General features: G+C 36.2%; 6 protein-coding genes and 1 pseudogene across 8 annotated transcripts; 5 read left to right on the top strand and 2 right to left on the bottom strand.

The window, feature by feature from the left end:
• The first annotated feature begins 130 nt into the window (after positions 1 to 130).
• grap2a (GRB2 related adaptor protein 2a) lies at positions 131 to 11843 on the top strand. 2 transcript variants are annotated; one of them, XM_051106498.1, is made up of 9 exons: positions 131 to 294; positions 4836 to 4910; positions 5278 to 5397; positions 6883 to 6974; positions 7146 to 7265; positions 8053 to 8236; positions 8588 to 8692; positions 8991 to 9089; positions 10907 to 11843. In XM_051106498.1, exons 3-9 carry the CDS (start codon positions 5320 to 5322, stop codon positions 11081 to 11083), a joined length of 855 nt encoding a protein of 284 aa, XP_050962455.1. In that variant the 5' UTR covers positions 131 to 294; positions 4836 to 4910; positions 5278 to 5319; the 3' UTR covers positions 11084 to 11843. The 2 variants fall into 2 exon arrangements, with proteins under 2 accessions (XP_050962455.1, XP_050962456.1); XM_051106499.1 differs by lacking the exons at positions 131 to 294; positions 4836 to 4910 and adding an exon at positions 5668 to 5740.
• Positions 11844 to 11946: 103 nt separating this feature from the next.
• On the top strand, positions 11947 to 26786 carry fam83fa (family with sequence similarity 83 member Fa). The gene is made up of 5 exons (XM_051106903.1): positions 11947 to 12654; positions 18075 to 18242; positions 22718 to 22839; positions 22946 to 23805; positions 25646 to 26786. Exons 1-5 carry the CDS (start codon positions 12193 to 12195, stop codon positions 25693 to 25695), a joined length of 1662 nt encoding a protein of 553 aa, XP_050962860.1. The 5' UTR covers positions 11947 to 12192; the 3' UTR covers positions 25696 to 26786.
• Positions 26787 to 30789: 4003 nt separating this feature from the next.
• Positions 30790 to 39605, bottom strand: cyth4a (cytohesin 4a). Its single transcript, XM_051106261.1, has 14 exons — positions 39487 to 39605; positions 38983 to 39043; positions 38366 to 38439; positions 38114 to 38178; positions 37243 to 37309; positions 36656 to 36774; positions 36495 to 36575; positions 36271 to 36383; positions 35422 to 35570; positions 34635 to 34746; positions 33642 to 33718; positions 33434 to 33505; positions 32964 to 33118; positions 30790 to 31501 (listed from the first exon to the last, which is right to left on the bottom strand). The coding sequence occupies exons 1-14, from the start codon at positions 39490 to 39492 to the stop codon at positions 31417 to 31419; spliced, it is 1236 nt and encodes a 411-aa protein (XP_050962218.1). The 5' UTR covers positions 39493 to 39605; the 3' UTR covers positions 30790 to 31416.
• A 756-nt stretch (positions 39606 to 40361) lies between these two features.
• On the top strand, positions 40362 to 57886 carry rac2 (Rac family small GTPase 2). 2 transcript variants are annotated; one of them, XM_051106274.1, is made up of 7 exons: positions 40362 to 40523; positions 46980 to 47051; positions 47149 to 47266; positions 48185 to 48247; positions 54132 to 54291; positions 57056 to 57195; positions 57475 to 57886. In XM_051106274.1, the coding sequence occupies exons 1-6, from the start codon at positions 40489 to 40491 to the stop codon at positions 57184 to 57186; spliced, it is 579 nt and encodes a 192-aa protein (XP_050962231.1). In that variant the 5' UTR covers positions 40362 to 40488; the 3' UTR covers positions 57187 to 57195; positions 57475 to 57886. The 2 variants fall into 2 exon arrangements, with proteins under 2 accessions (XP_050962231.1, XP_050962232.1); XM_051106275.1 differs by having other exon boundaries at positions 57056 to 57206.
• A 9852-nt stretch (positions 57887 to 67738) lies between these two features.
• On the top strand, positions 67739 to 92272 carry sstr3 (somatostatin receptor 3). Its single transcript, XM_051106258.1, has 2 exons — positions 67739 to 68000; positions 86106 to 92272. Exon 2 carries the CDS (start codon positions 86149 to 86151, stop codon positions 87580 to 87582), a length of 1434 nt encoding a protein of 477 aa, XP_050962215.1. The 5' UTR covers positions 67739 to 68000; positions 86106 to 86148; the 3' UTR covers positions 87583 to 92272.
• Positions 92273 to 105787: 13515 nt separating this feature from the next.
• Positions 105788 to 114346, top strand: eif3d (eukaryotic translation initiation factor 3, subunit D). The gene is made up of 16 exons (XM_051106254.1): positions 105788 to 105923; positions 106806 to 106931; positions 107055 to 107100; positions 107215 to 107351; positions 107450 to 107535; positions 107625 to 107697; positions 109492 to 109613; positions 109708 to 109840; positions 109968 to 110115; positions 111116 to 111246; positions 111358 to 111443; positions 113153 to 113282; positions 113360 to 113502; positions 113604 to 113796; positions 114058 to 114151; positions 114255 to 114346. The coding sequence occupies exons 2-16, from the start codon at positions 106809 to 106811 to the stop codon at positions 114266 to 114268; spliced, it is 1659 nt and encodes a 552-aa protein (XP_050962211.1). The 5' UTR covers positions 105788 to 105923; positions 106806 to 106808; the 3' UTR covers positions 114269 to 114346.
• On the bottom strand, positions 114099 to 143939 carry LOC127163161 (amine sulfotransferase-like; annotated as a pseudogene).
• Positions 143940 to 144179: the final 240 nt, after the last annotated feature.

Genomic DNA, 144179 nt, shown 5'->3' with positions numbered 1-144179 from the left:
TAATAGTAATTTTTCTTTTTTAAATGTCAACCCCACTGAGAGTCACTGAACATTTCGCAAAGTGATAAACTCTCTCACACTGCCTTTCAAGAGGCGGAGACAGAGGTTCCGCTCGTTCTTGTGAGTGCGTGGTGTGCCCAGCAGAGCTTAGAGAGACGCGTTCACGCGGGTACGCGCGTGCAGGTAGCGGACAGCATTTGAGTACTGGGCGATTTGTGAGACGTTGAGGTGATAGCTCTGCTACAGGTGGTTTGTCGTTTCTTCGTTACCAGCCAGTGAAACAGCGAGATTACGGTAAAGTAATTTGCTATTTCCTCTAGTTTTATTTGAAAGTTGCCACGACCAGAAATAGATGTGTGAAGTTTGACAGTTGCAACACACTTCGTGAGCGCTCACAATCAGATGCTCGTTTGAACTGTTCGCTTCTGGTCTTGAACTGCTGGTTTAAAGACGTGAAAAAAGGAGAGAAGTGCGTAAAATTAGTTTTGTAGACGAGTGTGCGTACACTGTATGAAATTAACGTTAAATATTAATGTTAGTCAGGATAGTAAATAAAAAGCACATAATGTACTGTACTGGAAGTGGTGGAAGCTCCAATACTTTTTGAAAATAGCTAAAATATGTGATGTAAAATACAACGTTTTTGCTCGTTCCTTAATCCCCATTATTCTAGCAGTAAAATTAGTTACTCCTTATTAGGAAAACTGTAATATTAAATAATTTAAAAAGTGGGTGTGTCCAAACACACACACACAAATATTTATATATGGGTAATTCCATGCAAATGTCAACCTTTACCATAAAAAATAAAGTTTTTTTTTTACTATACTGATAGCACAGATTTCAACATTTTGTAGTTCAAATATCCATGTGAGGTCTCCCTTAAAGTTTTTAAAGCATTTTTTTTAGTGCATGATTTTCCATAGTCTGGTAAGTGCTATTCTCAGGCTTTTCACATCCATAACAATACATATTCCTCATAAATAGATGCATGAAAATTAATATAAAGTAGCAGTTATGTGTTCTGTGAAGACTGAATGTATAACTCATATGGAATATATAGCCTACAAGGCCCTTCTCCACCACAGTTTCCCTATTTCTAAAAATAAAAAGGTATTACAATTAAAGTAATTAAATACAAAATTGTGCATATTTAGTTTTACTTGTACATACTGTACAAAGAGTATTCGCAGAGTGTAAAAGCACTGGGTTTTGGCATGATGGCACATAACACAAAGAGACTATCGAGTGAATGAGACTGAAGCTCAGTGTTTATTCATTAAACAACTTCCTCTGTCACAGCAGTCAAATCAGCTTTCAGTCTTTAAATGGCTTTTTGTTTGTCTCTCTTTCTTCCTTGTAATGCCTATCAGTACTCTTCCAGTCATGTTTGCATGAACCCTGAGTTTTCAAGGTTAAGGGAAAAACAGGAGATGAGTTTCCAATAGATAATGGCAAAATGCAGTGTTTTCATTTAGGTTTGTTCAGATGTTCACATGGTTTTAGCCTTGTTATCTTGATATTACTGATGCTATTTGACAGAGTATGATAGGGTGTGGAGATCTGTGGAGGGAGATGAAGCGTGACAGTGTAAATGATTATTTAATCATTTTTTTAATTACAAATAATGCTATCAGCAAAAAACTGTGCAAATTTGAATTTCAATCAGTTTTAGAATCTCTTCGTATTTGATTTGTACCTTTTTTGCTTTAATAACAGCAGCAGGAATTAAATAAACTCGTTTATCAAATCTGAACATGATTTGAGAACAGTTCAGCCAGAACCTTGAGCTTCGATAGAAGCAAAAACTTCTGACCATGAGTGTACCATGTGTAGTCACATGATCAATATCATAAATATACTTATTTGAATAATGACCTAAAAATAGTGTAGAGTCTTGGAATATGTCATACTCATTTTACATCATAACGTTTTTGATTTTGTACATTTCAATTCGATTTTAAATATCTTATTTTCAATGAAGACTTTTTGACCCTGTACATAGATATTTTTTTGTTTGACCTTTCGATGAGTTTTAATATTAACTCACTTTAATTGAAGTATCTACGCAAAGGGATCTAATTTGCTGCACTGTATTCTGTCTCTTCGTCTCATTCATTATATTCTTTCTCTTTCTTTTTCTCTTTCATAGTCAAATTAAGTCAAATTAATCCACACAACCAAAACAGAACAGCTTTCATCTTTACAAACTAATTTTGTGTCATTGAAAAGTGTTTCTCTAACACTTACAGTCAGGGAATAAATTACATTTCCGATTATCATATGTGACTGATTTTGTACTTCATTTCAAGTGAAGTTGTTGCTTTTTGAACATGCATTATTAGGTGTCCTCTGTGCCCGTCTGCGGTAAGACAGGAGCTCAGTTTAGGCAAAGATAACTGAGCACTGTGGAACTGACAGAGTACATTAACATGACTGACAGATCAGCTCTCACATCTAATCGCTGCTCATCTGAGAAATGGTTTTTCACAAGGCCAGAGGGGAGAGGGAGGGATGGACGACTTCAAATCCGTGTCTCAGAGTGTGGCTCAGTGTAATCTAGAGGTGACAAATTGAAATAGATGACATATCGGAGTAGGACACTGCAAACCAGCACGTGGAAGGCCTAAAACAACTTGTACAATAAAAGGCCAAAAACATTACATGAGATATAACGGATAGAATTACACTGTGAAACTTTTTTTGTTTGTTTGTTTTATAAAAGTTTCTTTATGGAGTTTGGCATGCTAAATACAAAACTTGCGTAACTTTTTGCGCATCATTAACAGTGCTCATGAAAACCAAAAAAAAAAATACATTGACAAGTTGTACAAGCTTGCATGCATAATACTGAGTTAACAACGTTTAACATAAACGGTTACCAAAAGTGAGTCGTCCAAAACATTAGAAGTCTGCGTTGGATGATTTTTGTCTTTTATAACTAGGCCCACAATGTTTTAGAATGTTCATCAAAGCACTAGAATATTACAGAATGTTACAAAAACTAGAATGTTCTTTGCAAAAGCAAATTATCTTTAAAAAAAAAAAATACATGCAAAATTACTACATAAAACTTATCTGTACTAAACCAGTGTTTCATAATTAACAAGTTTTAAAATTTATCTGATCTAAATGTTTACCAAAATATTGATGCGAAAATAAACAGTACAGTAATAATTAGCATTATAGAAGAACCGTAAATAACATAGATAATCTAAACCAAGAGGCATGCATTTTTTGAAAGAATACAATTAGTACAGTCGCAGGGCTAAAACATCTTTGTCAGCTATGAGACAATATCACATACAGCAATACAGTACTCTTCTAAATCATTTAAAGCAATAATATGCTTAAGAGAATCAAGTTCTCAATGCCTGTGTTAACTGGAAAGAAAGAGGGAGATGCCGCTCAATGTTAGCTGCAGATCATTATCGTTAGCTGTTCTGTAGAGTAATAACCTACATATTATGAGGAATCAAATTGTCCATCATCTTTTGTCATAAAAGAGTCTGAGCCTGATGTACGGAAGGAAAACATTTAGCAAAAATTTCTCTTTATGAAAGAGATCATGGCATCAACACATACCTGTTCACATTCACTCTTCAGTGACGCCTCGGTTGTTGATTTCATGTGTGAAATAGATGTTTCTTAAAAGGGCAGAAGTGAAAATGAGCTGTTAAATTTCAAGGGTCAAAGGGGTGAGTGGAAAGTACTAACAAGTACATATTAACATGTACCATTAAGGGGTAAATATTTTAGGTACAAATAAAGTAACTTTTAGATTTTGTATTTGTATTAGAGTACTGCCCAGTGACAGCTTGATGCAAAAAAAAAAAAAAAAAAAAATCAATCATATTTAAAAATTCATATATAGTCATATTTTATTTTTACTTCGGGGCACAAAAAAAAGTGTGATATATCCTCCTACGTCACAGACGTCCACGTAGGAGCAATGTGTTTTGTGGTGATTTAAATCAGACAAACGGAATTTTACAGAAAACCTTACGATTTAAAAAAATAGTCATGTTGCTGTGGTTTTTACAATTGGACTCCTTTGAAGCATTTTTAAAGGGATAGTTCACCCAAAAATAACAGTTTAGTAAAACGTTTAAGGCAGACAAGTCAGACTATTCACTCTGCTGTTCTTCATACACTGAAAATGTGAGAGAGCTGCAGCAGATTAGATGATTATTAGTAAATACCGAATTTAATTTTGGCCCCACAAAGTAATTGTATGACCTAGACAGAAGACTTCCTATCTAGATATCAACTATAGGTTAAAAGATTGTGTTTACTTCTGCAAAGTTCCTCTTATAGGGCGCCAAAGCCACTTTTGTTTTTCACCCATGTGTTACGGCCACCATCTCAAATGGAGGATGGGCAAGGACATGCATCATACTGTAGTAATTAAATGTAATTTAATCTGCATTTCCTCCGTTGCTGTTTGTGCAGCTCTGCTTCCTCCTGATACTGCTGGATTTGGTCCTGATTACCAGCATCCTTCCTTTTACTTTTCACTCTGAAAAGCCCAATTCAGAGGAGAACAGAGAGGAGCTTTAAACGTCTCAACCAATCTGGTTGAAAAGATCATCAACCAACTTGATTAAAAACATTCTCTTGAAGAATAACTCCCATGCATGCATTGCAAAGATAACAGGGGAGTTTTGTGTTTATGATGGAAAGGCTTAAAGAGTTAGTTCTTTGCAAGAAAAGGTTGAAAAGCATAAAGAATATACACCTCGAATATACAATTAGGCACATTGGTATGATCTACATATATGGTCCTCTGTTCATTTTAGTTTGTTAATTCTCACCTGTTTCTGTCTTTTCTTTAGGTGGAGCTGTGATGGTCTCTTGAAACCAATTAAACAAGTGTCTCAACATCTTCAGATCACAGACGGTGTATTATAGTAAGATGTGACCTCTTCATTCACAATTACTCGTTAATATATTAACTGGACTACTTCATTTATGGCTTTATTTTTTCACCCATTAAAACTTTGTGTGTGTGTGTGTGTGAGTGGTCAAAACTCGAAACAGGAAAAGTATTGAGGGGCCTTTTTTAACCAACTTGCTCCACTTTAATAAAGGCGCACTTTTGCATACAATTGTCAGTAGCCTGCTAACCACAGCTGCACGTTTTTGCTTAGCTAGAACATCAGCAGGTGTCTGACCTCTCTGGTCTCTCACAGCTTGAGGTTAACACGTTTACTCGTAATTTTCTTCATTTTATCATCCTGGTGATCTTAAACCTTTATACCTTTCCGCATATGCCAGCTTGTAGACCCTCCCCTCCGTTCAACTTCTCAGTATTTCACCATGGAGGCCAGAGGAAAGTATGACTTCAATGGCACGGCAGAGGATGAGCTTAGCTTCCGGAAAGGAGACATTCTAAAGGTGAGCGATAGAGTACTCGAATGCACAAACTCTTGCTTTGGTTTGAGGGTTGCAAAGCCCTCGACCAAGGGCTTTCAATCACCACTCGTGTGATTTTCAGTGACGGCCACATGAAAAGCATTACAGATGCTAGCCCAAAAAACAAGCAAACAAAAAAAAAACGGAAATTGTACAGAGGAAACAGTAAAAACATTTCTATCATGACAACTCTGAGGGTTTAGCATGGTACTGTACATGACGGTGTTAATGTGTTTGGTCTTGTTGGAATAGATCTGCTATGCTGCTGCTGCTGCTCCAAGACTTACTCCTACCAATACATCCACAGACATGCTGCTGTGAGCATGTAAGAAATACTGCTGCTGCACATATAACATGTGAAATACCCCCCCATATATAACATACATAAATCACCTCGTAGCAGATCTATACAGGTGGAGCTGGGGAAGGTGGAGGGTTTCTGAAGCACGCTGCAACTGCTGCAGCAAGCGCTAGCCTAATATTTGAATGTTGAGCAGCAAGCTCATTGGCTGCTGATACCAAAAGATCCATATGAATATGATGTCATTATGTCAGATTAAGTTTGACCTCGGACTGCGCCATCTAAAGTTTCATGAAAGAACTTTTGTTTTTGTATTTGCGCTTATGAGACAAACTCACTTTGGAAACATTTCAGAAAGAAAAAATTACTTGCTGAACAGGATGCTCTACGACTGATAAGAAAATGAAGCATTCAAGATCTCTTTGTAAAGTAAATTTTGTACACTTTGTAGGTGCAAAGTTTGACAGACAGACATTGCATGTGTCATGTGAATTGTCAGATAATTTTAGCATTAGCAGCCAGTGGGGTAAAAGTTGAAACAAACTTTTGAATGCTGCTCTACCACACTTTTGCTGGTTTCAGTGCACTGGGCAAAATAATGTATCATGTGATATAACCTTTAATGTTTAATGTTTGAATAATTCGTATGGTTAGGAATGTAAATAGTCTACTTAATTATTATGTATTAAATATAATACAGTAATATTTAAAAAATAATAAACAAATAAAACATGGATTTGTATGAAAGTCACGCTTACATATCATAAAATATTGAAAATACAAGATAAGGAGTCATAAGTCCTAATTATGAGATAAAAAGTCCAAATTACAACATAAAAAGTCCTAATTATGACAAGTCATTTTTTATTGTCAAAATTATGACTTGGCTGGCTAGTCACAATTGAATTTTTCATAATTATGACTTTATTATCTCATCTCATAATTTCAGCTTTTCAAGTCATAACTGACTTGTTATCATTTTGACTTTTAAATTAAACTTTTTATGTTTTTAATTATGTTTTTATGACCTATTGTCAAAATTGTGTTTGTCATAATTTTATTTTCTGTTATAATTATGACTTTTTAATCTCATAATTATGATTTGCCAAATCATTTTTTTGAGTCTTAAGAAATGAGCTTTACATTCATTTCATTACTCTAAACAGATTCTGGGATCTCAGGATGACTGGTTCAAGGCAGAGCTACATGGTCATGAGGGCTACATACCCAAAAACTATGTTGACATGCAATCGCCGAGGTGAGTTCACGCTTGTCGTATTAATGTTTGTTTGTTTACCGCATGCAAAACAAAATGTGAGCGTGTAGTAGTTAATATCATGCGCTATTGTAAATAGATAAAGAGAGAACGTGAGACAGAGAGAGTAAAAGTCCTAAATAAGCACACAAGTGTATTTGCGCTTCTCTACAGCTGGTTCAGAGAGACCGCCAGTCGTGGCTCAGCTGAAGAGATGCTCATGTCCCGAGAGGTGGGTGCTTTCCTGATCCGCGGCAGCCAGAGTTCCCCTGGAGACTTCTCCATCTCAGTCAGGTAACAAAAATGAGGAGAGAACGGAATTAGTGGATTTATATTAGAATTGCAGATTTTGATTTTGCCTGTGTGTTTGTGGCATAGTTCACCCAGAATGGAAAATTCTGTCACCATCATGTCCTTTGAAACCTGGATGACTTTCTTTGTTCTGTGCAACATTTTTTGTCCATATAATGGAAGCCACGGCTATCCAAAAATGTTTTTTCTTTATGTTCTGCAGAAGAAAAAAAATATAAACAACAAATAATGAGATAAGTCCACAGTCTTGTTAGGCTAGTAAATACTTCACGAAGGTCACCTTTAAAACGCTGTGAATCTGTAATCCCACAAATTGTCATGTCAGTCTTTTTTAAGCCAGGAGGCTGAAAGATCCTCATAGACAAGAGCCTCACACCTGAGCCATCTCGGCCACACACACTGAATCTGGCCTATGGAAACAATCCATCAATAATGCATCAATAACATCCATCTTATTACAGCAGTCAGACAGTCCATTTGTTTCAGCTCTCCTCTCATAAATCACCTGTACAGTAGGCCCAAACTGAATGCACTGTGTAAGACTGAGAGAGAGAGAGAGTAAGCGAGGGTTCCCTCTAGTGCAGGAAGTGGGTTGTGCAGCTTTTGTTAATGGCAGTTTATTAAAAATTAATGGATAATAATACTTCCTGAGGTCTGGTAATCAAACTCAGATAAGTTAAAAACTGCTCCTAAATGACTGCATAGCTTTTTAAGAAGTGAGATTATTTTTATATACTGGTCATGTGACATTTATTTTTATCTTTTACAGACACGAGTATGATGTACAGCATTTTAAAGTTATGAAGGATAAATCGGGCCAGTACTACCTGTGGGCGGAGAAGTTTAGCTCTATAAACAAGCTTGTGGAGTTCTACAAGACCACCTCCATATCTAAGCAGAGGGAGATCTTCCTTAGGGACGGAAGTGGAAATGAGCCACGCGCACCTCCACCTGTAAATAATCTCTAGCTTGAAATCAATACATACAGTTTGCTGTTAATCTTCTATCTTACTGTTTATACTTAATCTCATAACAGAACTCTAAAGACACGCTTAATCATTAAGCGTTCTTTTTACTGTCTTTGAACTCATTTATCTGCTGATCTGTCTTGTTTTTCAAGAGACAGATGATGTAAGAAAATTAAAAAGTAAGGCTTTGTGGTAGAGATTTTCATTTTAAATGTAAGATTTTATCAATGCACTATGAACCGATATTGTCAAACATGGCTTTTAAATGTGGATGAATCTGATGTGTACAGGAGATGAATAATAATAATGAAATCAATAAACGGTCCTCATTTTCAGTTAAAAAGTCAACCAGAAGGTCGGCCTTCCCCAGGTGGTGGTTATGGCGGTCCACCAACCTCATCGCAACACCGTAACACGACAGATCAAACTCACAACCAGAAGGTACGCGCGTGTCAGCAGTCAAACTCAAGCCCATCCGTGCATGCATTTAACACACAAAAAAAACAAAAAACCTTGCTGAATTATTGAAAAGCTTTCATTCATATTGAAGTATATTAGCTTCTGTTCTATTCAGCCAACGAAAACTGATTGTTGAAACACATTAAAACAAATTATTTTGAATATAATATTGTGAAAAAAAATTATGTATTGCAGTATGTATTATGCACACATAAGATATTATAATTGTTTAGCAAGAAAAAGGAACTTATTGATAAATAAAACTGTGCTCTTTTCTCAGAGTAAGAGAGGAAGTGTTGAGGAGAAAGCTAACACTGTGGGTCACCAGGGGAGGAACAGCCCAGCGCCTCGGCGAACCTCTGAAACTTTGCCTACTCCGGTACGACACCACAGACATCACATAAGCTGTCATGAACTTCTTTTTAATGAGTCGCATGTCATGAACTTCTTTTTTAATGGTGTTGTGTGTAATACAGTGTTGGGGGTAACACATTACAAGTAATGCGAGTTACGTAATAATATTACTTTTTCAAGTAACTAGTAAAGTAACGCATTACTTTTACATTTCTAAGAAAAACTTTTTCAAATAAGTAACGGCAGTTACTTTTTTCCACATTTATTGATTGACAAGTCTGCTGTCGGAACATTGGGAGTAAACATGATGTTACTGTATTCTAGACTAAATGTGAACATGCATTAATTCATCTCACTCACAAAAAAACAGATTCAGTTCCTCAAAATGAATAAAAACAGTGAAATGCAAACTCAGAATATGATGCAACCCTACAATAATTAAATATGTTAAATAAAACAAATATCCTTTATGTATTTAATCACATTCACAACCAGTGTTTTTGCTGCTGACCTTCGGTGATGCAATTTAAACATACTAATAAGCAAAAATTACTTTAGATAAACAAACATTTGTGCTTCATTTGTGTACTTTTCTTTCAGCCTGAGGTGAATTAATTTCACTTTTGGTGTAAAGGGCTTTTACATTAGAATTGTTTTATATTAAAAACAAAGAAGCAAGCCCTGCCCAGATTTAAAAAGTAATGCAAAAGTAACATAACCCATTACTTTCCATAAAAAGTAAATAAGTAATGTAATTAGTTACTTTTTCAGGGAGTAACGCAAAATTGTAATGCATTACTTTTAAAAGCAATTTTCCCCAACAGTGGTGTAATATTGTGCGATGTTAAAATATTTTACTATCCTATCTTATGGTCAGTGATGGGAATAATGGCGTTACTACAGCGTTACTAATGCCATTACTTTTTTCAGTAACACATAATCAAACAAATTAGTTCCCCCCGTTACAATGCCGTTACCGTTACTGACAATAAAATGTGGCGTTACTCAGAGGTTGCACTAGACTTGCTTATGGTGCTTATGGTGTGTACAAGTCATGTCGGAAAGATCGTATTTATGAGTTGATCACACATGAGCGCCTCCACGTAGTCGTAATTACAAATGAGAAACTCTGAATTTTCTTTAAACCCTGAGTTTGTGAGTGTGTCAGTGAGAAGACATGTCGGATGCAATAGCCCCAGCCAAAGACTATAGATGTGCATTGTCCCTAATGACGGTAAATGTACTGAAGTTAATTAATTTTATTTGGCAATAAAACTAAGTTGCATCTACAAAATACAATAGTATTGTAAAATTACAACAGAATATATAATGATTCAGTTTGCAGCACCTTCAGAAATTGAATAAAAACAGGAAAAAACAAAAACACACTGATGTACATTCTTTATTCGTTACTTATTCATACTTTCTAGATGTAGAGTTAAATTTTATGCAGATAAGGTACATCGCATCGCACACCATCTTACTCTGACCAAAGTGACTTGAACGCACCTGACAAGTTGCCAACTCGTAAATACGAACTTTCCAGGAGGACTTGAATGCCCCATTAAAAAGCTGAGACAACCAACCAATGGCATGCATTTGGGGGCAGGACTTTCTGTTTGTCCAGCCAATAGAATGTGAGGGGTGTTTGTGGGGTGTTGTTTTTTTTTGGATTTCCTTTTCATTATGCACAGAATTTACACACTGCACCTTTAAATGGCTATACACTGTTATTTATTTACCTATATTTATTGGTAGTCTGTCCATATACATTAGCACAAAGTTCAGAAGGATATTACCTTTTCCTGTACTGACACTTTATTGGGTGTGTGTGTGTTTTAGAGGTCCGCCATACAGGTGAAAGCATTGTATGACTTCACAGCAGAGGAAGATGACGAGTTGGGCTTCAGTGCCAATGACATCATTGAAGTACTGGACCGTTCTGATGCTTCATGGTGGAAAGGTCGATTGCGCGGCAGGACTGGTCTTTTCCCTGCCAATTACATAGAACTGATCTGATGTGTTCTGATCGCTCAAAGGTGTGGAATCACTATACTAAGAGTCAAATCCATCATTCTCTTACCAAATGCCTGCCAATAATATATGGACTGGGTGATTATTTTCAAATTACTTTTATAAAACTGGCTGCAGAACTGTTAGAGAAGTGAGAAAAAGACTCATGGAGCTCTTTGTTGCTTCTCTTTTTCATATACATAATCATGTTTTTTAAATGTCACAAATATGGTACGAAGAAAGAACTATACCATTTCCCTTATGTGTCAAATTCTCTTAATGACTAGACATTTTCCTTATGTGAATTACTGAATTCTACAGTATATAGCCCATGCAATGACCCTTCAGTTCATGTTTATATTTTAAGATCTTTAGTAGGACACACTAACACAAGATACAGTGTTACAGTAGGCAATGTTTTTATATTACTGTACAAATTGTTGTATTACAAATCTTAGAGATGTTTCTAACAAATGTCATTTGTCAAAATAGGCCCATGGCACAGGCAAAAGAGGTATTGTTTTGTTATACAAGATGGAAAATACAGGTGTCTGATATGATAATAACAGCGGTAAAGGACTTGAATAAACCTTTCTGCTTTCAAATATAAGTCGAGTGATATTTTCAAAGGGTTAGTTCAACCTAACTCTGTCATTTGATCACGTCATGTTTTTTCAAACCTGTAGGACTTCATTTTTTATTTTTCCGTGTTCCACTTAAGAAATGAAGTTTACAGGTAAATGATAAAATAATCTAAATAAATAAATCCAAAATTGAAATTTTATTTATTGTTATTATTATTATTTTAGCTTTTTCTTGGTGGTAGTTGTATTTCTTTATTTACTTTTTTGTGTTGTAAAGAAGTAAACATTTGGCGTCAGTCAAGGAAACCACCGTGACAGTTTCATCCGTGTTTATTTTAAGTTAAACAAGTGTCGTCACGTTAATTCACAAGAACCTTTGCACAAAGCCCTTAAGCCCCGCCCATCACTCCACAGAAGCTCCGCCCCCCCTCGCTCAGAAACACCTCAACCGACCACTCGAACAGGTAAAGGTGTGCTGAGCGTTGTGCCTGGAGCCACACAAGTGAACCGTTTTCCCGGAGCACAGCTGCCATGGCTGAGTCTCAGCTAATATGCATGGACGATGAACATGTTAACGTGAAAATACCGGAGTCCAAACCGGAGTTTTATTACAGCGAGGAGCAGCGGGCCGCGCTCGAGCAGCTCTTGAAGAACGGGGATGGCGCATTCAAGATGCGCCTCAAAGAGGATAATATTAAAGACTTTCTATCCGCAAGAGAAATTAAATGGATTCGGGACACCTTCCAGGAATATGACAGTGACTCGGACACCTGCTGCTCAAGGTCGCCCCACGATACGAGCAAAGACTCAGGTGTTCACTCAACCTACTGGCCGACCATGTCTGATACGGAGATCCCTCCGCTGGACATCGGTTGGCCTAGCAACGGCCATTACAAAGGGGTGACTCGGGTGTTGGTTTACACCCACCCACCCAAACACAACAGTCCGCATATTAAAGAGGTGGTCCGCAGACTCATTCAAGAATCCACGAAGGTAAGCAACCATGGTCGTCTACCATTTATTCCTACAACGAAATATTACCAATTTTGTTACTAGTTCTTTTTTAAGAAAAATATTTTGGCTGTTTTTCGTGAAATAACTCTTATTTAGAAATCACCCTGATTAAACGTACATCTTTAGTCATACAAAACAATGAAAAAAAGAAAAAAAAAAACTGCAAACAGATAATTAACTTTCAATTAAAGTCTAAAAACAGATAATAATTAGCTAAGAAGTTCTGGCAAACTGCTATATTCATTAAATTTTTTTGTCAACAAATGTCAATGTTTATGTGAAGTAATAATTAAATTGATAATTAATGATGGAATTCGGTAAGTACTTTCTTTCTTTTTTCTTTCTTTCTTTCTCTTTGAATTAGGCGTACTAGTAGAACTATAAATGTGTGAAGTTGAATAGTAATAACTAATGACTAATAAAAAAATCCACTAGTAACTATTCATTCATCTTTAGGCTATTTAATGACCTATATTTGTTCAATTAGTCATCAGTACTCAAGCATTATAAACGAGTAGTATCAACTAGTAGTGTGCCCGCCTCCCATGCCGGAGGCCCGGGTTTGAGACCTGCTCGGAGCGGTGTGTGAGGGGTAACAGTAGCCTATCTCAACAAGTAACTATCCCATTGTTAGCCTACTGGTTAGCCTGCTATTTTTCAGTGTTTGGCACAGGTCAAAGAAATTACAGCATTTCTAACTTGTGTGTATTTTCTTTTGTTACTAGTAGCTGTTCAAGTTTTACTAGTAACCAGGGCTTGACATTTAACACCTGCCAAATGCGGGTGGATTTCAGTAGTGTAACGACAAAACAACCATAGTTGCTTGTGTGTTGTTTGTGAAATGCACCCCTGATTAAAACAAGGAAGCACTGAAATTTCGGGAAGATTGCTTTTGGTTTTATTACATTCCCTGTAAAGGGCGATTAATAATGGATAATGTATTGGCAATAACAAGGTCGCATCATTTGAGTCTTGCGCAACCTGTTTGTGTGAATCTTGTGGAGAAAACAAAGCAAATCAACACAAACTGCAGACAGAAGAAACATAATGCGGTAAAGATGTAGTTCTTATATTTATAACATATAATGCAGTTAAGCAACATCACACCAACAAGAGAGTGCAGTTTTCCCTCAAAAACCAGCATGGTTGCAAATTTGAAATTGATTTTAAGAGTTCACAGAAGTAGTTCATATAAAATGACTTATATTTTAGAAACAATATTGTCAAAGTTGACTATTTTTGCTTGAAAATAGTTCCAAACAGCGTTTTGAATAATGCATGACACAATAATTCAATAACCCGTTCATAAAGACAGGCATCTGAATGTTTGACTCAATGACTAACTCATTGACTCAAGACTCATTAATTTAAAAGTAGCTTATCTTTGCATTTTTTCCAAAATTTTTATATTTGTATATTAGATTGAGAACTGATTTAAAACACAAAGCTCTTAACATTATTTATGCATTCGTAATTTTGCAGTGTAAATGCATTTGTACTACATTTCAGCTCCACTAAACTGTCCATGTAAATGCATCTAAATACCACTACAGCTGCTTCCCTGATTTGATGCTGAAAATGTAACAATTTGACGACACATACATTTAAAAATTTGGGGGGAAAGTGCTCTTTATATTATATATAATTAACCTGGAAATCAATAAAAAATAGACCTTTAGTATACAGTAACTTTAGTCATTTAAAACATCATTTCCCAACAACAAAATTGTGGCCAATGAAAATCCTGAGTCACTAGTCATTTCGGAAAACCACTAGCCACAGTGGCTGGTAAGCAGAAAAGTTCATGTCAAGCCCAGCTAGTAACTATTCTTGAGGTATTAGTTCTTAATTACTAGTCCATTTCCATCTAGTTTTCCTAGTAGTAAGTAAATAGTAAGTATATTTTTATTAGACCAATGTTGTGTATTCTCACTGTTTCTAATAAAACTTTCACTGTAAAAAACAATTCGTTGAGTCAACTTAAAATAATTTGTAATCTGACTGCCTTAAAATTTTAAGTTCAGTCAACTCAAAAAAAGTTTATTCAACTTGAAATGTTAAATTATACTAAGTGACAACTTAGATATTTGAATTGAATCAACTTAAAATTTTAAGGCAGCTGGGTTACTTACCCATCTGTTAAGTTTAGCAAACACAAATATCTAAGTTGTTACTTAGCACAACTTAACATTTCAAGTTGACTAAATAAACTTATTTTAGTTGACTGAACTTAAAGTTTTAAGGCAGCAGAGTAACAAATTATTTTAAGCTGACTCAACAAATTGTGTTTTTTATTTTTTACAGTGTTGGTGAAGAGTTCAGATGCAAAAGCCTCTAAGTGTCATTTGAAATTTTCTTCTAAAATTAGCTTTTTTTTATGAGGCATTTAGATGTAGATTTAGTAATTTCACTTTAATGGCAATGAATTGGTTCTTTTCTTTGCTATTTAAAATGAAATAACTGAATATAAACATTCAGGAAAATGCTTAATTTAAGACAGCACTTAGAGGCTTTTGCATATGAACGTTTCGTGTTTAGTAAGTAATTATGTGTATGTGTGAATAGTTACTAGAAACTACAAAAAAACATTAAAACTGTAATAGGAACAAGTGTAATACATGGGGATACTAGTTGAAAGTGAATAGTTGATATTTGAACCACAGATCTCCACCCTAAAATCAAATGCATTTAGTAGTGAAATTTAAACATACAGTATACTAGCCAGTACTGGAGAACTGAATAAGCACTAACAAATAAAGTAGTAACAGAAATATATAGCCTGTTTTAAGAAAATAAGTCATGTTTTTGTTATTTTAGTGCCCTGACCTATGCTAAGTCTTATTTAAGATGTTGTATAGATTTATTGTTTTCATCGGTATGATTCACATGATGATGAAGCAGCTGGCCTTAAACCAGCTTTACTGTATAAGTTTATATGATACTGTCATCATGACGTTTTGAAGTTAATCGTAAGTCATGTGATTGCGTACTTTCCGCTGAGCATGAGATCATCTTTTAATGTAATTAACATTTAACTGTGACCTGACAGTTTCATAAGCTACCATAGAAGTAGAAGAAGGAATATCGAAGAAGAAATAATCGAATAAAGCTAAGTACAAATATTAAGAAATAAGTTCAGCAGATTTCGTTTCGCTGAAACAGACACATTTCTGAAGAAATTGCTGAGGCCTAGTCCCTGGGGCTGTGGGTATTTTGGTGGAGCGCTGTTTATTTGTGAAATAGCTCTGTGCTATTATTTGGAAATCACCCTGACTAAACAGCGATCTTCAGTCATACAAAAGAATATGAAACAGAAACAGTCATTAAACTTTAAATGAAAAGGAAAAAAAAACACTGCGAAAAGTTACAAAACTGATAGTAAGTTGTGGCAAAACTGCTATATTCATTTATTTTATGTCAACAAATATCAGTGTTGATGTACTGTAATAATTAATGTAACTGTGGAATTTATTAGCATAATACAATAATAATTCTTGAAAATGAAAGATAATCAGAGATAAAAATCAAAGAAATATCTCAAATGTTTGTCACCGTAAATGAGTTTCAGTGAAAAGAGTGAAGTAATAGTCAGGAAATCACTCTCGTATAGCCTTGGGTTTCGTCTGTAAGTGCCTTGTCAATCACACTGCCAGAGGCTTTTAGTCAAACCGCTTTGCTACCGGTTTAAACACACACGTGACTTCCTTAAAAGTAGTAAGTTATAATGACACGCTCCAGGTACAAAGTATTTCAGCTGCCTTCAGTCCACCTCTGTGTACTGTAACCCTCAATTAATTCAAAAGCTTTAATAAACATTTATGAAAATGTTAACTCAAGAACTACTACATTTCATGTCAACTTATAATTTAGTTATACAATATGTTACCTCTCACAGATGTCTTGTAAATACAGCCCATGATAATACTTAACAAATCATTACAATCTTTGGACCTACTTTTAACAGGCCATCTCTGTGTTTTAACAGTACAATGAATACAGTATGGCTGTTTAATTGAATTATAGATACACAAACATGTTACTTGTGTGTTTTAGTTTACTGTCGTCACATCTGTTTGCGCCGTAAGTACACCCATGAGACTTATTTGTTGGTGGTTGCGGTGAAACATATTCAAATGCACCTGTCAAACTGAGGTAATGATGTTCTGCCCTTGCTTTTAGTTTTGTAGTTACACTCCTGTAGATTTACTTTTTTACAGCATGTACTAACTAAACTGTGCTAATTTGTGATTTTTATTATTCATCTTTAAGCACACCTTTTGTAATTTTCCTGCTGTAGAGTATTAGAAGAACCTCCACCTTATTTTTCGAAACAGAAGTAAGCTGTTTTCTATGAATGTGCAAGATTTGCGATTCGTGAGTGATTCATAAATTAACGAGAAGAAGAACAAAGTGCAGTAAACAGTAAAACTGTTTGCGTTACAAACCAGTGTGTTCATAATTAAGACAATACATTAAAATAATATGGTAAGACACACCAGTTTGCAATATTAAGCAGCGATACAAGCTGTTTTGTACTGCAAAAATAGCTGGAAGTGGATGACACCAGAAGCTAGACGCATCTGTTGTAAAGTTCAGAGCCGATTGCTAGTGTTTCGTTTTAGTTTCAGTAACTGTCATTGTTAGCATTAGACTATGTCCACAGAACATTGTATTTACATCTTATTCACGTCGATCCTGACACTCATACATATCGTTGATGTCATGTGTTTATCTGAAGCAGATGGTGCTTTCTCTCGCGGAACTGATGGAAACATTTCCTTGTGCAAGAAGCTTAAAGATGTTACTAGTTCCTTATCTATTTTTGGCTTAAGCAGAAGAACAGAATCTGTACTATCAAACGTGATTCATCCGACACTCCTGTTCAGCTGTTATCTGTGTTTTCTCTTTAATGCAAATACTTTGCTTGTTATTTGCATAGTTTTGAGATGCGAGTCAGTGAGGATGAAGAAAGGATTGAGGCCTAACCTTAAAACCTTTAGAGCTTTAAACAAGGTGAATTGACCCAATAAATTTAACTTGTTTTTCCACATCATTATAAGTTTTTCGCTGACCCAGTTTGCATTTTATTTGTTGAAACGCTGTGGTGTGTGGTTTATTTGTAACGCGTACGTGTCCTTTGACCCAGGCTGACTATTTTGTTTTAGAAGTAACTCAACTAAAGTTGAGTTTGGACTTTTTGTGTATCTGCTTCATGTTCTTCCTCCATTTGTATGAGATTTCACATGTTCACTCAAGCTGAGACAAACTGCACTGCCACAGTGCAAAGAAAGTCATCAGAAATGCCCAATGTGGCTCATATTCAGCTCAGAGCAGATGTAATGATAAACTAAGTGAATAAGCTAAGCTCTAACCACTGAATGGTTTCACTTGGTTTTCAGTTGGTTGCAGTGGTCATGGACCTGTTGACAGACCTGCTGATCCTGCAGGATCTGTTAGATGCTGCGAGTAAGAGAGGGGTGGCTGTGTACTTGCTGCTGGAGGAGAACGGTTTGCCGCACTTCCTGGACATGAGCAGCAGACTGCAGATTTCTGCGCAGCATCTGAGGGTGAGTGGTAAATTGTGTTTTGCATAGAACAAAAATTGAAGGCAAATTTTGGATAATTAATCTGTGCCATTATTTAAATGAAGCCAATTTTAGGGCAATTATTTTGTGACATTATATTTGATAGCGTATTTCCGCCAAATTATTAGTAAAATAATGCAAAAGAATATCCTCATTACCATAATAAAAAATATACATCTAATTACGATAATAAAAAAATAAAGTGAAATATTTATGTATCATGGTTGTACTGCTTTAATGTATGATTTTAAAACAAAAAATACTTAAATGTCTGTGTCTTAGCAAGAAGAATCATCAATGACAATAATGGGAATAGTAAAAGTAAAACTTAATGATGCATTGTGGCAATGCAAATTGGAGATCAAGAATGTTAAATTGCCACTAAATAATCAGAATCAGAATCAGAATTAACTTTATTCGCCAAGTGTGTGCAGACACACCAGGAATTTGATGTGTTTTCTTAAGGTGCTCTTATAATTTTAAGTTTCAACTTAAAAACGTAAGTTCAGCAGCTGCCTTAAAATTTTTAGTTAAATCAACTTAAAATTACAAATCATTTCAACTCACTACAGTAAAATGTATTAAAAGACAGTAAAAGTACATTAAGAGTTGAAATTACTTGTACTTTTAAGTTGATTTAATTTTAAGGCAGCTGCTGAACCTAGGTTTTTAAGTTGAAACTGGTGAAAACAGTGCACACACATACATATCTGACATGAGAATAGAATACACTTAAATAGTAAGACTTAACAATAAATAGTAATAATGTGTATGAATCTGGAACAGAAGATTTATGTACAGATTTGTTCATTTTTTACTCTATTGAGTCACAATGCAAAACATTCTTGTAACATAGACTTTGTTTTCAGTTGTGATTAATTGAATTTTAAATCCGACAATATGTCATATTTTACACCAACTTACAAAACAATCAAATAAATTTTAGATATAAAATGTTTTGAAATGTTTTATTTTATTGTATATATTATATAATAGTTTTATTTATTTAACACATTTTATATGTACAATTAATTTTTTTTTTTTTTTTTATTTTAAAAAAGTACCAGGAAATTCTGGTAAACTTCACTGTTGAGTCCATGGAATTTTAAGACAAACAACTGTAATCTTAACAACACTATGTAAACCTTTGAAGTGATAGTTCACCCAAAAATGAAAATTCTGTCATTAATTACTCACCCTCATGTCGTTCCAAACCCTTCATCTTCAGAACACAAATTACTTAAACGAATTTTTAATTAATTGTACATATAAAATCTGGGGCTTGAACGTAGCTTTCTGATACGTTCAAGGCCCAGAAAGGCAGTAAGGACATTGTTAAAATAGTCCATGTGACATCAGTGGTTCAACCTTAATTTTATGAAAAAATAACAACTTTGTTCACGTCAACGTGTGTTTAGGAGAATAACACATGCATGTGGTGCTGCTGACGCAGGAGTAGCATTCGGACTTGTGTCTAATGCAAGTCGAAGTATTTTCGTAGCTTCATAACATCACAGTTGAACCACTGATGTCACATGGACACATTTAACGATGTCCTTACTATCTTTCTGGGCCTTGAATATGTCAGTTACGTTGCTGTCTATGCAGGGTCAGAAAGCATTTGGATTTAAAAAATATCTTAATTTGTGTTTTGAAGATGAACAAAGATCTTACAGACGTAAGGGTGAGTAATTCATGACAGAACTTTCTTTTTGGGTGAACTAATACTGCGTTGCGAAAGTAAAAATCAGTATCTGTTTTGTAACCCCATTCAATTTTTGTTCCTTAACACTAGGCAGTACTAATCCAACATAATCCCTTTTGCCCTTTTATTCTAAACTCTCTGTGTGTGATCACACAATGCTAGTTAAAGTGAAGACATGTTATCAAAACATTATAATGTGTGTACGTTAGGGATATTCAGACGTGCCTTATCAGGCTTTGTTGGAAAAGAAGTTAAACATGAACACGTGACTTACCATATCACACATAAGTGCACAGACTGTCAGCTGACCTTTCAAGGGATCTGTGAGAACTTGAAACTCTGGATGATTCTGGAGCTGTTGCCACAGGGTTCAACTGGCTTCCTGGCTTTCTGCTGTGCACACGCATAACAGCACTGTAGAATGAAACCCAGCACTTTCCGCAAGACTGCCCCAAATACTACCGACCACCTTGAGATACACTGCCAACAAGCCTTATCTGTGTGGATTGTTTTATATAGGACACTAGGGCTTTTCATCTGACACTTTACACTGAGCAATAGAGTCAGATAATTCAGCATTGTTATTTCCTGAAAGAGGATCTGCAGATTTCAACAGAACTAAGAAAAAAGGCAACTTGATCTCGTTTAGCAGAGTTGTGGAGTGCTCTCATCTCTCACGCTTCTGCTTTTTCCTTGTCCACGCCAGCCTTGTACTCAAAAGTCCTTTAGTCGCTACAGTATTTCTTTTGTGTGCAAATGAAATCGCCACACCTGTATGTGCAATGATTTTTTGGATTAACCTCTCACTACAGATTTCACCGTAGATATTTGCCCATGTCAGGTGTGTTGCTCTGACACCTCATGCCTTGGTAAAATCCAGCTTTTCCACTTTATACCAAGAGTCACGCCAAGAACAATAACTATAAAGATAATAGTAACTGTACCATCCACACTAACACACGATAACCTTGTTTATTATTCTAAGCATGGCAAATTTTGTTGCCTACTGCTTTAAACATACAAGCTCTGTGAAGTCAGGTGGATTGGATCCTGACTGGCTGTCAATGTTTTATTGTTCATCAGCTGTCTTGTGGACTTTACTGTCCTCACAGAACTAGGACGATTTTTAAAACTTATGGATATAGTTATCAAATTAGGTGAAAATGGGCCTTAACTGCAGTTTCATGACATTTTTTTATGGCTTTTTCTTTTGTTTGTTGCTTGTCAGATTGCGAGACTTTGGTCATGGTTGACTGGGTGTTTAACTGGTTCATGTCTGTTTTGACATCCTCATTTGCACGCACAATTGAAATGATACTGCAAGAAGCAGGCTCTTGTGCTAATATTGGCAAGATTTTTCAATAAAACAAAATCTTTTGAGTCTTGAGTCAGTTGTGAATGGATAAAACAGACTTTCTTCATTCTTTAGCGCAAACTTGTGGTCATTTTGATTGCAACTTAAATGGAATGTTAAAAAGTAAGATATTTTCTCTCACATGCGTCAGTGTCTCAGTTGCTGTGCTCCTCTTGTTTCTTCATATTGTAATTATTTTACTGTATACACCCAAAAGTTTCAGTTCCTGGGAGAAGCTATCACAAAGAACAGTGAAGCCTGTAACTTTTTTCTCTACATAATAAATTACTGCGCCTCTGAACGCACAGACGAAATGTTACCTTGCGTTCGGATGCCCGATGTTCTTTAGTAATTATACAAAATACGTTAATTGGTAATTATAAAAAATACAGTAAAAATACAGTATTTTAGGCCTGTCATTAATGATTATGTTGACAATCGAGTAAATGGTCGATTATTCTAATGATTAGTCGAGTAATCGGATAATTATAATTTATATATTTCTTTAAGGGAATAAGAAACCTAAGCAAACAATAACCTTTAAAATTGCTTAAAAAATACATGTATAATAGCAATAAGGCAATAATAATTGGTTCAAATGAAGTATCAAAAGCATCAGTCATATGTTTTTATTTAGCAAAACTGTGAAAACACATTGTATTAAAAACAATAGAATTAATGTACATTACGCATTATATCAAAGGCCTGTAGAGGGAAAACGATTGTTTTTACTCTTTACTGTGTGTTCTAATTCGTTTAATATTGACTAAACAACATTTAATTCAAATGTCCACTTCATCTTTAATATTTGCCCATTTCTTTATGACAGAAATGCTACAGTCACTGTAATTTCTTGAATATGTGGACATCAAAACGTGTAAACTCAGAGTGAGGGTTTGAGCTTTTATTTTGAAATTGCGATGAAGAGTTATTGAGAAAGATAATTATGTAGTCTCCTGTGTTGGTATAGGTTTATAAACGATTTACCTTACAAATCTGATGAAATGATGCACGTTGCATTCTGCAACATCCACATGTAACGTTAAATGATAAGTGTTTGTGTGGAGCAGCATTTACTGTAAATGGAGATGCATGTAAACTACACACGTGAATAATTAAAGCACATATATTAAACCTGCATCTCATATATATTATTTAACTGAATCATAACATTATTCAATATGATTTTTAAATGGGTTTAATATGTCATACAGCCTTAGAAAATGGTCTAATAATGCGCTTCATGAATTCTCGCCCGTGTAATGGGCCACTTTCGTTTTTTTGCCTGTTACTCGACATGGGTGAGATTTACCATCCCTGAAATGTGTCTTGGACAGCAAAAAGTATGCAGTGTACACAGTGCTTCAAAAACTATTTTCTTTCTTTCTGCTCTTTCAGAACCTGCGGGTGCGAACTGTGAGGGGCTTCAGCATGCCGCTGTCCTTTGGTCGTCTGCCTGGATCGCTGTGCTCAAAGTACATGTTGGTAGATGGAGAAAAAGTGATGTTTGGATCATACAGGTTCGTATACAGGCCAAACAGTACGTCTTGCAGTTTTGTCCACCATTTAGGTATGCTTGTTTACTCTTTTATCACTACATTTATTTTGCTCTTCCCATCTTTATAGTTTCACGTGGAGTTCCTCTAGGATGAACCGCAACACCATCACTGTGATGTCAGGACAAGTTATCGACTTCTTCGACAGTGACTTCAGAGAGCTGTACGCCGTGTCTGATAAAGTGGACCTGTACCGTGAGTTTCACATCAGTAAGCCGGCCCTGCCAGTTCCTGTGTTGAAAACAGCAGCGGAAACCAATAAACTCACAGTTCCTGTATCCACGTCACGCTTCCAGATCTCTGTAGGGGACACCCAACAGGCTGACCTAAAGGTGCCTGCGCATAAATACCATAATCCTAAGTACTCTTTAGTCGTTGGCAACAGTAGTGGTATGACTGGCTCCCTGCAGGATCTTACTAAGCTAAGAGACTATGTTGACCATGCCTCTGTGAACAACATGGAAAAATTAATCTACACCAATGGGGATAGTGTACATCCACAGTCCCCTACATTACTAGATGGGACAGAGGATGGTAAGAGCGACGGGAAGAAGCCTTCGCTGTTTGGTTCTAAAAAGCAACGCTCTTCCTTCCGGCATTTCTTGAAAGGCAGAGCAAACAATCAGAGTCCAGACCCTCTTACATCCCATCAAAACACAGATGCAAAACAGATTATTCATAAAGACACTAAGATTACCAGTAACTCCAAGGAAACATCTTGGTTGGCCAATCATATCAATGAGCAGGAAGATACATCCAAACACATTACTCCTGCTCCTCGCAAGATATCAGATACTGACAGCACTGGTGAAGCCGAAGACACATTTGAGTTCATAGAGAATCCACCACAAGTGAAGTTTAAAGTCAAGAAGAACAAAATGGGTCAAAGGAGTGTTTCTCTTCAGACTATCGCCACAGATAGCGATGAAGGTATGTATCCTGACTAGAATAATTAGCATTACTAGAATAAGCGCATGGCGCTTAAATTCTATTGTAGTTGTTAGAATGGTCAAAGATCAGCAATCTCCATGTAAAAATCATTGTGCGGACCAAACCGTAAGCCGTAGAGACTTGAAACATGGAGGGATGGTACTCAAGGCTTAAGTGTTTTATGTTGTTGGAATCCTTGGCTCACGCCAGACAAAACACACGCCTTAGATTCGATCTAACTATTTGGGATTTTTTTAAAAAAATACTTTTGTGAACTAGTCCTACATTTTTTGCCTGATCGGAACCAAACCAGTGCAGAAAGATTCTCTGGAGAGTGAATATCAATAATTATCAAAAAAATTAACTTTCCACTCACCGCTGCAAAGGGACGCCAAAACATTCAAAAGGGGCAGGGCCACTTTTAATAAAATGCCTATAAATTCTGAACGGAATGAGATATCTTTGCCAAACTCAGAACACTTATGTTAGAGCTCAATCTGAGTTCACTTGGTGGCACTATAAGAGGGAAAAAAGTTAAAAATGGCTATAAACTACGCAACCATTTGTCCTATAAACATGAAATCAATGCGCACGGTCATTGTCCAAAGTGCCACAAGTGTCTAAAAAGACATTTCTGTATCTCAAAAAAAAGACTGCCATTGGCTGATGAGCACTGATGGCTTGGTAGGCCTGTTTGACTCACGGCCCCAAAGGTCTGTGAGAAATTTAAAAGAACTCAGCTACTGGGGAGCGATAACGCATTTTTCAAGGGCGTAAATGCTAACACGATAATTGTATCATTTGTTAGACCTCATTCCGGATAATTTTGCCTCTAGAACCACTGCAGTCAATCAAATCGTTTGTTAAATGATTGAGCAAATGTAAAAAAAAAAAACTTGTCCTAGGTTTTTGCGCTGGAAAAAACACTCCAGTACAATTCTCTGGACTCTCTAGGTCAATAATTATCAAAAAAATGTTGAAATTTACCCTTTGGAAATTTAGAAAAGGGGCCTGTCCAAATGTACCTAAAAACCCATAAAGCCTAAAGGAAAACTCAAAATTGGTGAGCACATTCGACAGGTGACTCTAAACATGCAAAGTTTTAAGGAGATCGGACCACAGTTGGCACTGTAACAGTCATAAACATTAAAAAACATAATATTTCTATAGTAAATTACCTATTTTTTTTTAAATAATTTATTTAGGTGGTTCCAGGCTTGCTAAATAATATCTTTTATTAAATGTGTTTAAATGCCTTAAATTGCTTAAACCCCAGTAATATCCTGTTGTTGTTGTTTTTTTTGAGTAGTGCAATGGTTTCAGGCACAGTTTGGGGGAAATTTTTCATTTTAATTTTCAGATAAAAATCACGATGCAATTTAAAATGTGAAATTCTAGGTTTGCTTGTTTGTAGGGTTACACAATTCATAGCAAATCTGTACACAAATTTTGTGAGTATATATTAACATCACTATTTTATTTTACATTACTATAAATAAATTATAGCTGTCTTAATTTCTTTATTTTCCAACATTTAACCATGAACTTTTATTTTGATGGAAAGTAACAGGGAGCCCTTAAAGCGCTTCTCATTACAGGAAGTGTGAGAAGATGGTTGGCACATGTTGTGTTACATTAAAGTGCTCAAGTGTAGCAGGCATTAAGATGCTGCAAACGTCTAAGAATGCAGGGCTGTGCTTCACTCTGAAACATGCATTGCATCAACTTATTTATTTAAACTGCAGCCTTTATGATTTAAGCTATATCAGTTTTGTTAACTAACTGTGCAGCCCTGTTTTGATTTTTAAGACTTGTTTGACATCTTTTGTTTCATTTTTAGGCCAGAGAGGACGGAGACGTAACCAGAAGAAGGCCTGTATTCAGTCCTGAGGTATCTCTGTGAGAGAAATCAACAAGAACGTGTGTTTATAGGTCAGGACTTTGGATACTAGGACAAGTTTCAATGAGAATGTTAATAATGTATGTTGTAAAAAAAGAGGAAATTTTCTTCATTAAGTTAAGTTTGGAAAAGATGTGGATAATGATAATTCCTGCAATAATATTGATTCAGCTGTCAGCTGAAAATTGGTGCTGTGTTTTTAAAGGGAAGTGAGATTGTTTGAATAACCTCCAAAATGCAGCTGACACTGCAAGGAGCTGGTGTCGAAAAGAAATGACTGAAATGTGCGCATATAGTGATCATGTGACCTGCCGGTTACAGAGCTCACAGATCGACTGCGGAGAGCTTTGAATGTAAGAGTCTGAAAACGTAGCATGTTGCACATATTTCCTGTTCAGCAGATCTTTGCCCTGCATGTTTACCCAATCTTAATCAGTTGCACTTGCCCAGTCCTCAATCCTCAGAGACATAAAGGAAGGAGGGAAAGCTCCATAGCAAAGCTGACAGATGATAGATGAAAACATGCCCAATTATTTACCATTAATGGTGTGGTCATGTTTACCATTGCTCAGCACAATTTCACAGGCAAAATCCAGTCATTTCAATAGGAATCTGTAAAAATTAGGAATTTTGCTTTGGGGTGAGAAGATTCCCCACGCAGATTTAATTTGATGACATGAAATTGCTGGTTTAGTGTTTAAGCTTTTTGCCTTTGAAATTTTATGTAAACGTTATCTTAATTCACTTTGTTAAAAAAATACAGTCCAGCAATGCCGTGGCTTTATGTTTGCATGATTAGTATACCTTTATTACTTTATAAATATAAATTTCTTTACTGTTCCTTTAAGAAATCACACAGAACACATTCTTGATTTTAAAGTTGCAAAACAAAACAGTGGAATGTATAAAAATGTCTTGAGAAGCTTTTTATAATAAAAAACAGATCTGTTTTGTATGTTTACATGAACAATCGCAGCACAGTGGAAGACAAAAACGTGTTCTGGCAAAAACGTATGGCGCTTGGAAATAGATGTTATGCAACTGATTTTTAGATCAAGAGTGCCAATAAATAAAGGCTGTTGCCTTGAACATATTGATGCTTCTTGTTTCTTTTATTCATTTATAACTTTAGAAGATGTGATCTTGGACTGCATAAAACTGCCTGGAATCAAAGACAATAAGCCTAATTTGCCAAATGTGAGTGTAATCAGAATTAATTGTGAAGTGGCTAACAGCTACTTTTAAACAAATTATTACTTTATTATAGGTTTATTATTACTGTAGATGTAAGCCAGTATTGGGGGTAATGCACTACAAGTAATGCAAGTTACGTTACTTTTTATTACTTTTATTACTTATTACTTTTTCCAAGTAACTAGTAATGTAACACATTACTTGTAAATTGACAAGAAAATATCTGAGTTACTTTTTTAAAATAAGTAACGCCAATTACTTCCCCCTTCCCCCCATTTTTTGATTAAAAACTCTCCTGTAGCTGTATTTTGAGAGAAATCGGGAGTAAGATGTTAGTTCTAGAATAAATGTGAACATGCATCAATTCATCTTAGATTCAGTATTCCTCAAAATGAATAAAAACAGTGAAATTCAACTCAGAATATGAGTTGTCTTTGCTGCCGACCTTAGATGGTCCAATTCAACTATACTAATGAGCAAAAATTACTCAAGATAATCTAACATTTGTTTTGGTTTTTGTTGACATTTTTTTTCTTCTGCTGTCTACTGTACAGACTTGAATTTACTTTTCTCAAAGCCTGAGGCTTTTGGTGTGAAAAGGCTTTTACATTTGCCAATAATATAACTTTTTATATTAAAAACAAACAAGCAAGCCCTGCCCAGGTTTAAAAATTAACGCAAAAGTAATGTAACACATTACTTTCCAAAAAAAGTAACTAAGTAACGTTACTTTTTTAGCGAGTAACTCAATATTGTAATGCATTACTTTTAAAAGTAACTTTCCCCAACACTAATGTAAGCGGTCATATGTCATTATACGCTTAGAAAATGACAACTATTAAAAAACTAGTATCATGCCGAGTTCTTTGATTAAAAAGAAAATTGTAAGACCTTCATTCATCTTTGGATCACAAATGAATGCACCGTTTAAGTTGCACTGCTGTCTATGGGTGGTCAGAAAGCTTTTGGATTTTATCAAAAATATCTTAATTTGTGTTCAGAAAATGAACGAAGGTCTCACGGGTTTCAAACGACATGAGGGTGTAATTAATGACAGAATTTTCTTTTTAGGATACTATACCTTTAATGCTACAACTTCTTAGAGTTCTTGCTGATTCTATTATTCTCCCAAAAACAGTTGTGGGATTAAATCCTTTGAAACATGATGTAACTGTTAGTTTAGAGTTTATTATAAATAATTCTGGTAAATTAGGCCACCTTTTGTCAGGCATCCCAGTGTTGCCAAAGCTACCTAATTTCACCCTATTTGAGGGATTCTTCTCTATTCAGTTTTAAAGATAGATCTGACTGAAAGGACTAAATTATTTCAACACCTCTCAGGTGATTCATGGATGAACTAAATGGTTTAATATATATAATGTTTTGTTTTCTGCAGACTGAGCTCATGGATAATGCAGTATTGTGTAGGTATAGGCCTATAAGACAACATAAAATTATATTGTGCTTAGGGTGATATTCACATTTATACCTGACCATGCTGACATAGTCAAAGATACGTCAACAGATCAGTTAGGCTAACATGGGTGTGACATTTGCCTTCCCTTTTGTTTGTTAAGAGTATTACGATGTGTGTTGCTAAATCATGTTCGTTAAACCAGTGACTTACATGACTTTGAGCCAGTGAACGTTGATCGCCAGATAGTGCACAACTGCTAAGCTTGCACTTGCTGTAGAGTAGCTAGACCAGCTAGAAAATCACATTTCAGTCTTGCAAGGGAAATGACAGAAAGAGTTGAAGAGATGATGAGCGAATTGGCAGAGATGAAGGAAATGATACACAGGAAGAGGGGAGAGTGCTTTTGTAGACCACAAGTGCAGTATAGATGTAGCAAAGAAAGCAACTGTGCAGTACTTCAGAGTTCAAATAGATTAGAGCGCAAGTAGAAGTGTTTTAAGAACCGTCTTGCATGTTCTAGGCTCGAAAAGCTCATCTAAATATAGCTCAGTAAATCAGGTGAACTTCTGAAAACACAGAAGAAAGGGTCCCAGATATCCTACTTTCACCCTATATGATTGTTATTATAGTCAATCTTCATAATGCCTGCACTCTACATATACATACATTCATACGCTGTAGGGATTATGAAGCTTGACCAACGGTGCCCTCTGCTGGACAAACTTGTGCATTGCTTGGTTTAGAGAATCCTAGTGCACAGTCGTTATATTTTACTAACATGGTTTTAATGTATTCAGAAGTTTTCAGAATTATCTGAAATGACAAAAGCTTAAAGGAACACTCCACGTATTTTTAAATAGGCTCTCCTAGACTTAAACAGATGAGTTTTACCGTTTTCAAATCCTTTCAGCCGATCTCCGGGTCTGGCGGTAGCACTTTTAGCATAGTTTAGCATAGATCGTTGAATCAGATTAGACCGTTAGCATCTCGCTCAAAAATGACCAAAGATTTTCGATATTTTTCCTATTTAAAACTTGACTCTTTTGTAGTTACATCGTGTACAAAGACGGACGAAAAATGAAAAGCTGTGATTTCCTAGGCCGATATGGCTAGGAACTATACTCTCATTTCGGCGTAATAATCAAGGAACTTTGCCTTTGTACCGTGGGTGCAGCAGGCGCAATGATATTACGTAGCGCCTGAAAGTGACAGGTGTTGTGCCGAATTCCGACCCCTGCCCAAGTGGCAACCTCCCGGTCTCCGTCTTGAAGCCAACACGGAAGTGAGTAAAACTGCAATTCATCGACTGGCCGCTAGAGGCTGGCTGCAAAAGGGAGTCAATCCCATAGACTCCGCATGTTAAAACGCCCAACAACACAGCAGAAAAAAATGTTTACAGCCTGGTTCAAAAAGTGGTTTTGGTCTATATAGCTAATTTTGACCTTCATGTCAACTGTAAGGGGGGTGAATTTTTTTATAACTCATCTGTTTAAATTATATTAAGCCTTAAAGTTCTGCATAATTTAGGGCGTGGCCACTTGAGTGACAGGTGGATTGCCGCTGCTGTCACCACCGTCGCGTTAGGCGGGCGTGGTTTCAGCAACCAGCTCCACCCACGTCCCGCCTCTTTGCCCATTTTCAATTATCCGGGAGTGACGTGCAGTGACGCGATTCCAAGATGGCGACAGCCGACTCCCGCCCACTAAGAGCTTCAAAAATGCTCTTCAGAAACCTACCGGTGACGTCATGGACACTACGTCCATATTTTTTTTTACAGTGTATGCCCCTGCCAGATTAGGCAATCAGGTAGCAATTTCAATGAGAGGGGGGTAATCAATTGGCAGGTCGAAAATGGGCACAACACCGGCACTAAGTTTGTGTAGATGCAGTTGACAGGTGCGTAATATCATTGTGCCTGCTGCATCCACTGTACGGCAGCAAAGTTCCCTGATTATTACGCCGAAATGAGAGTATAGTTCCTAGCCATATCGGCCTAGAAAATCACAACTTTTCATTTTCCATCAGTCTTAGTACACTACGTAACTACAGAAGAGTCAAGTTTTAAATAGGAAAAATATTGTCATTATATATCGGTCTAATCTAGTCTAATCCATCGGCTATCGGTCTAATCCAGGGGTCACCAAACTTGTTCCTGGAGGGCCGATGTCCTGCAAAGTTTACCTCCAACTTTTCTCAATACACCTGCCTGGAAGTTTCAAGTATACCTAGTAAGACATTGATTAGCTGGTTCAGGTGTGTTTGATTAGGGTTGGAGCTAAACTCTGCAGGGACACCGGCCCTCCGGGACCAGATCTGGTGACCCCTGGTCGAATCAGATTCAGTGATCTATGCTAAGCTATGCTATGCGGTCAAATAGATTCGAAAACGGAAAAACTCAACTGTTTAGGGGAGTTGGACAATGAGCCTATTTTTTAAAAAAGTGAAGTGTTCCTTTAAATCAAACAATGGTACATTCATTAAATAAGTCATTTATTATATACAGAATGGGACCAGTTTCAACCTTATAAATGTTAATGCTAACTGGTATCACAATATTTAAGTTGCACATATTCATTTTTTTTATCTTATATTTCTGAAATAATAAATGTGTGTTAGTCAAATGTAAAGATACAAAGAAAGAAAGCCAAATAGTGCTTTAAAATATAAATACCCTATTAAATGCTTTGAAATGTAGCTTAATTTAAATGTTTTTCATTGAAAATAAAATGAAACTCTCACTTAAACAGGAGCAAAACACTATACTAGGAACACTGTACAAACTGTTTAGATAGGGTTCACTATATATTTAACAAATAAAATCTTTTTATGAGGCTAACATTTCTCGTAAGCGTTAAATAAATAGGAAAATATTTTTTCACAGAACGCTTGACCACAACCCCACCATGTAGGCGAACCCTTACGCTGTACACACAGCGGTGTTGAGAGGAAGAACTGAGAATTAGCACCCGAGAACCTCATTCATCATTTCCAGCTCATTCAGTCCACTGTAACCATCAACGTCTCTTTGGCCACTGTTTGTAATTCAGTCTGTGTGCAACTGTTTAGAAAGATCAGATCCCCCTCAGTTCATCAATCAGCTTCAGTCGTATTCAGTCGTGTGCCCGATGATCTTCTTCTTGCGTGCAGATACCAGGTCATAGAAAGGGTCTTTTGTGATGCACGCTCTAAGAGCAAGAGAGGAAACGGTTAGACTTAAATGCACAGTGTTTTCTCGCTTCCTCTGTTAGTGCTAACATGTAAATGTTTTTTTTATTAGTTTATTATTAATGTGTGACTAAGTGTGTGCACATTTCTAAACATACAGTACTTGACTTCCTCTTTCCCATGACCTAAAAACACATTGCTGAACTGATGAAATGTGATCAAATTTGTCTCTCATCTTTTCTTTATTTTTTATTTCTTAGAACCTTTTTATGAGTATTAGTTATTTTTCAGAAAGGATTTCCCCCCCCCTAAAAGGTTGTAGTTAATGTTATTTTATTAGACTAAAATGTACTGACTTTACACACACAGGGCATAACTTTCCAAACATTCTTAGATCTATGAGACCTACAATCATTCACTTCCAAAATGAATGAAAAAAAGTGTGCTAACTCAAAGAAAACAAGCTCTCAAAAAGACTGGATTCAAGATTTGGTGATAATATAACATAATGAGACATTTATAAGGAAATTTCAAATTTTAGACTGGTCATTTTTGACAACAAAATTAGGTAAAATTAAAAGAACAAGGGTTAAAGGATAAGTTCACTTCCAGAATAAAAAAAATCCTGATAATTTCTCACCCCTATTCAAGATTTTCATGTCTTATTATGGTTTTTGAGGAAACGTTTTCAGGATTTTTCTCCATATAGTGGACTTCAATGGGGATCAGCAGGTTAAAGGTCAAACTGCAGTTTCATTGCAGCTTCAAAAGGCTCCCAGTTGAGGAATAAAACAAGCACTTGTGGTTAAAAAGTATATAAATTTGAATTTTTTCAGAAAATGACATTGTTTCACTAGATAAGACCATTATTCCTAGGCTGGGATCATGTACACTGTAAAAAATAAAAAACACAATTTGTTGAGTCAGCTTAAAATAATTTGTTACCCTGCTGCCTTAGAATTTTAAGTTCAGTCAACTAAAATAAGTTTAGTCAACTTGAAAAGTTAAGTTGTACTAAGCAACAACTTAGATATTTGTGTTTGCTAAACTAAACAGATGGGTAAGTAACCCAGCTGCCTTAAAATTTTAAGTTGATTCAGCTCAAATATCTAAGTTGTCACTTAGTATAATTTAACATTTCAAGTTGAATAAACTTTTTTTGAGTTGACTGAACTTAAAATTTTAAGGCAGCCAGGTTACAAATTATTTTAATTTGACTCAACAAATTGTTTTTTACAGTGTAGAGCTCTTTGAAGCTGCTTTAAAACTGCAATTTGGATCTTTAACCCGTTGATCCTCATTGAAGTCCACTACATCAAACCTCATATCAATGTGGGTTGAATTCATTTGTAAACACTGAATGTCATTTTTTGGCGTTAAAACTAGGGTTGTGTGCCAGAAAATTGCGGATGATATCAAAATCAAGCCTGTTTATTTTTTAATTGTTCAGCTAAATGAATTGCTTATACTGCTGTCTGGTACCTGATGGCCTGGACCCAGTCTTCACGCTCCTCTTCAGAGGCAGCACTGAGTCTGTAGGAGTGATGTTTGCCCATCACAAGTCTCCCATCTGTCTCTGTTTTACATGCCTTTATCGTCTCTCCTTTACGATGAGGGCTGAACAACTCCAAACAGAACTGAACGCACACATTTTAAAAGAGAAAACGCATATGCTGTCATTTTCAAAAGGTTACATTCCATGGTGTTATATCACAAACATTTAAATGTCACTTGGTATAACGAGATGCTGACTCAGAAAGAAAAACAGAAATCAGGATCTCAGCACAGTTTCATCAAAGCAAATCTAGACTGCTCACAGAGGTAAAGTTATCACTCAGTGCTGACTAAAAAAACGGTAAAGTAGCAGGTGTAATATAGACTAGAAAAACACACTATCTATTTAGATCAGTGATAATGAATGACGTGGAATGGGGAAAAAATGGGAAAAGTACCTGTTTGTGTGCATCATCCACTTCTCTAACACATAAGTTCTCTAGCGGGATGATTCCTTTTGGTTCTTGGTCCTAGAGAGAGGAAAGATTGTCTTTGTATGATTTCATTTCATTCAATTTTCTTATTTACAATGGAAAAACAATTATGTTAAACTGATTGTAATGTGTTTCTTCATTAAGCTAATTTTTGTAAAGGTAGAGTACTAACAGTGGTATATTGGAAATAGTAGAGGCAGCCGTCAGTCAAAATGAACCACCTCCGCTTCCAGGTCTTTATTCTGCCACCTATGGATTAACCAGAATTGCTAGTAACATTCAGAAGAGGACAGAAAAGAACATTTATGTAACAATTTGTTCCAGTTTCACTGTTCGGACCAGTCAAATTATAGATTTACAAATAATTTTTTAAAAATGCATACTAAGAGGTGTCTATAAGAGTAATGAAGCTGCCAAGCTAACCGGGAACATTCTCAGAACTTTTGGTTAACGTTCTCACAAGTTCTCAAGTTCTGAACAGACAATTTTCCAGTAAGGTCAATAGAATGTTCATTCAAAGTTGTCTGGCCTTGAATAATGTTTTCAAAACTATAAATTAAGTTAAATTCAGTTCAGTTCAGTTCAGTTAAAGTTCTGAACAGACATTTCTCCAGTAATATCAATAGAATGTTGATTCAAAGTTATCTGGTCTAGAATAATATTCTCAAAACTTTAAGTTAAGTTAAGCTAAATTAAGTTAAGTTAAGAAGGTTCTGAACAGATGCTTTTCCAGTAATGTCAGTAGAATGTCCATTCAAAGTTATCTGGTCTTAGATAATGTTCTCAAAACTTCAAGTTAAGTTAAGTTAAGTTAAGGTCCTAACAGACTTTTTTCCAGTAATGTTAATAGAATGTCCATTAAAAGTTATCTGGTCTTGAATAATGTTCCCAAAACGTTAAAAGTTAAAGAGTTAAAAATTAGGTTAAGTTAGGTTGAGTTAAGGTTTCCTTAACGACCCTTATAACCAAATAAAATAAAATGTTTTTTAAACATTTAAAATTTTTTTGTTTTGAACGTTTAGTGAATGTTTTCATAACTTAATGGGAACAACAGAAAAATGTTCTTAAAATATATGTTTGTAAGCTGGGTACTACAGTAGTTACTATGTTACCATTACTATATACAGTACTTTGTGAGTATTAACAGAACACAAGAGTAACAAACCTTCTTTTAGAAGCCACCCTTCTCGGTCAGGATTAAAGAAGGTGTGGGTGAGATCATTGCCATCATCTTCTGGGATCTTAAAGGGTTCGTTCTTAATGCTCTCATAAAGTTTCTACAAGTTTTTTCAATAAAGAGAAAATAACACTTGATCATTATATAAGAAAAATCATGACTCCAACAGTAGATTATGACAACCGGTTTTCAACCATTAAAACCACAGCAAAAAAAAAGTTATAATAACTAAAAATTATAATATAATTATGTCTTACTCAAAGTGTAATTTATTTCTGTAAAGGCAAGGCTGAATTTTTTGTCATTTTTTATTATTATCAATGTCAAAATCAGTTGTGCTGCTTGATATTTTTGTCTAAATCTTTTTGTTCAGGATTTTTTGATGAATAGAACATTCAAAAGAAAAATCTTTCATCACATGAATGTCAATGATCAGTGATCGATATATTGCATCCTTGCTGAAAAAAGCATGCAAACTCATTCAAACCCAAACTTTTCAATGATAGTGTGTATATTATTGTAGAAACCCTTTCATATTACTACATTTACTCTAGACATGCCTATTTGGTCTAGTAAACTTGTGATGTATGCAGTGTTGCTGTCGACAGGCAACCAGATGAGACACGGGGCCATGACCGACATAAATTATCCAGATAGAAATTTGTTGCCCATTCTCAATGGGAAAGAGCCAAAGCGACATTGCTCAAAAAGAGTTGCTCGGCAAAATTGATCAAAAAGTATCCCTGTGTATCATCAGCAGTATGACATCTCTCACCTCAAGCAGTTCTTCGGGAAGATCTTCTCCATTGTTGATTCCCCTGTTCATGCTGATGAAACGTTGTAGTGTGGTCTTGTCTTTTACATTGGGGTTGTGCAAACTTGTGTTGAGCATGATGATAGCGAAGGAAAGGATGTAACAGGTGTCTGCAACAAACCAAAATTCACAGGTTTTCAAATGTCTACATGTAAGCAGTCTATAGTGGCGGTTCTCAACTAGTTTTACTTCAGGACTTAGATATTAATGCCTTTAATGTCAAACACTGAAATGTATTAATATTACCATGAATTGCACAGGCCCAACAACATTTTAGGCCCAACAATTATCAACAAGACAAAGGCTGGATAGGGAAAAACAACCATTTTGGCTTTTAAATAGGGGTGGAGCAATAAATCGATTCGTGGATCGAATGCATTTTGATTCTCTCTGGAAACAGCAGATGGCAATCCAGGCTAGTTTTTAAATGCACACTCAAATGCTCACGAAGAACAGCGCTTGTGTGTTCAACTGAGTAAAATAAATGCTTGAATGTACTTGCGCCTCTGCTTGTATGAATTGAGATTAATGTAAACATAGCCCACTGTGACACACATTCGCTTCAACCTTTTCGAACTTTATGAATGAATATTTTAGGTTCAAGTGATGTGTGTGTAAGGAACTGGAAGCAAGCAGACTACGCAGTGCCATCTGCTGTTAAAAACTAAGCTCAGAATCGATTCAAGAGCGAATCACGATGCATCACAGAATCAATCCACAAATCATTTTATCGTTCCACCCCTATTTCTAAATGTCTCCTGAATTTTTGCCAACCGCACAACCTGTCCTTAAAATGCAATGGCAGTCTACCTGTGGACTGAAAAACCCCATCGTTACAGGTGCAGTACCGCAGAGCAAAGGCCTCCATCATGCGGTCGATCTTCTGAGCCTCACCAGGTAGGCGGAAACTCCACAAGAACTGCCTATGTCCACAAACAACAAACAAACAATCACAGATTCACCCAAAATTGACAGAATTATTATCTGAATATGATATATGTGAATGAAACAGGAAGATGAGGATCTCCACTCACCTCAAAGCCTGAACCAGATTAAGATTTGAGAACTCATGAAGGTGAACAAAAGCCTGCAGGATCTGAAGGTGGATCTCCTCCCTGTGGATACAAAAAGGAATCAACCTTTTTCTAAATCAAAGCCACAAGCAGTATGCGCCCTAAAAATATCATCATCATACCTTTCTCCTAAAAAGTCACCAATAGCTGTTTTATTGAGGCCTTCTTCTTTATAGAGGAACTCTGCCACGGCCTCTGGTTTCCACTCCAAAAGGTTATTGTCCACTAGGTACTGAATACCCTGGAAATCAACGCACACTATTTACGTCAATGAAATTACCACAGACCATTGGCACAACTGTTACCAAACGTTCATTAACAAACAGGATATAAGATACAGATCATGACACATGATTTGCTGTTGATCTAATAGCTACATCAATTAAAATTTGTATCAGTGAAATGCACATATATGTATGTTTCATATTATTTTAAGGAGGATGATTTTGTGAAAAATGATCAGAACTGGACATCTAAAGCACTTGCTGTTTTTACTGACCATGTATACCAAGCTACTCGGAAAATGCAGTGCGGCTTCAGCTCACTTGTTCTACAGAAACACAGGATGTGGTTCTGTCTTTCTTTCTCTGTCTCTTTCCACCCCCTCTTCCTCTAACCTAGTTTAGCTGAATCTTTAGTTGTGAAGCTGTTGCCCAACATGCATTACGTTGCTGCGCTGCATGCAGCTCAAATGATTCATTGTTCATACCTTCTTTGGGTCCATGTTAAACTTCTTTTTTCCACACTGGATTCTCTTGTTCTTCATAACATTTTTACTAGAGAGGAAATAAAGATGTGATGAAAACTAAATGCTCTTCGAAAAACATTTCCAGCATGTTATGACAATATAGTGTTGATTCAGCATAATCACAATGTGAGTGTATAGTGGCTGATGTGTGTAACCTAATCTTATCATTTTCTGTGGCTGGAATGTCCACGTATAAAATTAGCAACGTCACATCCAGAGCATCTAAAGCTCTTCTTGTAAAATTGATACCGAGAAACAGGAAATAGATACAAGCCTACGCTCAACGATGGTGTTTCGTGATGTGCAAAAAAAAACTGAACCTGCAAATGTTCATGGTGCATTCATTGCAGAAAGATACTGCAGCTTCTAATGCACATGCAAGTATTTAGCATGTACACAAAGGCATGTATTGTTGAATACAATACTTAAATACTCAAAGCATCTTATGTTGAGTATTGACTATGGAATGCACTTTAAGTTTAAGACCCTAATCTACTATTACATGATTGGCTCTAGGAATAGACATTTTGTGTGTTCAGTTTTGGGAGACATATACAGATAGATTCAGATTGCTGTAAGAATTTATTTGTATTATTAGACGTTCTAACCTTAATCTAAACAACAAATGCTATAAACCAAAGTGACATATGTGAACATAATGAAAGTGGATGTGAAAATGACGACAATAATTAAACCCTGTCATAAAGGGCAGTGCAAGAAAGAAACTACAAAGCGAAAATATTATGTAGGAAATGTCCAAATGCTAGCTTTATCGATTCTTTTTCTAGTTGCTATGGTAACTCCGAGCTGAGTGATAGCGCTGAATACTCACTTCTCATCATCGGCCTCCATCGTTTGAATTTCTGTCATCATGTTTTCAATCTCCAGCCTGAGTTTCTGCAAGAGTGAAGAAATTGATCAGCCAAAGCTTTGTCTGCATTTGATGACATACAGTTTACAAATACTGCATCATTTGCTTGACAAAGTTTTGCAAGACACTTTTCTGGCAGAAATGGTATTTATTTGCTTAGATGCTTTATATATAATGAATAATACTATAGAATGATACTGTAAAGCTATATACCTGAATGTCATCTAGAATCACATGCTTATGGACGTCAGTCTGCCTCTTGTCATTTTCAATAAAAGCTAAAGGTGCTGAAGATGACATGGGAGCACAAATAGCAACAGTCTCACATTAGATCTCTGATCTCACACTCATGCAGAAAAGGAATTGCAAAAAAGAGAAGGAGAAAAAACAAAAGTGCAAACTTAGCCCAACTTTCTGAGCTAAATATATCACTGCTAGCTCAGTTTTGGAGAACTGCCTCACATAGGATGTATTTTAGTCTATTAGTGGTTGCATTTACACAACACAGAAACTTCCATGGATGCAATCACTCAAATTATTTATAATAAATATTTACCACTGTGACTATGCTGTGGAACAGCATATGATTTTATTGTGAAGTGTAATTAAGTCTCAGTTTGCATTTACAGTTGAAAAGCTATCTAAATTTTAAATTATATCTTTATCTTTCACACAACATCACAGGAAGTTTGGATGAAGGTGATATCACAGGTGTCCCACTACAGATGCAATGGAATATTTTGCCTTAAAAGTTGCTTATTCACAGCTGAGCTGAGAGACAGAACTTTTACAGTCTCAGACCTCAAGAAAATGATTAAAGAAGAACATACCTTTCCCCCAGAGGAAGCTGTCCTTTCTTTGGGTTCCCATGCTGGCTGTGCTGCAAGGAGACTGCAGTAAAACAGGAAGATCAGATTTAGAGTCAATGCACAGACACAGCTCAGTGCATACCAAGAGAAATGTTACATCTAGAAGTACTATATTACATAACAAACTGTATTAAAATGACTAAAATATTATGGTAATGCCTTGATGATGTCAGTTTGTCAGCATATAGATATACAGGCTAATATTATTGCATTATTCTTTATATAATAATAATAATAATAATAATAATAATAATAATAATCCCAGCAACAACATAACTGAAGCAAAACAAGTAACTCAATAAACCTGTTAAAAACGATTACTACGACTGGTGAGAAGTTATGAATGTAAAGGATGTAAAACTTCTTTCTTACACTAAGGAAATAAATTCTAAAGTAACAATACAAATACAAGCGATACAAACATTTTTTTTTCCAAAAGCCAGTGAAAGCGGTGAAAACGCATACCTTCATAAGTGTAACTCAGTGAGCAGGTTCTCGGTGTCCTACAGTACGAATGTAAACGTGAACTGCGCTTTAATTGATCAAGAAGCGCCGAGTTCTTGTGCGAGGAAGGTGACGTCACGGCCATGAATGGCACCTGACACCTTACTTCCTCAGCGTTTCCTCACCATAACACAATTTTTCTTTCACAAATGTCAATTAGATTTTATCACATTTCAATTCAGAGAATCCTCTTACAAATAAGTAATCCTCCTCCCCACAGTTAAAAAAAAGTCAATAAAATCCTAACTAATACATTATAATCCATTCTAAATTGTCAATAAACTACTCTAAAGGTCCAGTCTTTCTTTCGTTCGTTCGTCCGTTCGTTCTTTCTTTCGTTCTTTCTTTCTTTCTTTCTTTAATCATTCCTTTATTTAGCCATCGTGTACTTAGCAGTGAACACAGAATCACACAAAAGCAAAGGTTTCAGTTACCAATGCCATTGCAGAAAAGAAAAACAAGTGGGATATTTGTTCCGTAATATGATATTTACGTTACTGATATGACTGGAAACTTTATAATATGTTAGTGAACATTATTTTAACATTATGTTTTAAGTATTACTTAGTTATTTAGGGTTAAAATGGCTATATGTGTTTTTCTCTTTTTTTTTTTTTTTTTTTTTTGAGGTAAGCATTATTAAGTGCACTTCAAACACTCTCAATTATGATGAGACATTTCCCTCTTGTGGACAATAATGCACATAACACACTGAAATGAAGCGCGTTCATGGCTTCCACTTAGAAGTTAAATACTTCCTCATATATAGTTCGACACCACACAGACACGTCAAAAACTGTCACAACCACAGAGAGAGAGAGAGAGAGAGAGAGAGAGAGAGAGAGAGAGAGAGAGAGAGAGAGAGAGACTGAAGAAGCAAATCTGTTTCCTGTATTACAGCTTAGTTCCTTAACAGTTGTTTTACAGCGGCAGCCGGCAAAAGTTTGTCAAAATTTTAGTAAAATGCAAGCGATAAAGTGTGTAGTGGTCGGAGATGGGTGAGTGAACAGTTTAATTTTAAACTGATATATTTGTTAATAACTGTTTTTTACCGTTTACCTTTAAAGTTGCTTGTACACATGATAATGGTTTATATATATATATATATATTTTTATAATATTCACTAATTTGAAACTGAGTTGATAGCAATTGTAAATTTTTTTAAAGGCAATGCAAATCCTAAAAACGCTTATTATTTTATCAACTTCGTCTGTCGCTAGATTTAATTTCCTCATTTGTCACGTGAGATACTTTGTATTTTAGTTTATATAGCCTCAGGGTCAGGTTGGTTGCTTGCTAAATCAATACGGTCATGCCTGAATACACTTCATATTTCTGTTTTCTCTTTTGGGTTGTAAGGACATGAAATAACCTATCCTATCTACACGTTTGGCGATTTAACTTTTACTACAGTTGTGTTTGGCCAAACGAGATGTGCAATACTGTGCTGACAGATTGGGGGTCACAGAGATATTTAAAGGCTTGACATTCACGGGCAAGTTAATACACAGAAGGCAGAGCACCTTCTGGCTTGTGCCATTCCTCTGAGAGTGTGCAGGAAGTTATGCCACACATGAGACATGACAACTGATTTTCATCAAAAAAGGAAACAGCAGTTGCACATGGGTCACATTCTTATTAAGGTTTTTTTTTCTGTAATTCTGTGAGTGACAAGATTATGATGAGAATGTTATGAAGTCATACCAATTAAGATGTACTTAAGAAGGCTTCAGGGAAATAAATTAAAATAATGACCTGTGATTTCTCTCTGTTTTAGGGAAATAAAACATTAAAGTATGTAATGTGTGCAAGTTTATAAACTTGTGTGGGTGACACTTATTGCAGAATATAATTCATAACTTGAGTCCTCTTCCCCTCAGAATTATTATTTTTTAAAGTGACATTAATAATATTTAAAATTCTAGTTTAGTATAATAGGAATTCTGATGTTGATAAAGCCACATTTAAATCTCACTGATGGGCCTGTTGTGGTACAGAAGTCTTTTTTTTTTTTTTTGGAAACATTGGCTTAGACAATTAGGCACTTCATACGGGTATAAACATTTGGGCTGTTACTAGTGAACCAAGCATGTTTTCCATGAATGATGCATTGTACTGGTGGAAAGAATACAATATGTATCTTTCATTGTGAAAGTGCGGCCATACAAAGTCTAGTCATGCAGTCAAAATGGCATCTTTTAGTCTGCTTTTAAGATGACTGACAATGACAGAGAAGCAAATTCTCTTTTATTCCTTTAGACCCAAATATGTCAAGCCTGTAGTTTGCTTTCTGTTAAGATTCATAACAATAAACACAAGCACACATGCTAGGTGTTTCTAGAGCAGACAGTGGTGATTCAAGATGGAGGATGTGATGGCTCTGAAACATGTGAGTCTGAAGCAGCTTTTCGAAAGGGGGAGGGGGAATTTGCATAGGAACATATATGAGGTTTTGATTTGCGACATCACTTTATCTCATCTGCTTTTATAATGCAGCGAGACAGAACTGAAGAATAAAAATGATGCTGATAAACTACAGCTCTGGAAGCAGAGTGCTATGATGATGCAACAGTTATTAGAGACATAGGCTGAAGGCTTAAAGTGTTGCAATTCGTGATTGACATGTTTCAAAATGCACTGTTTATGCATTGCTTTTTGGCCACGTCAAGTGCAACATCTAACATAGCAAATGGCAGCAGGCGAGAGGTGCTTTTGCTTTGAGGATATCCTGTTTAAACCCTGTGCACAGTTCTCCATTTTGAAGCTGCTAACTTCCTCTTGCATTTGATGCCGTGACCCAGCTACTTAAGTTCCTTATATTGCTCAAAGATTAACAGGGTGAATAATCCTCCTTTTACACGCTGACAGAAAGAAATGTCCAAAAAATGAAAATTCTGTTATTGTTTACTTGTTATTCACTCATTAATTTAATTTGAAAAACCTTCAGATGGATATTTTTAATACGGTGGTGGTGACCACAACCTATCCAGCTGCAACAAGGACTAAAAAAGCATCATTTAAAACCACAGTAATCTCCATCATTATGTTTGGTTATGACACTAATGAAACGTTGTTGATGTCTATATTATATTTTATATTTAAACTGAGATATGCTGCAGTGGTGAATATTATCAGAGATAATGTCAGTATGCTTTATTTCTTACACAAATCTACTGTATCTTCTGAATACTGTAGATTTAGTGAAATATAATGTTTTAATACACAGCCCATGGTCACTGTATGGAAAAGATTTATGTGAGAACTCAAATTATTTTGTGCATGTTCCACTTCTTTACTAATCATGCTCAACTACTGGTAAATATTAAAACCTCTAGAACTCATGTATATCATAAATGGTCTCACTTTATTGTTAAATCAGTTGCCATATGCACACAGATTCATGCACACAAATTCAACTTGCGTGAATTTGCTGCGTTCCGAATTTTGGTGAACGCTTATCCGTGAATGTGTCATATGAAGATGTGTGACTAATAGAGGATTAATGCGTCACAGCGTGACCTCTTAACTGAATTACAAGTAAAAGCAGCAGGTTTGCAGTGTTGCAGTAATGTGAAGTAGATTATAGTTTTTACATTTTGCATTTAATATTATTTGTAATATGTTGACTGCCATCATATCACAACCTTTGTGGTGTCCAAAGAGATTTTGCATCCACAAAGTTCAGTGTGTTTACAGAATCTGTCCTGTTACATAAGAGATTAGCAAGATTGTGCATCACGCACTTGGGTGTGTTTATAACTTTACAACTGAAAAACAACTTCAGATAAAGACAAAGTCAATAAAACCGAATGTGACGCTTCATTTTTTTGTTCATACTGAGGAAGCATCCCTTAACTGATGCATGTGTCAACACAAACTCTGTGGTGCTATCACATGGTGAGTTCTCTGAATTGTCATGACTTCCAGGTGGACATTTTCTTCTGTTCCTGTCACATCTGACAGTCTTCTGAGTATCAGTTTCTGTATCAACAGCTTTTTGCGGAAGCCAGCTCTGCTAAAACACGAGGCTCTGCAGTTTTATATGCTCAGCTCAAGCTCTGTAACCCACAAGAACAAGACAGTTACACACGCATAGCTATCACATTGTTTTACATTTATAGGAGTTATAGAGAATGCTCATGTTTAATCAAAGAGAGAAAAAGAGCATGAAGAAGTGAACTAAGGGCACATTTTCAAAGACACACTTCAAAAAGAGGCTCGCCTTCTCTCTTCCTGGATGACACCGCCCAACTTTCTGTCATCCTGTCACGACAATGCCAGGCCCCATGCTGAGTTTTCTCTTGCTCTTTTTCTCTCTGAATCTCTCTCCCTGTATCTATCTATATCTGATTTGCAACTTCAAAGAGCTTCAGAAAGCACCTCTTAACAGTTATCTCCCACTGTTTTCTAATTATGTTTTCAGCACACTGCCTCCAGTGTGTACTGGAATTTGTGTAGATCAAAATGTATTCAAGTATTATTATTATTGGTGAAGGCATGTTTGATTTCCACAGTGGCTGCGCTCACAGACTCTGTTAATATTAGATTATATCGTCGTGACTTGTCAAAATGGATTACAGAAATTTTATGTGGACTTTCTCTGTTTTTTGTTATTGAATCACGGCTTATTGTGCACAATACATCAGAGCCCAGCCCTACAGTCAAGTGCACACAAGTCTAGATAACTCAAACGACATGTGGTTATTACATTGTGTGCATATGTATGTGTTTTTTGAAAGCGAATGCAAGAGCGAGAGAGAGAAATCAAGCAGCGAACGTAATAAAGATAGCAAATACTTCTGATGTGACTGAACGTGTGTAGCCTGAGGTGTGTGGTTTTGGCCTTGCCCTTGAGTAGCTCCAATGTTTCTTGATGTGAGGGAGATGTAGCCACAAGCTTCTGAATCCCAGCATTCCTCACTCTCGCTGCCTGCATGCATCAACATGCGCTCCACTGGAATTTGTATGCTCGTACGCTCTTCTTTCAGCCCATCTGTGTATTTGCTGCTTCAGGTGACCTGTTTTCATATTGAACGTCATCTTTTTTTGAGTCTATGTAAGGATGCACAATTGTTTTGAGGTATTTTGTGTTGCTCTTCGGTCTGCTGTCACAGCACTGCATGTGGCGTCACTATCACTGAATCTGAGTGTGTTTTTTTTTTTTGTACTTAAATGAAAGGATTTGTGAGTATATAAAATTTTTCCCCAGAAGGAATTCTTCTGTTGTCGGTAATAACCATAAAAAGGGATGCACAAAAACAAGGGAAAATATTTCTGCACAAAAGAATCTTAAGTTCAGGAGTGAAATACATCAGCGGGGGGCCGTTTAAAAAAAAAAAAAGGAGAACTGAGGAACGGTTAAAAGACATAGAGGACATTATGACACATGTTTGGTAAAAATGGAAACAACAGAAAAAATAGTCAAGCAGCAGAAATTAAGGCTACTAAAAGATGAAAATGGATCATTTATAAATAATTATCCTGGCAACAGCTAATGCCACCCATATGCTACACTATTTTTAAAGTCTTCAGATTGCTGTTCATTTCACAGCAACCACATCTGTTGTTGCAGATATCAGTTCTAGTCAAAACATATTTCACACTTATATCACAGCTCTAGATATTTAACCAGTTGTACCACCCAGACAGTACAACAGGAGTGCAAATCTCAGTGGCCGTTTCAGCTAAAAACGGATGCATTTCCTTGACAACATCATTCAGTGCCTGAAAATGCAAACTTTTGAAAACAGCTTTCCCAAGTTTTTGAAAACGATACTGTTAATCATCCCTGTGTAAACTATGAAAACGTGAATTTGTGAAAACTGTGACATCACATTTTAAGTCTTCTTGCAGATCTATGTGAACAGGGATTTTGTTTGACAATGTTGTCATATGTACGCAGAAAAAACAAACAAAAACAAAACAAAACGTTGTTTAAATGTATGCCCAGTTCCTGGAGGGCCACAGCCCTGCTGAGTTTGACTTCAACCCTTATTCACGAGTTCCCAATAGTTAATAGAGGGTTTGCACTTACGTCACGATTTGATCGGTTACACGGATGCGCTGCCATATTGGCGATACTCGGATGTAAACAAAAGCATGGATTGCAGGGTTAATGTACTACTGAATATGTTGTTCTGCTAATTTATGCTGTCTAAACCACTGAAAACATGTGGGAGCTGCTAAATCATATAGAGAAGGACCCAGTAAACGATAAAGTGTGTAATATTTTGACAAACTAAAGTTAATAGGTGGTAAAGATACAAGATATTAGTCTAATATTTCATGTATCTGACCGAAAATGATAAGAATGTTTTCAATGATAAGAACTAATGTTTTCAAAATTCTTGCCCTGGAAAAACCACAAACGCCTTTTCTTCCTCAGTTTTTTGCACTCTTCCCCGAGATTTGTTATAACCTTTGACAGTCTATAGTACTCCAAATGTTTTTCCCAGTGTGACCGATTAGCACAGCCCAAAACATGACATTAATTAATAAAAAGCAAAAATCACAAAAAATGTTTCGTTCACTTCAGTACCATTATTTACATTTTGTGCTGGCAATATGGCCAAATGATGACGCGTCATGAAAACGCTCTATAGAAAATGAACTTGGCTTGCTGTCCTCCCACTCCCACTGTGGTACTAAATAGAGGAAGAAATAGAGGAGATGGGGAGGTGGAGGGATGTCAGAATAATTGTCACTGGAACGGCACAAGGAGTTCTGCATATATAGGCTCATAGTGCTGACTGACAGGACTGAATGATTAGGCTTGTTTGGAACTTAATTTAAATGCATGTCTGATCTGGCTAATGATCCTTCAGGTTTATTTGAAAACTACATGGTACGTCTTTTGAACCAGGGTTGGAACTCCTTGAAATCATTTATGAGGCGATCCGATGCTTGCTCCGCCATCGCCTTCTTCTGCTTGGTCCTTCTGAAACTGACAGCTGCGCCGGCGTCAAAAGTTAAAGTTATTAGACAACGCTACGCTTAGGAGTGAGGCACCGAAATAGCGAATACCGCTCATAAGTAAAGAACTTCCGTCTAGCTTATGTTTAAAAAGCTGCACAGTACCACACAAAAACACGTTCTGTTTAACCGGTCCTGATTTAGTTTAGCTTTGAGCCAGACGAGACGAAGTGAATACAGAATCTTTCCTTTCATGTATGGTATTACTGTATGCGGTCAGGATTTATACATTCAGTGCTTAGTACATGAAATATGACCACATACAATGTTCTTTGTGTTTAAGAACAAATGTGTGAATTCACTGTGGAAGTACAGTACAGTGTTCCTCTTACTGAAAGATGGTTACACCAGATACCTAGCATTCTTTGATGTCATTTTTAGCAGCATGTGTTTTACTGAAAGTACATTATGTTGTTGGTTTTCCAGCAATCTGACAGAGAATGAAATGTCTATTTTCTTCTTTGTTGTTTGTGTTTTTCAGAGCTGTGGGAAAGACCTGTCTTCTCATCAGCTACACTACCAATGCTTTCCCTGGGGAGTACATTCCCACAGTGTGAGTACAACAACAATTTAAAACGTTTATGTTTTTATGTTGAAGTTGACATTGCTAAAATATTGAGAGACTATGTGGGTTGGGTATTTTCACTCAGGTTTGATAACTACTCAGCAAATGTAATGGTGGATAGCAAACCAGTCAATCTGGGCCTTTGGGATACAGCTGGACAGGAAGACTACGACAGACTGCGGCCACTGTCCTACCCTCAAACGGTACACTCCACCATAAACATTTAGTGGGACACATCCCCTTAAAGACTTAAAACAGTGATCATTCAATGTTTTTTTCAGTGACAGATTTTAAACTTTATGGTTGGTAAAATTTTAACATATTTTAAAAAGAAGAGTGTCTTACGCTCACTAAGGTTGTAATTTTTCCCATCAAAACCAAAGTAAAATGTGATCCTGGACTGACAGGTTTTGTGGTCCAGGGTCACATTTTACTTTAGTTTTTAATTTTGTGAAACTGAGATTTATATGAGATACAACTATTTGAATATCTGGAATCTGAGGGTGCAAAAAATCTAAATATTGAGAAAATCACCTTTAAAGTTGTCCAACTGAAGTTCTTAGCAATGCATATTACTAATCAATAATTAAGTTTTGACATGATCTTTACTTAACATCCTAATGATTTTAGACATAAAAGAAAAATCTGTAATTTTGACCCATACAATGTATTGTTGGCTATTGCTACGAATATATTGTGCTACTTATGACTGGTTTTGTGGTCCAGGATCACAAATAGTAATTTTTAAAAAATATTACTACAATTTAAAATAACTGTTTTCTATTTATTATATTTTAAAATGTAATTTAATCCTGTGATGGCAAAGCTGAATTTTCAGCATCATTACTCCAGTCTTCAGTGTCACATGATCCTTCAGAAATCATTTCAATATGCTGATTTGGTACTCGAGAAACATTTCTGCTTGTGCATTTTCAAGTTTTGCTGCTTAATATTTTTATGGAAACTATGAGATTTTTTTCAGGAATCTTTAATGAAAAGAAAGTTCAAAAGAACAGCATTTATTTGAAATAGATATATTTTGTAACATTATAAATGTAATATACAGTAACATTTAGTCAGTTTATTCGTCAACATTAATGTCGTCTGATGGTACTTTGCAGGATGTGTTTCTCATCTGTTTCTCTCTGGTGAGCCCAGCATCGTTTGAAAACGTCAGAGCCAAGGTGAGTCCTTATGGGTGGTTTAGGTTGAATCTTAATGCAATACAAGTACAGTCACACCAGCGTGAGCCTACAGACAAAATGTGAAATTTCCAGTAGCAAACAACAACATTCATATGCATAATAACCAGCTGCTATTCTATGCATGCTTACAACATACATACATGTACACATACCTTCATGCGTGCCCTTAAACACTTGCTCTGCATTGGACTGGACACTAGATGCCACTGTGCATTAATCCATGATGGATTTGCTGACCTTAATTACAAACATTCACTAGATACAGTCATATAGAGATATAAGATCATAAAGTGGGCATGACGTCAACATCAGCCGCAATAAAAAAAAAAAAAAGGTTTTGGCCTTGTTAGTATTCAGACATTCACAAATGAGTTCCTTCAGTGGCATTCAGCGGTTTTGAAAAAGAAAGTGGTTTATGCTCAGGAAGCATTTATCGCACATGGCATCATCTGTACCTGTATGTTTTCTAGCCAGCCAAAAGGTTCATTCAGTAGAGACTCTATTTAGTAAGTTATTTATCTACCTCACACTCACAAAACCCCCCTAAGGGAGTACAATAGCAGTGCTAGCAGCTCGGCTGACCTTGATGTGTTCTCCATTAATGCACTGTAGATGCCTGACAGATACACACCACTTAGCGTCCTGCTACAGTTAGCGTGTTTAAACTGCCTCTATTTCACCCTGACAGAGAGCATTTTCAAGAGTGATCCCAAAAGGGGAAATGATTCAAAGTCAAAACGACAGTTCTCTGCTGAGTGTGTAGTGCAAATAATCCAGCATCCTAGGGGCAAAAACAGATTGTACTGTTGTCAAGGGTTCAGGTGATGTAGAAAGGTTCAGGAAGGCTGGTTAGGTCACCTTTGACTCTGGATTGTGATTCTGGGATGCTATCTTGCATTACATTAAGAAGGCACATATCTTACCTGGTTAACCAGCTTTGATGACATGACTTGACCAAGAAAGTCTTGCAGATTTAGCTAGTTAAGAAGCCTAAGCCACTGGCATGCATATGGATCAGCAGTGTCTTTTTAAGAAGCTAAAACAAAAATTCTAAAAAGAACATGTCCTTGACTTTAAATTTTAAATACTTTGTCAGGGACATGTTCACTTTAGAAAGCTAACAGTTTTATGTTTTTTTTTAAAACATCCTGTTCTGTCCATTTAAATCAGTAGAGTATTGTTGAGATAAACATAAACATCTTTTTCTGTCTGAGAAGATTATTGATTGCAGGATCTGTGTTTACATCAAAGTGCAGTTTGACTGGAAAAAATCAGCAATTATCTTAAACTTTAAGGCCTAGTTGAAATTTCAGTCATGGATTTTCACACCAGCAGATGTTCCAAAATTGTATGCCTTTCTTCTGTGGAACATAAAAGAATATTTTAAACAAAAAGGCTCTTTATTTTCTCAGTAAAATGAAAGTCAGTTGGGTCCTGCGTTGTTTGGACCCAGACAGTTTTCAGACTATGGGCCAGTTTTACTAAACAGGGCAAATTAGCACGAGAACGCAATTCCAAAACAGCGCCGATGGGAGGGGAAATTTCTGCGGGTGATTTACAAATAATGCGCAGACGCAACAACTCATTTACGTATCGACCAATGCAATATCCCATGCACAGCACAAATTAGCGTACTCGCAAATAAAGAATAAAGAAATAAAAAAGCCACAATACGTTGAAAAGAACCAGAGACCAAAAAAATTAAGGTTTGCTAGAAGTTTTGATCTGGTATTGAAATTTATCCCAAATTAAAAATAACATGGCTTGGCAAACAATATGTTCGGATAATGTATTTATATGGCATTCTAAATAAATTAAACCATGTAATCATTTCTCTTCTACCACGCACTCTCTGTTCTCTGCGGTGCCTCCTCCTAACAACAATAACTGCGTGTTAAATAATGGTGCACATGCCAGTAATTTGATGAGTGCAAACGTCAGTAAAACGTTGTGTGATTGATTTGAATACTCTCCTCCCATAAATTTTGCATCTGAAAGGGAAACTCCTACAAATGCATATTCAATAAGGTCAGGCACAAAAATAACTGTTCACACCTTTTCAGCGCTAATTCATAACTACGCGCTTTAAAACCTGACAGTACAATTTTAACACCAAAAGACTGTTTGCATTGGTGCAAGCTGTTAGTAAAACTGGCCCTATGTCCTTTTTTGTTCTGCAGGCAGAAAGTTGTAAGGTTTTGCACACTTATTTTAAAATGCATGCTTATTTAAAATGTAAAACTTTACAATAAGATTCAATTTGTTAATGCATTATCATTTTAAAATTTATATTAACTTCTAAATACATTATTGTGCATTGTTAAAGAATTAGTTCACTTTCAGAATAGCAATTTCCTAGTAACTTACTCATCACCATGTCATCCAAGATGTTCATGTCTTTCTTTCTTCAGTCAAAAAGAAATGAAGGTTTTTGAGGAAAACATTCCAGGATTTTTCTCCATAAAATGGACCTTCAACGGATTGAAGATCCAAATTGCAGTTTCACTGCAGCTTCTAAGAACTCTACACGATCCCAACTGAGGAATAAGAGTCTTATCTAGTGAAACGATTGGTCATTTTCTACAAAAAAATTTCTGTACTTTCTAACCATAAATGCTCATCTTGCACTAGCTTTACTTCAGACAGTTGGAAAGGTCATGTGTGAAGTAGGCAGAAGTTCTAACCCAATGTTTACAAAGTGAACATGTAAAGAAAGTCAAACAGCCTTTACAAAAAAAGTATATAAATAAAAAAATATATAAATATATAATTATATATTTTAAAAAGTATATACATTTCAATTGTTTTGCTAGACAAGACCTTTATTCCTCAATTGGGATCTTGTACAGCCCTTTGAAGCTGCTTTGAAATTGCAGTTTGGACCTTCAATCTGTAGATCACCATTAAAATCCACCATATGGAGAAAAATCCTGGGATGTTTTCCTCAAAAATTGACATTAAAAAATGCTGTGAGAGCGCTGTTGATTGCTTTTGCATTAAAGGAGAAGTCCACTTCCAAAACAAAGATTCACATATAATGTACTCACCCCCTTGTCATCCAAGATGTTCATGTCTTTCTTTCTTCAGTCGTAAAGAAATTATGTTTTTTAAGAAAAACATTTCAGGATTTTTCTCCATATAATGGACTGATATGGTGCCCCCGATTTTGAACTTTCAAAATGCAGTTTAAATGTGGCTTCAAACGATCCCAAATGCAGTTGTAAACGATTCCAGCCGAGGAAGAAGGGTCTTTATCTAGCAAAATGATCGGTTATTTTCATTAAAATAATACAGTTTAAATACTTTTTAATTTCAAACACTCATCTTGCCTTTCTCTCCCTGAACTCTGTGTATTCTGACTCAAGACAGTTAGGGTATGTTGAAAAACTCCAATTGTATTTTCTCCCTCAACTTCAAAAATCATTTCAAAATCATCCTACATCACTGCAGAAGCACCGACCCAGTCTTTGCAAAGTGAACATGCAAAGAAGATCAAACACCCTTAACAAAAAAAAGTAAAACAGCCATATAGGTGATTTTGAAGTTGAGGGAGAACATGAGATGGAGTTTTTTGACATACCCTAATGATCATGAACCAGAAAAAAACAGTCCAGGCAGAGTAAGATAAGACGAGCGTTTGGCTTTAAAAAGTATATAAATTGTATTATTTTTTATTAAAATAACCGATTGGTACGCTAGATGAGACCCTTCTTCCTCAGCTGGGATTGTTTAAAACTGCATTTGGGATTGTTTGAAGCTGCATTTAAACTGCATTTTGGAAGTTCAAAATTGGGCCACCATAGCAGTCCACTATATGGAAAAAAAAAATGTTTTCCTCAAAAAACATAATTTCTTTACGACTGAAGAAAGAAGGACATGAACATCTTGGATGACAATGTGGTAAATTATTTGTAAATTGTTGTTCTGGAAGTTGACTTCTCCTTTAACTAGTTTTAGAAACAAGTTTTGATAGCAAAACTTTGTATTGTGAATACTGACTAAATTGAGCTTGGTAATATAAAGTTGCATTAGTGAGAGCGCGAACGTAACAGCAGCAGCGAACGTACAAAGAGAATTGACAAAAAACAAAAAGAGATTCACGTTGATAAAAGGAATCATGACGATCAAACACAAAGAGGAAGATGCTTTGTAGTAAATTACCATCCTAGATTTCTTTTCATTAATGAAGTCAAAATGAACGAGCAAAGAGAAAGAGAGATTCTTTTCTGCTGAGTTGTTGTTGTTGTTATTATGCCAGACCTTATCAAGTCCTCCGCAGCATGTTTAAGGTGCCTGAGATGGAACGGAAAGCAAATTGTTTGTGATATCAATAATTCCAGAACCACTCGAGGCTTAATCCGGTCCAATTTACATTGCTTAAAAACAGCGCTTGCATAAACAATTCTGCAAACAGCCCTTTGAATTCTTATTAAGTTCAAACAATGGCAATCTCATCTCGCCCGTTCCTTAATGCTTTTTGCTTTCACTCCCAATCAAAGACCTTCAGAAGCTTCTTCCACTCTTTTTCTTTTTCTACCCTCCCGGTCGTTCCCTTTATTAGTTCTACAGTATATTCCCGAGTAGTAACCATGGTAACAGTGGCCATATGCTAATGTAGTCTTGATAGATTGTGCGAGGTTGAGGAGATAAATTAAGATCTATTTGGAGTGGGGAAGAAAGCGCATAGATGCGCTGGGCCTTGTAAGCCGTCACATGGCCCGTGCTTACGCATCCATTCGGTAGCAATCACCTGCCATAGAGATGTTAAGTGCGAAGAGATCATGTCTCATCACTGACTTGGGCTGATAGTACCTGAAAATGGGGTGCTGCGATAGCGTAGCGACCCACCCACCCAAATCATAAATGCCATTGGAGACGTGCTGATTTCTGACGAAGGCCACGGTTTTGTGTTTCTAAACCCTTTTGAAGTCTCTTACTAATAAGCTTGAAGAGAAGAAACAAAGACACCTTTAAGTTGCATACAAAAGCCCTAATATTCAAGCTTCTTTACATCAAATGCAGGGCTGAAAGGGAACTGATGTAGGCTAGTGCTCGATTTAGAATCTGAGTCATAGAAATATCAAGGAAATGTTTATTGTGTGCAGTTTAGCTCACAGTGCAGTGTTTGTGTTTTGTTTGTCTGCAGCTATAAAGCTACAGTGTAGTGCTAAATTGCTCCAGATTTTTTTGACTTGAGAGATCAAAACATGGCAGTAGCATCATTGACACTATTAATGGATGTCTGCTGTTATAAAACTTGTGTGTCAGTTGGGAAGGCAGTGACACCGTAGGCTTACTGTAGCAATGCTCTTGTGTCTATTGACCACTCAAGGTCTGCTCAACGTGACTGCATGGGTTGCTTTGTGCAAGAAAACAATGGTGTTTGTGAGTGTCAGATTAAAGACAACATTCAGAGGCCAGGCCTTGGGAAATGCAGCAGTCCTTGCGCACCTTAAGTTTTCATGAACCTTTTTCATTTGCTCCGCAGTGACTAATTTAGAAACCGTTTTTGCTGCATTTTTCACATAGTCTGCACACTTTCAGAGATACCACTGACATTGTTTTATGTGCTGGGTTTTAACCAGTGAATCAGTCTGAGAAAGTCTTTTCAATGAAAAGGCCTTGGCACATATTAAAATGACAAAAAGCGGAACAAACTGAACATGTCCATTAGAGTGTATTGTGCTTTGGAACTGAACGACTGACTTGCATAGAGATTGAAAGGAGCAAGCAGTAACAGCTCAACTTCATGCAGATAAACAGCTTTGTAGCCCATATATTTTACAGCAGAAAAATACCACAGAGATGGACTGATAAACAGATGCGAATTAACGGTTTTGATCTGCTCCTCTGCTCCCTCTAGTGGTACCCAGAGGTGAGGCACCACTGCCCCTCCACTCCAATTATTCTGGTTGGCACCAAGCTCGATTTGAGAGATGAGAAGGAGACCATCGAGAAGCTGAAGGAGAAAAAACTGGCACCGATCACTTACCCACAAGGTCTCGCGTTGGCCAAAGAAATAGGTAAGGAGGCAGACGTGGATTTGTCCTTTTTACATCACTGGATGACAGTACAGCTCAAAAGATTGTTGTCAAGGTTAAAATTCTGCTGAAAATTCAGCTTTTTTACATTTTAACATATATATATATATATATAATCGATAACAGTTATTTCAAATTGTAATTATATTTAACAGTATTACTGTGTTTGCTGTATTTTTTTATACAAAATTTTAGTAACCTTTAAACAGGGCTCTGCATTAACGCTTGTCTGCTTATCTGGGACAAGTGAATTTTGTGAAGGGGCAAGTGAAATAGAATTTGACTTGCCTAACTGCACAAAAAACCTGATTCAAACATCAATAGCAAACAATAACTAGGGCAGCGCCAAAACTTCTGTGAGAATGATTCTGATTTTATTACTTTAAATGTAAATGGTGACTAATAACGGACGGACAGTATCAAGGTTGCATCAGTTGAGGCTTGTGCAGCCTGTCTGACTCACGAAAAAATCCAAACTAATAGGTGCAGCAGAACACACAATGAAACAACATGAACAAACATACTGCGGTAGAAAAAAAAAGATAAATATTTTATATTACATATGATTCACACGTAAGCAACATTACACGACAAAGCACCAGCACGATTGCAAATGAGACACTGATTTTATACAACAGTAGTTCAATAAACAAGTAGTTAATATTAACTGACTTACATTTTAGACACATTATTGATTGTTTTTGCCAATGAAATAGTTGAACAGTTGCGCATCTCTGAGCAAAATTTCAATACTAAATGATTCAGCATTTTTGAACGAATCGGGTGAGTCAGTGATTCAGTGAGCTATTCATAAAGACAGTCACTTGAATTATCCGTTTGAACAAATTTGTTTAATCCGCAACTCACTTATTAAGAGTGGTGGTTTGGTTTCATATTAAAAAGTATCATTGCATTTTTCCAACATTTCAGATTAAATTAAGTAAAATGTTAATCTTCTTACATCATTTATGCCTTTGCAATTTTACTGTGTAAATGCATTTACGGAACCTCTTATCTTCATTAAACAGTCTGAGTAAATGCATCTAAATGGCACTTTCGATGCAGCTTCAGTGTTTCCTCTGCAGTGGAAAGATGGAGTTTGCTGATACTGATTTAATTTGAATGGTAACAACCATACAGAGTCTAATTATTCTAACTGAATGTATTGATCAAATTTAAGAATTAAATGATGACACGTACATTTAGTAATGTTAGGAAAATATTCATAAAGTTAAAAAGTGTCCTAGAAATCAGTTTACGGCAAACATCACAAATATGCTGATTAAAGTAAGAGCAGTAATGAGACTATTGCTTCAGAATGGATTAGATTTAAGCCAAACAAAAAGAAAAGTATTTTTTTTGCCCCAGGACAAGTAACTTGTTTATTCGGACAGAATTAAAATTGGCTGATAATTTACTCACCCCCATGTCATCCAAGATGTTCATGTTTTTCTTTCTTCAGTCGAAAAGTCGAAAAGTTTTTAAGGACTTAAGTCCATATAGTGGACTTCAGTGGGGATCAGCGGGTTGAAGGTCTAAATTGCAGATTCAAAGGGTTCTACATGAACCTGGCCAAGGAATATGGGTCTTCTCTAGCAAAATCTGTCATTTTCTAAAAAAAACAAAGATGTATATACTTTTTTAACCACAAATGCTTGCCTTTCACTAGCTTGGCTTCACATACTACGCAGTCACATTGGAAAGGTCACATGTGACGTAGGCAAATGTGCAAAGAAAGTCAGATGTCCTTTACAAAAAAAGGTAAAACAATATCAGACGATTTTTTAGGTTGGAGGAAAAAATGAGATGGAGTTTTTTTCGCCCTACCATACCTTTTGAACCAAAGTGCACAGACGAAAAACTAACCACACGTAACCTTTCCAATGTGATTACATATTTCATGAAGTCTATTTAAATTTTTTTTTAGAAAATTACAGATTGTTTGACTAGATAAGAACCTTGTTCCTTGGCTGGGATCGTGTAGAGCCCTTTGAGGCTGCATTGAAACTGCAATTTGGACCTTCAAGCTGTTGATCCCCATTGAAGTCCACTATATGAAGAAAAATCCTGGAAGGTTTTACTAAAAAACCTTAATTTCTTGTCAACTGAAGAAAGAAAGACATGAACATCTTGGATAACATGGGAGTGAGTAAATTATCAGTAAATTTGCATTCAGGAGTGAACGAATGGTTTAACATTTGAATGGTTCTGTATTTGAGTTACATATATCAGAAATAAGCCATCAACAACAAAAAATCGATTTGCTTTCCACTTTTTGAACTCCAGACTTAAACAGTTTATAGCTGCAACAGTTCTATTGGAAATCTGTTCATAAAATAAAAGAAAGTAGGGAAGAGAGAAAAAATAAAGCTTAAGATACAAGACAAATGCAAACACTGTTTATTGTCTGGTTTCTTTGCAACATATAATTACCACATAGTCTCTAAGTGCACAAAATTACAAAGCACTACATATCAGGCTACAGATTTAGATGCGAAATGCAATTTGTACTCGGAGTGATTTGATCTAGCATTTGGGAGAACACATGGGCTAGTCCTCCTACACGCTCAGATATGACAGATTTGTGCACACCTAATACACCCAGACATCTGGTGCGAAGTATCCCACTCAGAGTGGATCAGAGATGCTTCAGTATGCATACAAACTATGCCTATAATAAATATAGAGAGAAAGGGGGGTGTTATTAACAAACCTGATCTGTGTGCCTGTGTTTGTGTGCGAACAGATGCAGTAAAATACCTGGAGTGCTCTGCTCTCACTCAGAGAGGTCTGAAGACAGTGTTTGATGAGGCCATTCGCGCTGTGCTCTGCCCACAGCCCACCAAGGTCAAGAAGAAGGGCTGCGTGCTGCTCTAAGGATGCACGGTACATTTTATGTGTGTGTGTTTTCTTTTCTTTTTTGGTTGAGACAGAAGTCAGAGAGGGAGAAATGCACGCGTACAATATTTCAGATGCCACCGCAATTATAGCGAACAGCTTTTGTTCTATTGCTGCTTCACAGTAGTCATGACTTACAAACATGCTTCCAGGTGGAAGTTAAAGACAGTAATTCTGATTCATGTCAAAGGCTATTCTTTAAAAAGAGGATGTGAGGAGATGCAAAAAGTAGAACATTCACTGACCTTTTGTTCTTTCTGCCTCCAGATTTGTCACTGTAAAACAGAGAACTCAGATGGTTTTCTCCCACAAACCAGCAAGGGATGCATTTACATTTTGAAAGCGTTTTTCTCTTTTTAGCTGAATATAATTTTTAAATGTGATGACAATGGTATAATACTGTTGATGAAAAAATATTTAATCATATTTTGACTGATGTATTTTGTTATATTGTGACTGGTTGTGTTGGAGTGTTTTTGATGGGTACGCAGTTTTGTATTGTCTTCTCAAGAGTCATACTGATTCTCTTTATTTCTGGACCATAAAAGAGCACAAGTACTTGTTACACAGAATTGAATTCAGAGGGATTTTTTGACCTGTGAATCACATCCACATAGTACTTTTAGAGTTATTTTAGGAAACAATAGCAAAAATAAACTCTACCACTGTTTCCAGACAATTGTGTTTTTTTTTCCTCCATTCACCTGATGTTTTTTGTGCCACACTGAAAATTGTAGAAACTACAATAGTTTTTGCTAGTAAATCTCACTTTAGAACTTTAGAACAGTAAAACATGGAATTAAATGGAACACTTTAAAGTAGAACGGCTGACAGTATGTTTTTGTAAAACCTACTTCAATAATCTTCTAAAAAAAAAAAACATTTTTTACTTGTATAAAGAATTATAACACTCATAACACATAAACTGTGAACGCATCGCTTCCAGCAAATGTATTGTATAGCACTTTGACAAAGCGCTTTGATTCAAGTCCTCTAAGGTGCCAATTATAGTTCCTGATGTGATACAGATCAGCGTGTTTTCCCCATTGAGAGCCGAACTATGACTTGAATAGCTTCTCATTGCTTCTCGAATTGCTGAAATTGTAACAGCAGAAATGTGAACTGTTACTATGATGCTGCTCTCTCACCCTATCTGCCCTTCCTCTACTATTGGCTGTGTGGACTTTGTGAGGAAACAACACGACAAACATTGACTTCAATGGGACTGTTGTGAGCTCACATCAAAGTGTTGCCATTTACAGCAAGTCTTGATGTGGCCCTCTCTTCATCTCGTAGGTTTAGCAGAAAAATGGTGTTAGGTCTGTTTCACACTGCAGAGTTTAGGTGCTGAGCCTATTTATGCCATGTGTGGCATGCTAAAATCAGCAAAAAATAATACAACTATATATATATATATATAACTAAACAATAAAACGATTTAACAACACAGTATTTTGCAATAGGCTTTTATGAAGCAACATAATAGAGTGAACCTTTAAATCTGACTGAATCTGGATGATTAAGTAATTTATAGCTACATTTCGGGGTTCCATGTATATGTTTTACCATTTACAAGTAAATGTGGTCCCCTGTAAAATAGATTTCCCCAATGCTTAAGTTTGTAATAGTTATCAATGGCCCACCCCTGGTAGCCATTTTACACGAGTTCACGCTTACGTATAATTAGCCAGAGTATAGTAACGCATATCAGAGCTCAGGAATGGCCCGAACCCAGAGAACCCCCCTAGGTGTAGTGAGAACTCGGTGTGAGGACATGGGGTGGTGGAGGGATGCTGATAAACTGTCAAAAGGATAAAGGTAAGTCAGTTGTATTTGAATCTATAGCGTTGATTAACTTGAGTGAGCTCTTCTTGTGTTAATTAGGCTAGGTATCTGACGCGCTCCTCCCGAACCTTGTTAACAAAACATCATGTATGGCTTATTAAAAAAAAAATACTCAATGTAGTGATCCAGAAATAACTGTATTGTCAACACAGAGCCACAGCTCTGAGCAGAAACACTACGAGTGTGAACATACAAAACACAATGTTAATGCATGCAGTGTTAAACTGGCCTTATGGTGTTTTCAAGTTGTGTTAACAACCCAGTCTCCTGATAAACCAGTAACTCAGAATCACTTACCATGACAGAAGGTTGTGGTACATTGCAATTAAATGAATAAACCAGTAGTGTTATTTAGATATTTTTCAGTTTTTCCTATGTGGAAAGGTATTTATTTCAGTGACTCACAAAGAAATTGGTATGACTCACATATCACTGTGACTTAAAAATAAAGCACTCTAAGAGGCAGCTATGGGGTCAGTGCAATGACCAAGGAATGGAATCAGGTAAAAAAAAAAAAAAAAAAAAAAAAAAAAACGGATGAGAGAGAGAGAAAGAGAGAAACACAAACACAATCAAGTGGAGTCAAGAGAGTTCAGCTTCCCATCAGCCATCCAAGCGCTTATAAATTATGTGCTGACGCGTGTGGACGTAAACAGGCCGAGCTGCACTCCGAGATCTCGTGAGGTATCGTCTGATCTTCAGAAACCTCCCGGTCATTCGCGATGAGATGAGACGGGAGAGCAATCCCACAAAGACGCCACCGGAATATCAATCTGCGTGATTGTATTCCAGAGAAAGGAACAAATGAGAAAGCTTCTGGGTGCAAAGTTAGACGGATACACAGGCTACATAAATCGACGGAGTCTGATGACGTGTGACTCATCTCTCATTTTTGCTCCCACTCTCATTTGTCACCGCAGTCAATGAAAGAATCGGTTTTGATACAAGGGCAATCCATCAGCATCAAATTGCATGTCACTGCTTGAATGAGGCATTGTTAAAATGTAATTTTTACTATTTAATTCAAAAGTAGACTTCTGAAGAATATATTCATATAGGTGGTCTGACAAAGGGTCCTAATGCCTGCTGCTGTGTTCATGGATTTGCTGATTGTGAAAAACATTTTGTGTGTAGGAAAAAGTGTTGGAAACCTGCTGTTGAGTTCCTGAGGTCAGACTGGGTTAAATAAGAGCCAGTGACTGTGGCTCATGCCTCTGTGTTTTCACTGCTCTCTCTACAATCATTGTTTTCTTTTTTCTATTTAAAATTTTAATTAACATGATCCACACCAACACATTCTATCCAGTTCAATGAACAAAAGGAAAAATTGTTTTAACAGTTAATCAGCCCATGTGTGCACTGTACCTAATTATGTCTTAGGCTATTCAAATAGAAAACAGTTATTTTTAAAATTGTAATAATATTTCACAATATTACTGTTTGATCAAATAAATGCAGCCTTAAAAACATTTAGAGAATCTTAGCAACTCCAAGGTTCTGTATAATGACAATATTTCCATAAGGACAATTTATTAAACACTGATCAAATTTTGTGTATTTAGATATACAGTACATATAGTATGATACATAAGCCTTGCAAGTGACACAGCAAAGCCCATGTTTTCTGGTTTATGTTTTATGTGTTTGTGTTGATTCTAAATGACCTTTTAGCAGGTAGTATCATAAATGTCCAGTTTTTCTCTTCTGGGGAAAGATATTGATGATTAATGTTGCACTACACAGCCAAATGCTCTCTAAAATGAACACTCAATCAACCATCAAGCTGCCAATGTATATTTTATATGTTTATATATGTACTAATACTTCCTGTCACATGACAAGGGTACTTCCTGCCATGTGACCATTTTCAGCTTACAGCCAAACTACAATGTAAACAGGAGGTTCAGTGAGCAGGTCTCCAACACACCATCTGAAGCGTCCAACAGTATCCTCATGTGTGGAGTTTGGATTATCAAGAGAGTCTATGTGGTAATTTTCGTTATTTCTCCATTTGGATTGCCCTTGTGCACAATTTTATGCATTATGCATCACTCAGGACATGAACAACACTGGTGAGATCAATCCATTGCTTTTGTGTATATATGAACCCAGATAAAATTGACTGATTGACGGACATATGGCGTTGTATATACTGTAGGGGAGCAATATTTTGTCAAATACACTTGTCTGCAGGCAAAATAGAACAGTTGTTGTATTTTAAAATTACTTTATTCATATAATTTCATGTTGTTTTATCCATACTAAATGTTGGAAATTGCTCACACTTTACAGCATACTGTCAGTGAAAGGGATAGTTCACCCAAAAACAAAAATAAAAAATACGCCATGATTTACTCACTCTCAAGCTATCCTGGGTGTATATGACTTTTGTTTTCCAGACAAATACAATTTAGTTATATAAAAAAATGTTCTGCTTATCCAAGCTTTATAATGACAGTGAATGGGTGTTGAGATTTTGAAGTACAAAAAAATTGCAAAAAAAAAAAAAACAAAATATTGAGAAAATCGCCTTTAAAGTGTCCAAATGAAGTTTATAGCAAAGCATATTACTAGTCAAAAATTACATTTTGATATAATTACGGTAGGAAATTTACAAAACATCTACATGGAACATGATCTTTATTTAATATCCTGATGATTTTTGCCATAAAAGAAAAATCGATAAATTTGACCCAACCAATGTGTTTTTGGTTATTGCTACAAATACACCCATGCAACATAAGACTGGTTTTGTGGTCCAGGGTCATATTTTCCTTTTCAAATCCTCATTTTGTACTTCTGATTCATGACTGGTGTTGTGTTTTGTTTTGCTCTCTTTTTTGCACTTCCAAATTCATCACTTCTCAGTGGAGCTTACGCTATGATACATAATATTATCATCTATCAGCAAAGTCATTTACACCTAGGATGACTTGAGGGTGGGTAAATCATGGGGTAATTTTCATTTTTGGGTGAACTATGCCTTTAAGTGACAGATAAAATATGATGAAAACAACTACTTTATAATTATTCTTATAATTATTCATGTTAATGTTTTTCTATTCTTTTTTTTTTAATCACGTCAGTGTGTAAAATTACCATCATATATAGCAATGTCGTAATAATGTTTCATTTGAATGTTTAATGTGTTTTTGCACCTCTAGTTGAAACATACACAATGATTTTTGCGCATACAGTATATGTGTTATTTGGAAGTTCTTTGAACTGCATTTTCTCAGACTCCCTTTCTCAGTAAATTATGTTATATGGGCTGACCAAACCTACTAAACGAGTGAAGAGGAAAAAAAAATCCTCCTTGAAATCTGATTATTTTTTATCAACCTCTCTATTCTCCTTCAGTTTCATGACCACTTTCTTTGCTGTATGTGTGTGATGTGTGTGTGAAAAAGAAATTGCCTGTCACTAAAGACATTCATAACTTGAAAGTAAATTTATGTGAGATTATAGCTTTATCATAACACTATTTTAGGCATGCTTGTTTCTAAAGCTTTATTCTAAATTCTGAGCAAGAAGTAATAAATCCAAATCAGGCTTAATAAATTATCCATGCTGAAACCACAAGGGCTGTCACAATAAGGTCATGACCCCAACAGCCGTGTGTAGCTGGAATAATTCAATAGCCGCATGGCAGCCTATATAACACTATTAAAAAATAGCTGAACATGATTATTTCTGGCCAAAAGCAATAAGTACTTTCCAGTTTTGTGCACAGTATACATCAGACAGTTGCTGTGGGCGGTTTAGACTGTGACCCCCAATGACAGTCAGTTGTGGGAAACGCTAGAATGGCCATTAAGTGTGTGAACTGACATAGACAGGAGACATTCAACAGTCATATCTGCTGGAACCGTATCAGAAATCATCACATAGCCTGAAGGCAGGCTGACAGATCTGATATAATGGAGGCATATGTTACACTAACAAGCAGTTACCTAAAGAGAATATTTGATCGCCTTACTGTCAATCAATATAATACACAAATTAATAGTCAGTCCTGCTTAAACTGGAATCAGCCAATCTTCAGTGTCTGCAGGCCAGCAGACCCACTCAGTGAAGACAGTAGGAGAGGTTTGGCACAAATGATGATGTTCTGAAGCATAGCAGAGCGCTTGGGGGTTTATACTTGTTGACATTTACAATCCTCATGCTGGCTTAATGATGCAGGAACAGAAGCAGCCAGTGCACCTTAGAAATGACCTTTAACACACTGTGGGAGTGGACCCACAAACCCGGCCGGTCAGATGGTCAGTCTACCTCTGAGCTAACACTCGGACAAGCCGCTAATGGAGCTCATTTTTTATGGCAGAGAGGGCATGGTTAAATTGGCATGGCTGGTTTAAAGTCTGAGCGGTTGTTTATGGTGGCCCAGAGTTTGATGGATTCTCAGAGAACACCCCTGGGATTTGCTGCTAAGGCTTCAACAGTTTTGAAATGCCATAGATACGGCGAATAAACAAGGCAGCGATCCCTAAGTCAAGTGCAAGTAATGAGCTATTGATTTCCTGCATCCTGTGACATAATCTTGACGGCACAACATCAGATTCGGACCAGTTTTAGCTCGCTTACGATGGAAAAGAAGCAATCTTCTCATGCATTCACTAGTTGCTAAACAACACATCTAAATCTTTAACCCTCATGATGAGTTCTGGCCTTTTTAAGCCAAAGAGGAGTTTTTTTTTTTTCCCAAAAATACTGGCTTTTTTTTTTTTTTTTTTTTATACAAATATGACCGGCATACAAAAAACTGCTTATAAATGTCTCATTATGCTATATTATTGCCAAATATTGGATTTAAAACTGTTTGATCATAGGCCTCAATGATGTGAGCTTTTGCTCAGTTTTTGAATGCCAAAACTATCTACAAAAATGTGTTGTTTTTTTAACTCAAAAACAGAGGTGCAGAAGTTCAGATCAGTGAAGCCTATGATCAATTAGTTTTGAAAAGAAATGCAAAACCTGTGGTAAGTGAAGGACAAAACATTCTGACAAAAACATTAGATCCGAGGTTTGGTCATAATATAGCATAATGAGAGATTTACAATCAAATTTTTAAAGGCTGGGAACATAAAATTAGATAAAAGATTTTCAGCACAGCACTTAAATGAGCAATTATTATTGCTATTATTTTAGATAAAGCATAACCTTAGCAGAAGTTCTTGTAAACAAGAGAGAATTTTGAAGAGTGAAACTGATTTAAAGAGAATTATTTTAAAGAGCTGTTAACTCTAGCAACCTTTCCATTCTTACCTGGTAACATGTGCTTTTAAAGACTCCAACCATGCATGCACTCAGTGAGAGTGTTTTCTTGTGCTTGCATTATGTGGTACGACTTTTCAGTGAAAATCCTTTTATCTTTAACCTCTTGAGTGGATCAGTCATTCCATTAACTGTCTGATGGCTCTCTTATACCCATGCGGCTGACAGCTGATCTAGGTATCACAGATTTATCCTTTTTGACCTTGTTGATTCCAGATAGCTCATTTAGGATCTATAGCAGACATACCACTACAGTGCTTTCCAAATGTTCCAAAGGCATAAGGAAATTTTTATATAGATCATTATATTTTTTATATAAAAGTATATGTATTATGTAAGAATAATTGCATATCTACCTTTTCTACTACCCTTAAACTACTTAGACAGTAGACAAAAGCGAGAACATAGAGAGTAATTTAAACTGTATGCTTTTCTCAAGTGCGAAAGTAGGCATAAAATGTAGGCTCTTTAAAAACTATTAGTAGAATTTAGCAGGGCACCCCCCCCAGACATATAAACATATAGAACAGACAGAAAAGTAAATTAAAAGTCAAATATGTGTAATTGTCCAAAATGTGCAACTGATGCACATTTTTGTCAATATTTAAAGGGGCCATGAAATTCCCTACTATAAAAACATCTTGTATGTTTCAGAACTCAAAACTTTCTTGTTAGTTTAAAAACAGCTTATATTGAAGCCAGCCTATGATGTAATAGTGTGGCTAAACACTGCCTCTGCAGAAGATCAACACCAGCTTTGCCTTCAGCCCCGACAAAGCGTTTTTTAAATGGAAACGGTGGAGCGTTGAACACCCTGTTCCGATGACGCAAGAGTTGCAACTATGGCAGCTGAGAAGGCCATTCTTTGTGTTCTTTTTAAAGTATTTTCGGAGCCTGTGCTGAAATCGGTATAAATATGCATTTAAAGTGTCATATACGCAGAATACACCCAATGTTACAGTCACTGCCCTTGCCATTCAGAAACAAGAGAACATCCCAATTGAGTGATTTGTGGAAACTGTGGTTCCTAAATATTGTGATCCAACATTTGCCTTGCATTTTTTAGAAGGATAATCCACTCCTTACCTCCGAGACTGTGTTATGATCTATATGACCTTATTATTTTTATTGTGAGTAACGTTATAGGCTTATCATTATTGCTGATCACTATTGTGCTATGATATTGTAATATTTACCACTATATAATCAGAGGAGTATAGAAAAGTTTATGAAAGTGTCACTCCACAATACAATAGCAAAATATATAAATATGTATAGTATTTTTATGTTACATTCACCAGTGTCTCTTTAATACTATGTGGTTTATATACAAGTTGCTGTTGATTGTGCTGACATTTTCGACACATCCACCAAACAAGACAAAACGTATCTCAAACCCTGTTGCCCAGCGTTGCACACCGTTTCCAGGAAACATGTTGTTCAACCCGGAAACCTTAGCAAAACGTTGTGCATCAATTTGAGCTTGAACTTACATCACTGCCTGTTAAGCACCGCCCACTGATTCACGCATGTAATGTGAATAACGAGAGGCAAATGCAGGTCTACGCAGAAACCAAACGATAAAGATGGCTCCGAATGCAACAAGACGTTGTGCAGTGTCAAGTTGTGGATAAACAGTCTTTGCATTGCCTTTCATCAGTTCCCAGTGTTAGGGAAGAGTGTATGTATTTTTAATGAAGATCCAGACCGCGTCAGTAAGAACTTAGTCTATTGTTCATTGTACAACAGTAATTGTTTTTATTATGTGGTCACTATTGCTTTATCTGTTATTGCAGATTGTTTGATATGTATTTATTATTTATGCATTTTTGACCTAAATCACAGCAGCATCCAATTATGAAGAATGTAGGCTGTCAAACATACACAACTATTACACCGTGTCCTAACTATGCGTAACGTGACAAGATTCCAGCGACAAAGCAATTTAGCTGTTCACACCAGACGTGACAGAATCACTGAAATATGAGAGCCATTCAAAAGCACAGAAACGCACTGCACTTCCAATGAATTGGACAAGTTTATAATCTAATTCATAAATAGTAAACATATTTAGTATAATAGTAAACTACATACTGAGTGACTGATACCATCTTTGTCATGGAAAACACTTTTTGAGTTTGCAGTTTTAATGTACATCTTTAATAATTTATTTATTTAATTTATTTTCAAGATCTGAGGTAAACTATCTGTTGTTACTTTCAGTCTGTCTATAGATGTCACACAGTATGATATTCAATCTCACATCAGACACTCTTAACACTGAATAAAGCACATAATCAGTAACGTTACCTGAGATTATAGTTTGCTAATGTTCCAGCCGCGATGTTGCAGAAATAGAAACCGTTTCTAAAATAAATATTTTGTGTGTCGTCGTCGCCACGGCTAGTTAGGGCAAAAACTCATTAAAAAAAATCATTAACATGGAAAGATACCTTTCATCACATGTCATGGTGTTGCGTGTAGTTAGGACACAATGTTAGCCAATCATAGCAGGGGGAGTTTACTTCCGAGTCTACAATCTGCCATGCCTATTCAAACAGAGCGTTCTAATGATAGGGTCAAACACAGGACATAAAATTGCCTGTTTTTTGATGTAAAATCTTGATAAGGGGACCCCAGAGAAAAGTACAAAATAATAAAAAAGGCAGTTCATGACCCCTTTAAATTTAAACCAACAGAAATCTGTTCCCTGAGGTTTTTTACTAGAGTTAATGACCACATTTTGCACATCATTTTCCAGTTAAGATCCACATTATGCCTAAGTAAATATAATCTAATCTAATATCATATCACTCAAAATTATGTTTGTTTAAAGATGCACAAATGAAATTATTGTTCAAATAAGGTGTATATTGCACATATATTTCAAAAATTCCAAAATGTGACACAAAAAACAAACATCTATGGCAATTTTTCCTTTAACTGGTAATAGCAGTCTGTTTTTTGCGTTTATATTACGCTTGCATGATTAAAATATTGGTTAAAATTGGTATTCAAATATTATATTTGAATATACTTGTGGATGTAAACAGTCATTGTGCAATAGATGTACAACACTGAAAATGTTGTCAGAATTTAGAATTCAAAAGCTGTAACAAAGTTTAATTAAAGGTTTCACACTGGTCGATCAAACCAAATATTCACTGTATAATAAGTCAATACTGTCCTGGTTTTATCTGAGGGAAAAATATGACGCTTCTCATTCGGGATCATTAACGGAAATGTCCAGTCGTGTCCTAATATAGATTTTTGCTGGTGCGATCACACCTTGCACTTGTAGGTTAGGATCAACAACAAAACAAACCTCTAAAACACACGGGCGTGCGCACACACACGCTGACGGGTACCGGAGTGATTTATATCACGCCTACCTTCGCTTGGCTTGTGCTTGCGGAAGAGCCGTTACCTGGTTACAGGGGAGTGATGGAGCATTGAGTAATGTAATCTTCAGGACTCCACAGATATGAGAGTTTCTCTCCTGCTCGCCGAGTCAAAGCCACCACGCGCTGATCCTGCAGCATCTCAAGAACGCGCGACCAACGGCTCGTCCAGAAAAAAACGGTTAAGTTACAGATACCACCACGGACAGTCTCCAGTTTGTCATACTCCCAGTTGTGAGGAGCTACTTGGCCGACAAATACTGTTTTAAGGTAGGAAACTTTGCAAAGCGAAATTTTTGGGGGCTCTGTCCGCAGCAGATTGTTAGCATTGTAGTTTATTAATAGTCTTCGGTCAGTGTATGAAGAGTTATGAGTATTCATTCTGTTTAAACTATTCGCAATAATATGTAAGAATAAATGTTAGGAAAAGGCTCGTGTAGATAAGTGCTGTGTGTGATTCAAGGCTACTTCAGGGCTCATTTGTGACTGCAGTAAACACCGTTGCTTCTCAATGTGAATGGGATGTTAGCAAGACAGGTGAAGCGCAGGTGCTATTTACACTAATTACTTAGTGTTATTAGAGCGTTAATGTTACTTGGTAACATTCTAGTAAAGTCTTCAATCCATGTTTGCAACCGTCTTGAAGTCACACTGTATTTTTGTCTTGTTTCTAGTCGAAGTATCTAAAAATTCTTAAATCAAGTTGCATTTACTAGATAAGCAAAACGACCTAAGATATTTAGTCTTGTTACCAGTGGTGTGAGAAAAATACTGTTAAAACAAGATTACCCCATTGGCCGATAATTGTACTTGTTTTAAGCAAAATGCACCAAAATTCTCATAGGAAACAAGACTGAATATCTTACATATGTTTGCTTATCTAGTAAATGCAACTTGATTTATTTATTTTTTTATTTTAGATATTTTGACTAGAAACAAGACAAAAATACTAAGTAAGATAAGCCTTTTTTGCATTGCAGAGGTGGTTATAATGTAAATATACTGTTTTAAATATACTCACTGGTTAGTGTGAACTATCCAGTTTTGCTGTTTTACAGTTTATACCTTGGGCATACAGTTTTAGTAAACACATTTCTAACCATAGATTATTTGTGTCTGTTTAAATGAATATTGTGCAAAAATAAGATTTGAAACTCTTAATACAGTATGACCCTGGACCACAAAACCAGTCGCCATAAGTCGCATGGTATATTTGTAGCAACAGCCAACAATACATTGTATGGATCAAAATGATCTTTTTTATGATTTTTCTTTTATGCCAAAAATCATTGGGATATTAAGTACAGATCATGTTCCATGAATATATTTTGTATATTTCCTACTGTAAATATATCAAAACTTAACTTCTGATAAGTAATATACATTGTTAAGAACTTCATTTGGACAACTTTAAAATATTTCGATTTTAAATATTTTCTAATTTATTTGCACCCTCAGATTCCAGATTTTCAAATAGTTGTATCTAAGCCAAATGCTGCCCTATGAACCATACATCAGTGGAAAGCTTATTTATTTACCATTCATTTGATGTATAAATCTCATAAATCTCACCCTTATAACTGGTTTTGTGGTCCAGGGTCACATCTATAATATAGTCTACATATATATTATATGTATATATATATATATATATATATATGTGTGTGTGTGTGTGTGTGTGTGTGTGTAGCCTACATAATATTTTATTCTATCCACTTCCTATGGAGTTTGAAGTCGTTATTTCTTAAATTTTATGGGTATCCAGCAAAAGTATTAAATTAACATTACCATTAGGATAAAAAAAGAATAAATAAATAACAAAACAACAAAAAAAAAAACTATGGAAAAAATAGTAACAGCTATTTAGATTTTGCATAAATTAAGCTGTTGTTGAGCTTTAGGTGAATTAGGACCAACATTTGGTTTGTAGGTATTGATAAATTTGTATTTGCAATATCAAGAAACTAAATAAAATAATGTTTAAATATATTTTCCTCACTCCATGCTGTAAAGAGAGAGGGGAAAAAACATTAGATTTGCACTATTTACATTTGGATCCACCAATCCTGAATATGAGGTTACAGACTGCAAAACTAATACTAATACAGTAACAGAAGCTCTAACTCAAAAGCCCACTGAGTGAGAGCAGAGATCGCACCTTGCTTTTGGAGAAAATTGAACTCATGACTATGAGAAGAGCCAGTGCTGTCCACAGAGAAGAAGCAGCCTGCCAAGAAGGCAGGCATACAGTGAGCCAAGAGACCCGGCCTGTTCAACTCTCAACCGAGATGTGTCGGTTTTGACAGCCTACATAGTGAAACTGGTGAACTGGGTCTGCTATGGAGCATTTTGACAACATTTTAACCAGTATCTTTCACAGACCAATAATTCCAACCCTTAGCATTGCAAACATTTGTTGCTGCTTAAATTAATGTGTCATTTGTATAGTCTTCCTGTGTTGAGTATTTAGTATTGGATAAAAGTTGTGGTTTAGCCTGACCTCTAAGCAGGTATATGTCCATAGTCTGTCTTCAACCACGAATTAAACAGAGAGACAAAAAAATAGAGGGGTAGAGAGAGACAGAATGAGAGTGGGAGGGCAGGAGTGATAAATATGTGCCCCCCTCCACTGTCTAATTAACAGCTCCTCACTAGTCCTGTTCCCCCTTAGCTGACAGTCCTGACAACCTGTCTCTTCAAATCAGACCCAGATGGTCTCCAAATATACCTGTTCATTCCAAGTCTGTAGAGCATAATGTTTTGTATTAATACCAGGAGATTTTCACATTCTTGCAGTGTTGTATGTTGCATGTGGTCTGATCATGCAATGTAATTCACATTGTGAACTGACACGTCACACCTGCTGTGTTTGCAGACTCTCAAAAACATGTCTGGGTGCATCGAGTGTGTTAGTTTATTATGTTTTATTTTTACCCACAGAGCATGTCAGTGCTTCTGTCAGTAGCCTTTCGGCTTTTCTCAGTGAGAGTGTGACTGTGTGAGTAACAGTGGGGCTGCATTGTCTCATCACATGCCTTCCTCTATCTCAACACTGCTCCAACTGTTCCACCCACACGCAGCACACACTTTACCATCTATCATATAGAAAAAGTTAGTACAGCACTCTAAACATCTACCACTCATTTTTCTGCTGGCAGAGATTTTTTTAATTAGTTGCTTGTAAAAAAAAAAGGCTTTGAATTTAACATGTTGATTTAGTTCAATCAGTTATATTTAAATTAAGTTTATATATAATTGTTTTTAAAATGTGTAAAACACTGTAAATGATACCAAAATACATTTTCCCCCTTTTTTAACATATATATAATTTGATGAAACATATATACAGTTGATGAATAATACATATTTGATGCATCATCTATCTATCTATCTATTTATAATTTAGTCTCTCTCTCTCTCTGCATCAAGTTTAAGATTTAAATGTGATTCAGTTAAAAACAAATGGCAGCTCTAGCAAATAAAGTAAAATATTCAGATCAATGCAGAAGTACTGCATAGATCAAATAGCTGCTGTCATATATGATGAATTTCTCTTTCTTTTTTTCTGTACTTCTGTCTCTTTTTCTTTCTCTTGCTCACTCATATGCAACCTCAATCTCCTATTGTCTGACAGAAGGCAAAGTTCATCATATCTTTTAAATAGTGAGAGGCTGATTAAATGCAGGGCTGCTATTTAAAGACTTGCTTATTCTCCGAAAGGTAGAAATAACAGCAAGGACGTCAGCTTTTGACGTTGGAAGAGCGTAACTGTGCCCAGGTGATTGAATGTCTCTCTGTGTCTTCAAGGCAAAGCTTGAATGTAGGCTGGGATTGTTTCAAGACAAGTCCGAGATATTTGATGTTATCAGGGGAGGAACTAAGCAGATAAGCTTAGGGGTGGCAAAGTAAACAGGTGAATTTGATCTGGTGATATGGAGGGATTTTTGTTTGAGGTCTCCTGCTGTGTGACTTCTGTAGTCTTTAGTGTTTCAAGTCTGCAGCATTTCAGGGGTGATAAGTATGTTGTTTGTTGGTGCTTCTGAGCTCTGAGTAGAGATTAGAGATCTTTGAGAGATCAGAGGACCCTCAGTTTAGAAACAGTCTGACAGGCATGAACAGTGAATGTGTGGCCCATAAGACCTAACCCATTTCACAAGCATTGAATCTGAACCAGCCTGTGGGGAGAGACATAATCTCTCTCAGGACTGGTAACAGACGGTTACCAGAGCTTTGGGGTAGTAATTTCAAAAAATAATTATAACAGTGCTTCTCAAAAACTAACCACTCAGAACTCAGAACATTCAAGTACAGAAACAAGGTTCTTTGAACACAAGCTTAAACATTGTGGGGAACATACACCATACTGAAAAGGCAAGGGAGGCAGTGTCTCTTCAAAATATTGAATGAAAAAATAAAACAATGCCAGTATTACAAAATATAACTTAAAAACGTGTATAAATCACTTGTTTTTCTAAAGAAACATTGTCCAACAGCAACACCAGCATTGAGTTTTAACAGACCCCCTAAAGTGTGCGGTGGATTTGGTGGGGGGTAATTGAGAATGAATGAGGGAAATCATGTGAGAAGATGCAATACCTCCATTGCGATATGATTGATTATGATCAGCTGTGATTGGGTCATGTGATAAATCCTGCCTCTTGTCTTTGTGTGCATGCGAATCATTCTAAATGAACAATATAATGACGTTAATGGGAAGACTAATTCAAAAAAGTAAGTAAACAACTCACACACTTAAATATAACCCTTTGTGATGTTAAAATAAAACTTGAAATGGCATGAAAACATGATGGGAGTTTTAGTGAGTAATAAGCTTGGTGAAATTTAAAGTAAATCTCTGTATCTGTGACCAATATTTACAAAGCTTTGATGACTGATGACCCGAAAAATTTAAAAATAGTTAAAAGTTGAGGTCACACTTCATTTTAAGGTCCAATTCTTTCTATTAACAAACCATTAACTATGACGTTTGCCTCAATAAACTACTAATTTGCTGCTTATTAGTAGTTAGTAAGGTAGTTTTAGGAATGTAGTTTAAGGTAGGATTAGAGATGTAGAATATGGTGATGCAGAATATGTGCTTTATAAATACTAATAATAGCCAATATATTATGAATAGGCATGCTAATAAGCAACTAGTTAATAGTGAGAACTGATCCCTATACTAAAGTGTTACCAAAGATGACTATTAAAAAGAATACCTGAACATAAGTTCACAAATAAATTATATATTTTTTAAATTGTTACTGACTTGAATTATTATTTAATAAATGTTAAATGCTTAAAATCATAATATATGGCTATATAATTGGCTTTAATAAAAAGAATATTGAATACATTATTAATGTAACATTTTTTTTATTTTTCCCAAAAACGTAAATTCTGTAATCATGTATTCACCCTCACATTGTTCTAAACCTGAATTACTCACTTACTGCTGTGAAACACAAAAGGTGACTTTCTTAAAAACAGTAAAATACACATATCAGTGAATAACAGCCTAAAGTTTGGACTGTTCACTCAGAATACTAAATTCACAAGTATATATAGTACTGTAATTTTATAATACTTTAATTTTTAATTATCAAAGCTTTTTTTAACAGTCCCAGAAAGAAGTCAAGGTTTGGAATTACATGAAGGTGAGTAAATGACAGTTGATGACAGTATTTTTTTTAAATCTTTGGGTAAACTATTCCTTTAAAGGGGTCATCGGATGCTCATTTTCCACAAGTTGATATTATTCCTAAGGTTCTTAATGAAAAGTCTATAATATACTTTGGTTAAAAATTCTCAATGGTAGTGTAAAACATCACCCTTTTTACCTTGTCAAAATGAGCTCTGCAAAAATCAACCCATTCTAGTGGATTGTTCCTTTAAATGAAAATAAGCTCTGCTCACCCCGCCCCCTCTTCTCACTGTGGAGTAACGAGCCTGTTTACTTTAGCCACATTTAGCACGTTTAGCCGCGAAACTTGCTAACTAGCCCGTTATTAGGAAAGGTGTTTGCAGAGATTCATAAAAAACCCTTATACTCACTTCTGCTGTAGGTGAAGCTGGATCACGAATGATTTGCGTGAACATAGGCGGATATATGTAGACCGGGAGGCGCATTCCCTTCACAAACAAACATAATCCTCTGCATCTTCAGCAGCTCAGATGTCGGGAGTAAATGACGACCACTATGTTCATTATTACATCCACCAACACAACACCTCAGTAGCTCAATTGGACATATTCTTGTCTAACTTACATCCCTGCTCCGGCATTGAAACAGTGGAGGTCAGACTGTTACATCTGATGTAGGGTGGGTCTGAGGTAAGACGCTCATGTCAATCAACTATCGTGGGAGCGGCCGGTGTGACGCCACACCGACAGGCATCTGAGAACGGCTCGATTTGAAAAAGGGGATATTATTTTTATAGATTAATTAAAAACCACTGCAGGTAAGGTAGATGTGTACATACACTGCCAACACACATTAATGTACAAACAACATGTAAAAGTAAACTTTGCATTCGATGACCCCTTTAAGGACCTTTTGGATCATGATTTTATGAGCAATTAAAGGCCTTCTGTTTGGTTAGAGTTGCAAACGATGATGGGATAGCTCCCAGATGGAAGGTCCATGCTGCTCATCAGCACAAACATTAGATTTTAGCTGTAAATGCGCAGCAAACCTTCAACAACTGTTATGTGATCTACTTTAATATGAATGTATGCATGTCTGTGGCAGTGACACAAACATTGTAGATTTACTTGCATCTGTTGCTATTGCAATAACAATGCCAGTACACAGTAACACTGATTATTTTAACAGATCATGTCATCAGCAGTCTGAATGACGTGAAAACGGTTTCTTCAAGTGTGCAAATATCTTATTAAGAAACGCAAACAAGACTGAATGAAAATACTAATTACCAATGCACTGACCTTGACACAGAGAAAGAAACAGGGTGCATAGTCTGACATTTTGAAGTAAAATCATCCTCTTAATCATAGGTGTATAATTGCAGTTTTGGGCCCCAAACATCTGAACATGTTTCATGTGATATGTATGAGGCGGATGTGTACAACTAAATGTGATTGAATCTGGCAGACTTTACCAGAGAGCAGATTTACTGCTGATAAGAGCAGCGAGGGCCAATGATCTGATTAGCTGATGGGGACACCATGGACATGGATAAGAATATTTAAAACAGAATGTATTGCGTAGGGATGCAAAGGTGACACCACATAGCAGATGTTTATAAAACATTCACAGAGAAGCTCGAGTAATATGCATCAGATGTTTCTCAGCAGTTTTGGTTTTCAGAGTTGAGAGATCTTTTGTCTGTAACTGGGTTCATTTCCCATTAGCATTCTTTTCATGTAATGAATTGTTATAATTTTTTTTTTAGGCTCTAACCATATTTAAAATACTGTTTAATTAAAATGACCAATGAAAATCCCCTATGTGCTGTAATTTTGCATATTTCTGTGATGATCAGTGCCTTGTTGTTGTGACATTTATGCATAATGTGACACAATGACACCAGTAAGTGATTTTCAAATTGATTTCAAGCTTTTCAAAGCTCATTTGTATCCTACAACATGAGATGTTGTGTTAGTCTCTCGCTGTCTGTATAATGCATGTGCATCTGTTCGGGACCTGGAAATGTTCTTTATTAATAATGCAAAATCAAGCAGGGCTTTCGCTTCTAGGAAAATGCAAATAGAAGTATTTGTAAATATTGTAATTTTGTCCCATTGTGCATTCGTGCACAACTAGGAGGCGTTAATGTAAACCGACCATTTTTACATTGATGCAGCATGTTTCCATTTCAATTATCAGATCAGTAGTATATTTCCTTTTTTGACAGTATCAGTTCTTTACTACAAGAAAAACATACTGGCCACATCCCAAATGCCTCCTTTGGAGTCCTTTTCTGAGTGACACTTTGGTGACTTAATGCCAAAAAGACAGTGGGGTCAGCAAAAGTGCACATTGAGGACACAGAGTGGCCACAAAGGGCTCACCAGTGATTCATAAAATAACAATGCGACACCCTATGGTGTTGTGAACTTTACAGACATGGAAAGGCCACATTAAGTTATGTCCATGATTAAGTTATTTCCATGTGAGTCTCTAGCTGAAGTATTATTGCTAGACAGTGTTGATTATCAAAATCTCCATATCATATTTTTGACCCTAGACCACAAAAAACTATCACACGGTTATTTTTGTAGCAATAGCCAACAATACATTGTATAGGTAAAAATTATCAATATTTCTTTTATGCCAAAAATCATTAGGATATTAAGTAAAGATCATGTTCCATGAAGATATATTGTAAATTTGCTACCATAAATATATCAAAACTTAATTTCTGATTAGTAATATGAATTGCTAAGAACTTCATTTTTGACAACTTTAAAGGGTTCCTATTAAGTCTTGATTTTGTTTTGGGGTGTACGATAACATGCTCTCATGGTTGGTGGATCGAAAAACGCATTATTTTTCACATAATTTACATTATTACAATACCGTCCTCCTCATCCTGGCACAAATGGCTCGATTAGTTCCGGGTCTAATGAAGGCCCGCCTTTTGAAAAACAGAATGTGTTGTGATTGGATAGCTGTCCCAGTGCGTTGCGATTGGTGAACAGCTTAGACGGTGTTTCTGTCCTGTTATGGCCCTTTGCCAAAGCAGTTAGCACAAGCTAGATTAATAGTGAATGTTTTTTTAAATATGGATATTTTTCTTACAAAAACGCATTGATTCGCTACAGGAGGCCTTTATTGACCCCCCTGGAGCCTGTGAGGCACTTTTTATTATGGATGGATGCACTTTATTGACTTGTTTTGGACCGATAAAGAGAAACACTCGTCTAAAATGGGAGTGCCTGGATAAGTTGTAATATTACTCCAATTGCATTCGTCTGAAAGAAGGAATTCACATACACCTAGGATGCATGGAGGGTGAGTAAAGAATACTCTACAGTGGTGTTGAGTCCTATCCTCAGCCTGCGAGATCGCTGATACACGATATTATCATGCTAATCTATTTAATTATTTTACATGTTTATTTTAATTGCCCAAAACCAACTGCAGCATAAGGCTAAAAGCAGCCTAACATTAACATAATCAAAGAATATTATTTAATAATATTCTAATGGACCACAATGTGACATCATAGCATGTGGAAAACAAACGCTGTAGTCCAAAGGAGCCTTTCATTGTAGTTCTTGAAAAGAGATTTTTTAAATATCTCCCTTTGGAGTGGACTTTGAGATTTGTAACTTTGTAGATCTTTTTTATGCCCAGAGAAACACACCACACTGACTAACATTCAAAAAGTGAAAAAGCATAATAGGACCCTATTAAAGACGATTTTCTCAATTTTTAGATTCCAGATTTTCAAATAGTTGTATGTTGGCCAAATATTGTCATATCCTAACAAATCATACATCAATGGAATGCTTATTTTTTCAGCTTTCGAAAGTATTTAATACATGTCCATTTAAAAAAAATTGACCCTCATGACTGGTTTTGTGGTCCAGGGTCACATCTGACATTTTACTTAACCCTTTAACTGTCACTCCCATTTTTGAACACAGACATAAAAATGCATTATCCAGACTTAAATTTTTATAATTCATGAATTTTTGTGGTAATGCAATGTCTGATTTTAAAATGCCTTTCAAAAGATGAATTTTGAGATTTTAAGTTTTGAACTAATATATAATTTCTTATGATTTCTAAAGCGAGATAGGGAAAAAGGCAATGAAGAAAGTCTTTTGTGACAAAGGTCAGAACTCATGTTATGATGCAGATTTTTTAAGTTGCACTCTTGATATATTAATCTATTACTTTTCCTACATAATTTGTAACACAAAAATATCTATTTAGGAGTCTTAGACCTTTCCAACGATGTATAGTTTTTCATGATTAGATTAGGATTTATTTGTAATATGGTGAAGTAAAACCACAAAATTAAAAATAAATAAATAAATAAAAAATTAATATGTCCATGTATTTATTTAGCTGATTGCTGTTGATTAGGTCAAGGTTGTTGTGGTTGTAAAACATTAGTTCTGCTTTTCAGCTAATAAATTCCTGTTAATTCATTTCAGATCATTTCAGACCCACATAAATGAGTCATCTGTTGTTCTCTGTCTATAGGTGAATTAATCTCCATTTATTCGGGTAAAGCAATCAAATCCCCACAAATGGCATGCAATGAGCTGGAAAAGTTATCATTTGTGATACAGAGGTTAGGTAATTTTACAGCACTCTTCTTTTGCTAAGTTACGTTGACAGTAAGTTTGTGTCGTGCTTACCTGCGTTAAACCATAGAAGTGATTATGCCTGAACTGAAAATGGCAAAAAAAAAAAAAAAAAAAAGTTAACCACCTTCAAGCCTTCACTTTTTGATTCACATTGTAATAAATGTTATTGAATGTTTGAAATGGCACTTCTAGAATACTTTTTTCAGTCATCTGTCCACAAATATTTGTTTAAATTTAGTCATTGATTAATGGAAAATACATCATAAGTCATTATGTACATAGTGACTTTATGTAGAAGAGTTCTTCAAAGCTGCAGTCTGTAACTTTTCGGTGCAGTTAATAAATGTGTACCATAGTGATTCAGGATAAGCCAAAAATGTGGTTTGGAAAATGAATTTATGATGTACTACCTTATTATATACATTTTGTGAATTTTAAACACACAAAAAAGTTACGGACTGCAACTTTAATTGCTAAAAAGAAACAAAAGGACCACAGCATATTGACCTCTGAGAAGATTAATCTTTCAGTGCAAATACTGGCAAAACTCTGTGTTAAAGAACTGACATCAAAGAGGCTAAGACCCACTCATGCTACCCCCTACATAATCGGGTGGCAAAGAAGTCATGAAAAGAGGATGATTGGATTTCCTCACTGATGAGGAGCATGCTGTTATACAATCATAATCACAAATACAAGAGTGTCCATTTGAAGTCAAAATTCACTCTCAGAACGAAAGGTACAAAAGCTGTTACTGTGTTCAGTATCCCACTAAAGAGGGCATATTGCTCCCCTAAAGGCACATGTTAGTGCCTAAATGGTACATATCAGAGCCTTTTGAAAGGTTTCCATCCCAGTGACAGCTTTTTTTATGATAGTGTAATCAGTAAAACTGCATGTGACTTTTTGAGACCACAGTACATGCACCATGTTCTGCAGTCTCAGGAACACTTTGATTGGGTGTTACATCATCTACTTTGCAAGCGAGCGGTACAACATGTATCAAATCAAATTACTGCCAATGCTTTTCACTCTGGTTCTAAAGTGTCAGGCGATGGCATTGCTAGACCCTCTGTCTTTCATCTCAACCCCCCTAAAAATCTGCAATTAACTCAGCTGTCAGCACCCTTGAAATCTGTGATTAGATGATCTCTCTTCACCTTTGCTAAAAACAGCAGATGCAGTAAACTGTTTGAGGTTATTTCGCTCCAAATCAATGCTTTAACAGTTATTAAAATGATTAAAATGAAGTATTCTAATTCTCTAATCAGTGAAGAAACTAGAATAATTTTTGGGCTTCTTCTCTAATAATGTTCAGCTCTAAATTTATGAAAAGGTAACATTAAACACGCTTCTATGTATCAGTCTGCCTAAAACCCACTCATTAGGACTGGTTGTCATTATTGATAGGCTTAAAGCAGTAGTTCATTTCCAGGACAAAAATTTACAGATAATGTACTCACCCCGTTGTCATCCAAGATGTTCATACCTTTCTTTCTTCAGTAGTAAAGAATTTATGATTTTTGAGGAAAACATTCAGGAATTATCTCCATATAGTGGAAGAGTTTGAACGTCCACAATGCAGTTTAAATGCAATTTCAAAGAGCTCTAAATGATCTCAGTCAAAGAAAAAGGGTCGTATCTAGCGAAACGATCAAAAAAAATAAAATTTATATACTTTTTAACCTCAAATGCTTATCTTGTCTAGCTCTGCCATGCACATGCGTACCTTGTGTAATCTGGGTCAATACAATTAGGGTATGTAGAAAAACTCCCATCTCTTTTTCTCTTTAAAATCATCCTACATCACTGCAGAAGTACAGACCCAGTGCTTACAAAGTAAGCCTACAAAATTTGCCTACAAAAAATGGTAAAACAGCGATGTAGGGCGATTTTGATGAAAATAGATTTAAATGGTATGCTGTAATTTACAATTTTATCAATTAGCTAATTGTGAAAATTATGTTAATTGTCCAGCCCTAGTGCATTAAGTCAAGCATCTCTCAAAACAAATAAATTAAATGAAATTGTGTTTCACTAATTGATGGTTTTGTTGCTTGTAGTATACAAATGTCATTGTTCTTATCTAGCACTTGTCCCAGGAGCAAATGCCATATAATCAGATGAACCACTGAATGGATGAATGGCTCCCATGGGTCCGTGGGTGAGAGAAGACAGATTAAAGTGAGCATCCGTTTAAACAATACTGACCTCTCGAATAGAGCAGGTCTACAAAGCAATGAAATGGAAAGACAGGAGAAAAGGACAGGGACATGGGCAGTGTTGAATGATGAATTATGCATTGCTCTCACCATTGTCTAAAGCCTTTGAAAAAAAAAAGTATCTTCCACATATGAAGCTCAAGTTAAATGATTTTAAAATTACTTCTGAGTCTGAAGCCAGGCGTGCACTGTGTGAGTTCGGACACTTGGGAGGTTGTGAGCCCTTGCAAATGTTACAAGTCAGTTAAACCTGATAATTGTGTCAAGGCAGTTGATACACGTCACAATTGTACTGCAAGCTGGCAGAGTTTTTAGGGTTGCTGCTATTGATTTAGATAGAAAATATAAATGCGGCTGTGCAAATGATCTGAACAAAACTACAGTCTTTTTGTGTTTGTGTGTGTGTGTGTACCAGGTATACCCTTTGTTAGGAGGACCAAATGTCCCCACAAAGATAGTAATACCAGTAATTTTGTGACCTTGTGGGGACATTTTTTGGTCCCCAAAAATGGTAGAGTTAGGGTAAGGAGACAGAAAATACAGTGTTTCATAGTACAAATTCATAGTACAAAAATAAAACAATGCCAATATTAATATATATATTAATAACATAACATTAAAACTGTATAAATCACTCGCTTTTCTAAAGAAACATTTTTCAAACTTCTTTCGCCGGTGTCACTGCAGTGTACCTGGCTGCTTTTATTCTAAACAATGACAGACTGCCTCAGATTTCACGATTTCCTGACACAACACGGATGAGATGCGTGGGATGAATTAAGGTCCTTCTAAAATATTACACGGGAGCATGCATTCTGAAACCAAGGACGTTTAGGCCTAGAAATGTTCCTATTAATGTATTTCCCTTCCAAATGTGCATTCTGAATAAATACATTTATTTCCCAACTAACATGCTGCAGTTAAGGGAGAAGTCCATTTCCAGAACAAAAATTTACAGAAAATGTACTCACCCCTTGTCATCCAAGATGTTCATGTCTTTCTTTCTTCAGTAGTAAAGAAATTATGTTTTTTGAGGAAAACATTTTAGGATTTTTCTCCATATAATGGACTGATATGGTTTCCCCGAGTTTGAGCTTCCAAAATGCAGTTTAAATGCAGCTTCAAATGATCTGAAATGCAGCTGTAAATGATCCCAGCCAAGGAAGAAGGGTCTTATCTAGCAAAACGATTGGTTATTTTCATTAAAGTAATATAATTTATATTCTTTTTTTTCCGGGTCATGACAGTTAGGGTATGTCGAAAAATTCCCATGTCATGTTCTCACTCACCGTCAAATTCGTCCTATATCCCCGTTTTACCTTTTTTGTAAAGGGTGTTTGATCTTCTTTGCATGTTCAGTTTGCAAAGACTGTGTCGGTACTTCTGCAGCGATGTAAATTGAGGGAGAAAATACGATGGGAGTTTTTCGACATACCCTAACTGTCTTGAGCCAGAATACACAGACTTTAGACAAGGCGATTGTTTGAGACTAAAAAGTATTTAAATTGTATTTTTTTAATGAAAATAACCAATCGTTTCACTAGACAAGACCCTTCTTCCTTGGCTGGGATTGTTTACAACCACATTTGGGATCGTTTGAAGCTGCATTTAAACGGCATTTTGGAAGTCCATTATATGGAGAAAAATACTAAAATGTTTTCCTCAAAAAACATAATGTCTTTACGACTGAAGAAAGAAAAACATAAACATCTTGGATGACAAGGGGGTGAGCACATTATCTGTAAATTTTTGTTCCGGAAGTGGACTTCTCCTTTAAGTTTGTCTTCTCATTAGCAATGTTTTTCTCTTACTGATCATATAAGTAAATAACTCACATACTTAGATATAACCACAAAATAAGACTTAAAACAGTTTATTTAATCAAAGAAAAGTGACTAAGACATGAATTTGCATGTGATAAAAAAAACACTATGAGGGCTTTGCCTCCTGATTTCACACCACTAGTTTGCACAGCTTAAAAACCGTTACATCCCCATAAAACATGAAAACGAGTGTGTGTGTGTGTGTGTGTGTGTGTGTGTGTGTGTGTGTGTGTGTGCTATATGGTTGCTAGCAGCCAATGTGATGTGTCTGTGGCTGGTTTGTGAATAAGGGAGAGCCTATACACAGGTCAAATTCAGGTCAGCCTCCCAAATTGTTTCATTATACTGTCAGAAGCCCAGTGCTTGTAAGGTAGTCGGCTTGGCTCATAATTCCTCCCAAACGATGTGAGCCTCGTCCATAAGAGCATCAACGATTGACATGCAATTTCCTTTGATTTAAAAAAATTGTTTGTGAGCTCATAGGACAACAAAAAACTCAATTTCATTAATATAGCACAAAGATCATGTAAATAGTGGGCATTAAAAATGTAAAATATACTATTAGCACTACTAACTACTAGTAATGGTTTCTCTACTATGCTACAAAATCAGCCTGTGGTGCAATCATTATAAAGCTTATAAAGATGTACAAAGGTTTTTTCCTCTCTGCATGTCTGTTTCATGTTCCTTTAAAAGAACCAATTAACTTAAAATACTGCAAAAAGCATTCCTTGCACACTTAGTCTTAATGAAATCAATCATTTGATCATCTGAAAAGTTTTTTAAGCAAAAAACCGGAGCCATCATTTTTTTTTATTTGATGGTTTGGATAGCTATTTAATCATGAAGGTTATGAGTGCGGAGCCATATGAATGTCATGGACTTAAAAGATCACAGCCTTTCTTCTCTTGCTTTTATCTCTTTTTACTTATTATTCTCTTTGTTCAACTTTGCACTTTTATTCTATTCTGCATTCATTTTTTCCGTTTCAACATTGCACTAACACTGAATACTACTTTCATCTGTTTTTAAGGGACAAATCTTTGCAACTCTATAGATAATTTCGTAATGAATTAGCTTTCATTCATTTAACATCATTAGCTGAAATGTTTCAAAACATTGTCTTCTCTTCAATAGCAGGGAGCTTCAAAGAAGCTCAGTAAAAGTCAATGGCGTTACATTTTTCAACAACACAGGTTGTTCTCTAATCAAAGAACGTTTGCTAGTAAATCCAGTGTCTCTCATTTTATCTACAGACTTAGTTAAATTGAATTAATTTATGGTCATATCTCAGCCTAGATTACTAGATTAAACCTATATAGAGCAAGATGATGGCAGTTGTTCTCTGCATGTTTCCCCCTATCTCCCTGTGTGAGTGCCACAGTGGTCTACAGTCAATTTATCTTCCATATTCTCTGCTTCAGGATGTAATTGCAAAGGAGAGAGAGAAATAAAATCTAAATAGAGAGAGGCAGGTGTGAATATCTTATATAAAAAGCTTTTCCATTTCAACAAAGACATATGGAACATAAGACACCTGATCACCGGATCCTGTTTACTCGTATCTGTCACAGCTATTCTTACTATTCTTACAATCTCAAACACTACATAACATTATTTTATATCAATATATAAGTTAATTCAGCAAAACATTAAAAATGTGTAATTTATATACCCTTATATTCTTATAAACCTGTATGATGTTTTTTTTTTTGTGAGCATATGATGACAGAATTTTCATTTTTGTCTGAACCATCTCTTTAAGATGACCAAGGACAGTATATATCCTCAAAACAAACATGCATGCACGTGCACACACACACTATAAATGGGCTTTTAATCATCTGCTCAGTCAGTTCTGAGTCCCAGTGTGCACGGTTGCTAATAAAATGTCAATTATTAGCCACATGTGAGAGGGTGCAGTATTTGAACTGTTTGAAGAGTGAATATACACCAAGACAAACACAAACCTCCCTGTGGAGTCAGTCTCATTGCCGTTGCTATCACTGCAATTGTTTCCTGCCTAACACAACATGTAACAGCTCTCACCCTTTATTCCTTTATTCTGTTATTTATGTTTTTTAAATGGCTATTCCCAGTATACCAAGTTTTCTTTCTTCTGTTCTATTATGCTTCACTTTATGATTTAAATGGCATTGTCCATATTTGTTTTTCCATATTTCAAATATGTATGCAATGCTAATGTTTTGAAATGCGGCCATTCTAATGGTTCAGCAAGGTACTGCTGAGGCAGACTTTTCTCTACTGAGCATCTCACATATGCAGGATAATTGGCATGCCTGATTGCCTGAGGGACAAAAATAATCACAACCCCATGTGAGTGTTTTGTACGATGAACTGTTCTCTGCAGTCCCTTTTCATGTCATTTGACCAGCGTTTAGTCAAGCAGTTTTCAACCAGGACACCTTCGGAAAGGAAATTTCAAAGGTGGCCTTAATAATATAGTATAATATAATATAATATAATATAATAGTAATTTTAAAACTAATAATATTTTAGAATTAACATTTCTGCTTTAATTTAAATGTTAAAACACAAAACAAGATCTTCTACATGAACTGCACATATTTCTCATTCTGATGAAAATGCACCATGTACTGAGCTCTTACTCATTTTTCCCAGTGCACCACAGAGGTCTGTGTGGACCAATTTTCCTACTACTCCAAGTTTCATTCGACACCTGCCCCCTCCTGTGGAGCACTACACACGTTCCCTTCTTACAATGAATATAATCCTGTCTTGTCCTGTTTTTTTTCGGTCTTGTTACAACAATCCTGCATATACCTGTATCTAATTTATTGTTTCACTTTATTGCTTTTAATTTTACTTTAAAGTGGACATTGGATGCCCATTTTCCACAAGTTGGTATGATTTTTTTTAGTCTTCATGAAATGTCTGCAACATACTTTGGCTAAAATTCCTCAATGTTTGTGTAAAACAACACCCTTTTTACCTTGTCAAAAACAGCTCACAGCGATCCATTTCAGTGCATGTTTGTTTAAATAATAATGAGCTACGGCTCACTCCGCCCCATCTTCCATTTTTTGTGTATTCGGTGACACGATACCATCAAAAACAAAATGAATCCACTGCGTCCTCAGTCACTCTAATGTCAGGAGAATACGAAGACTCTTATGTTCACTTTTACATCCAAATACAAAACACTTGCACTGATTAGAAGACATTGTTGTCGCTACAGCTGTTCGAGTGTAGAGAAAAAAACGGAGGGTGCTTTTGTGCAGAAAATCCAAGACGAACTCATATAGAAGTTATAATAACTTACGAAATATCAGAAAATCCCTAATATGGACAAAAGCGTCCAGCTATCGCTGTATGAACTGAAAAAAAGCAGAAATGTTTGGAAAAGTGAAGACATTATAAACACATGATTGCAACAATATATGGTTAACATTTCTGTCCCCTCACTACGCCCCTGGACAGTCTTTTAACGGTTGTGGGTGGGTCCTGAGCAGTATGACATCATACTGCTCAAAAAATCAAAACAGCTTGATAATTGGGGCTGTTTAGGTATTTTGGGGATTAAATAAAGGAGTGAATGGGTGGTTGTGTCCACGCACCGCTAAGACACATTTATATGCAAACACCATGTAAAAAGTAATTTTGCATCCAAAGTCTCCTTCAATAAATTTTAAAATACTTTTTATGACATTTTATGTCAAAAAGGCATATAGTAATCATTATTTAGGCTACATTTTGTTGAAAAAAAACACAACAACAACATGGATTTCATGTTTTAATGAAATTTCAAAGGCATCTTTGTCATGTCTGGCATTAAATAAATGTGGGCTGCTGAATATTGTCTTGGCTGTTGGAGTCAGAAAGGTTGAGAACCAGTGGTCTAGTCTATTGTATGTTTTCACTTGGTAAGCTAGTTTCAGATTTGCAAAATCAGTGTGAAACAAACTTCCTAACAATGGTGCCTTTGTTTGTAGATTATGCATTTATTGAATGTGAGAGTGCATTGAGAGAGAAATGATAGTTTGTGGTTGTTCTCTGTGCAGGACAATGGCCCCCAGCTGAAGGCAGTGACGGCAAGAGACTGAGATGGAGCTGACCTCAGTAGACGCCTCTGCTGTGCTGGGCTTATGGGGCAACGGCTCCATTCCTGGTTTCCTCCTTAACGAGAGCGTTCTCAATGACACTTGCTTCCTCAATGCTTCAAACTGCACTAATGGGACAAATGCGGGCAACCGAGCAGGAACAAGCATGGCAGGAATCCTCATCCCTCTCATTTACATCATCGTCTGCATCGTCGGCCTGGGAGGAAACTCACTGGTCATCCACATCGTCCTGCACTACTCCAAGACAGAGTCAGTGACCAACATCTACATCCTGAATCTAGCTATAGCCGATGAGCTCTTCATGCTGGGCCTTCCGTTCCTTGCCGTGCAGAACGCCATGCACTCCTGGCCCTTCGGCTCATTCACGTGCAGGTTGGTCATGACCGTCGACGGCATTAACCAGTTCACCAGCATTTTCTGCCTCACCGTGATGAGCATCGATCGCTACCTGGCCGTGGTTCATCCTATTCGTTCTTCAAAATGGAGGCGACCGCAAGTGGCCAAAGCGGTGAATGGAACAATCTGGGCAGTGTCATTTTTGGTCGTCTTGCCTGTGGTGATATTCGCAAACGTGCAACGGGAAGGAGGCATCTGCAACATCATATGGCCGGAGCCAGCCAACATCTGGGGAGCAGCATTTATCATCTACACCTCCACAGTTGGCTTTTTCTTTCCCTTGCTAGTCATCTGCATGTGCTATCTCCTAATTGTAATCAAAATTCGCAGCTCGGGAAAGAAGGTTCACGCCACTTCAACCAAACGCCGCAAGTCGGAGCGCAAGGTCACCCGAATGGTGGTGATAGTAGTGGCTGTGTTCGTTTTCTGCTGGATGCCGTTTTACGCCCTCAACATCATAAACCTGGTGGAATCGCTGCGGGATGAGCCCCAAGGTCTGCATCTTTTTGTGGTGGTGTTGTCTTACGCTAACAGCTGCGCTAACCCTATTGTTTACGGCTTCCTTTCGGACAACTTCAAGCGGGGATTTCGAAAGGCTCTGTGCCGCTCATCTCGAAGGGTCGAGAACCACGAGCCCACCGAGCAGCAGCATCAGGAGGAACGACGAAGAGTGCTGATGCCCAGGGAAAGCCTTAGAAGAGCTGTGCGAGATGAAGAGGATGAGGAAGAAGAGGAGTACAGGGAGGAAGTGACGGAGATGACGGAAATCTGCAGGATTACTCAGAACGGAAACGGAAGCGGACAACCCGAAAGTACCCGAGCGCTTTTCTTAGAGAGACCCTCCGGGGCTTCTGAGACATGCTCCCCAGACAGGAGAGGCATGGGTGGGGACATCGTTGGTAAGGGACCAGGCTTTGGACCTGCCGCAACCCTGCTGAACGGGGCTAAAAATGGGAATGTGAAAACACTGCCAGAGGAACCGGTGGAAAAGAACACCTCACTGGAGATCAGCTACTTGTAAACTTGCGATCAGCTGGAAAAAAAAACAGTATTATTGTACATGCCTCTCTGAGCTACACTGCCTCTCCTGAAGTCTATCAACTTGTTTTCATGTCTATGAAATTTCCTCCTACGCTCTTGGAAAAAATGGTACAGTTCTGTCACTGGGGTGGTACCCTAATGTACAGAAGTGAAAAGGTACGAATATGTACTTAATAAAATGTACCTTTAAGGTACTAAAATGTACTGTGTAGGGGTAGGTAAGGTACAAACATGTACCTTTTAACTTTTGTACTGTAGAGTACCGCCCCAGCGACAGAAATGTACCTTGTTGTCTGAAAGTGTAGTTATTAGACTTTATAGTATGGAAGTGTACAATCTGAAAACACAATTTGAAAAGTCACAATGAGTTTGCCTTATTTATAGGACTTGGCAAATCAAAACAAGAATCATCAGCAGCTTTCCATGGTATCAGTACCTATATGAGACCAGCACCACTATATGTGAAGCATCTGTGTGCCTTTTTCTGAATTTGTTTAGGATGTTTAATCAATGCAATGAATCCATGGCTATGACTGGGCACTAGATCACCAAGTACATTTACATGCACTTGTGCCGTTGTTACTGTGCATGTGAATATACTTTATGAGATTGTAGCATACTACTATGTGGTAAAAAATGGAGATTTTGTACATGTAAAGGTAAATAATTACACACTACACAAATTCCTACATCAGCTTGTAGTTTTCTGTAAGTGTATTTTGTATGTGCTCTTTGCCTTACTTGTAAAAGTATTGTACACTAATTGAAATCTGTTGCAAACAGGTCTTTAAACTCTACATGTGCTTTGTTATATTATACATTTTTGTGCTGCCTATCAGTTGTTTTCTTGTTTATTGGCACTTTTAAAATATTTTACAAATATTCAACATGATACAATTCTCACTTTTAAAACTGAATGTTCATTATCCAGATCTATTCAAAAAAATAATGTATATTATATTACTGTTAATGCACAACTGTTTGAATGACTGTCCTAAAGAATTCATGTTTTGCATTGCTTTATGAATCAGGTTGTGCAGGGACTAACACCCAGATTTAACCAATGATAAATTCTGTCCCAACTACTCCTTTACCCATCTCACCCAAAAAGCCAAACATACACACTCAGGTATTGAGCTTACAGGGATGGATTACCTAAAATTGACTTGTCATTATTTACTCACTCTTATATTGTTTAAAAAAATGCATGTCTTTCTCTTTTCTGAGAAACACAAAAGAAGAATTTTTGAAGAATCTTCATGTAGCTTTTCCATACAGTGACAATTTATAGTAAAAGTGTGTACAAGGCCAAAAAACAACATAACAACACCATATGACTATGGAACAGACCAAAATTTGTAAGGGACAGACAAAAATTTAGGTCATTATTGACTGATAAATGCTCTTTACACAGTTATCGTATGAGTTTCTTTTGACTTAGAATATAAAGGATGTCATATAGACTACTTGAGACTACATTATTCAAACTTGAATGACACTATTAAAGGAATATTTCACCTAGAAATGAAAATCTGCCATTAATTACTCACCCCCATGTTGTTCCAAACCTGTAATACCTTCGTTCATCTTTATAAAACATTTTTTTTTAAATCTGAGAGCTTTCTGGCACTGCATAGACAGCAACACAACTGACACGTTCAAGGACATTGTTAAAATAGTCCATGTGACATCAGTGGTTCAACCGTAATTTTATGAAGCTATGAGAATACTTTTTGTGTGCAAAGAAAACGAAAATAATGACTTTATTCAACAGTTTCTTCTCTTCCATCACGTGTCAGTCTTCGGCGCGCATTCACAAGAGTATCACGACACGTGTGTGTGGTGCTGCTGAAGCAGAACCCGGCATTATTTTTGTTTTCTTTGCTACATAAAAAGTATTCTTGTAGCTTCATAAAAATAACGATTGAATGACTGATGTCACATTGACTATTTTAACAATGTCTTTACTACCTTTCTAGTCCTTGAACATGTCAGTTGTGTTGCTGTCTACGCAGGGTCAGAAAGCTTTGGATTTCATCAAAAATATCTTAATTTGTGTTCCAAAGATGAATGAAGGTCTTATGGGTTCGGAACGACATGAGGGTGAGTAATTAATGACAGAATTTTCATTTTAACTCTTTAACTACCATTGCATGGAAAAAAGCCATGTGGTGATTCATCTAAAAATCTCCTGTTGTGTTCTAATGAAATATATAACAGCACGTGAGTTTGGAATGACATGAGGGAAAATAAATAATGGGGAAAAAAAGAGTTTATTGAGCAAAATTAAAAAAAAAAAATCATGGCCTTTGAGCCTGACCTTAGGACCAGGTGTGGTTTTATCCTGGGTTTATCTGACACCAGCTAAAGAGGTTTAAGTGCCTCTAATTATACCGTCATTTATGCTCTAATTCCAGAGACAGACAGCATAAGCTACACATACATTAAAATTCCACAGCATCTCTTCCCAGCACCGTAATATGCTTATGTGACATTCAGATACCCTTTCCTTAGTGTTATAAATAAATGTTAACTATTGAGATCATAGCAAGCACTAACGTATCAGCTACACTCCCCACCGCCCTACGCCACCTCCTCCTACACACGGGCTCACACTCAAATGGTTTTGGAGGCGTATAGAAAGCCATTGCAGGCACATTATGAAGAGAGAGAGAGAGAGAGAGCTACCACCATTTCCATAATGACTCTGTGGATTTCACAGCTTTCGTTCAGAACTGATTGTTTAAATATTTAAAAAAGAATGTGTAAAAAGCTGTGCGAAAATGTTATTTTGCCGTTCGCTAGGGTTATTTTTAATTGTTGTGCTATAGCTATGTGACATTTATTGCACACTGTGTTTACTATCGACCCGCTCAGAGAAGCTGCCGTTTGTTGCTGTGGGCAGAAAGGCGCCCATCCTGTGACCTTATGATTGGACAGCTCTCCATATCTAAATGAATCTCTGTGATTCACTGGACGCTTGACACCCACCGGGGCCCACCCACACACGGTATGGATGCACAAAGAGGCAAATAGTGCTGAAGGATGCTTGTGAACGCTGTGATATTATTCATTTCTTGGCGCAGACTTATATAGGCCTCTTGTGCAAAGAAAGCCATTTGCTCAAGGATAAAAATACATAGCTGCCCATGTGTCCTTAGTCAGTACTTTAGCATTTTTATAAATGCAAAGGAAGTTTTTTCCTCTAACACCAAATGTATATAAATCTTCAGTTAGTTTCAGCTCTTTAAATTGTGTCAAACATTCCTAAGCTGAAGGGTTATTTATTTTAAATTGTGTAAATATTTGAACCATGTAAGTACGTGAAAGCAGCTGTAGCTTGCTACAAAAGCACAAGTAAACACTGCATTGTCAGTGTTGCCACAAGAGGTGCTATCGCAGAAATTATGGTGCATTCAAGTCCTCATGGGAAGTTTGTATTTATCAATTGATTTATCAAGTCATAATTGAAGGGATAGTTCACCCAAAATTAAAAATTCTGTCATTAATTACTCACCCTCATGTCGTTCCAAACCTGTAAGACCTTTGTCATCTTTGGAACACAAATTAAGATATTTTTCATAAAATCCAAGAGCTTTCTGACCCTGCATAGACAGCAACACAACTGACATGTTCAAGGCCCAGAAAGGTAGTAAGAACATTGTTAATATAGTCCATGTGAAACATGTCAGTTTTCAATGTACCATGACGAATGTGTGCTGCTTGTAAACAAGATGCAGCGCATCTGGGTTCTATGTCAGCAGCACTCTTGTGAACATGCATCGAAAAATGACATGGCAGAGAAGAAATTGGTGAATAAAGTTATTTTTAGTTTCTTTGCGCACAAAAAGTATTCTTGTAGCTTCATAATATAACCACTGATGTCATGTGGACTATTTTAACAATGTCCTTACTACCTTTCTGGGCTTTGAACATGGTAGTGCAGGGTCAGGAAGCTCTTGTATTTCATCAAAAATATCTTAATTTGTGTTCTGAAGATGAATGAAGGTCTTATGGGTTTGGAGTGACATGAGGTTGAGTAATTAATGACAGAATTTTCATTTTTGGGTGAACTTTCCCTTCAAGGCATCACATGGACTAAAACACTTTGGTTGGAGCAAGATAAAAATTTAACAAGATTTTTTAACTCTGCATCTACAAAATGATCAATAGCCTGGTTGGCTGGTCTTAGCTGGTCTCCCTGCCTGACCAGCTAAAGAAGTGGTCAAAACTCCTTTAAAACCAGCCTGCAAACCAGCTATGACCTGGCTGGAAGACCAGCTAAAACCAGCCATCCAAGAATTTGCTAGTAAATGCTGTGAATTTGTATGACTAGCTTGAGCCTTTTGCAAAATCTGCGCAAAATATTTTGCGTGGATTCCTATTGAAATGAGTGGATTTTGTTCCTGAAAATTCAACAGACAACAATAAATGTGACTGCAACCTTACTGTCTGACCAACAGACGAGTGTGTGTTGGCGAAGTGCTTTTGTCTGCATTCACGTAATTGCATACTAGCTAAAATGTTGTTTTAAAAGTTTTGCTAATGCTGAAGGGTGCATTTTGTGTTAGATTAAAAGAGTCCTTTCATATAAAAAAATCACTGTGTGTGTTGTCGGATATTTACCAAACTCTAGATTTATAAATAAATAAACATTTTGTCTCTGTGAATGTCCTTTTTATGCTTCTTTCATGTTGTTTTTTCTGTTTCTTAGAACTACATTTATTGTTGGCCTAGAGGCTCAGTTAGACTATTTACTAGGATTTCTTTCTTTTTGTTTTTCCTTTTTAATCTTAGCTGCTGGATATCTTGGTGGTTTGCATTTGACTGAATTTGCTTAATTAATCATAATTATGACAGTGGTCGGGAAAGTGGAGAACTTTAACAAACAGGATGCCATGTGTTAACCAGAAAACAGCATTGCAGGCATTGTAAATGCAGGCACAATTACATAGAACCTGTTCTCAAAATGACGCGCATCTAAATTTGGCTTGACATAACAGACTGCATATTTTCAAGCACCAGAGTGGTACATCATGTAGCCTTGCACTTGTTTCTGTGTTTTTGTGGTGTTTTTTTTTTTTTTTTTTTTTTTTTTCTGATGGTTGAGCGTGACCAAGCCAGGGATTGCACAACAACACCAACCAAGGACTGTTTTGAAGAAAAGTCTGTCCTTAAGGCTGAAACGACAACGTGAGAGGAAAGGGAGATCAATAGTGCTGCCCGTCACAGGCTTAAGGCTACAAAAGCATTCAATCGCTGCCGAAGTCTTGTTGTTTTCTTTTGAACCCAATAATAAATATGTCAAAGTGTTAGAGCACCCCGAGCAGATCTGTGACTATAGGTTGATGTTAAGTCCTTGACGTCTTGACAAGCTGTTGTATGAATGTGTTAGGTGTATATGTCTTAGTGATATGGCCAGGCTGCTTTCAGCAGTGTCTCAGTGCTGGAAGCCCATTTTGGATGCTTTCCTTATTTAATACAGCTATTTAAGGACATTAGTGCTCTAAATGAACTCTAAACCCCGTCCCAAGGAGACAAGCCAGTATTTTGAAATAATTTCTGTTGTCAGTACTCAATTAGGGTTGTTCAGATCACATTGTTCCTAATAACATATTTCCTAATTAATCTATCTAGGCGTTTTTCAGTGGAGTGACTCACTGGCCAATTATAGTGAGAATGTTGTTGAAATGGAGAATGTGGGCTGCTTCATCAGCCAGCAGGAAAGGTCTAGTAATTTCTCTTTCAATTAAATGCACACAAAATCCCTGAATCCCTTCTCTTTAATTTTCACACTCATGTAACGGTGTTCATTATGCTGGTGCTTGGGACACAGGCATCAGAGATGAAAAAAAAAAAAAAAGAAAAGCATTTTGCAGGATTCTTGGAAACCAAATGTAAACAAACTTCCTGAAGCTGTATTATGACATCAAAAATGGACAAAGACAGAAAGCGGAGGAGTGTAGAGGAAAACAGCACAGCTGGAGGTCAAGCGTTTGTACCGAAGGTGCAGAAGTGTTTTAAGTAGAGTTGAATGGGTTTAAATACAACCTTGACGACTGGCACCTAACAGCATCTCTCGGCAGGGTCAGTAATGCCAAAACTTGACACAAATGGCCCACACTTAACATGTGCCCCTTCTATTATGTAACATTTTATATTTTTATTTCATTTGTATTATTTGTGTATACTCAATATCTCTCTAGTTAAAGACTTCATAGACAGCACATTGAGCTGCAGCAAGCAGTCTAAACACATTCAAATCTGCTTTAAAGGATTCACTTCCAGAATAAAAATTTCCTGATAACTTACTCACCCCCATGTCTTCCAGATGTTCATCTTTCTTTCTTTAGTCAAAAAGAAATGAAGGTTTTTGAGGAAAACATTCCAGGATTTTTCTCCATATAGTGGACTTCAATGGAAATCAGTGGGTTGAAGGTCCAAATTTTAACTGTTTCAATGCAGCTTCAAAAGGCTCTACATGATCCCAGCAAAGGAATAAGAGTCTTATCTAGAAAATCTGTGATCTTATTAAAAAAAAAAAAAAATTATATACTTTGTGGTTGTTTTGCACTAGCTCTGTGATGCACGTCTACGACAAAAGGTCACACGTGGTTAGTTCTTCATCTGTGTACCAGTGTTAATTTTAACAGCAAAAAAATGTATTTAGTCTTAGTCATTGTCTTTTGACTAAAATGCCATTTAGTTTTAGTTGACTAAATATCATAAACCAGCTAAGGACCAGCATAAACCAGCAAAGGACCAGCTTAAACCAGCATCAAAACATACCTACCAGCATATGCTGGTTTTTTCACCAGGGCAGAGAGGCAAAACTACTGACCTGGGCTGCGTTTCCCAAAATCAACTATGGTCGCAAGTTCCCTCGTTACTAATAGAGTTCAATGGACCTAACCACCATAGTTAGCTAACGATGCTTTTGGGAAACGCACCCCTATTCAGGACTTCAAGTTCAGGTTAGTTTCATCTGTAAATAGGCTACTATAGTTTTGTCTTTGTTTACTTAGTTAAGTGCTAGCAACTCAGTAGCCAAAGGATTAATAATAGCTACTGTAAACTAAATTAAATTAATTACTATCATCACTCATAATACTCTAAAGGACATCATTATTATCTACTGTAAAGTTACAGTAGTAATTTAGTAAACAAATGTTATGAGACGTTTAGAGGGAGCTAGGGCAGATAACAACACAACCTTTACAACAATTAAAAACCATTGTTACTATAATTAAACCATACTAACAGAAATTAACCATGGTTTTGCTACACTAACCATAAACTAACAATTAAAATTGTAGTAGTTATTTTTGTAAATTAATCTGCCAAAAAACAAACAAACAAACAAACAAACAACAACAACAAAACATGGTTCATATTGGTAAGAGAAAAATATGACTGATAATGCAATAGCATGTTCAGTATTATATTTTTTTTTCTGTAAAGATATTGCCATGATGTAAGTATTACTGTACTAATTTTGACATTTAGGCAATTTAGAAAATATAGTTTTATTAAATCTATAGTATTTAGGTAATTTTAAGATAAAACAACACATGGTCATAATGCGATCCTTTAAATTGATCTAAAATAAATTATGTTATTGCAAACCAAATACAATGAGGTGATTGTTTTGCAAGAAGGCGGAGACAGTTATGTTCATAGCAGTAGATGGCTGATGGGAAAAGGGACAGGTACAAGAAAATTAGTGAAAAAAGTAAACACACACAAAGTGAGATGCAGAGAGATATCATGGAAAATAAAGAAACTGAAAAGGAAAAATGGAAGTGAAGGTGCAGTTCAAGAGAGAACCTTTAATTATTTTGCACAGCCCCAGCCAGTGGTTTTAAACCTTTTGTTAAATGTGATGGCCACACAAAAAATAGGCTTGTCCATGGTTTCAGAATTTGTTGTGTGTGTATGGGATGGCCTGGGTGAGTGCGAGATCTCCCAGCCTGAAATTTTGTCCTAGTCCGGCCCTGTTCTACATGGTGGTTGTTCAGCCTTGACGCATTCATTAGCTAACAAAATTTTAAATATACATTATTTTGTATTAAAGCGTCAATATGACGTGAGGTCCAGATACCAGCGTGACACTAAAACAGGTAGTAGTAATGGGTATTTTTACTTAAGTACATGTCTGAGCCCATACTTCTTTACTTTAACTTGAGTAAATAAGTATAGTCAGTACTTGTTCTTTTACCAGCATATTTTTAAACATGAGTATCTGTACTTCTACTTACGTGAAGAATGTGTGTACTTTTGCCATCTCTGACCACTTCTCATAAAGAACAAGAACATGGTCTTCTTTTCAATCAAATACCAGTGATTATAGGCAAATTATGCATTCTTTATAACTACTTGTTTACCACATTCTTCATTCTTTCAAGCAGACTTATTTATTTATATAAATACATGTAGATTAATCTTTATTATGGTTAATACGTGATTCAGTCAGGAGTGATTTTCTGACTTTCTTTTGTTGCTTGATTAACATCAGTATCAGACAATAGCAACTAAATTAGGTTGTTGTCCCTTTAAAACACAATGCACGGATGCAATGTTCAATGCATACGTTCACTTAAGAAGTTATCGACTGTGTTTACGTGAATACTCGTCAAAACTGACAATTCAACATCTTATTGTGTGTATTTCTCCATTCGTGAGACACGAAAGTGTACTTGAGTGCTGCTTTGGTGTGTTCTCACAAAACCAGACCAAACTGAGTTCTCTTTTGCGTTGTCAAATTTATCCATATGTCTGCTCTTCTCTTACTCTCAGATACTGACATTTTTGAACGTTTTATGAGACATGTAGTAAATGTATGCTAACTAAGTGTATCCCACCGGATAGATCAAAAGGCTATGATACATTTCAAATGTATGCATCTAACCTCCTAACCATGCAGCGGAATTTTTCTGAAAGAATCTGAAGAGTTCAGATGCAAAAGCCTCTAAATTCATCTGACGTATTTCTTTAAAATGATCATTTCTTTCTGGCTACTTTGTGTAGGTTTCTACGTAAGTAGTGGTACTTCTAATTGGGCTGAGGCTGGAATTTATCGAGTTTGAAGTAAAAGTATTTGATGGACGTATAATATGTGTCAGAAGCATTCACTCATTATCACTATCTCATTTTTGACCGAGATGGCTTTTAGCTGGGTTTTTTTATCTGAACTCTTCATCTCTTCCCAAATCATCCCTCCATAACATTTTGGTCTTGATTTAATTGGTTGATGTAAATATCAATAGATTTTTGTCATAGTTTTTGACATTCAAAACAATTTTTTGTTTTGTCATCATCTCGTTTTCATTGGTAAAAAAAATGTAAAATAATTTTAAATAAGTAAACTAACACAGCTGTGTACTTTAAAAGGGTAGAGTAGGAAACTCCATCTGATTTTCTCCTCCAACTTCAAAATCGTACAACGTCATTGTTTTACCTTTTTTGTAAAGGGCGTTTGACTTTCTTTGCATGTTCGCTTTGTAAACAATGGGTCGGTACTTCCGCCTATGTCACATGTGACCTTTCCAACATGACTACATAATACTCGAAGTCGAGCTAGTGCAAGACAAGCATTTGTGGTTAAGAAGTATATCAGTTAGATTCAAAAAAAAAAAGACCAACTGATTCGCCAAATTTTTCAACTGAAGAAAGACAGACATGATATATAATTACAATGTTCAGATTGCAGTCAGACTGTCAGTTTTGCTAGAACATCTCAGTGGTTGTCACGGTCAGGATGAAAGCTTATGTCAATTCAAAGTGCATGATAATTTTAAAATAGACATTACGCCAGTAATTGTTTTTCATGATGGCAGTTACAGTAGGTGAGTGGCTCAGTGGGGAGCACTGTCACCTTACAGCAAGGTGACAGTGGCTAAGCCAGGAAGCCTTTCTATGTGGTGTTTGCATATCCTTCTTTCAGGGTGGCCTGAGATGGTGGGATAGACTCCAGCCCTCCATGACCCTCCAGAGGGTCAAAATCAGTATGGAAAATAAATAGATGGATGTTTTACATGAGGGAAGTATCGAAATACTGTCAGTCCGGAACACGGCCTCATTCATTGGTCTAGATGCCAGAGCATCACGCATCCTCACTTCTCCAAAACAGTGCGCAAAATCAAGGTCATTTAGTGGTCCTGTTCTGGATAAGTGTGCGACTGCAGCAAAACAGTCAATGAAGAAGAAAGAGTTGGTATGCCACAAGAAGAAAAGCTTCATGGAGGCCTTTAAAAACACAGCAGCTGTTGATCATTTCACTCCCTGAACACTGGAGAGACGCCAGCAACTCAATTAGTCTCTCCAATTGAGTATAAATTCTTACATTTATGCTAAAGCAGGTGTAGTGGAATACATGCAGGATGCAGAGCCCTGAAAGGACATTACCTCAAAGTGTCAATCTCAGCTCCTGCGCTCATTTTTCCTTCACAATTATCTCAAAGGTTATTTGGGTTCCTCTCTAAGGCAGCTCCTCAAAAAACACTTTGAAAATTGAGTCTGCATTAATATTAATTTCCCACCTACCTTTGCAGGTGTAGCCTGGATATCTTTCTTTGTGAGCCAAATTATGCCAATTACGCCATTACGCTGCATTTCTGCACACAATATTTTTGTTTTGTTAAACTTTTGGTGAAACAGGTGCAGAAGCAGACATGTATTCAAAGGCAGAAATATGTTTACCTCTCGCTCTAAATATCATTCTCATTAATAGTGATACATTTTTAATGTGATTTTTTTTCTTTTTTTTTTTGAATCCTCACCGTGTCAGGGATGGTAATAACAGGCTCTGCAGCTGCCTCGGCTTTTAGTGAGGTACAGCATACCGCTGTGCGACCTGTGGACGACCTGGAAATGAATGACAGGCCAAGATGTAAAACAGCTCATCTACCCTAATTGCAATCCTTCATGAGTGCTGCGAGACGCTTCACCAAAGGAGCCAAATTAAATGTCACCACCCCTAATTTGCTGCCTCTCAGTATCACATACTGAGAGAACACTCGAGGTATCTTGTCTCTCAGCGCCTCAAGTATTTGCAGAGCGCAGCAACCTTTGAGCAGCGAGGATTGATTGATTTCTCCTTCTTTAGAACCGCAGAGGCTAGTGGCTTTTATGGAAAGACTGTTATTGTATCGCAGTGCGCTGAAGTCTCTGAGAAAGGTGAGGGTCTCTGATGCCGTTCCAAAGACTTCTACTCCTCACATGCACTCACATATGTTCATTTCGACTCTGAAGTTGTTCCTTGTTTCCGAAAAGTTTCATTTCAATTTAACACCCTAAATAAACAGAAACCAAAATAGCAACAGCCATTTGCACGTGCACTGAAATGGAAGTTGAAAGAGAGAAATCCAAACTGTAAATTACATGCATTTTGCAATGAGACAACTTCACTCTAGCCTCAGAGGAAATGATTCATGTTGCTAAGAGACCAAAAGGCCGAAGACAAGAAGAAAGAAAGAAAGAAAGTTTCATGTGGTGATATTAGATAGAGTGGCAGGTAAGTGGGTGGTTGGAGAAACAAAGTGGTTGAAAAACTCGAAGATGAAGAAAAAAAAGTGAAGATATGTAATGTAATATCAATAATAACAAGTGATAATGATATTAAAATAAAAGGATATTGAGTCCATAGCTTTACTTAGCTCGTATCTACATAAATAACACTGTTCACCAAAATAAAGGTGCTTCACGATGCCATAGAAGAACCTTTTTTTGTCTAAATGGTTCCATAAAGAACCTTTAAGATCTGAAGAGCCTTTGTGTTTCACAAAAAGTTCTTTGTGGCGAAAGAAGGTTCTTCAGATTATAAAAAGTTAAAAAAATAAAAAAGTGAACCTTTGACTAAATGGTTCTTTGTGGAACTAAAAATGGTTCTTCTATGGCATCGCTGTGAAGACCCTTTTAAAGCATCTTTATTTTTAAGAGTTAGAAAACCTTAAAATGACATTTAAAAAAAAAAATTTTAAGACAATTATGACAATGTGAATGGCATTTTTAAAAGAATTTTAGTCATTAAGATGAATCTTAAATAAAAATTGTTAAATGTTTTCTAAAGATTGAAAGATATCTCTTAAGTTTACCAAAATAATTTATTCAGTTGTAAATTAAATTAAATAAAAAAAAAATTATAAAGATAATAAAGCATAAGAGTAGTATTTTCACTAGCCATTACACCAGTCTTCAGAAATCATTATAATCTATCTATCTATCTATCTATCTATCTATCTAATTTTTGGGGTAATTTGATAAATGTAACGCTGAAAAGAACAGCATTTATTTGAAAAAATAAAAAATCTTTTGTAAGATTATGAATGCCTGTACTGTCTATTTTGAATTGAATGTAAAAGTACATATATATATAAAAAACTTTAATAAAGAGAACATTCAAAAGAGCAGCATTTATTTAAATACAAAATGTTTTGTAATACATACTCACACCTTGAGGAGGAAACAATTGGTTTGTAATTGTGTGGCTGTATTATCTGTTGACCTTTCCTCACTGGCTCAGCTCAAGACACTTCCATTACTCTTAATCAGTTGATGTCTGATTGGTTCGCGGCACCTATTATCCCCCTGCAACCAACTGTGCACAGTGATGACCTCATTGGTCAGAGCTCTGATCTTAACACCTCACCAGCCGTCAGCTTTGATTTATCGCTAGAAAATGTGAAGATTCCACATGCCAACAGGTTTAGTATGGTCACACTTTAAAATTAGGACCAATTCTCACTATTAACTTTGACTTTTGCCTCAATAAACTTCCAGTTTGCTGCTTATAGGTAGTTGTTAAATTTAGGTATGGAGTAGGATTAAAGGGATAGTTCACGCAAAAATTAAAATTCTGTCATTAAAGGAGAAGTCCACTTTCAGAACAACAGTTTACAGATAATGTACTCACCCCCTTGTCAGGGTCTTACCTAGCGAAACGATCTGTTATTTTCATTTCAAAAATTCAATTTAAATACTTTTTTTGAAGCAGCATTTAAACTGCATTTTGGAAGTTCAAACTCGGGGCACCATATCAGTCCATTATATGGAGAAAAATCCTGAAATGTTTTCCTCAAAAAACATGATTTCTTTACGACTGAATAAGGAAAGACATAAACATCTTGGATGACAAGAGGGTGAGTACATTATTTGTAAATTGTTGTTCTGGAAGTGGACTTCTTCTTTAATGACTCATTCTTATGTCATTCCAAACCCGTTCAAGACCGAGAAACGTAGTAAAGACACTGTTAAAGTAGTTCACTTCCAGAACAAAAATTTCCTGATAATTTACTCACTCCCATGTCATCCAAGATGTTCATGTCTTTCTTTCTTCAGTCGTGAAGAAATTATTTTTCTTGAGGAAAACATTTCAGGATTTCTCTCCATATAGTGGACTTCTATGGTGCCTGCGAATTTGAACTTCCAAAATACAGTTTAAATGCAGCTTCAAATGGCTCTAAACGAACCCAGCCAAGGAAGAAGGGTCTTATCTAGCGAAAAGATAAGTTATTTTCTAAGTAATATCACAATTTATATACTTTTTTATCTCAAATGCTCATGTTGTCTAACTCTGTGATGCACATGCATACTCTGTGTATTCTGGGTCAATACAATTAGGGTATGTCGAAAAACTCCCTTCTCATTTTCTCTTCCAACTTCAAAATCATCCTACATTGCTGTTTTACCTTTTTGGTAAAGAATGTTTTACCCCCTTTCTACATGTTCACTTTGTAAACACTTGGTCGGTACTTCTTCAGCAATGTAGTACAATTTTGAAGTTAAAGGAGAAAATGAGATGGACGTTTTTCGACATACCCTAACTTTATTGACCCGGATTACACAGAGTACGCATACACATCGCAGAGCTAGACAAGACGAGCATTTTAGGTTGAAAAGCATACAAATTGCAATTTTTAAAAAAATTTTTTTAGAAAATAACCAGTTGTTTCGCTAGATAGGACCCCTCTTCCACAACTGGGATCGTTTAGAGACCTTTAAAGCTGCATTTAAACTGCATTTTAGAAATTCAAACTCGCAGGCACCATTGAAGTCCACTATATGGAAATAATTACTGAAATGTTCTCTTTAAAAAACACAATTGTTCACGACTGAAGAAAGAAAGACTTGAACATTTTGGATTACAAGAGGGAGAATAAATTATCTGTAAAGTTTTGTTCTGGAAGTGAACTTCTCCTTTAAAATAGTACATTTTACATCAGTGTTGACGCTACAAGCTTTCGCATCAAAAATATCTTAATTCGTGTTCTGAAGATGAATGAAAGTCTCACACGGTTGGAACAACATGAAAGGTGAGTAACTGATGACAGAATTATTTTCATTCAATAACCCTTTGATGAATCTAGGATACGGTCATGCAGATAAGATATTAATATGTGCTTTATGAGTACTGATAAACAGCCAATATGCTAGTAATATGCATGCAAATAAGCAACTTAATAGTGAGAACAGTAAGATGACATGCATCCAATTCAGATGGACATACCATATTCAGACAGGAGTTATTTTAGACATTTATATTGGTATAATTGAGCTATTTGAGCTTGTCAACTAAGATTTATTTTGCCATGTCAAGCCTTATTTGCTGCAGTATTGCCAAAAAAAATATTGTCGCTGTATTGCCAGATTCAACTGAAAGTTAGTGAGCATGGTCTCTTACCTAACTGACACTCTTTGAATGTTCTGAATCGATCGTGGTTTCATCATGTACACTCACTCTTTCTATTAAAGTTATTTTGAAACACTCATTCTTATTTGAAGGCCATTACAGTAGACTTCACTTCATAACTTGTACAATAAAGTAAAAAGAAGTCTGAGGGAGAGTACAAATAATACGTTTTTCACTAGTTTCCATTTTGTTCCTAGCATGGAAATGATAGACATATAGAGAAATTAAATCTTTCATCTTTCAACACATGGTTTGAGAATTATTATAAGAATATTTCTTTCAAAGCTATATACTGCTGTTATGCTGAAAAGATCGTCCTTGTAGTGTTCTGTTAAAAGTGTCTAACAAATCTCAGCATGTCACTAAATACGTTCTTCAGTTTCAAAGAGTTTCACGTCTATGGCATTAGCAAGCACATTAAAGAGAATATAAAAATATAAACATTGACATTCTTTCCCACTCGCTCAGGATGAAGGTAACACTCACAAATGTGTTATTTTTGCTTCGGGGTGTAATGAAAAACTTCCCTCGCGTGACTGCAGACCCAGATGTGCAATTATAAGAGAAAGAAGGATGATATCGATCTGCCTTCACATATCAGTTGGTAACATCACATAACTAAAATGAAGTGGTGCTCAGTCCAGACAGCAATTCCTTTCATTAGCAAAAGCTCCCTAAAACATCAAATGGACTCCCAGTCTCTATAATGAGACCAAAAGAGTAAATATGGCTCATTTCTATCGAGCCAAAGATAAAACAGAAGAGATGTAAAATACCAGTAGAGAGCATCTCTAAAATAGTTTAATGACATGAGAGACGGCGCTCAGCAGGTGCTCTTGGAGATGCGTACAGGAAGCCGTAGGGGGTACGACATCAGGGAGCCCCAGAACCACGTCACCGGTCGATCTGGGTTAATGAGGGAAGCAATTGGATTTGTGAGGCCCAAATCTAACTAAACCCAGTGGAGAAGTAATATTTACAGGAAAGAGAAACCATTTCAGTGCCTAAAGGCTTGTATCATCCTCTAGTTCACCTAATGAGATTGTTAAATCAGTACAAATCTGCGGTTTCTTGTTGTTCAATAGAGTCTGAACCGTTTCTTCAGTCGAATCAACAGTGAATGTCTCAGCGAGTATCCCGTCAAAGCTGTCAAGTTACACAATACCACCAGTCCATAACTCTGACAGGGCCTGTACATGGACGCCTTCACTAGTTTCACGTTGAATGAACAGAAAGACAGCGCAATTTATACTGAAATGTCGATGTGTCCCATAGGACCTTTGTGTGTTTGTGTTGGACTGCCATCAGCGCTGAGTAGTGAACTCAACTGAGCTCTCAGCATTGCTTTTATGCATGTGTTTGCTCATCTTGGATCATAGCATCTTCCCTATGAATAAATGCATGAAGCTTTTCTCACAACCAGGGCTTTCGGCACAGTCTGAGATCTAAAATGCATAAACTCAGTCTGGTATTTAGCCTTTAATCACTGTGTGTGTAGTTTAGAGGGAGGGAAATGGGGCTAGTAGTGAGGATGACAAATTTACAATTTACATACATTTTGGGAAAATTGAGAAAATACAAAAAACATATACAAGAGTGCAAACACACCGCAAAAGAATATGTGGTGTAAAAGTGCGTTCAACAAAGACTTTTCGGACTTCTTGTTTTTTTGTGTGAACGTGTTTATCTCCAGGAGTCCAGGAACTTGGCTCCAACATATCCTCATACTGTGCCGCCTACACTACAGTTAACTCAACTTGCAGAACACATGCCTTGTTGACACACACATGAATGGAGTTGAGTGGGTTTTGAGGCTCTCCAGAGTAATCGCTCTCTACCTAAAATATTAATTAGAGGAAGAAAAAAAAACTGTTAATCAAATTTTAAACTGGAACTTTATAGAGCAGGTGAAGTTGCCAGGAGGGGATGCATTTTTCCCTATTCCATGTATCACACTGTAGAGGCTGAATAAGTTATTGTTTCAAATAAATCCTGATTTACTGTATTATTTACACACTTTAAAAAAACATCAAGATTTGTAAAGTTACTGATACTCATTTCATTTGGTAAGAAAAAAACACAAGGACACACTGGGATGAAGACTTCCTATTATGGCATGTAACAAATGTATTTACATTACCAATCAAAAGAACTGTAATGTTTTTTTTTTTTTAAATAAGTCTCTTTTGCTCACTAAGCCTGCATTTATTTGATCCAATATTTTAAAGTGTAATTTATTCCTATGATCAAAGCTAAATTTTCAGCATCATTGCTCCAGTCTTCAGTGTCACATGATCCTTCAGAAATAATTCTCTAATATGCTGATTACTATTTTTTTGTTAAATAAAGCATTATTATTATTATTATTATTATCAATATTTAAAACAGTTAAGCAATTTTTCAGGATTTTTGATGAATAGAAAGATCCAAAGATCAGCATTTATCTGAAAAAAAAGCTTTTGTAACATATACTATACCATTCGAAAGCTTGGAGTGAGTATCGTTTTTCTTTTCTTTTTTGTTTTTTGAGCAGCAAATACAAATATTAGACTGAAATTTTAACATTTGTACAAAATTTTAAGGCAAATCTTTATTAGGGACACAAAAGACACTGACTGCCAGGAATGACACACATGTAAAAAAAAAAAAAAAGAAAGAAAAAAAGACTTATAATATGTTGGGGCTTCCCTAAAAATACATGAAAGGTCTTGGACCTTTTGGAAAACTTACTTACTTCCTAACTTATCTTCTAATTGTAAAATATTTGTACTATTTAAAATAACTGCTTTTTATTCGAATATACTTTAAAATGTCATTTATTCATGTGATTTAAAAGCTAAATTTACAGCATCATTACTCCAATCTTCAGTGTTAAAAAAAACTATTATTATTATTATTATTATTTTCTATTTCAGATAAATACTGTTCTTCTGAAAATTCTACTCAGCTGTTTTCAACATAATAATAATAATAATAATAATAATAATAATAATAATAATAAAAAAATAAATGTTTTGAGCAGCAAATCTGAATATTACAATGATTTCTGAAGGATCATGTGACTGGAATAATGATGCTAAACATCCAGGTTTGAAATCACAGGAATAAATTAAATATTAAAATATATCCAAATAGAAAACAGTTCTTTTAAAAAGAAAAAAAAATCACAATATTACTGCTTTTGCTGTATTTTGGATCAAATCAATTCAGGCTTGGTGAGCGGAAGAGAATTCTTAAAAAAAAAAAAGTAAAAATCTTACTGTTAAAACACTTTTGACTTGTAGTGTACAATCCATTTATTCTTTACAATTTGAATAGCTTGTTTGTGTTTTCAGGCTATTTTTTTACATTCATACTCCAAGATTAATTCAGCAGCATGAAAAAGGCAACTGTAAACCGCTTTAATTAGAACTTACTGTGCCATTTAATTAGAACTTATTGTAATTGCTCATGCAACCCATCTCAGCGTATGAGGTTTTATTTCTGAGACATCCGCAAATACGGCAGACTTTTATTTTATTTGAGAACTGTCGTAAAATTGGAGTGACGCGTTCCTTTACGGCACGGGCTCTCACCTCACCGTCTGGGAGTAGTCGTGCATCCTTAAATCAACACGATTTTGTACTCTAGTAAAGGTAGGTTTTGCGTAAAATGATCTTATATCGTGTGTCATAACAGTCAAGAACAAACACGAAAAACTGAAGCTCTCGGAAAAACACTGAGATTAGTTAGTTTTCGTGTAGTGAGAGGAAGCATGTGCGCTGCTGCTGCTGCTGCTGCTACTGCTGAACGCATCAGCTGATTTTACGCGCTCAATCCTTCCGCGCTGCTGTTTATCATACAGACTCCATTGTTGACACATTGTCTGCGACTTTCGTAGAGTAATTATATATGTCTTTTACAAATGTAAAAATATGTCAAAGGGAGAGGGAAGGATTATTGTGTGAGTAAGTTAGCGGTAAGACTTTTCATCATGGCCGCTCGTAAAATCTTGGAGGATGTCGTAGAAATGCTATTGCACAGTGGCCACACTGATCATAGATGTGAGCTTCCGAAGTCCTGGTTATTCCAAGTGCGATTTTTCGCGACAAAACGTGCTAACGAATTTATTCTTTATTTTGAATTTGTTCTATAACATTCTAATTTAGTGTATTTCGGTTTTTCTTGTTTCGCCAGTCAAAAGAATAATCGCTGACCAATGAGAACAAAGCTTTGGGTCATGTGTCCGGAACCGGCTTTTCAGATAGACGTGGAGCTAGATAGGCACTTATAGACAAAAATATGTATGTACAAAATAATCTGTGTGCAGATACAGTATAAAATGTAAATAAAGGGGGTAGGATATATAGGTAGTGTGTTGGATATTCAAATTCCACTTCACTGCTTGCTATGTTCGTAATTTTTCGTCTAAAGTCAGTGCTTAAATATAAGAGACAGAAGGGATAATAGAAGTAATTATAAAATATAATATATAGAAATATTCTTATCTAGTGGCTTATTATGTATATTTTTTTAAGGCTATGGCGAAGTTTCATGCACCTGTGATCCAGGACAACCCATCAGGATGGGGTCCTTGTGCTGTTCCTGAGAAGTTTAAAGACATGCCCTACCAGCCTTTTAGTAAGGGAGACCGACTGGGAAAGGTAAATGCTATTTAATATTTCCTGGCTAATCCTATTCTGTTGTTAGACTCCGAAACATGGGCTATCGCAATTGTATTTTTTTTTAATTCACAAAAAGGTAATTGCAATTATTTTTGTACACAGGTGGCAGACTGGACTGGTGCAACATACCAGGATAAGAGATACACAAGTGAGTGTTTGCTCATTTATTTTCATTTGGAGTAGTTGCTATATGTGAGCAAAATGACCTTTCTTTTTGGCTAAAGGCTTATCAGTCAGAATGGTTGTTTTCTGTTCTGTGTAGATAAATACTCATCCCAGTTTGGAGGTGGCAGTCAGTATGCTTATTTCCATGAGGAGGATGAGGCCAGCTTCCAGTTGGTAGATACTGCAAAGACGCAGAAGACCGCTTATCAGAGGAACCGCATGCGCTTTGCTCAGGTACATTTCTGAACATTTACACTCTTGCTCTCTTACTCTAACCTCCACTGTTCTCTCATTTCTAAGTCTTTATCATATTGGGTGCTTCTGTTCTACAGAGGAATCTTCGGAGAGACAAAGATCGCAGGACCCTTACTCAGTTCAACATGCAGACCCTGCCTAAGAGCGCCAAGCAGAAAGAACGGTGAGTTCTGCTTAACCAGTTGGGTTAAAAAAACAAAAATGTAGTTGTGACCTATAAACGCACACTCACAATTATCTTTCTCTGAATAGGGACCGTATGCGCTTGCAGAAGAAATTCCAAAAGCAATTTGGAGTTCGGCAAAAGTGGGATCAGAAATCGCAGGTATGAAATTCATCCGTCTCATCTCTTTTCATCTTTTCTTTGATCTCCAGCACCACAGGGTTTCACCTTCACTCCACATTTTCTTATTTCAGTCTTAGATTTTTGCACAGTTACTACCAGTGATGTTTTACCATCATCATCTTTCAGCATGTGACACTTCATTCATCCCCCTAATCTATATTTAGTTCATACAATGAAGACTATGCTGTTTTGTTTTTACATTTGATGATTTTATTTCTGAAGTACTGTAGTCAACATTTGAAATGGATCAAAAAAGTTCATCAAAGTTGTCTTAAGACAAGAATGGGTATTGTTTTGGTTTTAGAAAAACTTTGATGAAAAGGTTTTGATCCACTTCAAATGTTGACTACTGTATTTCATATTTCTGATAACTAGACTTACTTGAAAAACTTGATGTACTGTTAACAATAAGCTTGACCTTGTTTTTTTTTTTTTTTTTTTTTTAAATATATTGCTTTAGTTGGACTATCATTAGTTTTTGATGTTTTGTTATGATGTTTTTGCACTAATTTCCAAGTGATATTTTGTAGGGGATGCACCAACATGAAAATTTGGCTGATACCGATAACCAACATTTGTTTTTTAGATATAAAAGCAGATAACTGATATGTTGGCTGATAAATCTAAATCCAAATGTTTATATAATTTTTGAGAGCCTGATTATATCTAAAAAAAAAAAAGGCTTACCATTAAAAGCCATTAAACACTTCAACATAAATCATATATAAAAATAAATCAAATATAAAGCAGCCTTACAAATAAGTAAATAAAATAAATAATGCAAACAAGTCACAAGATAACATTACTTGCATGTAAAAAAAAAAAAAAAAGTCATGTGCCATGGCTAAATTGAACAGAATAGCCTCTGCATGGTCAATAATGAAAATATTTTAATTAAACCATGTTGTTAATACGATAAAAATAAAAGAGGTAGTTATTAATAATATAGTTGAGGTAAAAAGTTTAGATACACCTTGCAGAATCTGCCGTATGTTATTTTACCAAAATGAGAGAGGTCATACAAAATGCATGTTATTTTTTTATGTTGTACTGACCTGAATAAGGTATTTCACATAAAAGACATTTACATATAATCCACAAAAGAAAATAATAGGTGTATTTATAAAAATGACCCCATTCAAAAGTTTACAAACTCTTGATTCGTAATAATGTGTTTATTTATTTATTTTGTTTATTTAGTGATAGTTGTTCATGAGCCCTTCTGCCCACTCTTCTTCAGAAAAATCCTTCAGGTCCTACAAATTCTTTTTTTTTTTTTTTTTTTGCTTTTTTGTGTATTGAACCCTTTCCAACAATCACTGTATGATTTTGAGATCCATCTTTTCACACTGAGGACAACTGAGGGACTCATATGCAGCTATTATAGAGGATTCAAACACTCACGCACCAGAAGGAAACACAATGCATTAAGAGCTGGGGGATGAAAACTTTTTGAATTTGAAGATCAGGCTAAATTTAACTTATTTTGTTTTCTGGGAAACATGTAAGTATCTTCTGAAGGGCAGTACTAAATGGAAAAAAATATAATATTTAGGCAAAATAAGAAAAAAGGAATCTTCATTCTGTATAAAAGTTTACACCCCGGCTCTTAATGCATTGAAATATCATGCATCCCTAATGCTTTGTGTCGTATTGCCCACCCCTAGTTTTAGTACTGAGTTTCAGTATCAACTGAGTGCTTTTTACTTTCCTGCTCCTTCATTGGCTAAATATTATTCTGCTTTCATTCGGACTCTTCTCCTGTGACCTCAGGCCCAGCTCAAGCCCAGGGACTCCTCTGTGGAGGTGCGCAGTGACTGGGAGGTGAAGGAGGAGATGGACTTCCCCAGGCTCATGAAAATGAGATACATGGATGTGGCTGACCCGCTTGACATGTAAGCACTCTGACAGTACCCACGTCACTGAGAGATCATTTCGTATGAGTGTGTTGCTCTTAAGAGAGTCCTTCATTGAGTTTCTTTTTTTCAGTGAGTGTTGTGGAGCTCTTGAGTACTACGACAAGGCTTTCGATCGCATCACCACGCGCAATGAAAAACCACTCAAGAGCATCAAGAGGATCTTCCACACCGTTACCACCACTGATGACCCCGTCATCCGCAAGGTACTCCAAAGCACACCCACACGTGGCCACTTCAGTTGTCATTGCTGCTTGTGCCTGACAATCTCACAGATGTTGTTTTTTCTAGTATAAATGTTAATTTATTTTGCTCTGAAAATGACATCCACAGTTGGCAAAAACCCAGGGCAATGTGTTTGCCACTGATGCCATCCTGGCAACTCTGATGTGCTGCACACGCTCAGTCAACTCCTGGGATATCATCGTTCAGCGTGTGGGCAACAAGCTCTTTTTTGACAAGAGAGACAACTCTGATTTTGGTAAGCATGTGCTTCAGATGAGTGGGCCTCATTTTGATGGATGTCAAAGGCTATAGAGTCTTTATGCTGGTCATATTCTGATTTAACTCAAGGGCTCTTGCATTTGTGCTTGCCTTGTTATGAAGGGCTCAAAAAGGATTGCCATGGGTCAATCCTGGGGGGGGCTGGGTCGCATACCATCTTTTTTAAAATTGGAATACATTGTTTTCTATGAGTGTATGAACAGTGGCGGCACCATTCAGTGTCAACGACTCCAGTTGTTCAAAATCCTGCAATGTCACTCAAATAGTTTTCAACTGAATTACATTAACAGCAGTTTGGGCCGTACATAATGAACTTGCCCTAGTCTGGAAGATTATCTATTGTGCATCTTTCAGAAAAACATTTGTATATCTATGGCTTAAATAAAGTCTCTATGGTTTATAAAGAGGGCAATAGTAATATAGATCATACTTTTTCTTTCCGTTTGTTCAAATGCTTCAAATTGACTGACCCCACTTTGTTCATTCTTAAAATGAACTTTTGCCTGTTTGGCGATTTGATTAACTGTTTTGACCTGCATTTATTTAAATTCATTTAATATTTATGCATTAATAGTTTTAAGCACTCTATTTGCAAATTCTGCAGATTTAAACATGTCAAAGTAAAGATATCAAGCTGGTTAACATAGGTGAGATTTTGCCAGAAATATGTAATTTTTTTAATAGTCTTGGCAGTATCAATTATTATAGATGCTAAATGTAAAAAAAACAAATGACATAATGTTTTATGTAGACTTATTTCATTTTAGATTAATTTAAAACTAATTTAAGAAGTTTATTAACCTTATCCCTTATTGTTTCATGTAAAACATTTTTCCTCAGACATAAAAACAAACCTTTTTTATTAATCTCTTTGTTGGGTCATTGAAAACTACTGTGATTACTGGTTACTTGTGTTTTTGCTGCATGGAGTAATTTGTGTGCAGTTTGAAAGCTTAAACCTTAAACCTCCATTGTAGACCTGCTTACTGTGAGTGAGACTGCGAATGAGCCGCCTCAGGATGAGGGCAGTTCTCTCAACTCTCCCCGAAACCTGGCTATGGAGGCCACCTACATCAACCACAACTTCAGCCAGCAGTGTCTCAGAATGGTATGCTTGTGTTTTTCCACAGTAAACCAGCTATTAATACAATGCATGAGCATCTTTATTCTGTTTTAGACAAAGACATTTGTGTGAATGTGTTTTTTGCTTTGGTGTCAGGGAGGAGAGAGGCACAAGTTCCCAAATCCTAACCCATTTGTTGAGGAGGACATGGAGAAGAGTGAGGTGGCATCTGTTGCCTACAGGTTTGTGCTGAGCTCTGCTATATCAGGGGTGTTTCCTTTGAGGAGGGAAGGGAGGCAGTGCCTCCTCAAAATAATGGATGAGATAAAAATTGGTAGTGCAATAATAAAACGATGTCAGTATTACAAAATATAACTAAAAAAAGGTTTAAAATAACTCTCTTTTCTAATGAAACATTGTCCAACAGTGACACCAGCAGGTTAAATTACAGCGTGAGACCGTGTCTCTCTCGCCTCCCCTGAGCCAGACCCCCTAAAGCGTGCCGTGAGTTTGGTGGGGGGTAATTGAGAACAAATGGGTGAAAGTCATGTGAAAGGAGGCAATGCTTCTATCACGATATGATTGGTTATGACTGGTTATGTTCGGCTGTGATTTGTTCATGCGATAAATCCTACCCCTTGTGTTCCTCGTTCGTGAATCAGTCTGAATGAACAATATAATGGTGTTAAATGAAAAACTTTACAGAACTTTACAAAAAATTACAGATAATGTACCAACCCTCTTGTCTTTTACGACTGAAGAAAGAAAGACAAGAACTAAAGAAATAGTTTTTTGAAAAAAATGTTTGATTTTTCTCCATATAGTGGACTTCAGTGGTGTCCCCGAGTTTGAATATCCAAAATGCAGTTTAAATGCAGCTTCAAAGGACTCTAAACGATCCCAGCCGAGGAAGAAGGGTCAAAGCGATTGGTTATTTTCTAAAAATAAATTTACAATTCATATACTTTTTAACCTTAAACGCTTGTCTTGTTTAGCTCTGCCTGAACTGTGTATTCCAGTTCAAGACAGCTAGGGTAGGTTGAAAAACTGCCATCTCATTTTCTCCCTAAACTTCAAAGTCATTCTACGTCACTACAGAAGTACCGACCCAGTGTTTACAAAGTGAACATGCAAAGATCATCAAACACCCTTTACAAAAAAGGTAAAACAGAGATGAAGGACGATTTTGAAGTTGGAGGAGAAAATGAGATGGGAGTTTTCCAACGTCGGTTCCATCCTGAACTGGAAAAGACCTAGATAGGATGAGCGTTTGAGGTTAAAATTTATTATTATTATCATTATTATTATTTATTTATTTTATTTTTTTTAAGAAATTAACCAATTGTTTAGCTAGATAAGACCCCTTTTCCTCTGCTTTTGATCATTTAGAGCCCTTTAAAGCTGCATTTAAACTGCATTTTGGACGTTTACACTTGAGGGCACCACTGAAGTCCACAATATGGAGAGAATTCCTGAAATGTTTTCCTCAAAAAACATAATTTCTTTACGACTGAAGAAAGAAAGGCATGAACATCTTGGATGACAAGGGGTTGAGTTCATTATCTGTAAATTTTTGTTCTGGAAGTGAACTTTTCCTTACAAAAGTAAACAACTCACACAGTTAGATATAACCACTTACATCTTATAACCACTTATATATACAAATAAGACTTGAAATGACATGAAAACATGATTTGTGGGAGTTTTTAGCGAGTAATTAGCTTGGTGAAATTTAAAGTAAATCTCTGTGTATGTGACCAATATTTACATTTATTTTTTTGTGGCTCTTAATCAGATTTGAGTTTCATTTTGTTACAGAATATATATGGTGTTTGAGCCTAAAAATCTGATATTTGAATACAAACGATTAATGCATACATTATAATGGATTACCAATTGCAAACAAAGTATGTAAAATTCAAAATATTGACCTTACATGACTGATTCTCAGATACCGGAGGTGGAAGCTGGGGGAAGACATTGACCTCATTGTGCGCTGTGAGCATGATGGAGTGATGACCGGCGCAAACGGAGAAGTCTCTTTCATCAATGTCAAGACCCTGAACGAATGGGACTCCCGAGTAAGACACAGAAAGTCTGGATAATTGTATTTGGCCATTGTAAAGATACAGGTGATGTAATTCTGTGCTCTCTACAGTACTGCAATGGAGTGGACTGGAGACAGAAACTGGATTCCCAGAGAGGAGCGGTTTTGGCCACAGAGCTGAAGAACAACAGTTACAAATTGGCCCGCTGGACCTGCTGTGCCATTCTCGCGGGATCCGAGTACCTCAAATTAGGGTGAGTACCATAAAACTGTTTCTGTGTGATGTTGATTTTTTTTTTTTTTTTTTTAAGTCATTTCCTATCTGGTTTCTCACCGCACATCCTTCTCCTTTTAGGTACGTCTCCCGTTATCATGTCAAGGACTCATCTAGGCATGTCATCTTGGGCACACAGCAGTTCAAGCCCAACGAGTTTGCCAGCCAAATTAACCTGAGCATGGAGAACGCCTGGGGCATCCTGCGCTGCGTGATCGACATCTGTCGCAAGCTGGAGGAGGGCAAATACCTCATCCTCAAAGACCCTAATAAGGTAAGAAGGAAGCTAGCCTGCAACAAAGCAGCTCCAAATGTCTATTGAGGAGTAGTTTTGTCTTATTTATATTTAAATCCCAGATAAACATTCTTTATTATGAACACACCTTGAGTAGAAATGAAATACACTGTGTGGTATCAGTGGTGTTAATTTTAGTTGCAATACTGTGTTAGTAGAAATCACCTTGACAACTTCAAAGTATTTTTGTGCAATCAACATTATTATGAATGCATTTTTGTGTGTGTGTGCGCCTAACAGCAAGTAATTAGGGTGTACAGCCTGCCTGATGGAACCTTCAGCTCAGATGAAGATGAAGAGGAGGATGATGAGGACGAGGAAGAAGATGAAGAGGGTGAGGATAACTGATTGTTTCTCACTTCATTGCCTTTTTCCATACTTTTTTGTTTTTATCTGGTTACCTGTGTTTCTGATGCACTTTTAATTTCCCCCAACAGATGAAGACAATTAAGGCGTCATTAACTACCACAGCTGCCGGTATTATGTGTTTCAACGCTGTCAGAGCTGAATAAAGATAATTGATTATTCATTTACTGTGGTGATGTCTCTGTCTGTTTAATAATGAACACATTCAGGTTTGACTGCCTTTCCTGTTTTAATCATTATGGATTAGGCTTTGGAGCTTGAGGGCAATATAAATGGCCCTTCATTTCAAACTCATGCTGTTAAATCTCACTATTTAATCTAAAATATTGTGTTAGAAATGCCAAGACAATGGGTTTGATTCTCAGGGAACACATCCTGATGAATTAAACACTTTTTTTTTTTTGTTTTCACCTAGGCTGCATTATTTGATCTAAAACACAAAAAAATAAACATTGTGGATTATTGAAATTTAAAATAACTTTTCTATTCAAATATAGTTATGTAAATTATTGCTCATTGGAAAAGTTGAATTTTCAGTAATAATTACTCCGGTCTCCAGTGTCACATGATCATTCAGAAATCATTCTAATATGCTGATTTGGTGCTCAAGAAACATTACTTATCAGTATTGAAAGCAGTCAAAGACAAACCTGTAAAGTCTGCCCAGTTAAAGTAATTTTGTGAATACTTTCAGTTTGTTTTGGTGTCCAAGTCCCAGATGAAGTGCAGTGGTAAGTCGTTCATTCTTTCTTTGAAGATCCGGTCAAACATTTCACTTTGTGCCACAGTGAATGTGTTCTTCCAGTCTCCTACTGTGCCTGCAACAGCAAACCCAAACCAATTATAACAGAATAAGTGAAGGATTCAACCTGTCTACACTTTCCCAAAATTGTAATCTTTGAACAGTGACCTTTGCGCATGAATTGGGGCTTAAGCAGTCGTTCTCCAACAGCAAATTCATAGTTTGCCCTCGGGTCCTTCTTCATGTTTTTAAAAGTGGCCTTCTCCACAATCTGTGAGATAGTAGCATCATCCAGATTCTTCTCCAAAAACTTGCAGATTTTCTCCACTGCTGTCCTGAGATGCTGAATGTGGTGCCAAATATATCAGTGAAATGAAGGTATAAATTTAAATCTTAAATATAGCTGCAAGCAGCAATTACTGGGGTTCAAGCACTTTAAGATGTTTAAGCACATGAAGAAAGACTTTGTGTATTATTTAACAAGCCTCTAACCAGCTAGTTCAATAAATAAAAAGACATTTTTAACATTTGTAGCTATTATAGTGCCACCTATGGTCCAATCTCCATAAAACTGTGCATGCTTGTTTAGAATCTAGTTCTGTGAGTTTTTTTTTTTTTTTTTAATTTATCCACCTTATTTTGCCCATAAAGAGTGGGGCAGCCATTTTGTAATGTGTCTGGCTTCTGGTCTCATCCGTGTTCAGCTACTATTAGTACAAAACAGTTCGTTTTGCTGCTTTATATTGCAAACTGGTGTGTCTTACCATATTATTTTAATGTGTTATCTTAATTTTAAACACAATACTTTGTAGTGCAAACAGTTTTACCATTTACTGCACTTCGTTATTCTTCTCATGAATTTCCCTATAACAGTTTACAAACCGAAAGTCTCACACATAACCAGAAAACAGCTTACTTCTGCATTGAAAAATAAGGTTAGGCATTTGGGTATATTTAGTCACCCCCTTTTTTTTTTTTTTACTCAAAGGGTAAAGGTTTTTTTTTTTTTTTTTTTTTTGAGATACACAGATGTCCTCAGGCACTTGTTGCAGACTGGACAAAGATACAGCATACCAACTGTCAAGTCAATCGAACTAGCGATTGTGTAGTTATAGCCATTTTCATGGTTTTTACCTCTTACAATGCTACCAAGTAGCCAAACTCTGCAGTTTTTTTTCATGTAATCTCAGACTGAGCTTTTACATAGGTGTTCTGAGTTTGGCGAAAATATCTAATTCAGTTCAAGAGTTATAGGTGTTTTAGTACAAGTGGCTCTAGCCCTGGCGAATGTTTTGGTGTCCCTGTGTGATGGTGAGTTGAAAGTTCCATTTTTGTTTGTTGATTATTGATATTGACTCTCCAGAGAGTCTTTCTGCACTGGTTTGGTTTCGACTGGGTGAAAAACCTGCGGCAGGGTGACCATCGAATCAGAGGCATTTTGTCCGCCATTAACCAAATATTATGAGCAATTTTGTACTTTTGACCGCCGTAGTGCCACCGTCAGGATGACTGGGGCGAGCCTTGGTGACATTGTAGACAGTGTGAGTACCACCATTGCACCAAATTTCAAGTCTCTATGACTTGTGGTTTGGTCTGCCTGATCAGTTTTAGGAAAGCATGCTGATCGTTGGACATTGGGTTTCAGGGCTATGCTTGAACCCCTAAATATTCTGTATTAAAGAACATCCTGTAAATGCTTTTCTGACATATGTGATTACTCACCATGACCATGTCCTCATATGACAGGAAAAGGATGTTGTACTGGTCTCTTTTACTGTACCACTCTCTGATATGATCAAACCAAGATCCTCCACCAACTAAAACATGAGGTGTGAATTTATAACATTAGTAATAATTAATATAATAATATAATTAATTATGTTTAAAGTGATCCCTACTGTACAAAAACAATTGTCCTGAATTTGGTGTTTTCCCTTAACATGATAAAATATTCTAATGTGCTGTAAATGTTACCATTTCCTTCTAGATACTGCTGCAGAAAGTCTTCAAAGCTCTTGGGCGTCTCAAGCTTGGTCCAGACGTGGCTAAATTGATAATATGACACTGCATTGTCTTTTGGATTTCTAAGCACGTACACGATCTGTTATTTAAAAGACATGAAGAGCAGTGAGGCTTAGACCAAACAAAAATGATCGAAAATTAGATTTTATAACCAAAGACATTGACTCACACAAAATAAACAATTATAAGTTCTTAATTTTCCATTTTGCATTGGAGACTGCCTAAATACTTAACTTTGCTCTCTTGTCCTTAAGGCCTGGTGGCAACAGTGTGGGTGGGAAATGGGTGGCAAATAACCGTGGCGATGGGCGCAAGGAGTAGTCAGGTTGGTTTTGAGGGTACTCTAACCAAGGCATCTTATCAACAGTTCTGAGAAAGGTTGTTTTATCTGTGGGATCCTCACAAATTAAACTTATGATGTTCTGTGTCCATATTGTACCTGCAAAAATATGGTTCAGTATGTTACAACCAAAGAAATCACACACACACACATCTTTATCATTAGCAACAATGAGGGAGACTGGGACCAGATGTCATGACAGTTACTTGTGTCTATCTATCTATCTATCTATCTATCTATCTATCTATCTATCTATCTATCCTATCTATCTAATCTATCTTTTTATTTTTTGCCATAATATTAACGTTTGCCTATGTCCATCTTATTTTTCCTGTAAGAGTGGGTGTGGCCATTTGTACATTTTATGGGTCTGGCATCCACATCCAGCTATTTTTGGCTGTACAAAACAGCTCATTTTGCTGCTTGATATTGCACATTGGTGTGTATAACCATATTTTTTAATATATTATCTTAATTACAAACACACTGGTTTGTAGTTTGTAGTGAAAGTACTTTTTTCATCTGCTGTCCCTGGGCAGGAGAGTACCAAAACAAATTATACAATAAGAACATCAATATAATAACATGTAAAATAGCCTTCCCCCAAAATTTTAAAAATAAAGAGTGTAATCCCCCACATACAGACTACAATCCAAATTTCTACAAAAATTCCCTATAAATACTACAAAGCATCACCCTTTAAAAATGTACAACTCAAGGTTATGTAGCCATTCAAGACATAAAAATACTCAATGGTCACACACCTGACTCATCTTTAACCATATTTTCAAATGCAACTTAAACTGCTGAAGTGAAACACTGCCTAATATTAATTGGTAAACGATTACAGTGATTAACAGCTCTTACAGAAAAAGCTGAACGACCAAAATCAGTAACTCTAAAATTTGCTACACAATCATGATGAGGCTCTAGTTTGTCTTATATTTTCAGTACAACAGAAAACAAGGGTGAAGGTGCATGATTATTAACAATTTTGTTCATTAAACAATTGTAGAACACAACAAAATTGTCAAAAGTAAAAAAAAAAAAAAATACTTATTGATAATTAAACAATGATGATGTCTTTTGGGTTTCTTGTCAAATACTTTTAAAGCACGTTTATACAAAGTATATAAACTTCTAAGAGTAGATTTTCCTGCTTGTGACCATGAAGTAATACAATAAGAAAAAGAAAAGATCAAAGAATTCAAAAAGATTTTTGAAGCTTCGATTGAAAGTTGACTCTGAATAAATTTAAGTTGAGGTGTCACTGCACAGACTATTTTTCAAACATGTTTTTCAAATGTTAAATGCTCCAACATAAATATATCTGGTACAATTTGTAATTTTTCACCATTAACTAATACATCTGGTTGGACCTCTTCCTTCTTTTTGATTTTTGAAAATTCAGTGTTAAGCAGCTCTGAGTAAACCTAAATCTAAAATTTTTGTCATTGCAATAGATCATTTTTGTGCCACCTGTTCTTTTGTTTTGTCATGTACATAAATCACAGTGTCATCTGATGTACATTTGAATATGCACATCAGGACAAACATCTGGAAAGTCATTCAAATACAAACTAAAGAATAAGGGCCCTAGGGTTGACCCCTAAGGAACCCCTGTAGAACAATCTCTTAAAGAAGATGTGGATGCCGTGCACTGCTACCTTGATGTAAGATAAGACTCAATCCATTTTATTGTATCTTCTGAGAAATTAAAGTATGATCATGTAGATAATAAAACATTATGATTTAGTGTATTGACTGCCTTTTGTAAATCAAGGAACACAGCACCCACAGTCCCACCCTTATCTAATTTTGGCTGAATTTGCTCAGCAAGTTTCAGCTGATTGCTGTTTATGAATCCCAAATTGCAAAAGCACCCTCAGTGATTTGATTCTGGAGCCAGGCCCGCTTCAAGTGGTGTTCCAGACATTATTTCCAAGTAGGAGGTGGCTAAAAATACTAGTTTGGACATGTCCAGAACGCAGCATAAGGTGGATAGAGAAATGACTGTACCCTTAGAGGTTTTCACAGTAAAATGTTAAACTTCTGGTCTCTTGTCCTTGATGAAACCGAGTATAAGAAATTGATTTATGTCAAGAAAACATTTTTAAACTTTAAATATATTCTTAATCTTATCTTACCTGACTTGGGATACGTCACCAAAAACACATCACTGTCACGAATCTCAAAATGCTGAAGAGAGTCGATGTGCTCGACAGTGATTTCACCTTTTTCAAAAACATAGCCCTTATATTTACACAGATAGTCATTAAGACATTCCATTATGCTGCACTTCTGTCCACCTACAATGTGAAGAAACCGGCAAAAGCAGATGACCTTTGGAATCAGTGAGGAAGCAGAATTTAGAATGCAAAAAGTGACGTCAACCTGTTTCTTCAGCCCAGAATGGATGTTAATAATTATTTAAGATAATAGAGTAATATACTTGTCAGTGCTGAAAAATATACAATTGGATTATAAATTCACGTCACGTTAACAGGACCGAGAAATGTAGTTAAACTACTAGCGCCGCTACAAGTACTGCTATCCAGTATTTTTGTCCTGTGTCGGCTTTCATAGCTTCCCTATGCGCTTCGAAAGGGCGGGGTGAGCGGGGGACTGAGCTTTGGTTGCAATTCAAATCCTCACCGCTAGATGCCACTAAAAATTACACACTGCACCTTTAATAATTGATTACAATTGTCATCTATCAAAACTTTACTAGCTCAACACTGGTTTACTTTATCTAGCCAAGAGCTGTAGTTTGTGTATCATATGCTCATGCAGCAGTCGGGTGTTTTGAGCCACCATTCAGTCTGTATTTCACACAGTGGGATGAGAAAAGGCTTAAGAAACTCAGAAACACAGAATATCACAAGAGAGGTGGTGCTGTTATTTATGTACTTAAATTTTTCATGTTATTTACCATAATAATTATATATGAGAACCACTGAATTTGACAAGTAAATAGTGTTTAATATCCACTGGCAAAACATGCTGGTTCTTTTGTTTTTTGTTTTGGTGTCTCAGTCCCAGATGAAGCGCAATGGTAAGTTTTTCATTCTTTCTCTGAAGATCCGGTCAAACATTTCACTTTGTGCCACAGTGAATGTGTTCTTCCAATCTCCTACTGTGCCTGCAACAGCAAACCCAAACCAATTATAACAACAGAATAAGTGAAGGATACGACCTGTCTACACTTTACAAGACTGCAGTCTTTGAACACTGACCTTTGCGCATGAATTGGGGCTTAAGCAGTTGATCTCCAGGAATAAATACATAGTTTGCCTTCGGGTCCTTCTTCATATTTTTAAAAGTGGACTTCTCCACAATCTGTGCGATAGCAGCGTCATCCAGATTCTTCTTTAAAAACTTGCAGATTTTCTCCACTGCTGTCCTGAGATCCTGAATGTGGTGCCAAATATATCAGTGTAATGAAGGTATAAAAATAAATCTTAACAATTTAAGAACATCCTGTAATTGCTTTTGACATATTTTTTTAGGCTGTGATTACTCACCTTGACCATGTCCTCAAATGACAGGAAAAGGATGTTATACTGGTCTCTTTTAGTGTACCACTCTCTGACATGATTAAACCAAGATCCTCCGCCAACTAAAACATGAGATATGAACTGATAATTCATTCAAGTGACACCTACTGTACAAAAGCAACTTGTCCTCAATTTGTTGTTTTCACCTAACATGTGCTGTAAGTCTTACCATTTCCTTCTAGATACTGCTGCAGAAAGTCTTCAAAGCTCTTGGGCGTCTCAACCTTGGCCCAGACGTGGCTAAAGTGATAAAATGACACTGCATTGTCTTTTGGATTTCGAAGCACATACACGATCTGTTATTCAAAAGACATGAAGAGCAGTGAAGCTTAGACCAAACAAAAATGTATATAAAAATTGATTTTACAACGGGCGCAAGGAGTAGTCAGACTGGCCTTCACGGTACTCTAACCAAGGCATCTTCTCAAGATTGTTGGCAAAGTTTGTTTTGTCTGTGGGATCCTCATAAATTAAAGTTATGATGTTCTGTGCCCATATTGTACCTGTAAAAATATGGTTCAGTATGTTACAACCAAAGAAATTACACACACTTCTTTATGGTTAGCGGCAAACTTAATCTATCTGTGTTTTTTTTTTTTTGCCATAACATTACCTATTTTATTGCCTATACAGACAAATGACTGTACCGTTTTCACAGTAAAATGTTAAACTTCTGTCTCCTGTCTTTTTAACAGAATCTGTAATCATGGCCCCTCCTTGATGAAACCCAATATTGATTGATTTATGTCGAGAAAAACACATTTTTAAACTGAAAGATTGAAATATTTCTTATTCATACCTGACTTGGGATACGTCACCAAAAACACATCACTGTCACGAATCTCAAAATGCTGAAGAGAGTCGATGTGCTCCTCCGTGGTTTCACCTTTTACAAAAACATAGTCCTTATATTTACACAGATAGTTGTTAAGACTTCCCATTATGCTGCACGTCTATCCACCTGCAATGCGGAGAAACCTTTGGAATCAGTGAAGAAGCAGAATTTTTGCAACAAGTGACGTTAATCTCTTTATTCAGCCCAGTATGAATGTTAATAATTAATCATGATAAAAGAGTAATTTAGAGTCCATACTGTATATGGGCCATTCTACAGAATTGGTGCAAACTTTTGTCCCACAACCAAAAACACATTTAAAAAACAATACATATGCTGTTAATGATTTAATTAATTTATTAAGTTATATAATTTTATTTATTTAAATTAATAATTACATTTTCTCCACTGCTGTCCTGAACATGGTGCCATACATCTAAATAATAAAACTCAATAGTGCCAACTAGTGGCCATGTTCTTACAGACCTTTAGGACCGTGAGATGAACCAAAGTCACTTAAGGGCAAACCTGCAACCATTAGCCAAAAAACATAACGGCTAATGCTAACGCTGCGGCCTTGGCTGTCGATGGAGGAGAGGCTTCAGTATGCTGAATAAACAGCTTTTGTGAGAAAATAGCATATCATTTAATGAAGTGACCACCTGCTCGCTAATCTTCAATATGTTTTACACTAAACAATACTTTCGCTGGAAACTGTATGTAGATTTTACCTTGATAATATTTTTTAAGAGAAGCCAGAGTAGGGAATGTCACAACAGGTGGGACCCATTTACGACGTTGTTACCAAAAAAACACTGCATTACTATTTAATAAAAGATATATAATATTATTGTCTAAAAACGTTTTCTTTCTTTGGTTATCAAGTTTTACCTGAAATTAGACTTTAATTGTAATTAATATTATGTGACCAGGTATTCTGGCTCCCAGATTTAAATAAATAAATTACATTTTTAGTATCAGTGTTATCTATGTAATGTAAACTGTCATAGAATTCTGAAAGCCAGCCACCGACATCACTGCCATTGTATGAGGCTGAGGTGCCTTATGTGATCCACATTAGCTGTTACGAACATGGTCCACCGAGTTTCCTTCCGACTGGCCTCGGGAAGGTCCTGGCTGCAGCCTGCAGAACGGGGTGGAGCTGCATGTGGGGCAGGGCTACATGTGTCGCCCAGCCCACAAATTATATCATTGGTTAATGACGGCAACGCTTTATTTTATTTATCAACGCGATTTTATTTCCACTCGTTTGTCGCTACATTGGTGAGTAGTTGAGCTACGAGTTTTGTCTTATTTGATTAGTTGTAATGTTTGATTACAACATCGCGTTCATTATGTCACTAATGAGCGATTGTATAAGGAGACGTGAAGTAGTTAAAATAAGACTGTCCTCGTGCGTGCGTGTGTGTGTGTGTGTATTATTACATGTTAAATGTATGTGGCAACAACTGAAGACACAACAGGTGGGCCTCTGCTAATAAAACAGTGATGTTAAACTGGTGTTTTGTATGACCAATAAAATGAAATAATCAAACTGCATTATCTTGATGTTCTTTGAGTTTATTCCTCTTCATATATTGTTTAGTCCAACGCTTTTGGACTTCCAACTTTCTTTAACATGAGGTAATCTCTATTTTATCTCTACATGTACACATAATTTATTGTGAAAGGTTTTGTTATCAGAACAAAGCAATAGCTATCATGTAGTTCTTACAAAAATGGCACTTTATCAATTCATAATTCTAAGACAACATTTTCAAAGAAACTTTAAGTGTTGAGTTGGTGACAAAAAAAAATACATTAAATACAAGTAAATGCGTAAATAAAAATAAAAACCCATAAATAATTTAAATTTGCAAATAAACATTAATCGTTGCGATATACAGTTCTTAATGCACAAAGGTATGACAGGTCAAAAGCAGGAAGTGGATGCTTGCTTAGTAATAATAATGAAATTTTGCATAATGTATTATGTTTGGTATAGATTAATATTACGTGTAGATAATTAACGAATTCATAATATATTGTTTATTTTTGTATGTAAGTTAATATCACTAATGATATTCTATATATATATATATATATATATAGCTTCAGCTGTGCTCTTAACCGCATTTCCTGTTTACAGAGGTGTCTACGTCATTACATGTCATTAGCCAACTGAACCATTTATTAATATCACATGTAGATAATTAACGAATTTATAATATATTGTTTAATATTTTATATGTAACAGATATTTAATATCACGAATGAATCGTAGCTTGAACTATGCTCGTAACCGCATTTCCTGTTTACGGAGTTGACTATGTCATTACATGTCATTAGCCAATGAAAGCATTTGTGGGCGGGGCGATGTGTGTAGCCCCGCCCCACGTGCAGCCCCGCCCCGTTCTGCAGGCTGCAGCCGGGTATACTTGGATGTCCTAGACACTTGTGGCCAGTGTTGCCAACTTAGCGACTTTTCAGACCCCCCTGGCGACTTTTTTTCGAAAAAGCGCCTAGCGACAAATCTAGCGACTTCTTGGACAAACCTTATTTAGTTTATGAGACTCTCTGGTACTGCCGCGCGAGCGCAAAGTCGTGCTTTCCCAGCGCGCGCGCTCTCCCTCTCTCTCTCTGCGTCTGCTCTGTTCAGTGAGCGGCAGAGAAGCAGCACTTTCAGATAAAAAAAGATATTCTGATGCTTCTAACTCTATTTTACATGCAAGTATAGCCGAAATCACAGCACAGCCATTGTCTTAATCGTATGTGTATTTTATTTCATTAGACAATGTCGTGATTATGAATCAAGATTTTAGTGCAGATAAATATCTTCGAGAGCTGGTTATGTAGTCCTAATGGGCCGCGTTTCAGTCACTATTTCATATTTACCCCGTTGTCTGACAAAGGAAACCGTAAAATATATCAATATATCTATGAAATATATAAATGAAAACAGTTTTATTGAATTTGGCTGCATTAAATAGCAGTATGTGAGGACAGAGACGCAAGACAATGCGACGTACGCTAATGAGCTAATATGCTAATGAGTGTATGACGTCATTTAGCGACATTTGACGACTTTTCAAGTGGGGTTTAGCTACTTTCCATTGAAAAAAGTTGGCAACACTGCTTGTGGCACATTGGACAAAGATAAGGCATACCAATCTTCAAGTCAATCGGACTAACGATTGCATAATTAAAGCCATTTTCATGGTTTTTAACTCTTACAACGCCACCAAGTGGCCGAACTCTGCATTTTTTCATGTGACCTCAGATTGAACTCTTACGTTTGTATGACCAATAAAATGAAATAATCAAACTGCATTATCTTGATGTTCTTTGAGTTTATTCCTCTTCATATATTGTTTAGTCCAACGCTTTTGGACTTCCAACTTTCTTTAACATGAGGTAATCTCTATTTTATCTCTACATGTACACATAATTTATTGTGAAAGGTTTTGTTATCAGAACAAAGCAATAGCTATCATGTAGTTCTTACAAAAATGGCACTTTATCAATTCATAATTCTAAGACAACATTTTCAAAGAAACTTTAAGTGTTGAGTTGGTGACAAAAAAAATACATTAAATACAAGTAAATGCGTAAATAAAAATAAAAACCCATAAATAATTTAAATTTGCAAATAAACATTAATCGTTGCGATATACAGTTCTTAATGCACAAAGGTATGACAGGTCAAAAGCAGGAAGTGGATGCTTGCTTAGTAATAATAATGAAATTTTGCATAATGTATTATGTTTGGTATAGATTAATATTACGTGTAGATAATTAACGAATTCATAATATATTGTTTATTTTTGTATGTAAGTTAATATCACTAATGATATTCATATATATATATATATATATATATATATATATATATATATATATAGCTTCAGCTGTGCTCTTAACCGCATTTCCTGTTTACAGAGGTGTCTACGTCATTACATGTCATTAGCCAACTGAACCATTTATTAATATCACATGTAGATAATTAACGAATTTATAATATATTGTTTAATATTTTATATGTAACAGATATTTAATATCACGAATGAATCGTAGCTTGAACTATGCTCGTAACCGCATTTCCTGTTTACGGAGTTGACTATGTCATTACATGTCATTAGCCAATGAAAGCATTTGTGGGCGGGGCGATGTGTGTAGCCCCGCCCCACGTGCAGCCCCGCCCAGTTCTGCAGGCTGCAGCCGGGTATACTTGGATGTCCTAGACACTTTGTGGCACATTGGACAAAGGCAAGGCATACCAATCTTCAAGTCAATCGGACTAACGATTGCATAATTAAAGCCATTTTCATGGTTTTTAACTCTTACAACGCCACCAAGTGGCCGAACTCTGCATTTTTTCATGTGACCTCAGATTGAACTCTTACGTTTGACGCAAATATCTAGTTGTAGGTGTTTTAGTGGAAGTGTCTATGGCCCTGACAAATGTTTTGGTGTCCCATTGTGACGGTGAGTCAAAAATTTTTTGTTGTTGTTGTTGTTGATTATTGATATTCACTCTCCAGAGAATCTTTCTGCTCTGGTTTGGTTCTGACTGAGTGAAAAAGAGCTGGTTCACGAAGGTAGGTTTTTCAAAAAAAAAATCAAAATGACCCGAAAATTGCGGCGAATCTGAGGCACGCATTTGTCCGTCGTAAGTCAAGGATTTCAACGATATAAAACACTTAAGCCTACAACAGTTCAGGAGTTATTTTAATCGCTGTACCACCTTCAGACCGATTGGGAAGAGCCTTGGTGACATTAGGCTTGTTTGAGATGAGCAAACTCTGCGCAGAATCGATCACCGGTGATCACCGCAAGATGCATGCCGGTGAGAAATGTGTCCGAGTTACGTCCGCCTTGCTCTGATGTCATGCTGACGTGTGCCAAAAAACTCTCGCGACGGCGAGGCGGCTGTGTCGGATTGAGCAGTCGAGCGCAGTAGCTCTTCACCGACTGCGCTGAAGGAAAACACGATGGGAAACGCCTGAATGACGACACATCTTAAAGCTCATTGGTTCAGACAACCGTGATGTTGCCGTTCTTTTCTAAAATGTTTTATTTTTTAATCTAATATCATGTGGTTATGTGTTTAAATGATGCATGAATATTCCCAAACACTATGCCAGTGCGATCTCTGCGTGAGATATGTCACTGCTGTCATATTTCTATAAAAATCTAAAAAATCTAAAAAATGAAAACATTCTGAATGTGTTTGGAGCATCTGATGTACACAAACACCACTGATGCTCAAACTTCTCTAAAACACGGTTCTTCAGCAAGGATCCATTATAAAACTCGCTGTAAATTAATTTTGACAACTAAATAAATATACTTAACTATGTTCAGAAATATGATGTTGTAGTGATCAGTGCACAGAAAGCACACGTACATGGTTCCTTTGCGCATTAATGATTACAATTGATTACAGTTGTCATCCATCAAAACTTTACTAACGCGACACTGGCTTGCTTTATGCAGCTGAGAGCTGTAGTTTGTGTATCATATGCTCATGCAGCGGTCGGGTGTTTTAAGCTGCCCTTCAGTCTGTATTTCAATCAGTGTGATGGGAAAAAGCTTAAGCTGCTCCCAAACACAGAATACCACAAGAGTGGTAGTTATTTATTTGCAGTTTTAAACATTATTTACTAGGGATGTGAAGTGGAGCGCTAGAAGCAGGTTTTGTCGCTGCCCATGTTAATGAATCAGAGGGTCGGGGTAAATGTGAACGCAGAAAGCAACACAAACAGTCTTTTCAACCACATTATAATCATTATTTCTGTGTTACTGACATTTAAATAATAGAAGTACTGGGATAAAAGTTTGTACTTTGACATTTAAATAAAAGAAAGTATAACACTTGATGTATTGTAAAGTTTGTATCCTCTTCCACCAGGAGGTGTTGTCTACAGTAAAAAAAAGTATGTTAAACGAATCAGATTTTAATAGTCAAACAAGTCTTAATAAAGTGAGACACTGACTCCTTCATTGAATGTTTTTATTTATTTTTTTATTTTGTTTAAATTAATATAGGTTTTTAAAAGACTTAAAACAGTTTGTCAGAACCACTAGTAAATTACATTATTTTGTTTATGTTTCTATTTTTTTCTCCAGAATCAGATTTTAATAGTCAAATCAAGTCTTAATTAAGTGTTGAGACACTGACTTCATTAAAATGAAAGTTTAATTTCATCATTTTAATGTTTTTTATTTATTTTTTTATTTTGTTTAAATTAATATAGGTTTTTAAAAGACTTAAGCAGTGAACAGTTTGTACACAGTTTGTCTCGTGTCTCATCTTGTCTCGTGGGATAAGTGTCTCGTCACACCCCTATTATTTACCGTATTAATCATAAAATTAGTGAATTGAATATATTGCTGGTTCTGTTGTTTTGTGAACACTTCAGTTTGTTTTGGTGTCCAAGTCCCAGATGAAGTGCAATGGTAAGTCTTTCATTCTTTCTTTGAAGATCTGGTCAAACATTTCACTTTGTGCCACAGTGAATGTGTTCTTCCAATCTCCTACTGTGCCTGCAACAGCAAACCCAAACCAATTATAACAACAGAATAAGTGAAGGATACGACCTGTCTACACTTTACAAGACTGCAGTCTTTGAACACTGACCTTTGCGCATGAATTGGGGCTTAAGCAGTTGATCTCCAGGAATAAATACATAGTTTGCCTTCGGGTCCTTCTTCATATTTTTAAAAGTGGACTTCTCCACAATCTGTGCGATAGCAGCGTCATCAAGATTTTTCTCCAAGAACTTGCAGATTTTCTCCACCGCTGTCCTGAGATCCTGAACATGGTGCCACATAATAATGAAGTGACAGTGTAATGAAGGTATAAATAAATATCTTAAATATAGCTGCAAGCAGCGATTACCGGTGTTCAAGCGCTTTAAGACATTTGATCACATTAAGAAAATGACATTGTGTATTATTTAACAAGCCTGTAACCAGCTAATTAAATAAATAAAAAGAGTATTTTTGGCAATTCCAGGTAATTTACCATGGAAATATGATGTTTATTAAAATTTATGGCTATTATAGCACCACTTATGGTCTGATCGCCATAAAACTGTGCATGCTTGTTTAGAATCATCTGCCGCTTGTGCTCATCTGGTTTCTTGACGTTTTGAGTTTTTGTTTAGAATTTATAGACCAATTGCAAGTAGACGTAACAGTGATGTCACTTGCAGCTGCGCGCGCATAGTGGTTGCAGAAAAACACTGGTAGCAAGTGGACGCAAACGGGTAAACTCCATGGAATAAGAGAAACTTGACATATTAGGACCCCTTCCTGAGACTCTTCTCAAAAATAAATATGTGTTGGTGGTGGGGGATTATTTTTCAAAGTGGACAGAAGCGTACCCCCTCCCAAATCAGGAGGCAAAGACCATAGCCAGAGTACTTGTTGAAGAGTGGGTGTGTCGTTACGGAACCCTTAGAAGCCTGCATTCCGACCAAGGTCGAAATTTTGATTCTAACTTGTTTGGGGAATTGTGTCGGTTGCTAGGCATTAATAAGACTAGGACATCTCCATATCATCCTCAGTCAGATGGTATGATTGAGAGGTTTAATCGTACGTTGCTGTCTATGTTGTCTTTTTATGTTGATGACAATCAGCAGAATTAGAATGTCCTTTTGCCTTATGTGATGATGGCTTATAGACGTAGCGTTCACTCCAGTACTGGCTTCACCCCATATAAAGTTTTATTTAGTCAAGAGATGGTTCTGCCTATTGACATCATGATGGATGTCCATGGACAAGAGCAATTTTCAACTGTGAGTGAGTATGTGAAGGGGGTAGCTGAAAGTCTTTCAACAGTAGTGGGGGCAGTGAAAACCATCAGGCTAGGGCCTCGGAACATCAAAAGCTGTATTTTGACTTTAAAGCCAAGTTTCAGTATTATTCAGTGGGTGAGTTGGTGTGGCTAAAGAATAAAGCTAGGAAGAAGGGGGTGAGTCAAAAATTGCAGAAACGATTCAAGGGCCCATATAGGGTTTTAGAAAGGGTATCTGAAGTGTTGTATCAAATACAGCCAGAGGCAGGAGGTAAAGATCATGTGGTGCATTTTAATAAACTGAAACCTTATGTCCTTTCTATGGTTGCAGAGTCTGTGGGTGGCCATACAAGAGCCAAAGCTGATCAGATGATTACATCTGCCCAGACTACAAGAAGGAGAGAAAGGGGTCGAGGCTTTGGGTCTAGCTGGGTGTTTTGACGATCACGGCCACCTGATTTCCCTGTTGCTGTTGGGGACGTCTATTCCTCTGCCTCTTCTGGTGCTACGGAGGGGTTTCGATCGGTTGTTTCGTCTGCTGCTGCTGGATTTACCTGCTTCACCTGTGCTGCCAGCTGCCATTGAGGGCTCTCAAACATCGCAGATTTCTATGGAGGCTGAGGCGTCTCCTGCTTTGACGGAAGTGAACAATTTCTCAAGTCCTCACAGTGACGGCATGGTGTCGTCGGACGTGGACAGGGAATTCCAAAACTATTTTATTCATTCTATATGATTCATGTGCGTTGTTGTTGTCTTCAACTATTAGTGATTTTTGTCTCCCTGAATATAGTATATTGATTGCCTGTGCTGGTTCTTACACATAGGGCATGTGATTTATGCTTGGAGTTTCTAACTACGTGTGCTGTGTATGAAATGCCTCACTATTTAATGTTTGCTGTGAATTTGAAATGTGTGCTCGGGTACTCTTTTAAATGTGTTATTGTGCAATATATTGTGTGCACCTAAACGTTTCTCACAGTGATATTTCTGTGTTGTGCTCTCCTGAACTTTTTCTCAGAGAGATATTTTCTTTCAATCACGATGCAGAGCAGATGAGAAAGTTGGTTTTATCAAGGAAAAATGTTTTACTTCATTTACATTATGTGTAGTATTACTTTATGATGATATTAATCATGCTGTGTGATTAATATATCTATATCTATATATTAATATATCTATATATGTCTATATGCTGTGTGCACCTAAACATTTCTCATAGATCTGAATTGCTATGCAGTGCTGAGGTGGAGGTTGCTTTTAACAGGGCAAAACTAGAAGTAAGTGTTTTACCTTATTTACATTATGTGTTTTATAAGATAATATTACTTTATGATGACATTTATACATTCTGCGTGACATCTGCTTGCTTTAATGGGCGCGCACACTGAACATTCAAGTCTGGAGCGGAAGGAGGTGGAAACTTTCTTTCATGTAAATGACACACTTTTGTTGAATATTTACTTTATAGAAATGGTTTATTGTCTTCAGAAAAAGTCCATTAGCATCTGAACCGTATTGTTAACTATAAGAGGCAAGTTAGGTTAACTATTGACTTGAGCTCTTGTTTATGAAAGTCTGGGCTTTTAATGTCATCTTAATTAACGTGACTTGCTGTTTTGCTTTTTTTTTTTTTATAGGTTTTGCAGGCAATTTGTCATTGGATAAAAGGAAGTAAGCTAATTTATTTAACCTAGAAGTATGCAATGTACGGTTAATCGGATACAAAATTAACATGGAGCGTGAAAATGGGCTGAAGGTACTTTAAAAATGTTTTGACCTTTCATTGTAAACAAATATTGATTCCACTTGTCCTGTGACTTCAGCAGTTTCAGAAAAAAACTTCTATGACACAGGAAAAGTTTGACAAAGCTTATTAAATTACTTTATATGTATCTTTCATAATATATTTAGCCTATATCACCATGCAGCTGTAATTTTCTTTTGCAAAATTATATATGTCTATATACTTTTATGTTTGTTTGCTTGTCAGTTATTTTAAAAGGATTTAAAAATGTAAATTCTGTTATTAAATTGTATTGTTTTGTATATTCTATATATTATTTATTTTTCTTTTCTGCATTTCATAGTTTACTTCTAATAAAACTTCCATGATCCTTTTTATGTTCCAGATTGTTTATGTTCCTCCCTAGAATCTTTCATGCTAATGGCCGTGCACCAGAGTTGGAGCGTATCTCCTGTTGAAGAACATCTCTAGACATTATGAACCACATGACTAGTAAGTAATACCTTAAACATACACTACCATTCAAAAGTTTAAGGGTCAGATTTGTCATGTATTTGAAATAAGTCTTTTATGGCAACAGCTGCTGCATTTATTTGATTAAAATACAGTAAAACAGTAATATTGTGAAATTACCGTTTTTAAATAACTATTTTCTATTTCAATATGTTTTAAAAAGTGATCTAACCTGATTTTGCAGCATCATTATGCTTATACCGTGTCTACACTGGACGTGTGACTTGATCATTAGTCAGTGGTTAAAGGAGAAGTCCACTTCCAGAGCAACAATTTACAAATAATTTACTCACCCCCTTGTCATCCAAGATGTTCATGTCTTTCTTTCTTCAGTCGTAATGGACTGATAATGGACTGATATGGTGCCCCGATTTTGAACTTCCAAAATGCAGTTTAAATGCGGCTTCAAACGATCCCAAATGCGGTTGTAAACGATTCCAGCCGAGAAAGAAGGGTCTTATCTAGTGAAACGATTGGTTATTTTAATAAAAAGAATACAATTTAATGACTTTTTAATGCCAAACACTCGTCTTGTCTTACTCTGCCCTATTTTTGTTCCGGTTCATGACAGTTAGTGTATGTCGAAAAAAAAATCCCATCTCGTGTTGTCCCTCAACTTCAAAAAATGTCCTATATCGCTGTTTTACCTTTTTTGTTAAGGGTGTTTGATCGTCTTTGCATGTTCACTTTGCAAAGACTGGGTCGGTACTTCTGCAGTGATGATTTTGAAATTATTTTTCAAGTTGAGGGAGAAAATACGATTGGAGTGTATTTCAGAACTGTCTTGAGTCAGAATACACAGAGTTCAGGCAGAGCAAGACAAGACAAGCGTTTGGGATTAAAAAGTATTTTAAATTGTATTCTTTTAATAAAAATAACCGATTGGTTCGCTAGATAGGACCCTTCTTTCTCGGCTGGAATCATTTACAACCGCATTTGGGATCATTTGAAGCCGCATTTAAACTGTATTATGGAATTTAAAAATCGGGGCACAATATTAGTCCACTATATTTAGAAAAATGCAGAAATGTTTTCCTCAAAATACAATTTCTTTACGACTGAAGAAAGAAAGACATGAACATCTTGGATGACAAGGTGGTGAGTACATTATCTGTGAATCTTTGTTTTGAAGTGGACTTCTCCTTTAAGGGATGTCTTAATCACAAATTTTTTACTGTGCACTGAATTGTGTGCTCCCTAAATAGCTGTGAGAACCAGGAAGCATCAATGCTCACTACGTTCCCGTTAAGTTCTGAAGCTCAAAATTCACTACAAAATGACATGACTGTTGTGAATTTGACGCATTAGTTCTTTTTTTCCTAGTTTTTTTCTTTTGTGCTACATATCCCACAATTCTTAATCAACTTCATTCAGGGTGAACTCCATATATGGAGCACTACATTACCCATGTTCCCCTGCTTAAGGTCTATAAATAGACCTTACTTCCTTCCTTTGTTCCTTTCTGGTGTTGGTGAGGTGTGGGTGTTTAAATGGGCACCCAACCATGTCCTTTGAGTCCTTTCCTTTGGATGTGTTAAGTAAGTTTGTTTTTCAACTGTATAGTTTGTGTTTAGTTGTTTAATCATTATGTGGACTATGTACAATATTGATGTTTATTGATGAGTTGTTTGTATGATTTTGATTTATTTATTTATTTTTTTTTTATTTTTTTAAATATATATTGTTTGTAGTGACCAAAAACCATCCTGTTTATCCTGGGCATCCACTCCATCATGTTTATCATGGTACTCCTGCATCATGTGAATTCCTGCACTGCATTTGATGTCAGTGGCTAAAGATGTACTATTCTTCACTTAAGTGGTATTAAAGAGAGCAAAGGACTGCGTTTTTTCCAGTGTTTTAATCAGACACCCAACCAAGCTCTACAAGTTTTAACGAACTTTGGATATTTAACAACATATATTCAACAGTGACCGATTTTAAAACACAAACCAATATCACATTTGAGCATAAACGTACATCATTAGACAGGTAATGTCTAATCTAGCTAACATTTACAGTTTATTTATGGCTGAAATCTTGCACATTCACGTAACAAAGTATTCATCATCATGTACTGCAAATAGCATTAAAAGAGATATTCATTTTAATGCTGTATGTGAATATCAGTAGTGATGCTGTACAGTGAGGATGGAAATGGTCACCGGTGTGTAGTGAGCCACTGTCCTTATCAATGTCTGAATTTGTGAACACAATATATCAGTTCACAACCTAGCAAACTATTAAGGTGATTGAGACGCACCCTCTGTATGACAGTGGACCAGTGAGGGTCAGAGTTCAGAAGAACCCCTGACACACTAATTAGTTAATATTCACTCATGAAGAATGAGTATACTTTCATTTGAACAGATATATGCAATATTTGACTCCAGTTCAGTGATGTTATTATTTTCTATTCCCTTTTGGTTGTGTCAGTCACAGCTAAATAAAACCAAAGGCCATTCAGCCACAGATCACTGCATCGTTTGCTGTGTAAGTTTTTTTTATTTTTTAAATGTCAAACACGTTCTCAGTATTTATATGTTTCGGCTTTTATAACCATTTTAGGGATCACTGTTTCAGTACGGTTCTTATGTACTGTCCATTTAACGTTTCAGGAGCTGAATTTTTTTTTAGTACTTGCATAGTTGTTTTAATATTAGCACATGTGTGATGCATATATAGGAAGTGATATAAAACTGTGTTGAAAATTCTAGAAAATTGTTCTCATGCTGTAAGTCAGTTCCCATTCTTTTGTTTATTTGTTTGTTTGTTTGTTTTTAACATTTACATTTTGGTTCTTGTTTTCTTTCTCATTTTAGATGCTGGAGAAAAAGCAGCCAGGCTAAAGCATTTAAAGTGGAAACTTTTGTCGTGGCTCAAAAATCCAGCATTGGGATAGTGGAAGGAGCAGAAGAACCAGAAGATCAGAGATCTACTGATGCCCCTGAGGGAACCATTTAACTGTGTTATTTAAACCCAAAATTTTCAGCACTCACCTTCATGTCTTTCCAAACCTGTAAAACTTTTGGTCATCTTTGAAATTTAAATGTAGATCTTTTTAATGAAATCTGAGAAATTTCTGTCCCTCTATTTCACAGTTTATGCAACTACCACTTTCAAGCCTCAGAAAGGTAGTAAAGACAGCATTAAAGTAATCCATGTGACTCCAGTTGTTTAACCTTAATTTTATGAAGTGGTGTGAATGGTTTATATGCATTGTATTTTTATTCACGCATAGAAAAAAAAAAACTTATGGTGCTTTTGTGAAATGCGTTGGAGGTACCTAATTTATGAATAAAGATGTAATTTTGTTGTTGCTGTTTTTTGCGTACACAAGACATCTGTCAAAAATATCTTTATTTGCATTCTGCACTAAAGTTTCTTATGGGTTTGGAGTGACATGAGTGTAAGTAATTAATGGCAAAATTAGCATTTTTTTGGGTGAGATGTGTTCTAATGTGGTTAGAATTGGTCATTGATGTGTTTTATAAACATTTTCAGTATTTCAAAGATTATTGTTTTGAAAAATTAGTTTGAAATAAATACTGCTCCTTTGAAAGTTCTATTTGTAGAATACTGAAAGTGTTTTCCACAAAAAATATTGGGCAGCACAACTGTTTTCCACACTGATAATCAGAAATGTTTCTTGAGCAGCAAGTCATATTAAAAATGTTTTCTGAAGGGTCATGTGACACTGAATACTGGAGTAATTATGACGAAAATGTAGTTCACATGAATAAATTACCTTTCACAATGTATTCATATAGAAAACATAGTTACATTGTATACTTTTACTGTTTTTACGGTATGTTTAATCAAATGCATGGTTAATTCGTGATCAGGAAAGTGTTTTTTTACTTGAAAGATATATTTAATGTGTCAATAAATGTTTTAGTATTCATTTGTGAATTGTCTTATTTTGAATATGAGAAATATAATCATGAACTTACGGTTGAAATTCGGCCTGAAAAAGACGTGTTTTTAACTTTCACTTTACAACCACATTTAGACGTAATTTGGACGTCTTTTTACAGACGTCTTTTCGTCTTTCACTTTTCAACCAAATTTTCACGTTGTTTAGACGTCTGGCATTGTCGTCTTTTCGACGAGTTTTTGCTGGGTGGGAAAAACGTCATCCCGGTTTCGGATATGTAAGATTATCCCACTGTCTAACGCCAATTTCGTTGAATAACAGTGCTTATCGCTGGGTGACAAGCTCTTGTAATATGTGAATAACATTTTGAAAATGACATCTAAGCAATATAATCTATATTATATATACTCTTTTTAAATCTAAGTATTTTGTGCCGTATCCTTAATTATCAATTATCTAGCCGTAAAGGCGATCTCTCCCGGATTTTCTGCAACCAGCTGGCCAAACTTTGCATTTTTTTTCATGTGATCTCCGACCCTGACAAATGTTTTAATGTCCCTTCGTGACGGTGAGTCGAAAGTTCCACTTTTGTTTGTTTTATCTTTGATTATTGATATTGAGATAATATTGAGATAATCTTTCTGCACTGGTTTGGTTCCGACTGGGTGAAAAACCTGTTGGCAGGGTGACCATCGAAACGAATGCATGCATTTTGCCTGTCTTGAGCCAAGTATTCCAGTGATATAAGACACAGTTGTCTTGACTAACGGTTTAGAAGTTATGAGCGATTTCATACTTTTTAGCCTTGGTGACGTTGTAGATGGTGTAAGTACTAGCATCCAAGTTTCAAGTCCCTTCGACTTAGAGTTTGGTCTGTCCAATCATTTTTAGGGGAGAATGCTGATCCTTGGACATTTTAACAATTACAATAGGGTTTCAGGGCTACGCACTTCAGCCCCTAAATATTCTGTATTAAACAACATTGTGTAAATGCTTTTCTGACATATAAGGCTGTGATTACTCACCATGACCATGTCCTCATATGACAGGAAAAGGATGTTGTACTGGTCTCTTTTAGTGTACCACTCTCTGACATGATCAAACCAAGATGCTGCGCCAACTAAATTGTGAGGTATGAATTGATAATAATAATTAATTCTGTTTAAAGTGTTTTAATTGTATCGTGTTAAAAATATTTTAATGTGCTGTAAATGTTACCATTTCCTTCTAGATACTGCTGCAGAAAGTCTTCAAAGCTCTTGGGCGTTTTGAGCTTGGCCCAGACGCGGCTAAATTGATAATATGACACTGCATTGTCTTTTGGATTTCGAAACACATACACGATCTGTTATTTAAAAGACATGAAGAGCAGTGAGGCTTAGACCAAACCAAAACTGATCTAAAATTTTATTTTACAACCAAATAAGTGGCAGACATTGACTTTGCTCACACAAAATAATGCATTATTTTTGAAGTAGTTATTCGTTTTACAAATACTTAACTTTGCTCTCTTGTCCTTAAGCCCTGGTGGCATCAGTGTGGGTGTGAGATGGGAGGAAAATAACCGTGGAGACGGGCGCAAGGAGTAGTCAGACCAGCCTTCGCGATACTCTAACCAAGGCATCTTCTCAAGATTGTTGGCAAAGTTTGTTTTGTCTGTGGGATCCTCACACATTAAAGTGATGATGTTCTGTGCCCATATTGTACCTGTATAAATTTTGTTCAGTATGTTACAACCAAAGAAATTACACACACTTCTTTATGGTTAACAGCAAACTCAATCTATATGTGCTTTTTTTTTTTCTCATAACATTGCCATGCAGACAAGTTACTGTACCGTTAAAGGTTTTCACAGTAAAATGTGAAACTTCTGTCTCCTGTCTTTTTAACAGAATCTGTAATCAGGGCCCCTCCTTGATGAAACCCAGTATAAGAAATTGATTTATGTCAAGAAAAACACATTTTTAAACTGAAAGATTGAAATATTTCTTATTCATACCTGACTTGGGATACGTCACCAAAAACACATCACTGTCACGAATCTCAAAATGCTGAAGAGAGTCGATGTACTCCACCGTGGTTTCACCTTTTATAAAAACATGGCCCCTATATTTATACAGATAGTCATTAAGACTTTCCATTATGCTGCACGTCTATCCACCTGCAATGCGGAGAAACCTTTGGAATCAGTGAAGAAGCAGAATTTGTGCAACAAGTGACGTTAATCTCTTTATTCAGCCCAGTATGAATGTTAATAATTAATCATGATAAAAGAGTAATATAGAGTCCATACTGTGTATGGGCCATTCTACAGAATTGGTGCAAACTTCTGTCCCACAACCAAAAACACATTTAAAAAGCATTACATATGCTGTTAATAATTTAATTAATTTATTAAGTTATATAATTTTATTTATTTAAATTAATAATTACATTTTCTCCACTGCTGTCCTGAACATGGTGCCATACATCTAAATAATAAAACTCAATAGTGCCAACTAGTGGCCATGTTCTTACAGACCTTTAGGACCATGAGATGAACCAAAGTCACTTAAGGGCAAACCTGCAACCATTAGCCAAAAAACATAACGGCTAATGCTAACGCTGCGGCCTTGGCTGTCGATGGAGGAGAGGCTTCAGTATGCTGAATAAACAGCTTTTGTGAGAAAATAGCATATCATTTAATGAAGTGACCACCTGCTCGCTAATCTTCAATATGTTTTACACTAAATATATATATATTGGTAAAGAAATTATAGAAATTAATACTTTTATTTAGCAAGGAAGCTTTAAAGTGATTATAAAGACATGAAACAAATGATTTCTATTTCAGAGAAATGTTGTTATTTTGAACTTGGGCAGCAAGAAACCTGAAACTGAAAATTCTACTCAGCTGTTTTCAACATAATAATAATAAATGTTTTGAACAGCAAATCAAAATATTAGAATGATTTCTGAAGGATCATGTGACTGGAGTAAAAATATTTCAAAATTTTACTGTTTTTGCTGTACTTTGGATCAAATAAATGCAGGCTTAGTGAGCAGATGAGACTTATTTAAAAACATTAAAAATCTTACTGTACAAAAACTTTTGACTGGTACTGTACAAATAAACCTCATAAGCCTGGTGTATTTTCGATGTATCTTAATTAATTAAGTAATTGCTTATTAATTGTGTATGGATAATTGAGTAGTAGCTGCTTAAGTCCAGTAAATATTGAAATATTACTAACAGTACAGAGGTTATTATTTATACTTTTAAATATAATATATAATATAATAAATAAATATAATAAATATATAATAAAAATAAATACTTTTAAAAAAATCACTAAAGATTTCATAGCAAAAAGGCGTGTACCACAACAGGAAGGATGGGTGTAATAATAAACAAGAATTAAGACAAGAATTAAACTAAAATGCCTTTTACTTTCTAAAAACAGTATAATCAAGCAGATGCGAGAAAGGCATGTAGTATCATACAGTAGGCTTCACAGGTTTTTTTTTTTTTTTTTTTGGAAATCATTATACATTTTTTAGGATTTTTTTATGACTAGAACAGCATTCATTTGAAAAAGAAACATTATGAATCTCTTTACTTTCACTTCAAATCAATTTAATGCATCCTTGATGAATAAAAGTATTATTTCTTTCAAAAAAAAAAAAAAAGAGAGAAATGTCTTCAAATTCAAATCTAGTTATCATTGCAGTAAGTTTTGGGAGTTCATTTTTAGTATATCTCCTATCCTGTCTTGCAGAGATGGACTAAAAATGAACTCCCAAAACTTACTACCAGATTCTGGAAGATAAATTCTTGTAAGAGAGGTACAAGAGGATGTGAAAATGGTCCTTTAAGAGTCACTCTCAACTTATCTGTCTTTGAAGTCTATAAAAAACAGTCTTCATGTATTTCAAAACACTTCAGCATATTATTATTATTATTATTAAGCCGAGGGTAATTTTTTAGGATTTTTTTTTACCCAAGCAAAGTCTCTGACAATCTGACACCTTCTGGAGACTCTAGGTAGGTTTCTGTTTTGGAAAATGGTAGCGCTGGAGACTAAATGGTTCCTGATGGTTTCACACCTGATTCTTCACCTTAATTCTTAATTCTTTTGCAGTTACATGTGTCTTTTCTTCTGCACCTTTTTTTTTCTGACTTTGCTGACCCAATGATCAATTTCGTCATGCCTTAACTCTACAAATTCTAGTATTATATTAGTATTGCATCCTTCTCATGGGCATTTAAAATTTTTTGATATTTCAGTTAAATCTACTTAAAGTTACATTTTTGGGGCTCATTTTATCTGTAAAAGAAAATGTGCCTAATAATTATACAGACCTGAATATAAGGAGTTTTTCACTTCCGGCAATTAGGACAATTCAAGGACAGTTATATATAACTTATAAATGATTAAATACAAAATTAATAGTACTTATGAGTTTGGAATTGGTAAAATGTGCTTATGCAGGCACTGTATGTAATTATTTTAAAAAAATAGATGTTCTTTTTTGCTAACATACTTTGCAAAAATGTCACTGCAAATGTAAAGCTCAATTATACAGTAACTTTAAATAAGCACAAGCCAACCTGCCATACCAAACAAGACCACATGGAGATGCCAAAGGACTGCATATAACCACTATATGGATCCATTCAGAATCACTAAACACACAAAAATACAACTAAAAAATGAAAACATTCTGAATGTGTTTGGAGCATCTGATGTACACAAACACCACTGATGCTCACAAACTTCTCTAAAACACGCTTCTTCAGCAAGGATCCATTATAAAACTCGCTGTAAATTAATTTTGACAACTAAATAAATATACTTAACTATGTTCAGAAATATGATGTTGTAGTGATCAGTGCACAGAAAGCACACGTACATGGTTCCTTTGCACATTAATGATTACAAATGTCATCCATCAAAACTTTACTAGCGCGACACTGGCTGCAGTGGTCGGGTGTTTTGTGCTGCCGTTCAGTCTGTATTTCATACAGTGTGATGAGAAAAAGCTTAAGCTGCTCCCAAACAGAGAAGAAGAATACCACAAGAGTGGTGGTGCTGGTATTTATTTATTTACATTTTTAGATGTTATTTACCATATTAATCATAAAATTAGTGAATTGAATATTGGCAAAACATGCTGGTTCTTTTGTTTTGTGAATACTTTCAGTTTGTTTTGGTGTCCAAATCCCAGATGAAGTGCAATGGTAAGTCTTTCATTCTTTCTTTGAAGATCTGGTCAAACATTTCACTTTGTGCCACAGTGAATGTGTTCTTCCAATCTCCTACTGTGCCTGCAACAGCAAACCCAAACCAATTATAACAACAGAATAAGTGAAGGATACGACCTGTCTACACTTTCCCAAAAATGTAATCTTTGAACAGTGACCTTTGCGCATAAATTCGGGCTTAAGCAGTCGATCTCCAGGAACAAATTCATAGTTTGCCCTCGGGTCCTTCTTCATATTTTTAAAAGTGGCCTTCTCCACAATCTGTGCGATAGCAGCGTCATCAAGATTTTTCTCCAAGAACTTGCAGATTTTCTCCACCGCTGTCCTGAGATCCTGAACATGGTGCCAAATAATGAAAGGCCAGTGTAATGAAGGTATAAATAAATATCTTAAATATAGCTGCAAGCGGGGATTACCGGGGTTCAGCACATTAAGAAAAAGACATTGTGTATTATTTAACAAGCCTGTAACCAGCTAATTAAATAAATAAAAAGAGCGTTTTTGGCAATTCCAGGTAATGTACCGTAGAAACATGATATTTATTAACATTTATGGCTACTATAGCACCACTTATGGTCCCATCGCCATACAACTGTGCATGCTTCTTTAAAATCATCTGTCGCTTGTGCTCATCTAGTTTTGTGACGTTTTGAGTTTTTGTTTAGAATTTATAGGCTTTTGGGTATATTTGGCCACGCCCCTTTTCCCAGATTTTCCTGTTATAACCAAGGGTAAAATTTATACACAGATACACAGATGTCCTTGGACACTTGTGGTACACGGGACAAAGATACAGCATACCAATTTTCAAGTCAATCGGACTAACGATTGTATATGTAGATTATTGATATTCACTCTCCAGATAATCTTTCTGCACTGGTTTGGTTCCGACTGGGTGAAAAACCTGTGGCAGGGTGACCATCGAAACAAAGGCATGCATTTTGCCTGTCTTGAGCCAAGTATTTCAGTGATATAAGACACAGTTGTCTTGACTAACGGTTTAGAAGTTATGAGCGATTTCATACTTTTTAGCCTTGGTGACGTTGTAGATGGTGTGGGTACTACATCCCTCCAAGTTTCAAGTCCCTATGACTTATGGTTTGGTCTGTCCAATCATTTTTAGGAGAGAATACTGATCCTTGGACATTTTAACAATTACAATAGGGTTTCAGGGCTACGCACTTCAGCCCTTAAATATTCTGTATTAAACAACATCCTGTAAATGGTTTTCTGACATATAAGGCTGTGATTACTCACCATGACCATGTCCTCATATGACAGGAAAAGGATGTTGTACTGGTCTCTTTTAGTGTACCACTCTCTGACATGATCAAACCAAGATGCTCCGCCAACTAAATTGTGAGGTATGAATTAATAATAATTAATTCTGTTTAAAGTGTTTTAATATGTTAAAAATATGCTAATGTGCTGTAAATGTTACCATTTCCTGTTAGATATTTCTGCAGAAAGTCTTCAAAGCTCTTGGGCGTTTTAAGCTTGGCCCAGACGTGGCTAAATTGATAATATGACACTGCATTGTCTTTTGGATTTCGAAGCACATACACGATCTGTTATTCAAAAGACATGAAGAGCAGTGAGGCTTAGACCAAACAAAAAAATCTAAAATTTTATTTTACAACCAAATAAGTGCTAGACATTGACTTAATGTCTGCCATATAATGCATTATTTTTGAAGTAGTTATTCGTTTTACAAATACTTAACTTTGTTCTCTTGTCCTTAAGCCCTGGTGGCATCAGTGTGGGTGTGAGATGGGAGGCAAAGAACTGTGGAGACGGGCGCAAGGAATAGTCAGGTTGGCTTTTACAGTACTCTAACCAAGGCATCTTCTCAAGATTGTTGGAATATTTAGTTTTGTCTGTGGGATCCTCACAAATTAAATTTATGATGTTTTGTGCCCATATTGTACCTGCAAAAATATGGTTCAGTATGTTACAACCAAAGAAATCACACACACAGATCTTTATCGTTATCAGCAAACTTAATGAGGAAGACTGGGATCAGTTGTCATGCCAGTTACTTGTTGTGTTTGCTACTAGTGCAGTATCTTAGCATCTATTAGATTTTGCGTCAAAGTCTGTTTATCTACTTTATCTCTTTTTTGCCATAAGATTAACATGCGCCTATATAGACAAATGACTGTAGCCTTAGAGGTTTTTACAGTAAAATGTGAAACGCCTGGTCTCGTCTTGATAACAGAATCCGTAATCATAGCCCCTCCTTAATGAAACCCAATATAAGAAATGTATGATGATTTTGTCAAGAAAAACACATATTTTAAACTTAAAATATATCTTAAAGGGGTCATCGAATGCCCATTTTACACAAGTTGATATGATTCTTTAGTGTCTTAAAAAGTCTGAAAAGTCTATAATATACTTTGGTTAAAAATTCTCAATGGTAGTGTAAAACAACACCCTTTTTACCTTGTCAAAATCAGCTCTGCAAAAATCATCTCATTCTGGTCGAGGCTGCTTTAAATGCAAATGAGCTCTGCTCGCCCCGCCCCTCTCTTCTCTCTGTGGAGTGATGAGCCTTTAATTTACTTTAGCCACATTAGCCGCTGAACTTGCTAACTGGCTTACATGCCTGCTCCGGCATCAAAACATGGAGGTTGGACTGTTACAACTGATCTGAGGTAAGACGCTCATGTCAATCAGCTATCGTGGAAGCGGCCTCTGTCGGTGTGACACCACAACAACAGGCATCTGAGAACGGCTCGATTTGAAAAAGGGGATATTATTTTTACAGATTAATTAAAAACCACTGCATGGATTTTTATCATTATAGGGTAGAATTGTACATACACTGCCAACACACATTAATGTTCAAACAACATGTAAAAGTGAACATCCGATGACCCCTTTAATCTTACCTGACTTGGGATACGTCACCAAAAACACATCACTTTCATGAATTTCAAAATGCTGAAGAGAGTCGATGTACTCCTCAGTGATTTCACCTTTTAGAAAAACATAGCCCTTATATTTACACAGATAGTCGTTAAGACTTTCCATTATGCTGCACTTCTGTCCACCTACAATGTGAAGAAACCGGCAAAAGCAGATGACCTTTGGAATCAGTGAGGAAGCAGAATTTAGTGTGCAAAACATGACGTCAACCTGTTTCTTCAGCCCAGAATGGATGTTAATAATTATTTATGATGATAGAGTAATATAGAGTCCATGTTATATAAACTGTGCTCAAGTAGAATTATAAGGTTATAGTTATCAGTGTGCAGAGAGCCCATATACACAGTTCGTTTGCGGATTAATAACTGATAACAGTTGTCATCTATCAA

Source organism: Labeo rohita, chromosome 3 (assembly GCF_022985175.1).
Source record: "Labeo rohita strain BAU-BD-2019 chromosome 3, IGBB_LRoh.1.0, whole genome shotgun sequence".
Classification (NCBI taxonomy): domain Eukaryota; kingdom Metazoa; phylum Chordata; class Actinopteri; order Cypriniformes; family Cyprinidae; genus Labeo; species Labeo rohita.
Note: the sequence above shows the minus strand (reverse complement) of the source record. Positions and strands in the feature narration are given on the sequence as shown.

What these genes read in the sequence shown, in the direction of transcription:
- grap2a (XM_051106498.1), top strand. Translation starts at nt 5,320, where the DNA reads ATGGAGGCCAGAGGAAAGTATGACTTCAATGGCACGGCAGAGGATGAG. An exon ending in GGAAAGGAGACATTCTAAAG is followed by an intron (nt 5,398 to 6,882) that starts GTGAGCGATAGA and finishes TACTCTAAACAG; the next exon opens with ATTCTGGGATCTCAGGATGA. An exon ending in GTTGACATGCAATCGCCGAG is followed by an intron (nt 6,975 to 7,145) that starts GTGAGTTCACGC and finishes GCTTCTCTACAG; the next exon opens with CTGGTTCAGAGAGACCGCCA.
- fam83fa (XM_051106903.1), top strand. Translation starts at nt 12,193, where the DNA reads ATGGCTGAGTCTCAGCTAATATGCATGGACGATGAACATGTTAACGTG. An exon ending in TTTCTGCGCAGCATCTGAGG is followed by an intron (nt 18,243 to 22,717) that starts GTGAGTGGTAAA and finishes CTGCTCTTTCAG; the next exon opens with AACCTGCGGGTGCGAACTGT. An exon ending in CGCCACAGATAGCGATGAAG is followed by an intron (nt 23,806 to 25,645) that starts GTATGTATCCTG and finishes TTTCATTTTTAG; the next exon opens with GCCAGAGAGGACGGAGACGT.
- cyth4a (XM_051106261.1), bottom strand. An exon ending in CAGCTTCCTCTGGGGGAAAG is followed by an intron (nt 38,440 to 38,982) that starts GTATGTTCTTCT and finishes TGTCATCTTCAG; the next exon opens with CACCTTTAGCTTTTATTGAA. An exon ending in TTCCCGAAGAACTGCTTGAG is followed by an intron (nt 34,747 to 35,421) that starts GTGAGAGATGTC and finishes AAAAACTTGTAG; the next exon opens with AAACTTTATGAGAGCATTAA.
- rac2 (XM_051106274.1), top strand. Translation starts at nt 40,489, where the DNA reads ATGCAAGCGATAAAGTGTGTAGTGGTCGGAGATGG. An exon ending in CACTGTCCTACCCTCAAACG is followed by an intron (nt 47,267 to 48,184) that starts GTACACTCCACC and finishes GGTACTTTGCAG; the next exon opens with GATGTGTTTCTCATCTGTTT. An exon ending in TTGAAAACGTCAGAGCCAAG is followed by an intron (nt 48,248 to 54,131) that starts GTGAGTCCTTAT and finishes TGCTCCCTCTAG; the next exon opens with TGGTACCCAGAGGTGAGGCA.
- sstr3 (XM_051106258.1), top strand. Translation starts at nt 86,149, where the DNA reads ATGGAGCTGACCTCAGTAGACGCCTCTGCTGTGCTGGGCTTATGGGGC.
- eif3d (XM_051106254.1), top strand. Translation starts at nt 106,809, where the DNA reads ATGGCGAAGTTTCATGCACCTGTGATCCAGGACAACCCATCAGGATGG. An exon ending in GAGAGACAACTCTGATTTTG is followed by an intron (nt 110,116 to 111,115) that starts GTAAGCATGTGC and finishes CCTCCATTGTAG; the next exon opens with ACCTGCTTACTGTGAGTGAG. An exon ending in TCCGAGTACCTCAAATTAGG is followed by an intron (nt 113,503 to 113,603) that starts GTGAGTACCATA and finishes TTCTCCTTTTAG; the next exon opens with GTACGTCTCCCGTTATCATG.